General features: G+C 42.9%; 1 protein-coding gene and 1 long non-coding RNA gene across 11 annotated transcripts; one reads left to right on the top strand and one right to left on the bottom strand.

Annotated features, from left to right (window-relative positions):
• Window positions 1-3,971: 3,971 nt before the first annotated feature.
• Window positions 3,972-92,889, bottom strand: ACTN1 (actinin alpha 1). Of its 8 annotated transcripts, none has more exons than XM_083506841.1 (22): window positions 92,411-92,683; window positions 45,376-45,490; window positions 43,199-43,318; window positions 37,697-37,783; window positions 36,404-36,491; window positions 35,388-35,466; window positions 33,103-33,184; window positions 31,283-31,368; window positions 23,310-23,402; window positions 21,994-22,224; window positions 20,320-20,467; window positions 18,623-18,773; window positions 17,867-17,975; window positions 16,951-17,091; window positions 15,252-15,434; window positions 14,457-14,591; window positions 12,792-12,971; window positions 11,221-11,367; window positions 9,716-9,796; window positions 9,123-9,188; window positions 6,627-6,785; window positions 3,972-4,874 (listed from the first exon to the last, which is right to left on the bottom strand). In XM_083506841.1, exons 1-22 carry the CDS (start codon window positions 92,513-92,515, stop codon window positions 4,716-4,718), a joined length of 2,745 nt encoding a protein of 914 aa, XP_083362967.1. In that variant the 5' UTR covers window positions 92,516-92,683; the 3' UTR covers window positions 3,972-4,715. The 8 variants fall into 8 exon arrangements, 6 of the variants coding, with proteins under 6 accessions (XP_083362967.1, XP_083362966.1, XP_083362964.1 ...); XM_083506840.1 differs by lacking the exon at window positions 9,123-9,188 and adding an exon at window positions 29,379-29,464 and having other exon boundaries at window positions 92,411-92,675; XR_014527024.1 differs by lacking the exon at window positions 31,283-31,368 and adding an exon at window positions 29,379-29,464 and having other exon boundaries at window positions 9,123-9,796; window positions 92,411-92,693.
• Window positions 72,480-77,843, top strand: LOC310710383. 3 transcript variants are annotated; one of them, XR_014528012.1, is made up of 3 exons: window positions 72,480-72,708; window positions 74,408-74,976; window positions 77,267-77,843. It is a non-coding gene; the product is annotated as an uncharacterized lncRNA (long non-coding RNA). The 3 variants fall into 3 exon arrangements; XR_014528013.1 differs by having other exon boundaries at window positions 72,480-72,712; window positions 74,564-74,976; XR_014528014.1 differs by lacking the exon at window positions 77,267-77,843 and adding an exon at window positions 75,738-75,870.
• Window positions 92,890-102,101: the final 9,212 nt, after the last annotated feature.

Here is a 102,101-nt window from a genome sequence, read left to right as displayed (position 1 = left end):
TAGCACAACCACAATTAAGTGGCTTCTTCTTTGCCAAAGTTTATATTAATTGGCTGTGATAAGAATCTCTTGTTGATTCCCTGCATACAAATGGCTCCTTTTCTTTTCACCAACGTGTGCAGCCAAGTACTCCGTGACTGACAAAGGTGGCCTTGTTTTTATAGGCATTGGGGAATGACCACAGTGCTGCTTGCTATGCTGAAGTTCCCAATCTCCAGGCAGGTCTGGGAAGGTGCCTGTCTGAAACCCTGGGGAGCTGTTGCCCTGATAGAGTAGCCGGTGTGGAACTGGGTGGACTCCAAACATTTCTCGGTGTACATGACAAATACCACAGAAATCTGTTACACATTTTCACCTAGTCATAATATTAAGGGCTTACTTGGAAGCTTGCTTCTTTACTTCCATGCCACCAAATGACAGGCTACAGGTGAGCAGAGAGCACCAATGTGCTGGGATCTTAAGAAAGGATGTGTGCGGTTCTCTGGCCTCAGAGATACAGACAGACAGACAGACAGACAGACAAGCACTTTATTTATGCCCCATTGGGGTAACTGGCAGTCATCTATCTATACTGGGAAATGTAAATGCTGGCATTATAGCACTGCCAGGATTTAAATTACAAAATACTGGTCTATGATTGGTGCCTGGTAAATCATGGGTTGTAAAGATAGAATCTGGTGGATCAGGATAGTGTGGAATGAGGAAAGAAATTGCTGGTTTACATAAGCAGAGCCAGGCACCTGGAGCTGACAGTGTGTGTGCCCCCCCCTCCCCGTTTACCAAATTTTCACCCCAACTTTACTGATTGTTTTATAAAAAGGTAAAAGACCCCTGACAGTTAAGTCCAGTCGCAAACGACTCTGGGGTTGTGGCGCTCATCTTTCTTTAGTGGCTGAGGGAGCTGACATTTGTCTGCAGTTTTTCCTGGTCATGTGGCCAGGATGACTAAGCCACTTCTGGCGAAACCAGAGCAGTGCACGGAAATGCTGTTTACCTTCCTGCCGGAGGGGTACCTATTTATCTACTTGCACTTTGACGTGCTTTCGAACTGCTAGGTTGGCAGGAGCAGGGACCGAGCAAACAGGAGCTCACCCTGTCATGGGGATTTGAACCGCCAACCTTCCGATCAGCAAGCCCTAGGCTCAGTGGTTTAGACCACAGCACCACCCGTGAGGTTAGCAAAATTCTGCCCAACTGGTAACACCAACATACTTGGGGACACTGTTTAATAGTGGCTACTGCTGCCCTCCGTCCAAGAGACCCCTTTGACTGATACTGCCTAATCCAGTAAGATTACCTGTACATGGTGGGAAATATTGTATCCTCAGCCTCCCATTCAACCTGTCAGCAAAGGTGCAACAGGGTCCTCTGCCTCCTGAGGGGCAAGATGGTGGGAGTAGAGAAGAGCTTAGGCTTTGCTCTGGGCCTGCAAGTTTGTCTGCTTAGAGAACGTGTGTGTGTGTGTGTGTGTATGTATTTTTTGTTATTAGGATATGTATTTTGTATTTTTATACTGTAAACATCCCTGTGATCTTTGGGTGGAGGATGACATATAAATTTTATGACTGATAATTAATAACAACAACAACTATGGAGTCTCACCAAACTCACCTTTCAAAATAGTAGTGGGATGTTAGCATCCCTGCGCTCATCTTCTCAGAAGATGGGTAAAAATGCATGGCAGCATATGGCATGCCACAGTGCCCACCCCCATGCTCAGTAGAAACAGCTCAGCTAACATCCTTCTGGTTCTTCCACTGTTAGTTCTAGCAGACAGGTCTGTACTATTCAGCTACCTGGTCACCCAGCAGGACCACAAGCTGCTGCTACCCCCCATCCTGTCCCATAGCTCCTAGAATGCCCTATCAGCAACATCTTAGCTTCTGCCCCTCCCACATTAATAGGCCTCAAACCAGTTCTGGCTACTCCTTTTATCCACCAGCCTTTCTCTGCAGCTGAGGTTTATCAGATGATACTCCCAGTTTCCTCCTCTTCTGATGCTCAGCCTTAGGGAATGCCATACCGTCTCATTCCCCCATCCCCAATCTGCTCCAGATGAACACGGGGTGGTGGGCAGGAGAGGAAGAGGAAGCTTTGTTTTGCGCACATCTATTGTGCCACTGGAGCTGCAGCACTGAATATATATTTCCCTCCAAAGGGCCTTTTGGATGCTTAGATTTCATAATGGACAGGTGAAAAAGAGGAGTGTTTCTGCATCTTTAACTGCCCTGAGACTTGTGGGTATATACTGTATGCACATATACATACCTGGGTGGAAAATTTAGGGGAAATTTATATTCGACCTTATAGGCTGCAGACCAAATGCCAATGAGAGAACGGAGTAGAAATCATTTTGTTCACCTGAGATACATATAGTATGAAAGTAAAGCAGCTGAAGTGGGTACGTGCAGAAAGGTAGTGAATTGTCAAGAAGCTAATTTCTCAAAGATGTTTTAAAACATGCATAAAAGGCCTGCTAGAAGCAAAATATTTTAATTTTATTGCTGCTGCTGTATTTGTATACAATACTGTATTGTAATGACCTTCCAGTTAAATAATAAACTGATACCATCACAGCAAAATTTAAAAGTGAGGGTACTCTGAAGCAAAGTTCTTATTAACCAGCCTTCGTGCTACTTGGATAACCACAGACAAATATAGGTGTCCCATGTGAATTTGCAGATTATTGCTCAATAAGGATCTTGTTCTTGGAACAACAATTAAATTACAGTACTGCAGCAAGAATCCCGATCATTTACACAGGCTCAGATACCTTTGGGGAAAAACTGGCAATAGAGAAAAACATTTGTTCCTAACAAAGATGAGAGAGAATGTGTGTCTTTAAACAGACACTTCAGCACAGTGCTGCCAGCTTTTCACAGTGGTACTTCCTCTTGTAAAATCTTCAGGTTTCTATTCACTGTCCTTCAAAGCTTCCCTTTCCCCCTCATCCCTGTGTTTAAGAATATGTTGATATACCTACAGAGATGTGGATACGAGAACAAAAACATACACAAAAGCTGGAAGAACATCCCAAGACAAACTAAACACACAAAATTTATTGGTTTCGAAAACAATTGCTTTAAAGCCAATTGTACATTGGGGGCGGGGGAAGATGTGGATTTCATATCTTCCAATGCCTAGGATTGGAAATAATGCAGTGGCTCATCAAATAAGATGAGTGTATTTATAAAATTAAGGCTGCAATCCTATGCACATTTACCTAAGAGCAAGATACACTAAATACATTCATACCTCGGGTTGTGAATACAGTCATGCCTCGGGTTGTGATTCATGCGGGAGGCACGTTCGCAACCTGCAGCGCCGCGTATGCGCACACGTATCACGTGATTCAGTGCTTCTGCACATGCGTGAGCACCGAAACCCGGAAGTTATCCGTTCCGGTACTTCTGGGTTTGGAGCGGTCCACAACCTGAAAACGCACAACCTGTAGCGTTCGCAACCCAAGGTATGACTGTACAGTGTGGCTTAACGTTGAGTAAACTTGCATAGGAACATGCTGTAAGACTGCAGTCCTATACCCACTTAGCTGGAAGTCCCATTGAACTCCATGGACTTCTGAGTAAGACATGTATAAGACTGTTGTCAGTCACTTAAAAACCTTCTTTAAAACAGGAAAATTGACTGCTAATTATTTCTTTGCTGGAAAAAAGCTGCAAGTTCCAGCAATTTGCATACTTCATGTTTGGTCCAAGTTTATCTTTCGTTATCTTAAGATTATCTCCATTTGAAGAAGTAATACCAGCCACGTAAACATCAATACAATTCCAAAGCAGAGTGGAGGAGGGGAAAGCACTTTGGTGTCTTGCATTTAAGAAAACAGGTAAAAACATGAACATCAGAATAATATACAAAAAACCCTCCAAGCGACCAATGCATTCTGAATAGTGTTGGAAAGCCTTTCTGGTTATAGAGAAACAAGTTAACTAGACAAAAGAATGAAGTCTAGATTTGTTATCACAATAAGTTTTCTTTTTAATATGGTCTGTGACAAGCAATATCAAAGATGCCAACTCTCAAGCGCCATGTTTGGAAACCAGACAACTTTCAGCAACAACACAAAGTAGGCATATTGCAATTTTAATTAAATATGAAAACATGAGCTGTGTACATTATTTTTCCCTAAAAAACACAGCAATTTCAAAAAGTTTTATTGTAAAATATTTTCATGAAACAAGTGAACCAGCAATACATGCACTTGTGTGCCTCCGCCTCTTAAAATAAATGTGATAAGGAAATAGAGACAGGTGGGGGGGGGGAGTGGCGCTGGGCTTGGGAATCTTAGGATGGAACGCAACACGGAACTCCATTTCCTATGTCTGAATGGCAAGAAGAAGAAAAACAAACCGTATACATTTTGTGTAATACTTTTAACATTTTCTATTTACGCGTCAATCTTGGAGAAAAATACTTTTTTTTTCTGTAATAAAATACGTTTGCTGATATGTAACTTCTTTTTCTGCAGAAAATAATTGTGTAAACCGTCATCTTTTAGGGGCATGATAAACTGTTTCATTTCAACATTTCCCCCTCTGCTGCCCCCACCCCAAATGGGATCTGGGATCTGAAGTGGAAACAGGAAGGACAGGGGGGAGGGGAGAGAAAAGGCAGAGCAGAGCCCGCTTTGCAAACAGAAAGAAAAGTGCTCCTGGATGGGAGAGGGTAAGGATGTGTGGTGGATAGATAGGTAATAGTTAAAGGTCACTTTCGCCATAGAGAGCTGTAGAGAAAGACATGTAGTCCAGGGCACCAGGTACAGAATCCAGCCCGGTATAAGGTGCCATTCTAGCAATGCAATATTCAGCTTGATCAGGAGGCAGTTCCCGTCGCAATTCATCCACAGTGATATAATTCTGTAAGAGAACAGAGGGGTGTCCTTTTTTATTTTAACTAGATGAGGCAGGCACAATTTTATTAATGTAAATTGTAATTATTTCCATATTAAATACAGTCATATCTTGGAAGTTGAACAGAATCTGTTTCGGAAGTCCATTCGACTTCCAAACCATTCGAAAACCAAATCGCGGCTTCTGATTGGCTGCAGGCAGCTTCAGAAGCCCCGGAAGCCCCATCGGACATTCGGGTTCCAAATGAACATTTGCAAATCGGAACAATCACTTCTGGGTTTGTGGTGTTTGGGAGCCAAAACGTCCGAGTTCCAGGGCATTCGGGATCCAAGGTACGACTAGTGGCTTTATTTGATATGCATTTTCTGTGTTTCTGTTGCTTTCCAATTGGGGTGCAGCATCTTTTATAATTTGCAATATTAGGACATGGATGAGGAACCTTTTTGGCTCCACAGGCCAGATCCTTATCCATCAACTAATGTCACAAATTACAGCAGGGGATCTGGTGTTTTGAAGTCCTGAAAGCAGCAGGTAGCAAGGTGTAGCTAACGGAAAGTCCCCTGCCCGCCCCCGCTTCATTTTAAAGGAAAAAATCTTCCTGTTAGCAGGACCTTGCTGTCTGCCATGCGGAAAACCTACCTGAGCAGGTTCAGGTGTGTGTGAGAGAGTTCCCTGCAGAGAGTTCTCACATGTATCCAGACCAGTCAGGATCACCCTGCCATCAGCCAACGTGCATATGAAGTACTGCTTATTACTGGAGGCTGCCTTAAAACACTTTGGAAAAGCGGTGTTTGCAATGCTCCTCCTTTTAGCTTGTGGGCAGGCCGTCTCAGTGGGGTGGAGGGGGAGACTCCTCTCCCTCATCCTGCTGCCACGACCCCAGTGGAGTAAAAAAAGAAGAAGTGTGACCTCCTTCAAACAGCACTTCTGGAAAGAGCTTTAAACTCCACCCATCAGCTAATGAGTAGGGATTAAAGCCTGCTCCCTTGGCTGTATGATCCTGTTCCCTACTGGGAACAGGGTGTACGGCCAAATGCAGGATTAAACCCTGTCTTCTGACCCATCAGCTGACGACACTCGTGACCAGTGGTTGTGTGGGTTGGAGGGAAATGGCCTTGCAGGCCAAATTGGGCCAAATTACCATAAGCAAAACAGGTTATATTAATGTTTCAGCCAACCTGAAATAAATTACAACACATTCCTAAAATCTTTATTTGAAAAACCCAGGTTATATTTTTATATTTCAGCTGTCACGGGGAAGCGCTGACATGTAGCACAGTTCAGCGAAGATCAGAGAGAGACAAGGCCAGACAGGAAACTTGCAGCTAGCAGTTTTATTAAGAATCAGACTCATGGAGACTCATATGCTCCCTCAGCATAAGCTGTTGCTTAGGGTGTCTTCCTTACCCCCAGCTAGTCTATTTTCTGTGTATCATATCCTTCCCTCTGCCTACAGTGAGTTCCAAGGGACCTTCTCTGTGTCTGCCTAGTTTTCTGCTGTATTATATAAAGCAAGTGCCTTGTTTTGGGAGTGGGAGAAGGAGTTGGCAACTTTTCAACTCCAGTATCTCCCAGCTCTCCTCCTCTAGGGGGTGTTTGGTCATCCAACACCAAGACACCAACACCGGCTCTAAATTGTCTTCCACTGCACTCTCCCTGGGGGGCATCTTGGTCAGGCTGTTTCCACCACTCCTCATCTAGTCAGTCCCTGACATCACCAATCCTAAAACCATGTAGCGCACAAAAGTCTGAACTCACTTTATCTCCAGCCAGGATCTTGAAAGAAGCCATAACTTGGTCAGCTGTGTCGGTATCTGCAGTTTCCCGGGACATGAAATCAATGAAGGCTTGGAACGTCACTACTCCGATGCGGTTGGGATCTACAATGCTCATAATTCGAGCAAACTCCGCTTCACCCTGGACAAAGATACAAGAGTTAGCAACAACTCAATCTACTGGGGGCAGGAAAGGATGAAATAGGCATTTGTTATGGAAACACACCATAGCCTTTTGCAAACTGGCCACCCCCCCAGTGATGTTTTGGACTACAACCCCCATTTTCTTTAACAATTGCTGCTCTGGTTGGGCCTGATGGGAGTTGTAGTCCAACCCATCTGGAGGGCACTAAGTTCGGGAAGGCTGTTCCAGAGGCATCGAGGATGTAGCACATGAAGAATTAATTGAAGTAGTTTGACTGCATTTGTAGTTATAAGGAAGACAAGCTCATAAATGTTTGGCACCAAGTAGTATTCTCAGCACTGACACCCAAAGAATGGGGCTGCTACCCCTTATCACAGGTCTGATAAGACAGCAACCAATGGAAGCCAATGGCGTAGCTGCTTCAGGTAGAGACATTCCTCAAGCTCCAACCAAACACCACCCAAATGCCATATTATTGTGATGCTGCTGCTGTTGAGTGTGGGCAATGCATGGCACCAAGTCCACAAGAAGCTGCTGTGTAGAAACACCCTCTTTATAGGAAGGGAAACACAATAAAAGTACCCTTGACAGTTTCATGGCTAGGAAACATGGTTAACAAAAGCTGATCTCACTGGAGATTAAGATTCACCACATTTCACATCTTAGAACTGGGTGCTTGAGAACTGTAACATGTTCACTAGCAACTTCCTTTTCCCTCTTTATAAATTTTGAGGCAAGAATAAGCCTAGGGGCCAATTAGCATGTTATTGCTGAATTCCCCCTCCTCTTTTCTAGCCTATGCAAATGGGCTATGCACATGAGCAGTGTAACATGTGTGGTAGCAAAATTCATGGAATTCAGTTGCAGCAACTTACATGGATGGGGCAAGCTCCAGACCAAAGATTTGAGATCACAGAATCTGATGAAGATAAACTCAGTGGCCTTGTGACAGCTAAAATTAGTAGTACTGCCAGATATGAGATTATAGTATTAGGCATCCTGTCTCTGTTGATCTAAAGAATGGATAACTTTGAAAAATACACTTCTTTGGAAAATAGCATTGCATTCTTAGAACTACTAATTTTAGCTGCCACAGGGCCACTGGAACTTATGGGTGGAATATAGGCAGTATGGGAAGGCACAGACCGTCACCATATCCTACACCCCTTCAATTGATGGCTATAACTAATTTCCCTTCCAGCGACTTCTACCAGCATAGCTCCAGTTCCAGAAAAATGTGAGTATACAGTTGCCCTGTGGGACTGCAGTTCTGTGTACACTTTCCTTGGAATAAACACCGCTAACTACCGTAGGAGTTTCTTCTGAGTAAAGATGGTGTGCCTTTCACTGTGAAAACATGAACTGTTCACAAAATGGCAAAGACGTACCTAGAGAGAGCTGTGTTGCTCATCGACAATGAAGTCACAGAAAATATGCACAGAGTATTTAACAGAAAAGGTGCCCAAGACTCTTGTGCAGCTGCATCCCACACTGCATGGTTAAATGGTTTTCATCTGTTGGTTGATATATTGCTGGTTTTGCCGTTTGTTTTTATTGCGAATAAATCCAGTTGTTTTTATGGATTTGTGAGACCGACACAAAATACCATTTTTGGCCAAAGGGGAGCTTCGAAAATGTTTGAATAAAAAATCCCCTTAAAACAGGATTCAACTAATGAATCCTGTCAAGTAGCAGCCCTGAGCAAGGACTTTCACATGTGTCATAGGGCTTTCTCTGCCTTTTCTCCCCCCGCCCCAAATTGGCTCTGGGGGCAGGGGTTGAGAGAACCTCTGCAATTGCATGCAGGGAGAGGAGGGTGGGGGGAGACTCTTCTGTCTGGCAAGCCAAAATGCTAGCCCTGATCATTGAATTTCTTCCATACCAATGGATGTACATAATGAAGAAGAAAAAATCATTTTTTGATAAACCAACTCTCGCAGTTTAAATGTGGGAAAATGGACTATTTTTACAGCAGAAGGACAAGTGTGAAGGGTTGTTGTGTGGGCTGCTCACAATGAATTAGCAACAAATGCATAATTATAATCCAGATACAAAGCAAAATGGCCATGGGAGAACAAGGCTTGGACATTGTTTTGTTCTACTTATTCAGAGGTCAACCAGGAATCAGTTTGGATTATATTCTGATTCTTCTTCCAAAAATAAAGTATGAAGTCAATCCAGTTTGTAAATAAATATGCCACTGATGCCATAGATTTTATTCACAAGTCACGGGACTGACAAAGCTTTACCTGGGTTCACTAGCAGTATGCCCTTTTCTCGTTTAAGGGTCAAATATACCATTGTGAATATAAGTGGCAGGTGCTTCTACATTACCATATTGTAACCAATGGAGATAAGGCAGGTGCGGAAATCTTCAGCATCCATCATGCCAGTCTTCTTCTACACAGTCATAAAGGGATGGAAGAATGAAAGGGAAAAGAGAGGAATAGAAAGTAGAGATGAACTCACGGAAGGTGTTAAAAGAATGGATTTGCATGAAGGAAAAATGGAAGATGAGATATATTGAACAACAAAAGAAAATATGAAAATAATTTGAAGAAAACAAAGAGATGGATTCATTCCATTGAAAATGAAGGAGCAGATGAAAGTTTAAGGATCAACAACAAGAAGAAAAAGGTACCAATAGGAAGATAATTTTTTAAAAAATGGAGAAGAGAAAGGAAGGCAAGAAGAGTTTTAGGGAATCAAGCAAATGGAATGTGTAACCAAGAAGAGAAAAATTGATTTGACAATGCATAAAGAAAAGAATGGAATTATGACAGAACATACAACAGTATGCAGAAATATGCACAATAAAATATAAGAACATTGACAAGACGGATTAAAACAAAAAAGAAGAGAAGGAAGAAATATGTTATTCCCTTAGGGTTTGATATTTGCCTGAGTTCCTTGCTAGCATTCAGTACCTGTGCATCGTTTCCAATATCGTAACCCAAGCTGATGAGGCAGGCTTTGAATTCCTCGGGGCCAAGTGTGCCGGAGTGGTCCTGGTTAGGCAGTGCGCCAGCCAGCAGGGCATGCAGTGCCAGTGGGGTGGTGGTATAAGACAAAGAAGAGAAGGAGAACAAGAAAGGGGCAAGGAGAGAAGGAGGAGGAGGAGGTGCACCATGCAGCAGGTGGAGAGAGATTGGGGGGGGGGGAGAATGGCATGCAGGAAATAAAACAGGGGAAGAAATAAAAAGTGCACAAGGTTAGATACTGTGTTCACATTTCGTATTGTGCTAATGCTGCCTTTTCTTTTTTTCTTTTGGCACTTCTTTCTCACAAAACATGACCATGCCAGGGACAAATGTTTGCTTTGAAGACTGCTTTTCATTAGAAACAATTACATTTTCTTCAACAAGTTTAGAAGCAAAACATTTAGTGAGCCACCTGGACTGCAGAGAAGCATTGGACACATTTGGAATATCCTGTTGCTGAAGCATCTTTGCGCTTAGAGGAGCCTTGGATTTAGAAGAACATGCGAGTTTAGAGTGGCCCCAACTCTGCAGCCATTTTTAGTCCAAAAGTTTATCCTTGCAACAGAACTTGGACCAAGTCTCCTGCTTGATGCTCCCTGCACTGAAAACTAGACCTTTGTCTTTCACTTAGACGTTTACCCAGAGATATGACGCAACATTAACTTGCCTTTGTATTTTCTAAATTGTAAAAAACAAACAAAAACAACTCCCATAGTGAATATGAGCTACATTAAAATGCGAGTGAGATAGAGGACTTGACAGAGCACGCCTAAAAGCTACACACTATTAGCGCATGAGGTGACTACATTTTTTACAGCCATTCCGTGCAGCCAGATGTCTTCCTTTGTGCTGTTGCTGACATAACAGTATTTTGCCTGGAATCAGTGGCTTGAGCTGAAGATTGTTCCATGCAAGGTTAGCCTTGGTCTTTTTGAGGCAAAAACCTTAAGAACAATCCAGAAGGAAGAACGTGAAGCACAGACAGTGTGGCCTGAACAAGAGGCTTACTGACAGCGATACCTGACCTGTGAGCTTACACATGTAGAATATTTGTACTGCAATGAGTTATCATTGTACATTTTCTAAGGGGTGGATAACATACAAGAGCTTTGCTAGGAAGTGGCATGTAATCAAGTTTAACAAACAAACAACCCCACAACCATTAGCTACTCTCACAGAGGCTCATTAGGTTAATGTGGCCATTTCTATTAAATCTGAGAAGGGTTTGAAAATCAAAGAGATAAGGTTTTTAAACGTTTGTGTTAGCATTTCCTTTGAGTCCCCAAACGCTTTAATGTTAACGGACTCTGCCACATTTTAAAAAACTTTTACTTGAGTTGTGGTTTCACAAGGAGAATCTGAGCCTTGGTTTCCATTCGCTTCTATGGAGAAACTCTCTGAAGTTACAGGCACTACTAATCTCCACCATCCCAACCACCCATGCCACTTACCCTGTCAAAGTGGTTGAAGGAGGCGCGGAATTCATTCATCTGCTCCTGGCTGATTCCTTTGGCATCCCGAGTCAGAATCTGGTTTTCCACTTCATTGGTAGTCCTAGCAATGGTTGTGAGGAGCTGCTCCCAGCCCACTCTGATGTGCTGGAGGAGAAAAAACGATTTCCCACCTACATTTTAAGTTGAGAAGCAGCACCTGGAGACTAGTCAAAATGCAGTAAAGTGATTGTAGACTTGGAAAATGTGCTGCCCAGTAGGGAGAGGAAGCACATGGCGATGCTGGTTGCAGATAATGGGAGTTGTAGTCCAAAACATCTGGAGGGCTCCAGGTTGGGGAAAGCTGACCTAGGTTTTCATTTAAAACAAGGGTAGGCCTAATCCAGCCCACTAGACCTTCCTATGCAATCCACAGCACTCCCGTGGCTTCCCCAGGTGTGTGCACATTGGTGTGGACCATCAGAGAAGTAGGGAGGGCATAATTTTCATCCACCGAATGGTACTTTGGGCGGAAGGTTTTTCCTCTACATGGGAATGAAAATTGCCTATTGCTCCTCAGCACGCCAATCAGCTGTTCTTCCTGATCAAGGTATCCTGCGTAGAGAGGTTTAAACTGCCTGGCACCCTGTGACGGAGAAGAAAACCACCATCACCCACAGCTGATGTGTGGACCAGCCAAGGAGTGGTAGGCAGTTTTCATCCCTATTGTCATGCACTGGAGGTTTAAACCTCCCCACCCAGCTGGCTGCAATGGGGATGAAATCGGACCCTCCATGCTCCTCAGATGGTCTGTGCCAATCAGCTGAGAAATGAAAAAAGAATGATTCACATTCCCATCCTGGCACTGCAGTAGGTACGGAAATGTCCTCCTTCCTAGCTGATCTGCATTGATCACTTAAGGAACTGGGGGCGGGGTGAGCTTTCCACTGGAGCAATGCAGCCCCAAGCCCAGGTTCCCACCCCACATTTAGACAATGCTGATAAGAAACTGCTTCTAACACAGAATTCCTTATTAATTGATTGAATTTATATACTGCCCTATACCCGGAGGTGTCAGGGCAGTTCACAGGGCAATCACAATATAAAAAATATATTGTCATGCTATCTACTTTAATTGGTAATTCTTACCAATTAAACAGCTGGCACGCTCCAGCGACTGCCCACTCAGACTTGTCTGCAGTGTTGTTCCTACACTTTTAAGGTTGTTGCTTCAAATCTGTAACCCCTTATGTGCCAGACAGTCCCCATTATGTGAGGGCCTTATTCCTCACAGTCAAAATAGTCTGTCTTGGCTGCAAACTATGGGCCTTAAGCAAAGGTGAATCCGGTGAGGTTCCAGACTGTGCTACTGAACGTTAAATCAGTCACCCTCTCTGTCATTTGCACAAGTGAAGGCTTTAGCCAAAAGTGTTGTATGTCAATATCTGTACACATCTGCATGGCTAGTCAGTGCTACTAGTTTAGCACCCTTCTCCCCAACATCAGTTTAATCAAGAGCAGGATTGGTTGGCTCAGGGTATTACTCCTTGCATGCCTGGGCTATACCAGCAGAGACCTCCCCTGGCCTTTACCTCCATAGTGTAGTTGGTGTGCTTGTTGTCAAAGATGAGCGCCTCTTGAATCTGTTGGTGATCTCCCTCCAGCTGATCAATCTTTGGTTTGTAATTCACAATGCTCTTCTCGTATTGCCGCAGGTGATTGAGTTGGTCCTCCAGAGTCCCGTGCATCTCAATGGAGATGCGGCCAATCTCCTGCACGAGCCCAAAGGAAATGAGCAGATGAGTGACAAGTTTCAACATGTAAAGCATTTGTCTGCAACTGTTCCCTAAATGGACTAAAACATGCTTTAACCACAGGCCTTGTCATCTCAAGGGGAAAAGAGCTTTGCTTGCAGGTTTTTCAGAGATCAGGTAAACAAAACCGAGTCGCTGGAATAATTCACTGCAGCTCTACTGAGTTAAATATTTAACACCAACTGAAGACCTGCCCAGCTGTGTTAAGGGCTTTCAGAAGATAAATTTGTTTCCTTTTTAGCACAGTTACAAAACTATCCTAATCCCTTGCTCAGTGCTGCTGGTGGGATTAGGTGGAGGTGTCCCTCCGCTGACTGGGGCCATTGCAGAAATCTTCAATATGGCTAAAGCACAGGCTGTTGGGAAGCTATCATTGGTGGTGTTCCCTCCAGTGGTAACTAGTATAGGGCTCTGAAATGATGTATTACAGGTGTGGGGTGGAGGCAGAGCCGAAGGGGGGGGGGGTAGGCAGTGATAGATCCACTGGATCCATTTCAAAGAGGGGAGATGATCTGGCCCAGGAAGAAAACCTCAAAGCCATCCACTGTGCCTAGAAACGTAGCTCAAAAGGAAGTCAGGAGGAGCCCTAAGTTAGTAAGTTCATTTATTGGGTACGTATTACAGATCAGTTATACCTGAACCTAGCAGATCTGGAGCTACACATTGTTTTAAAACCATGTGTATTATGATTGTGACCAGATGCCCCTGCATGTACTCAGACTGTAGGCAAATTTAAAAAACAACAGCCAAACAAATATGCACAGCTGCACGTACAATGTGATCTGAAGCTACAGTCAGTTGTGGTGTGTGTGTTTTAAAACCAATCTGAAGCTAATTCAGATGGAGCAAGTCTGGAACTTGAACATGCAGACAAAAAATGCAAAGCACAAACTATTCCTAAGGCACATCTCAGTTAATTTAGTACCTACTTAATTTAGCATTCTATTATAGAAAGCCACCCTCAATAATTTCTTGTCTAAGAATGGTTTTTAAATAAGAAGTAACCACTGGCCATTGAGTATCTTAAACAAAGAACATGTGTATTTGTGAAGATTAGTAAGGAGAGAGGAAGAAGGGCCACTTTGCAAGTAAAGCTTAGCGCAGATATACTGGCTCAGGGGAGGGGAGGCGGAGATTGCAGCCACTTTGTTCTTCCCCAGTCCTTTAGCTCAGCACAGTGTTGCAGCTAAGCCAAGATCATGGTTAAGCTCTCTCCTTCTTAGCCACCGTCTGTAGCCAAGGTTTGTTCTGGAAGCTAGCATGTTTGCAAAGTCCCAGTAAGTAAGCCATGGTTTGGGTTTTCATGCTGTGCAAAGCAGGCCAAAGAGAGTGGTGACTTCTCTCAGCACAAATCCTTTTCACTGAAAGGATGAAAAGACAATGCCCAACTAGGAGGCTCTTCAACAGAAAAAATGGCAGTTTTAAGTATTAGCAAGTTTTTACCTCCATCTTGGTTTGGATCCAGGGCCCAATGACATTGGCCTGAGCCCCAAACTGCTTGCGAAGTCTCTCATTATGCTGCTGGCGTGCATGTTCTTCCATCAAAGCCTGGTCCCGCCTGGGAACTAGTTGTCTCACCTTCAGCAAATATGAAAAAGCTTAGAAAAATCGAGCTTACTGCTGTTAAGCCTTAATAAACACAAAGCGTTCTGAAGTCAGAGAAGCCAAGTTCTGTGCACTGTTAATCAAAAGGATAAATCCAGCCCTCTTCTGAACAAGTAGGTATTAAAATAAACATTTCCATTTAAGTGGATTAATGTCCACAAAGAAAATTAACACCTCCATATCTATTATAGGTGAGACGCAACATCGGAAATGTCAGCAGATCATCCAAAAGTCAAGATGGAATGCCAATATTTCTGTAAGTGCTCCAAATAAATTAATTCTACTTGGTGGGAGCGTTGGTGACTTAAGTCACCAAGCCGCTCAATAAATATATATTTCACAGGCAGAAATTATTTCCTACAGCACAAGAATAAAACTGAGTTCAGAATTACCTTTTATAATCTGCCCTGTGGATTACTTGCATGCAAACCAAGAGTCGAGATATTACATTGCAGATCTATGAGAATTTCAACTAAGGCTGCAATCCTATGCACCCTTACTTGGGAGGAGCTTCATTGAATTCAGTGGGATTTACGCCCAAGCAAAAACGTCCGAGATTGAGCCGCTTGCCAGAATTCCAAAAGCAGGTTTCCAACCTAGAAGAATAATTGCCAAGCCTAGAAAGCAACTCACGTGGTCCCATTTGCCATTGATTTCCTGCGGGGTGATGGTGGTGTAGGGGTTGGTTCCTGCCATGTTGACATGGTAGGTCTGAACGATTTTTGACACTTCGTTGTGGATTCCTAGAATGGCCTGTCGCTCCTTGTCTGCATCTGGCAAGGTAGCTTTGAACTGTTCATGGGCTGTGGTCAATCCCTGAAGGAAACAGAAAACACAAAAACAATTTTTAAAAAGAACAAGCCCATTCCCCATAATACTGCGTTATAAAACACCAGGATGGAAGAATCTGTGTGTGGAACAGGACATTGGAATAATTTAAACAGTGTCAGGGAAAGACTCTCTTTTCTACAAATGAGAATTATTAAGGCAGGGAACTGCACTGGAGCAGTGGAAAATTAAATTGTGCAGCAATTAAAACTTCCTACTGCATGACCACTGAAGGACACACTGGAAAGATTTTAAGGCAAGAGTGCCAAAAGCACATTTCCTTTTTAGAATTCTTGGAGGCCATTTTCTTACGTCAGTTAGGGGTTGGGCTCTAGCATTTCTGGGTTGCAGGAAGGAATGGCGAAAGCTCCCCTTTGGTAGTAGATGGTTTAGCATAGGAGAAGGTAAAGGAAAACTGAGTCAGAGCCCAAATCTATACCTGTCTATTCAGAAGCAAGCCCTGCTGACTTCAACATGGCTTCTTGTTCCATATGTTGGTGTGAGACTGCAGGCTTACTTACTGCAGGCATTACTTACTTAACTGTTCCGAATACTTGTTTTCTAAAGAGAAAGATGCCTAAGCCCAAAAGGATGGCAAACTCTGGCTCTCAAGATGTTGTTGGACTACAACTCCCATCAAGCCTGACCTCTGGCCATGTTGGCTGGGGCTGATGGGAGCTGGAGTCTCACAACACCTGGAGGGCAAAGGCTCCCCACTCCTGCAGTATATCAGCTGATCTTCAAAGCCTGTTATTTTATTACTTTTATTTTATTATTTATTAAAGTTGTTGAAGGACGACAGGGCAGTTCCTCAATCCTTAGCACAGGGACTGGCTTTGACTAACCAGAGGTGAGAAAAGTACTTTTTATGTGTTCAGGAGGCACTTTTCCCTGCACATTACTAAACATACACCAGGTTTTTTTTTGCCATGCTGCAGAAAACAGATTAAGTTGTTGAGACCTGGAATTAATGTAGCCCTGATCACTGAATCAAAAGGGTTAGGTGAGAACAAAGTGTTTATTTTCGGAACAAGACACATAATAGATATAGGCATGGGAAATGGGAATGTATGGGATTTTTTTGTTTGTTTTTGTAACCATTTCCAGAGGTGTAGTCATGCTTTTGCAGCAAAAATATCAAAGAATCATGTGGCACCTTAAAAACTAACACATATATTATGGTCCTTGAAAGCTTATTGCCATAATACATTTGTTAGTCTTTAAGATGCCATAAGACTCTTTGCTACTTTTGATTTTTGCGTTTCCTTTTCTCTTCTCCTCACTTCATTTGCTTCAGTTTCTATATCTAACAGGCAGATAGAACCATCCAATCTTTTCCACCAGTTTACAGGCAGCTGCTGTTACCTGCCTGAGCTGTTGAGAGAAGGTGATTTATTTCCATTGCTAGAGTTTGGCAGGAAACATTAGTATCAGCTGATATTTTGCACCCTATGAACAAGAGCCAAAGATGAATATGGCTTATCCAGTGAGAGAGGGTACATACCTGGATCTCCTCAATGGTATGGACTATGAAGGTGTCCTGAAGATCTTCCATGGCCCCCTCCATCCAGTTATTGAAAGGGGCAGCTCGTTTGGCATATTCTAGATACAGCTGGTCAATTGTCTCCAGCAATTTTTCTGTTCTCTAGGAAACCCACCCAGATAAAGAAGTTAGGCACCTTGAATTTCTCCCACACTCCCCCTGTCCTGATGACATTTTCTCTTTTGTTACTCATCGCAGTCCTTTCTCCTAGTTTTCTTTTTTTTAAAAAAGAAGCTGTAATTTACATATGTATTTACTTAATTTATATGCCACCCTTCTTCCCAAAGCAATCCAAGCAAAAGACTTAACATTATTGGCGTCTAAAACAGTACACCTTCCCTTTTCCCACAGTCCACAGAACCACAGTTAGGAAGCAGTTTCAAGTTACAGATTTTTTCCCAAGCTTTTTAAAAAATAATAATCAAAGAATTGATCGCAAAGCAGTTCCCAACCATCAAAATAACAGGAAAATCAATTTTTAAAAAATCATTTGATTTATGATACAGTATTTAAAAGCAATGGATAAACCATTGTAAAACATCATAAAAACTAAAACTAGGCCTTCTTGGTAGTGGTGCCAGGCATAAAACTAAGCAGGTCCATCATAAGCCTGGCACCACTACCAGGAAGGCCGTATCTTGCATCCTCATGCAGAAAGCAACACTCACCATGGGAACAACAAGAGGGACCCCCTCTGCTAATGTCAAAACCTGGGCAGGGAGTAGGCCTGGGCGGTATATCAATATATCGCCCAGGACTGGTATGAGCAGCAGACCACGATGTCGGCTTCACTGAGTGAAACTGCCACCCCACTCTGCCCTTATACGACACAGAGGGAGAAACAAGTTGTATATGAAACATATGAAGAAACTTTTACCTCCAGGGCTTCTCGTCGTTTCTGGGTCAGGGCCCCAAGGTTATCCCACTGGTCACATATTTTCTGGCACCTGGCATTGACACTTGGGGAATCGTAATAATCCAGCTCACTAGCAAAAAAAGTTGAAAAAGTGGTTTACCAAACACATTGGTAAAAGTTGGAATCTATTCTTTTTTTAAAAAAAAAAAATCAAACATGTTGAAACTGAATAACCTGCTAATGCTGTTAAAAGATGAAGAATAGAGCCCTGGCTGGATCAGATCAAAGATCCATCTAGTTCAGTATCCTGATACTAAAAGTGGACTCCCACACTTGTTTTTTCGCCCCCCCCCCCCCGTTCTACCTTGACCTAGCAACTCATCTTCAGAGGCATACAGCCTCTGCACACGGATGACAGCTCTTACGGGCTCAGGTAAGCCTTGAGCTTGAAGGCAAAATGAACATATAGATGCAGGTATTCAAATATGGATCAATGACATCTATGCACATCAGTTGTTTAAACCCCTATTGCATTTTGTTAGGCGTCATAGTCAAGAGGTCCCTTTCTCCCCTCACTAGCCTACACCCCTCTTTTTGTGCTTTAATCCTTGTCAATGTTTTCTTTCAAATAAGGGTGCTTCCCTATAGTCTTGTGTCTAAAAAGAACTAGATTTGCCTTTGAGCTCAAAGGGTGTCCCAGGCTTGCTGACTGTTGAAAAGGCCACTGTTTGGTTATGTGTCAAAAGGTGAAGCCCATTTGCTAGGCGAAAGTCGTACTTGAGTTCTTGTGCAATAGCAGCAATCTGTTCCACACGGTCCTGATGAGCAGCAAGATCACTTTCAAATGCCTCGTGCTTCTTTAACAGGGCCTTGATCTCTGAGAGGGTGGCAGTTTCATAATCCTTCTGCTGCAACATTGCCTCTTTACCTGAAGGGGGTGCCAAAACACAGGAAAAATGAGCAAAAGACCAACAGGTAAGGAGTTTCGAGGAAGTTTTGATAGAGTAGCATATCCTTCCTTCCTTCTAAAATAGTTTCATTAACTTCCAATATATAACAATTACAAAAGGGGGGGGGGTTCCAACTTGCCCTCCTCCTCACTTGAGGAAGGATTAATCTAGTTAAATTTGCCCAAATCCAATCTGTGATTTTGGTAATTACCATTCTTCAGGTATTCTAAAGTATTTTATAAAAGAATGCCATATTTCAATAAAATCATCTACATCATTTTTATTAGTCAATGCATGTAATCTTTGTGTTCCTGCTCCATGAGAGGTCTAGAGGGTGGCAACACGAGAACGGGCATTTTTTGTGGTAGCTCCCCACTTTTGCAATGCTCTCCCAAGGAAATTTAATAAATAGAAAGTAATAATAATTAATAACAATTTAATCAAGCTCAATCCTTAAGTTAACGTGAATAAATTTTACCATTAACAGAGATTTGTTGCAGGCTGCCTTAATTTTGACCCATGGGGAAAGCCTTGGATTAAGAACAGGCAATTTTGGGACTGCATAAATTATCTGAGAATTGTAAGCTTCCATATTTTTGCAAGGATGTTCATTTTTTAAAAAAATCTGTCTGCAATTGGGTCCTGTTTTAGGCATTTGGGCATTGATTGCACTCTACAATTTAACACATGCACAGAACAGAAACACCGTATGTGCTAGTGGACACAAAATACAGCTCTCTGAAAATCTTAGCTTTGATTCTTTAAAATTAAAACAATTCCCTAATGACTAGAAAGACAGGCTTGAAACGCCAAGTGGATCTTAGAAGCCTAGAGATCAGCCAAACAAGATCTCCAGGAGTCCCAATATCAGTAACCCACGTGGGGAGGAGAAGTGGTTTGCCAGGTGGGTCAGAGGTGCTATACTAGCTTCCTGGCAGATGGGTTGCTATTGTCTACCAGGAAGGAGAGGGCCAAGGTGGCAGGAAGGTTGATGCAGTGCAAACTCACTGACAGAAACACCAGGTTAGCGCTGCTGATGCATCTGCACCACGCCTACTTCCGGCTGCCTCAGTCCTTTCCCTGTCCTTCCTCCTGATAAGCGATAATGATTCTCCTGCAGGGAAGCTTACATAGTGGCTGTGCCCCCACTCAGCAAGCTGCTTCTGGTGAGAAGTATTGCTCTTTGGTGTTAACTAAAGCAGGGGGAGGCAGATTTCCAGCTTGCAGGTTCTACCTCTCTCGCACACACAAGCATTTCTGGTTTCTCTTCTAAGCTTTATTCATTGCTATTGAGAAACAACTAAAATTCAGAGCTGCCCAGAGATCTATTCATCATCAATTCTCCCTTCTACATACCCCAAAAAATAAAGTATGAAGAGCATGCTAATTTACTAATAAAGATGAGAATTTAGGCTACCTTGGCACAGCTCATCATCATAATTCGTAATACTAATGATGCATGGATTTATTGTTACACAGTGCTCACAAAGCCCTGCAATAGGACACATTTAGGATCTGTTTTACCGTCTGTCCAGGATTCATGAATGCAAGCTTTTTGCCGGAACTTCTCAGCCAGGTGATCCAGCCGTTCCAATCTTCGGATTTCGTTCAAAAGCCACTCCTCGTAGCCCTTCTCAGCCTGTTCTAGGCACCCCCATGCATTATTTATATCCTGCAGTGATCAAAGCAGAAGCACAAACAGGGTCAAGGAAGGATGAGCAAGTTCAGAAGAAGGGAAATATTCTGAAACGTCCTCAGATAGTTTCCCCAAGCTGGCTGGCGAATGGCCTGTGCTAACTGAAGGTCAGCATCACACCAGAAAGAGATGTGAAAAGGAATTTCCAAGTGGGCAAATAATTTTGACAGAATGGCATCTGCTTGCCAGCATCATTACACTAGAGCACAATGACATTTTAACAGGAAAAGCATGCAAACCACTGGAAGGTCCACAAGCAATTTAGAAAACAAGTGTCTGCAGAAGCCTGCCACTAATCCATTGAGGAGGGCTAAGGCTCTGGAGCACCAGCAGTCCTGGGCATGGATGGGCTGCAGAGCATGGCAAACTGCTAGGCACACAGCACCAGAACCAGGGACAGTAGGAACTACAGGCAAGGCTTAAGCTAACTAAGCAACATCTGGGGAGAGCAGTTGACCTGGACAGTTGCTGCTGCACCGATCTGCCACCTACCAATGGCAGCAATACTCCCTACTCAGCGCCTGAGGGCCCCAGTCCTGCCACTCACCACCTGGCCCAGGGCGGGGCCTGATGGGCTTTATAAAGGACTGCTGCCGCTGCTGGGCAGAGAGGGCTCCGTTTTGTTTTTGTTTAAATTGCTGCTATTTTTTACCTATGTCATTTTAAACTGATATTAATGCTGTATTCTTAGTTTTAGATTTATGTGGAAATTGTTTTCCTATTTGGTTGTGTGTTTTTTTGATGTGGTTTATTTATTGTTTATGACTTTTGTAATTATGTAAATCTTGTTGTGCTGTAAGCCGCCCTGAGCATTGTTTTTTAACTGTGGAAAGGCGGCGTACAAATAAAAAATGATGATGATGATGATGATGATGCAAGAGGTCTGTTTTCTAGTCGCTACCTCCCTGTCCTCAGCTAAAAAGCCAGCTCTCTGATATGAAGATGTGCAATATGATATGAAGATGTGCAATCCTGGAAAAGTAGTGTACTTCCTACTGCCTCTGGGACCAGTAGTGAAAGAGGTATGGAGTTGAAGAAGATTCGGGATCTGAGAATATCAGCAAGGAAACGAGATCAGGAACAGCAGAAAGAAAGCACAGCCTACTGGGGCTTTTCTGCCTCTATTGACACCTATCAATGCAAGGAGTGGCCCCTTCCTGAGATGATCAAGTGGAAGGATTTCCACTGCCTTCAGGGTCCTTGATGCCCCAAAGTTTCTGTGTTGATGCAGGGGTGAGTGGCTCCTGAGCAACAGCAACCTGGGACACCCATAATAATCATTTTGCATCCATGTTCTATAGCGGTTGGATGACAAGAACATGCTGTCAACTTGCAAGAGCTATACCATTCATGAATGGTTATCTCTGTGGACCACAGGCTGTGATGAGAAAGTCCATTAAATACCAGGATGGGGTACATGGGCCACTTGAAAGTGTCAGCAGCCGTACAGCATGTACCTAGAAAACTTGTCTTTTGCTCAGACCTCGGCCAAACACACTCACCGATACCATTTTCCCTTCAGAAGGCATGAAGGCTGGCCTGTTGCTAAGCCGCAGCTTAGTCTGCAACGTATTGAAGTTGATTTCCAGTTGGCACTTCTCTTGGACTTTGGGAGGCTTGTGAAGGCGGCGGTAATCTCGGAAATCCTCCAGTTTCTGCTGCATGGCCTGCATGGTGTTCTCTGGAGCCCGATTCTCCAGCCAAGGTATGGTGCGGCGGATCCACTCCAGCAACTGAAAAAAAGGAAGCAAGTCAAACAAAAAAGCGGGAACTGTGCTAAGATTAGAAACCCATCAGTGCTGACATTTAACAGGGACAAGGGTTTGATTTTTTGTTATTTGTGGTTATAGTCCTACGATTATCTTGCCTTTCATGAATGTAATTTTATTTGACAGCAAGGTTCAGCAACTGGCAGAAATCTAGTTTAATAGACTTGTATGTTTGTATGTGTTTTCACACTTTGCATCTCTAGACTTTACACTAACAAGCATATTTATGGGCATGAAACCTCAAGTAAGATAAGCACACAATCCAGCTTTTAATTTTCAACGGGGCTAATGAGTATTTCTGCATCATGCTTCTGAGTTTATTTCCGCTGATTTTTGGTGATGGACCAATTCTGAGGATAGTCTTCCCAGGGCTGCATATATTCCTAGCCCTTGTGGCTTTTGAGTTAAGTTCATTTTGTGGTGGTATTACTACTACTACAATTGGGTTAATTATAGGTTTCCTTTGACAATTTCTGCAGTAGCATTGGAGTTAATTTAACATTTTTGTTTTGCCCATGCCTGCTGCCACCACCTGTAGGCCACTATTCCACTCACATGTCAGGAGCAACTTCTAACTATCAGTTAATGCACTCTTTCCTATAGCCTAAGTCATCTGTTTCTTTCCCCTGTTAGTGTTTAGTTTCTTAGCCCCAGTATTATGCAATGCTATTTGGTTTTTAAAAAACCCCAATAATAAATAAATAAACAAACAAACAGATCACTAAAGGAACATTACTTACATGAGCCTGAAGGTCACACCAGAGTGAATTTAACATGACTATAGACTCCTGCAACTGCATACTTAAAAATATATGTTGCTTTGATATCTGGGATCCAAAACTGAGAAATATATAGGTCCCATAGTCGTCATCCCCAATCTGGTGCCCTCCAGATGTTTTAGACCATAGTGCCCATCATCCCTGACTGGGGTTGATGGGAGTTTATAATCCAAAGCATTTTGAGAACAAGGTTGCAGAAGGATGTTCTATGGAATATCTATCTTTCCATTTCCACATAGCTGTCAAGAAATTGAAATCAGGAATACCTACATCACTGGCCAACTTCTCATAGTCTTCCATTAACTGTTCATTCTCTTGATTAACTGCCAGCACCTTGCAGATACGATTGGCTGCTGTTTCCGCCTACCGAAATTTAGAAAGAAAGAAAAATACATTGTTAACAAAGATGTTTCCTTCAGCTTCTTGATGCTTTTAGGAAAGGCACAGTCCACTCTGTGTCTAAGAGAATGTAACTGGTCCAAATTTATCTCCACATTATGAAGATTTTGAAGTGCTCTTGCTATCATTTCTCTTCTGGGAGTTTTGATGTGAATGTACACTTGCAATGCCTAAGAGGTTTTTTACCCTCTACACTTGCCCATATCCATTTACGTGCACATCCATATCTATGCACATCAGTGTCTGGTATGAGATAGAATGCATAAAGTGGAAAATTATTCTTGGAACAAGTAAGTGCCTATCCAAACCTTCTCCAAGATCATCCTATAAAACTAAGTGAGGTAAAAATCTAACCCCATTTGTCTCAATGGATCAATGGTTTCCATTTTGCTTGTAGAATAACATTCTTCCACCTCAAACGATCAATGTTTTCCATTTTGGTTGTAGTTATTCTTCCACCTCTGTTTTGAGGTGCTACAAGGAATCACTTCTCACGAAAACTAACTTGCCCCTGAAGAAAGTGTGAAGCCACAGGTCTACTGTTGACATCTATTCCATACATATCCAAATGTTCAAAGCTATCAAAGTGCTCTCATATGAAACTGTAGCTCTGCTGTGATCGTCTCACACTCTTAGGTTTTGGAAGAAACATGAACTTCCCTTAATCTTACAAGAGTTCTCATTATTACATATATTGTACTAGATTTTTTAAAATAGAATAACTGATGTATACTTTTAGGGATTAACGCCAAAGGCAGGATTGGGTTTGAGTAGTCTACAGACTCATCCCAACCTGCCAATTCAGCCTCAAAGTTACATGAGGGCAGAGGGCCTAAATGAAAGAGCAGACTGGGGGCAGCAGGAAGAGAAATAAAACCTGAGGTCCAAAGTTGTACTGCTCAACAGTCCTAAGAGGCTACAAAACTGTCCCTTGTCTCTTTCACTTGAACTGCAACAATATCCACTGAATTATTTTTCAGATCTTCAGAGGGTAGCAACATAATTTCATTTTTTAAAAAAGCTGAGCCATTGCTTGTTAAAACTTTGAAACCCTTTTTCTATTTTCCTTTTAGACTTCACTGGAACTAGCAAAAACAAAAACAAAACCAGCCCTCTAGTGCAGCCTCTAGTGGTGTCCTCCAGTTTGATTTGGACAAAAAACAGGGGAGGGAAACTGTTTTCATCTCAAGGGCTGTGTTTCCTTCTGTAGGCAACATGCCAGCAGTGGGTAGGGACACTCAAAACTAGGTAGAACAATTTTACCTTTGTACAGGAGGCTTAGTTTCTACATCCACTTAACACCCTCCTCTCTGTCTTCCAGCCACGCCAACAAGTCATTTTCAGAATCCAACACCATTTCCCAGTCAAGCAAAAACTCTCAAGGAGGTCGTGGAGTAAGACCAGAGAAGTGGTCTGGCCTTGGGAAAGAGGCTGTCCTTGAAGAGGGGGGTGTGCCTTCAGGACAATCCTGCATTTCACCCCCAGGCCTGAGGTTCCTTGCCCCTGGACAATGCTGGCTCCGGGCTTATGGGAGCTGTAGTCTAAAGCATTTTGAGAGCAGCTGGTTAGAGAAGGCTGCTCTGGCCCAACATATCTGAGAAGCCATCTCGTTCTACGTGCCTCATCACAATCCCCCAAGATGGATGAAATCATCTACCTGCCAACCCAGGACATCTACAGCATGGAGACATTTTTTTCCAGCAGCTTCCTTGCTGAGTTCTTGTAGTGAAAGTCTTAGTATATTTCAAAACCATTCTAAGAATTCCTTTACTTTGGCAGAGTTGAGCATTCTGAGCATCTTGATATAGCTATCTTGGGCAGATTTAGGGATGAAGCAGAATAAAAATATTTACAATAAATAAGTAAATAGCTTTTAAAAACCCCTGCCAGGCTATCCCATCGGAAGACAGGGAACTTCCATATCACAACTGCGAGGACACTGAAGCAGTTTCCTACAATGCTGATGCTCACATTCAACACTAAGCTTTTGGCTCCAGAGAAGATAAACCAAAATGACAACATTTACCTTTTTTTTTTTGTTTAGGGATGTGTGGGGTTTAAAGTAATAATAATCAATTATTTTTATGCCAAGGTAAGCTGAATTCTAAAACATTATGAAAATTAACTGAATGTGCATTAACTTTACTTTCTCATTTTGCATATTTTTTTGTATCGACAAATCACAGAACTAGAAAGGGCACTGAAGCACCATTCGCTGGTCTCTAGAAATCCTAAGATTTTGGGCTTGCACAGAATTCTGGAGCAGAAACAACCTGCTTTTATCCACCACTGAAAGGACTATGCAAGCTTTCAAACTGAACAGGCCTCTTTTAACAAATGGGACACTTTTAGCCACTTCAAGTTGGCAGCACTTGAACATTCACAATATAAATTGTTCTCTTCTGGTGCTGTAATTAAATGTATTATATTATACATGTGAATTGCAGAGGGAAAAGGTTGTATTATGCGGCCACTATCTGACATCCCTAAAGTACTGATATTAAAGTACTGGTAAGTTCGCTCTACTAAGAATCTTGCTATTTTCCCTAAAAACTTGCAAGTACAGAGACTTATAACTTATTTGGGTGATTTGTTCCACTGTCCAGTAACAAAAGGGGTATACTTTCATTAATGGGTCCAAAATGTATCTTAAGCAAATACATGCCCACAGTATTTTCCTATAGGCGACTAGACTGTTAATCCCAGATGCTACCCACAGAACAGGTAAGGCTAGATAGTGCTAATAATGCCTCACCTCTTTGTCTCAACATTAAGAAAGAACAGCATAGATATGGCTCCCTATCTCCCCTGGTGTCTAAATGAATGAGTGAAAGGCTTAATATAATAGGTATATAAAACAATGTGGACATTTGTCTTTTCAGCACAGATTAATGATGGAATCCTGAAAGGCTACCTATCAAACGGAAGCTTAATCAAAATACTTGCCTATAATTATTTCCAGGAATCTCCTTCGACAGTGTATTAAAAACACATTATTTAAAACCATCTAGTAATAAAAACACTCATGCAGTTTAGTGTTATTAAAGTTGGAAGCAGTTAGGGCGGGGGGAAGAAAGCAAATGGACCAAAGCAAGTATATGTGTAGAAATACATAGACACACACGCACACACACAAAATCATATGAAGGAAAAGCAGCCAGTCACATACACGTCATGGCAGGCTGGGGCCCCTGTACCTTTAAAGACTCAGTATAAGAGAATGAAAGAAGCAGAAAGTTGATCATGTGACCTCCCCTTCAGGGCTGGTAGCAGTAATGAGAAATCTGAATGAGAAATGGAGCGACATCACAGTAAGTCACCTTGTCAAGTAAGAGGGCAGAGCTTGAAAAGACACTCTGTGCTCCTGGGCAAGGCCGAAATGCATGCTTGCTAATCACTCTACAATAGCCCCAGATTTGGACTGCTACAAAGGGACAGGGACCCTAACTCCTCCAGGTCATGAATTCATTGCTGGGCTGACTGGCTAGCTAGCTGACAGTGCATTCAATTTAAATATATATATATTATAAAACTTTGGATTCTGCTAAACTTGAGATTATATATTCATCTTCCGACAACTATCCAGATGTTGTGCAACTGATGTTCTCATTTTTATCTTATCAGCCGTTTCAAGGCATCAGGCACTAGGCCCCACCACTGAACAAAGCTCTTGGGCCCCATTCTAGAACACTACAACACGGAGATCCATAGTCTATGCTGTCTGATAGATATATATTAAATCCAGAGTAGCGTTACACAATTTCAGGGCAAAAAAACCTGGAAACATGGCCTTTGAGCTAAGTTTGAAGACTCCCTGCAGAAACCCTCATGTCCCAGATTTTCTATAAGCTTGTGCTGAAAGGGTAATTAGTGAATTAAATGTATTTTTTAAAAAATACATATTTAGAAGGTCTGCTGTCACTACCTATTTTAAAAACTACAAAATATGTCCTTTAGTACTTTCAGAGAAGATGCTTGTAAATATTGGTGACATCTGATGTTGTCTGCCTGCTTAAGCAACAGAAATTTGCTTGTGGAGAAGAGAGGAAAGAGAAGCCCCATAGCAATGGTGGATATCCTTTCACACTATGTTGCATCTCATTCAGTATGTAGAGTTAGGCCCAAGGGAGCAGGCCACAGTGAAGTCAGTTTTTCAGCAGCTAACATGGCATGTCAGTAACATTTGAATTAGGCCCCAGAACGAACATTTTCAACTTAGTTTGCAATATTTCAGTTCAGCTTAGAGTTACACCTGTGCCTGAGAACCCCTGTGAATCTACCAACAAATATGGGATAGGAAAAAGTTAGGAATGCAATGTGACTGCAGAATGGAGAATAGGATCCACGAAAGAAAACTTTGTGGAATGGTTATCTGGTTCAGTAAAGGAGAGTTTTGTTACATTACCAGCTATCCTTTTCAGAGTTTAATTGCCCAATGTGTGCCCAAGGAGCCTGGACTAAGGTCTGTTTTCCCCTTGGCATCTTTTACTCAGGTATAGATGCACGATGTCAATGCCAACGCTAATGACACACGTGTGTTTGAATCAAAGCTTTCCCACAAAATGCATCTAAGACGTGATAAGAACCAACAGAAGCCAAATATTTTTGCAGACGAGTACAAAATGTCAAGGGAGGATAAATCCACTGAGAGATGATTACATAGATAAAAAAGCCGTAAGGGTAAGGGGACACCGTAAATGGTACGAGGAGGGAAAGCAACAGAACTACCGGCAGAGGAAGGACACAGATGGATGGGAGCAAAGAGAAGCAACGTGGGGCAGAGAAAAAGTTAAAAGGTGTATGCAGAGACTGTGATAATCAGTTGTGGCATCAAAGGCTGGCTGTGTGAAAAAGATGTAAGAGAACAGCCATCCCAACTTACACAAATCACTAGAGTTTGGCCATGAATCAATAAGTAAACTGAGCCGGAATTCCATGAGCTTGGCATCTACAGAACAAGACATTCTGAGGTCTCCCATTGAGAGAACACCTGTCAAAGCAGAAGTGGCCATTTATATATATCCACGTAGACATGACCAGATTCCACTGATGGTAAAGCAGCAGCAGAAGCAGCGGAGGGATTTTGTTTTTATGGCCACATAAAGGCTGAATGGCAATTTTCTGACTTCACTTGGAAAAGTAGCTGCTCGGAAATTAACGACCACCGTTGGTATACTGCCAATAATAACGGAGACCTCTTGCTTATAAAATAAACCCTGCTGAACAATTGGTTTTAGGTTGCATGAATGGGGAGCAATCTACGCATGATGCTCAATCACGCATAGCTTTTTTTGAACATGTTCTTAACTAAATCCAGCTGCAGAAATTACAGTCTGGAGCAAAAGATTAGTACGGAGGAAAATATCAGAGAACTTCTGCAACTGAGCATCATTTGGAGTTTTGACCTAGGTTGTTTAGCCCTATAGTAATTATTACTGATGGCTAAAAGCAACTCTAGAGCTGGGTCTTTAAAACACTCCCAACAGGCTTAGCATTGCCAATGGTGGACCAGTGTTGTATCAGCCACCAAAAATGACTGAGAACAGAGCGCTCTAAGGAAACCAGCACCCAGCTGAAACTAGCAATGCACTTTCCAATAGGAAGTCATCTGATCTGTCAGCAAAGTATTGAATATATTCTACAATATTAATTTGAACCAGTAGGCTGCAACTTGGGTGTTCTAGGCCAGAAATATTGTCTGGGGAAAAGCAGAGAGACCCACTACATTGGGGAAAAAAAAATCCACTGAGTTCTCAACAAAGCTAGAGAGTGTTTTTTTAATCACCCAAGATGCTAAGGAAGTTGTGTCAATATTAGGTAGCTCAATATGACAGCCAGCACTGGATTCCATACCTCTAACGGTTTAGGGTATCTGCCTCTAAATTTGGTGGGCGGGAAACAGAAGGAAGAGGAGGGGGTTTGTTAGGAGTAAAGTCTCACCTTCTGCGCACCTGAGAAGGCGTGGTAGTAACATGAAACATAGGTCATAATGGCCTTCTCATCCGGCCTTAGCGTGCCTATAATATCTGTGCAAAGAAGGAGAAGAGGTTGAAAGAATAAAGTAAGAAGCAGCACACAGAATAAAATAAAACAGTCATGGGTGGTAAGAGAGGGGGAAACTTCCCATCATGCATTGCAGGACAGGCCAAACAGATTTCCATGCGGAGAGCTGGGAATTCGGATCAGAACGTGACCGGCAGGGTTGGCTTTGTGGAGTCCTGTGGCACTTGTTCCCACCTCCCCATTTCAGCTTTGGTTTCCAAGCAACCAGCCTAGTCCACATTGCTTTGACACAACTCCACAGTCAGTAGCCTCAGCCCACTTGCAGATGGGCAAATCTAGCTTTATCTGGGGGAGTAAACAGCCAGTGCCATGTGCCTGTTCTACACACAGGAATAAAGTAGCTAAATTTCGATGAAGACACTATATAGAAGTTAAAAGGCATGACAAAACCCAGATGCAAGGCAGAGAAGATCTGTTCTTGCAGTGCCAGTGCTAGACATCTTACTAGGGCTGTCCCATGTGTGTTTTCTGAGCATACAGCTCTTCCCCTTGTGCTGTGGGCACAGCTAGCAGATATTCCATCCATAAAACTGCAGATTAAAAATGGATGTCTTTTTTAAACTTCAGCTGTGTGCATTGGAAAAAGATGTAGAGTAACCCCTTGCCTGGTACAGTGGATTTTAAGGTAACTGCATCGTGCAGTTGCAGTAAAATGACAGAACGCCAATGGAATGTCACAGGGGAGTTCTAGAAATGCAGTTTACATCTGAAGTATTACCATACTGCTCCCTGTTTCACTTTAGAAGACACAGACATGCATATCTGTCCATTTAGGCATGGCTTCAGTCTTGATTAGTCTACTTTCTATCAGAGTGCAAGAGTGCATGCTCAGGATCTCTTAAAAATTAAGGCATAATCTGATAGTGCACAATTGCTTAAGAACATGAGGAGTACCCTAACTAGAACCAACAGGTTCAGCATTTTCTGCAAGTATCCCAGAAAAAAGTAGGTGCTCCACAACTTCTATCCACCACCATCTTAAGCTGTAGCTAGTGAAAGGTTAGCATTTAGTCTACTTTTGAGGGAAATGACATGACTTCTGGATCCACTTTCAAGCTTCGGCCTACTTACACACTTACTTGGGAGAACACCTTACTGAACTGAGAGTGACTTAACTTCTGAGTGAACAAGCAGAGACTTGTACTGCACAACCCATTTGCTCTACGATGAGTTCTCAGATACCAAAGAACAGTTGATTCATCAAACTGCAATGCTCTGTGGAAACTTCCTGTTTGGGACATCCTGTCAGTAATGTTTTCAGAGAATTTGGCAAACAGAATGCACATTTTCTGTTCTGCGGCATCCAGGTCTTATTTCTTAAAATTATGCTGTTTCGCAAAATAAGGAGGCTAAATTGCACAGCAGTGTTGCTGATCAGCAAAGCAATTCAGCATGGATTAGCTGGCATGTAGAATGTTATGATGCTGGATCACTATGCATGACAAATTACTATGCAAAATACTCCCCCTGCCCTGAGATTCAGATCTTTGTGTCCTGTGGATAAAAGCAGAGCTCCCAATGCCATGAAAGTGACCCGCTGACTTGCACCAAAGTACAGATCTGCACTACATCACTGACTGTGAGATTGTGTTTGACCCCATCTGCACCCCCAAAATGATACATACACAGAAAGCCATTTGGAGCCAACAAGCCAACTCTGCCAAAAATAATAATAAAGATGCCCGTAGCTAGATAGGAGAGAGAGAGAAAGAAAAAAAGGTTTGGACATTAGCAAGAGGACCAGGTGCTCTGTGTGGAGGGAGCTTGGAATCCTGCGATACCTTCTGGGCTCCTGAGAAGGCGTGGTAGAAGCTAGAAACATAGGTCATGATGGCCTTCTCGTCAGGACGGGCTGTTCCAACAATGTCTGTCAAAGAAAATGTGAAGTTAAAGAGCATATCAACTCATGGGACGTTAGCAAAGCGAGATGGATCACCAAAAGGTTATGGGGACGCCAGGTGAGGGGTGGGAGTGACTATTAGAACCTACGCATTCTCTACATATAGGTCTTTTAGATACTTTCTTGGAAGACGATTTCCCCTCTTGGTTAGGGCAATTGTCCCTGTCCTCTTCTCCTTACCACAAAAAATACATATTCTTGATGCAAGTGCCCAGTAGGACATAGAAGAATTGTGTGTGCTAAATTGAGAAGATGAAAGACAATCTTAAGCTGCTGTTTCAGTGAATGATAGCAAATGGCCACCATTCTCAATAGGCTGTTAGTCTGAGTTTTCCAAACATCTAAGGAAAGCAGGTGCTTATCACCTCGCAAGCTCAGGCCATGTAATGTTTTCATAGTGTTTCCTTGCTGCTTTGAGGATGATAATGGCGGTGGAGAACAATAGTTGCCAGAGCACAAAAAGAGAACCATATTGCCATGCACCTAACCATCTGCTTCTTCTGTGAGCTTTCATGGGACCTACATTTGTCTCAGTAACCTGTGATAGTTCAGTTTGGTGGCAGATCCCAAAGGATAAGAAATGCCCTTTGTAAAATTCAGAGCCAGCAACTTTGGGAGTCCATCTGAGGCTACCTGCTGGGATGAATTCGGTCTTACTACCTAGCTGCATCTAACACCATACTATGCATATGAAAGAAGTCCTGATAAAGATGATTTTTTAAAATAAAAAAAATCTAGTCGAATACACTGTCCTCTTTAGTTCACAAAAGCTCCCTGGATAGAGGTAATGAGGAATGGACAGAGCATGGCCAGTACAAAATGTTCTCCCAAATTTTAAGGGGGGAAAAAGAAAATGTCACGAAAGGGAACAGAGCAACAAAGGCAACTTGAAAACTGTGGATTTCAGAGCCAGTGTAGATTTTCAAAATGCAAAAGCAACAACATGGCAAAAGGGGAAATTTAATACATGTTTCCAGGAATGTAGCTACTGAGAACTGAAGGTTATAATGGTCCCTTGATTAACAAGTGTGGTGGCTCAGGATATAAAATGCCCAGAGAAATGTAACTAGTATGTAACTAGTATGTGAGAGACAATGCAGGATGATCTGCCTTTGTTTCCACCTCTCCTCATGTACTGTAGAGATACCATGTCATTTGCTGTTTGTTCAGAATTCAGCTTGTTTGTTCATGGTGGAGTCTCAGCCCAGTCAGAAACAGGTGTCCTGTTACTACTGAATTTACAAATGAGCTCCACAATAACAAGCTACAGAGCGGTTTTGGGAAGTACAGAGAATACTAGGGAAATTTGGGAGAAAGTATAAATGCAACCATGCTGTTATTCATCTTAGGCCTGGCTTATACATTTCTGGTGATGCATGGAGACTACTTCATCAAGGTCAGATCTCACGTCAGAATTATGTGGCAGATCATGTTAGAAGGTTCCATTATCCGTGCTGCTGCTCCCTAGGGCCCTGACATAGAACCTTCCATTATCCACACTTCTTGTGCTGTTATTCAAATGTTATCAGGATAGGATCCAGCCAATAGAAAAAAAAATTGCAGTTATTCTAGTCTAGGTACCTGATAAGAAGGGTGGGGAACTTTTGGAAGAACTAGTTAAGTAGAGGTAGAAAGTTTGTGGAACTTCTTGGGTGTGTGCAGGGGAAGGGGGAAATAAATCAAAATTTGATTCTACTTTACCTTCTGCATCCAACATCTTGGGGATATCTAGGTACCTTTCAGCCACATCAAAAGCTGTGTTCAGGTTAGTGAGAGGATCATCCTAGGAAATAAATAATTTAAGTTAGCAATATGTAAAAACATGGCATAAGAAACAATTTATATACCATACTAAGGCTTTGATAAGTGAGATCATTAGAGTAATATTCTAGACTAACTGATAATTACAACATTAATACGAGTTGCACATACCACAAAAATATGCACTTAACCCCCCCCCCCCCCAGGTCAGATTGTTTCTACTAGTGAACTAGGAGGTGGAGTGTTGACAGGACCTCCACTTCCCACCACCACAAATGCAGTAAAGGGCAACTATGAGGGCTATGTGCATTTTCCAAAAGGCCTCTCTGTAACATCTTCTTTAAGGACTTTGAAAGGACATCACAGATTCTGTCATCTCCCCTTTCCACTAGTCTGCTTACTTCCTGGACCAGTACTAAGCAGGAGAGCTGTCAGCTTAAGACGTTTGTCCCTGATTTGTGTAAGTTGCAAATAGAGAAGGTGCAAATCTTTTTAATGCCCTGTCTTGGTAAGGTGCAGTATGAGAAGCCGCCCTATACACATATAGAATCTCCACTATACTCCACTACACTATATAGGGTTTTTGTTTCAGCGGGTTCTCTTGCGCTGAATGTTAAACAGGTTAGAGAAGATGAGGCCCACCCCAGTTTTCCTTTGTTTTGTCTTCTCCTATCCAAAATTGTTAGATATGTTAGTTGAAATGTCTACCTTTGTTTTGTTAAAATTTGAGGATACAAAAACAATTTTTTCATTACTTGCAGCCTGTAGAACTGATCTAAATGAGGCCTACACCAAGATAAGGGTGCAAATAATTGCACCAAAAGGGAGGACAGCTTGGGATTGTCTGTCTGAGACAAGTATACTTGTTGAGGTATCTTTCTCAGAGTACCATACAGCATACACTATTGTTATTAGGAAGTTTAGGTATATATAGACCCATGAACACAGAGCCAGGCTGCGCTCAGGTATAGTCATGAGAGGGGTCTCTGTGTGTGGAACCATAGTTACTATAAGGATCATTTCACTTTTGGTTGCTAACAATATTATCACAAGCATGCTGATTTTGCTGACATAAGAAATGAATGCTAGTCTCTTACTGCATCTCGCCTACCTCAGCATAAAAATGCTGACTCACACAGACATCTTCCCCTCCTAGCAACTTCATATGATGTTGCCATGGCAATAATTATAATGTCACCAATCACCACCTTTCTATCAATAGCGAATCAGCAAAACTGTTGAAGCAGGGTAGGAGGAACGAGCAACCACTGTTAGCTATGTCTGTCAGGGATGCAAGGAACCTCACCTAGTAAAATATATGGTTTTGGTTACTGTTAAAATAATCAGGACTGGAGGTGTCAGTCACAAAAAGATGCTATTTTTACTGACCAAGATGACATGCTTCTTAGGTTTCTAGAGAAAAAACGTCACACTTTTATCCAGTTTCCTTAATGAACAAGATCAGATTCATGGCTTACCATGGGACTATAGCAACTTAACAGCTTCTACAAGACAGTGGGAAGGAATATATGATGCCTCTTTGGACAACCACATTCCCAGATCTGCCCAGCAGCAGCATTTAGTTTTCCTGTTACCTCTGCCTATTACGATTTAAGCTGGGTAACCAAAGGGGTATTTGTCTGAGCTATGCCCTACCTTATTGCATGGCTCAGAGCAGCTTGCAACAGTATTTCTGAAAGTTATAAACCCAAGAGGCTTACAATTGTAGCTTAAAGAAGAAGTAATGTGGACAACCATGCAGTTTTGTACAAGCAACAGATGACTCCGCTAACTATGCATTCCACTATGGAATTGGAGCCATGCTTTCCACTACAGCTTCCCAAAATTCATTGCTGGGCTTGGTCACCCACATGCTTTCTCCAAGGATGTCAAGTCCAATTTTCACCTGGATGATAACCTCAGTCAGCCTAAGAAAATATTAGTCTCTAATGTGTCTTGGCTGAATGTACCAGTCTAACTTTGGGAATTACCTGAGTTGTGCTTCCAAAGTCCAAAGACTTCCTTACCTGCTGCTAGTCTAAATCTCCACCAGGAACTAACAGACAGAAATCAAGTAAACCAAAACATCTGAGCTCTTCAGAGACCTCCTCTCTCTCATCCTTTTCTCTCATCTTATGGGCAAGTTAGTTATCCAAGTTGCCAGCACAGGTTTCCATCCTCCCACGACATCTGAACTTGGAACATCCCAAAACATAAGCAGGTACCTTTCTTAGTTTTCCATAGTCAATGAGTTCTGGACGATGTCTGTGAATCAAGGCACAGAAACCAAGGCCATCCTTCCAGCTGTGAGAGAGATAGGACACCATTAACTATACTCATTCAGGAATGGGGTTTGTTTTTTGTCCTATACTCAGTAAGAATCAGTGCACGAGTAAGTTTCACCTCTGCTTCAGTTGAAGCCTTTCCACAATGCCAACTACAAAACTTTGCAGTATGTAAAAAAAAGTTCTGAGGTTTCTAGTGCCAAGTGAATAATAAAAATAAATAATATATATTCTTTTCTTTACTGATCGCTATTGGATTGGCTCAATAAATCATCCTCTGCTAATGACAGGCCAAAGGAGATTATGTCTACAAGAACAGGATTACATGCCATTACATATTTATACAGCCACAATACATCCCCAGCTTGCTAAACCATCGTTTAGCTGAAACTACAGTTAGCCTAAATGAGGGTTCCTCATCTGAACATGGTCTAAAATCCTGGTTAGTAAATCAGCATTAAGGCACCATTCCTTGTTACAGACATCGATGTTTGGTGCATCAATTATAGGAATGAGGTGATATGCAGGGGAGGTATATGGGGGGGGGACTCATTCTTGGCTTATTAAACTATGGTTTAAGAAGCCAGGAATGCAGTTTTGTTTGAACTGGGCTATGTATCCACAAACTTGGAAGTACAAAAGTAAACAGCACAAGCACTTTAATTTACATAAGATATGAGAATAATAAAGGCATTCTTGTGTGCCGAGTATAGTGTAGGAAGAAGCCTTTCGTGGCCTCAGCCCTTTCCCCTGAGCTGGTAGGGCAGCTTTCAGAGTACAATTGCCACACACACACACACACACACAGCCTTTAATGGACTGTGATGGCAAGTCCACTGCAAATGGTCTTAACATTGCTGCTAAAACAGTTGAGGTAAGGACCAGGCAGCATCCAAATCCTTTAGGCCATGCAAAGACTACAAGTCACAGGCTGCTCCCCAGCACCTTTACATTACCTAATATGGAAGTTTTGGATGTTCACATTTTTGTATGGGGCTGTCTTTCTCTGACACCACAACAAAAGCCCTTCTTTAGCAGATGTCTCTAGGGAACAAAAGATACAAGTATTAGCCAATCTCTGTGAGGCTCTTTCACTAGGGTCTTAAAGCTGCCTCTTCATCCTGACCATTAATACGTCAGAAGCCACTGAGGAGGATTTGAGCAACTCTTTCCATTTACACCAGGCATAGGCAAACTCCGGCCCTCCAGATGTTTGGGACTACAATTCCCATCATCCCTGACCACTGGTCCTGTTAGCTAGGGATGATGGGAATTGTAGTCCCAAACATCTGGAGGGCTGGAGTTTGCCTATGCCTGATTTACACTGTAGTGCAGGCTGTGCAACTCAAAAGGTGTGGGGGGACCTTTTCTTCCAGTTGTTAATGATCAAGTGCTGTACTGAGTTAAAAAAAACCCAACAATATTTAGAATTACACAGGCTCCAAATCATAGAACTGTAGAGTTGGAAGGGACCCTGAGGATCGTCTAGTCCAATCCCCTGCAATGCAGGAATATGCAGCTGCCCCATACAGGGATCGAACCTGCAACCTTGGCGTCTTCAGCACCGTGAGCTAAGCAGGCTGCACAGAAAGTCCACAAAGGACTTAAGTGATGCGCTGGCAGAACATGTTATTTAGCCCAAACATTACACTTGGAAAGGGTAAACAGTTCCCTAAAATCCCTATGCTAGAACTATTGCTTTTCAAATCTAGCCCAGAGGATGTTTTTTCCTAGTAGTTTAATCAGTCAAAATAGCTCCTTCCACAAAGTAAGTAATTTTGCCCATCTAATTCTGCATTATGTGTGAGGGAGGGATGTATCAACGCAAAAGAAAAGGAGAGGTTTTGCATTGTAGGCTAGCAGGAACATAATTATCTCAGTTGTTCTCAGGACCCCCTTGAGCTCAATTCATGACCTCACATTTCTGCCTTCAGGACACTAGTCAATATGGCCTTCCAGATCAGGGAAATGGTCTACAGTGAATTGAATTCAATAAAATGGAGGTGTCGGAGCCTTGGATTTTGTCACTGTAAATATGGTCGGCATCGTAGTAACACCAACAAGCAAGCAGTAGTACCAACTGCTATTTCCTGGATCACGCTCTGGGGGCAATATTTCCCTTCCCGTAGACGATAGCCAGCTATGACAATCTGTACAGGAGCTTCGTATGCTATCTATTTTGGAAATACACAACACACAAAATATTCCACAAGTGCTTCTGTGAGAGATGGTGGCCCGTTGGGATGTACCTTCCACTGAGATATCCTGAATAGCGAAGCGGAGGATGATGGTCCAGATCATTCCAAGGGTCATTTTCGCATTCCCGTCAACAATTTCTGCAAAAGAGAAAAATACCCTCTCAGCAGCTGCTACCGGTGCTCAAAACATCTTTGGAACGTTGGTAGACAAGAGTCACAAGTGAGCGTGTTTCAGAATTAGGGAAACAAGTGGGGCTTGCAAACAAAATGTTGCAGAGTGGACTGCTCCTTTTCTGGGATTCCATTGTAATCCCACTTCCCATCAAGTTTCTATCCCCTCACACACCAAAATAAAAAAAATCCATGCCCACTTCTCATTAGATTGTTTTGGGAAGTTGCCCGCAGCCTCTTGAAAGGTTTTTCCCCCAACAGAATTTTGTGTGTGTGTGGGGGGGTACTTCTCCAGTTCTTGGGATTTCCCCAAGTCTGCTGATAACTCTCTCTTATGTGTGGTTGGTGCTGTTTTAGTTGCATGAGGACCAGCGCTAGGCACATTGAGATGGCTATCAGTATATCCAGGTGGAACCTGCAACAAAATGCTGCAATGTGGAGTTCTTCTATTTATAGAGATCCAGCCGATCCACTCCATATAAACTTCTGAAAACCTCAGGGTTCCCCAGGGTCTGCTTATAACTTCCTTGTGCTTTTAGGCGAGACTATTTTGGTTGCTATTTGGATTGGCACCGGGAGAACTGAAGATTACTATTGGTTGAGGATAACAATCAAACACAGTGATTATTTTGGGCAAGCGTAGCTGGGCAACAGCCATTCAAAAATTGCCTTCACATTCACAAGAGAACAAGTGCCAGGTACGTGATGCAAATTAAACCACAAATAGATAATGCTGTTGCACTGAGTTACAAACAATAGCAAATACCCTCATTGAGATCAAGATCTGCAATCATTAAGTTGGGAAGGAAAACATCAAAGGGCTCAACTGTATATTACTAGTTCTGTTGCAATGTGGTTCCTTTGTCCATTTGAATTTTCTCCCTCTTTGGGACAGCCTTAATGACTGTTTCCTGTTCTCAGAGCATTAACTGCTAGAAAGACCTTCTATGGTCATTATTCTTGAAATGTGGATTAGCATCATATATTTGTACTTTCTGCTTGCTAATTGATGCCATCCCAAGCCCCTCTACAAAACTGCACTTAATAAGCAGTTCAGCAGATACTATTAATGAGCTCATTATTGCTTGTGGAAAGCATTCTGAGGATATTGGGAGAAGTGGAGGCCAAAGAAGGTTGTGTGCACTGTCTTTCCCAATCTGCTACTCAGGGATTCCCACTAGTTCCTGCCCCCTTGAATAAGCTCAAGACACTGCCTGTGGTCTTCAAATTACCAGTAGCAGCAGATATAAACCGCATTAGCAGCATGATAAAACTTAGCAAGCAATTCTGTGCCAGTGCAGTGGGGGGCAGGGTTCATGATGATCCCTAAATGCTTCTGGTGTACCTGTTGCCAAAGCCAGCCAATCAGAATCACTCCACCATGCAAATTGTTGGGAGAGCAGTATATATAGACCCACACTGCAACCCCTTAAGAAAAGAGGGTCTGGAGTGTTGGGGGAAAGGGGAAGGAGTTTGTTTCTCCTAACAAACATTTGCTAGAGTGCAACCCCTTTCCAATTTAAGTGATATTAGAAGGGGTGGGGTCTAAAACAAAAGCATTCCCCATCCTTCAGAAGGTTCAAGACCCCTGTTTGCAGGAAAATATATTTTAGTCTTGCCTCAGAAACAAATATTCATATATACTTGAAGAATCCCTTCTTCACTAATAACACAAGGCTGTTTTTTGCAGCATTACTAGCAAGCAGAGATTCTTAGTGAAATGCACATTCAGTGAAGGAGGGAGAGTTGTTTAAAGAACCAGAACAGAACAGACACATAGGAAACAAAAAAATGCTTTGCTCAAGTGAATTTGTTTCCATCCCATTGCTTTTATTACAACTATTCTCTGCTAACAGGCTATGCAAATAAAGACAGTATTTTCATGTCTTTGGCGAGCAGCTGGAGGAGCAATAAATATTGAATATTTCAGAATTAAACCTGGTGGCTGGAAAGAACAGGGTTCTGAAATGCCATCACATTCACAATCTAGTAATCCTAACCTTCTGGAGTGTAAAATAGTCTCCTTCCTCTATTCTAGTCTTAAATGACAAGCTGAAAATTCACTGTTAGGATCTATATGATTTCTTGGCTGTTTGAATGTACTTTGAGAGGCAGCCCAACCACAAGCCACGCAGAAGTGGAGAAAGGAGGTTGATTCTATGAAAACAGGTGTCAGGAGGACTAAATGGTGGGCAAGAAAGGAGAATTTTGCTCACAACTGAATATGTGTTCAATATTCATTCAACATCCTTAGCACATTTAAACTGCTGTGTATTAACCACACTTTCAATTCCAAAGGAAGGCAAACATTAATGCATATACCTCCCACCCAGAAATAAATAATAATAATAATAATAATAATAATAATAATAATAATAATAATAATAATAAAATTTATACCCTGCCCATCTGCCCATCTGGCTGGGTTTCCAAAAACCTAAGGGCAGCGAAAACCACAAGATCATTAAGACAAACTAACTGGTAGCTTCATTCCACTGGTGTCAATGGGACAAGGACTTCCAGGAACCCAGCCTCTAGGGCTGCTGCACTAGCATGTAAACTAGTACAAGCTCCTTCTTCTCATTCTTATGGGTAGCACCACCATTCACCTGTCCAGTCTCTGCCATGTCCCCCTTCATTCGTCTCAAAACCTGTGCAGGGACTTTCTCATCTCAGCACTGTTGTGCAATCCCTGTTTGCTGTTGCAACATGATGACTCTCAATCCTGCATGAGCAAAGCCTTCACTAACCTGATGCCTTCCAGATGTTTTGAACCACAACTCCCAACAGCCCTGATGTGGGGCTATAATAGGAGCTGTAGTCCAAAAGCATTTGGAGGACCAACAGGATACCGAAGTGTGCATTAGCATAAGGCCTTTGTACCTAGTCTTATCCCACTCCTTGCCTTGCACATTGCAACATCCCACTGCATTGGGATGTTAACTATCCAGTGGCTGCTTTAAACGGTTCATGGACTGCAGCTGAAATAAAGAGCATCCTTCTAGCCTGAGAACTAAATGAAACATGAGAGATAGAGCTTAAAAAACATTATATATAAGCTTACGTAAGCTAGAACATGTGTTTGTTATGGCTTCAATTTTAATAGGTTTGGCTGATGTATAGAATTGAGGTAAAACAGACCATAGCCCTGTCAGTCACTTCCGCACTTCACCAGTTATGAGTGGGAAGAAGACAGAAACAAACAGCTGCCTGTTTTTAATGCTGCAAGCAATACGTGTCTTCTGCCCAATAACAGCCAGCCCTGCATATTTGCATAGCTCTCTATGCTGGTAAGAGTTTGTGATCAACCAACACCGTTTCATTATTACAAGCTAAAAGCTTAAGTTTTCTCCTTGCTGACATAGTTGGATTTCAGATCAGTGTTATACCATGGAAGCAGGGCTCAGGAGTCTGAAAAGCTGATAGCTATTTGATATGTTGGAAATGCATGAATGGGAGAATAAAAATGCTTATCTATTATCCCAGTAGTATCTAACTCTAACTGTATGTTGCAATCAAATGTGAGCTTTTAGTGTGCAGCTAATCAGGATCCAGGAAGGATGAAAAGCTCATTGCCTGGTAGAAAATAGTTTGTGAACTACACCAGCAAAAAGCTTCTTTTAAACCAATCTGCACAGGGGTCTTGGTTGTAAATAATTATTTTCATATTCCTTTCTAATTTTCAGTATCCATTTCCTTGTTCACCACACAGAAAGCCATTTTGATGTTGCCATTACTGGATCAATTCTGCATTCCTGTTTTCTCAAACTTGTGATGCTGCTGCTGGTTATATGATCTACAGCAGCCTGGTGCCGAAACCTTTCAGTAGGCTGAATGACACTGGAGAGCTTTGGACCAAAAAAATTATGGCTAAGGGTGATTTAAAGCAACAACAACCCTGAACTTGGTACTAACTCAAGATGATTTTCTCATTAAGTACTACCTGCCTGATGTGGCATTTCCTGCCTGAGCCACATTAAATACATTCTGCCTGCCTCATTAATTTTTACTTTCTAGTTTACAACAGTGACAGCTATTTAAAGCCTTAATTTGAGTCCTTTTAAAATTCATAGTCTGGAAAACTTTATAAGCCTTTTCATTGGGCAGTCCCCGCACCAGAAAGCTGTCAGTCAACCCCAGATGCCCACTGAACTGCTATGATAACATCTTCATGCAAAACAAAATGCCTACAGTAGGGTGGAATCCACACACCAGGCATGCATTTATTCTGACACATGGATTGATAGGTAGAAGTCAGAGGAAACCAAGCAGATTCATGAAGCACATTGACCAGGGTACAGCCCACACTCTTGCAATACCTCATGCTGAAGTTAAGGACTAACGTATGAACTCCTCATACTCAGAGAGAAGAAACACCATGGTGCATCCGGAGCAGCACAACCAGATGCCTTTATCTGCCCCAACTGCAACAAAACATGTCTCTCCTGCATCGGTCTCTACAGTCACAGCAGCTACTGCAACCATCTAACAGCTTGACCTCACCCCCAAAGGTGCACTCCTCCATTGTCTCCAGAAACAGACGGATGGCAACATATTTTAACCTTAAAGTACCCCTTAACCTTAACATACCCTCTTAACACACCCTCCTTATATTCCCCCATTCCTAGACCCTAGAGCATTCCATAGAGATGAGAGCCATGCCACTTCAGGCTACATAAGCAAATGAGTTTGTAATAACATATATCATTAATGCTTTCACTGGAGTTTTAGTTTTGAAAAGCTGCATGATCAGTAAGCCAACGTCCAGATGCAAAATGTAGATGTCGTTCACCATGAGTGTGAATTAGTGGATTATGGCATAATGTAAAAAAATTCTCTTTAGAATTGGACAGAAGCACGTCCCCCTATCTGGCTTCCTAGCCCACAACCTCAAGTACAATCAGGCAGAATAATTATCCAGGAAGTGTATGAAAATGTCAGAAGGAGCATGGAGAACACAACTCTTTCTGAAGCTTTACAGGGATAATTTCCAGGCAATCTCACCCTGTGTTCTGCAAGTTTCTAGCCAACATAAATCACAAAGGGGTTCAAAATAGATGATCTATCTGTAGTGCACTGCATCAAATCCAGTGCAGTTTTATTCCACACACTTTCTGGACTTTGGTAGACATTACTTGTTGGGGAGCCTGGTAGAAACCAGACTTGCAATTGGTGTGTGTAATATGGTCATCTGCAGTCCCCCACAGGACTCAAGAGTCTTTGCTTGCTAAACACATATGTTGAACTTAGGGGAGTCCATAACAATCACCACCACAGTAGTACAACCATCACCTTTTAGTGGAAAAGTTGGCCAGTTCCTGTAATCATTTTAGTAGCCTTGTGACCCACTTATATGCTCCCACTGGTTGGGTTCTGACTTACCTTCTGCTCCAATGGATACCAACTTGACTCCTTTGCTAGCAATGAAATCCAGGGCTTTGTTGACATTCGAGATTTTGTGCACTCGCATTTTGCCTCTTTCTGGCTTAGCCAAACGTTCACCTAGTCAGAAAGAGAAAAGAGTTATGTTCCACTTCTTCATTCCACTTCAATAAACAACTGATATACAACCGAAAGAACACAGTCTACCTTGGGAAACTTTCCGTTTGTCTTTTATTGCAATACCACAACTGCAATCTACAGAGCTGTGTTCACAGTTGAGATGTTATGCACTCACAAAGACCATATCATTTCAGAAAGCAATCAAAGGAATCATATGTCTGAACACTTCTCCACATTAACACCCAGCTCATAAGAAACTGAGAGAATGCTAAGCTAAAATCTTCATTCATAGTAGGAGGGAGCTTTTCAGCAAAGAAAGATTTAAATATGCAGTCAGCACACATGTACCCTCAGGTGGTATTGTTCCAGGAGGACAATATCACATGTTTTCCCCCAATGCAAGGTGGCTAATCTGTCGCCCTCTGTATTTTGATGGACTGTGAATCCCTTCATTGGCTATGCCAATACCTGGAAGACCACAGGTTAGCTATCACAGCTCTAATAATCCTAAATATGCCTCAGAAGTGGCAATGTTTTATTTCCCAGTAAAATTAAAGAGCAATTCTCTCATGTTGGACAGTTATAGGAACCCAGCCAAATGAAAACCAAGTGCTTTAAATATTGCACTCAGTTGCCTTCATGCAGAGCACACTTCTAACTAAATGCAAGATTAACACTTGTATATGGAGGCTTGGCTCCACATCACTTTTTGTATGAAGTGTATGCGCATATTTTCACCAAGACCACTTTTAAATATGTCCCAGGACAAATGGCCATCAGTAAAAAATCTCGTAGAAGGGTATGAACCCACCTGCACAGCAAAGGATTCAGGGCACCACCATCCTTGCTTTCCTGCTGTTACTTACCCTTTCGTTTTAAATTACTGCGTGCCCAGCCTTTATACTTAGTGTTTACTTTGAACTGCAGCCAAGAGCAATGAAAACTGAAGCTGAGAGAGACAGAACAACAGCCCCATTTTCTTCTGACAAGACCCTATTGACTTCTTCTGTGGCCATGGCATTTTTTACCACACGATGCCACAACAAAGTGGGCGCTTGTCCTACACTTTCAAAGGGGATCACCGACACTTGACAAGGGTCTATGTGTGATCCTCTTTTGCTAAATGGAAAAAAGGGGTTTCCAAGCTGGGTTTTTTTCCTACAGGAAAAGAGGAGTCATTGTGGCCTTGAAGAGATCAAGAATGCCTGGTCCCAGCTACAAGACTGAATATGCCACAGTGCCAGGCATGCAGCAAGGGACTTTCCTAAAGTATGTTGGCTGGGTTCAAAAAGATTGCATGTTTAAAAAATAAAAAAGCACAGAAAGAGAAATGAATGTCAGGAGACAAGAGATGTGTTCTGGGCAGGCACATGCCGCTTCTAAACAGAAAAGCACCCAGACATTCTCCCTTCAGTCATTTGTGTCCCTCCTATCATGCTCTCTGCACTGCTTCCTCTCAGCTTTCACCGCCTTCCCTATGCATGAGTGAGCATTTCACTAACAAGATAAACAAGACAAAAATAAATAATGCGAGGGACTCGACTCAGCTGGTTTCTGGCAAGCATCAAAAGAAGCCACGGCTCATGGATTCCCTTCTCAGTACCTCGCTTCAGCATTCTGCAGCCTTTCGAACCCTGACCCATTTGTATCAGGCATGGGAAGGAAGAACATTCTGCATTTCCCCAAGGACAGAAACAAGGACAGAAACAAGCACACCTGGGAAGCCCTACAGGACTATATAACGAAGTTGGAGAACGGGTTCCTTACGGGAACTGCTACGGTGGTGCAATGTGGGGAAATGAAAGTTACTTTGCTAATTAATGGCACTGCATGCCACTGGATCCCCATCTTTTGTATCTTTGAGGTTATTTTCCCCCTTCCAGCTGAAATTTCAAACCATGTCCTAAGTCCATGATGCTAGTACACAAGATGGCCACACTTGCTTTTTCTTCCTTACCTTTGTGCAAGCTTGAACTATTAGCCCCTGTACTTTAGCAGACTCACTAGATTGGAGTTTTCCCCCAAAGCATTTAACCTTTGCACAATGGCTGTCTTACCTGATATGACTTCCAGGAGTAACATAAGTTTAAGGCCATCCCTGAAATCTTCTTCTATGTTCTCAATCTGCGTGCCAGCCTTGCGGAGGTGAGAGTTACACCAGGCTGTAAATGTCTGGAAGAGAGAAGAAAAGGGAATAATTAATCTCCAAAGAGAACATACTGGGCTGCTGAAAAGAAACCCATATTTCAACAGCACTGGTGCTGTGATTTAGTTGGTGAGTGTCAGGGAATAATTATATCAAAGTTCTGCAGGGCAGAAACGTCCTGGAGATAAAAAGGCCATGAGTGAGAATGAGTGCTGGCAAGAGGAAAAATTCAAGGCAATTTGGCCCATGCAGCCTGAATGTACTCTACAGATCTGAATGCAAGGATACCCTCCCAACAGGGTTCCTTCATTTACTGTTTTCCAATAGGCTTCTGATCAAAAACAGAGAGCAGACTCATTTTTCCCGAACAAGGCTATGATTTCCAAGCCACAGCAGACGCTGTAACCCTCCAGCGGTTTGACTTCACTCTCAAAGGCGCACTTCCTTCATTGTCTACTGAGACAGACGGATGCCAACAACAACAAGATTGCAAGAAAACCGCCAATATCTTAAGTGGCTGAATGGCAGGATGAAGGCTAGCAAGTGTAGCTTTTGCCACCATACTGCTTCTGTAGAAATGACAAATCTTCTCCATGGTGTTTTGCTTTCAAGGGTTCAGAAGCTCCCTTCCAGGCCAGAGGTTTGCAAGCTTGTCTCTTTATCAAAGCTAGGAAACAGGTAGGTCCTTCTCTCCAACTCTTGCGTGCTATCCATTGTATTCTACAGCAGTTGTTCTCGGAGTATAGGGCAAGCCGTCTTGGTCTGCATGGATCACCTAGAAGGGGGAATAGGATCCTGACACAGTGGAACATCTCCCCTTACCAAGCAAGTCACGTTTGGGCTGAATGCTCTTTAGCAACAGATATTATTTATTCACACTGGACTGGGGGCAAGGACTACTGCCCCACTTACCCAGTCACCTCAACTTTGTTACAGCATAACAACTGCTTGGTTTGTATGGGGAATTCCTGTGTGGTTTTGGGATGTGTGTGGGGTGTGGGGTTAGGGTAATATTACTCCATCCCCCTTTCTAATGCCAGAGTTGGATTAGTTCCCCAAACCACAGAGTGCATGTGCATGAATGCATGCAAGGATCTATGCATGTTCTGCTATGGAACAGACAGCTGGTGCTGGGATGGATGGAAAACTTAGAAAGCGGACATGTAGGAGGGAAGGACAGGGTCAGAGGGATGGGGAATAGCTGCTGTTTTCCAAAAAAGCAGAAGCTAGAATCGTGGCAAACTTCTTGTCCTTTGAAGAGGACAGGCAGGTTGACTTTAAGTGTTGTCTCAGTCATTTCGGCTGGCTTATTTGCAAGAGAAGGAATTTACCTATTCCCAGTTGTCCCTCTTTATCTGTGAAGGCAAACCTCAGGGCAATGCTGTTCTCCAGACAGCTGCATGGGCCACTGTGTTAGGGTGCACAACCCACCCTCTTCACAGGTGGCCAGGCTTTCTAATGAAGTCAGCAGCGTTTAGCAGTCACGGTTTCAAAGTAACAGAGGGCATGCATTTGAGAAGGTCTCTCTCACACATGTGAATTTGGGAACAGTTTTCTTTTCCTTACAGGTGCAATGTTGGGCAATCCATTCACTTAAAAAACAACAACCTTGATTTTAAAAAAGAAATCAGGTGTGCTTCTGCCAGGGGAGGAAAGCAGATAAGAGTTGCTTTAAGAGCCACATTTTGAACAGGGCAGCTGGCTTTACATATTTATTTATTTCTATTTTTTTAAATATCCCATACCTTCAGTGCCAATAGGATGCCTCACAATCAAAAAGCAAAAATTCAAAATTCCAAGAAGAACAATGCTACTCACAATAAAAGAACAAAGAGGAAAGCAATACAGAAATACAGCCCCAACAAAATCAATAGTAAAACCTCGCAAAAACTTAAAAGCTGCCTGAAAACAAAAGGACACCCTTAACGGATAGCTTCGGTTGTACAGCTCAATCAGTTTATTGAACCAGTCAACAGACTTTGCACTAGGACTCAAACATCTGTTAACATACAAAAATGAGATACAATATCAAATGGCTCTATTGACAGGTAGGGACCCTGGTTACATCGGCTTGGGAAAAGATTTCAGCCAGTGTCCTACTTGCACTCAACATAATTTTAGCTACGGTTTCTGTTTGTAACAGAGAAGAAATGAGAAGTGTAATATGCAAGCCATTTCCTGGGATCCAAAATGGCTATTGTTGGGGCAATCAGCTCTGGAGATCTCTATAAAAGTTACAAAGCAACAAGATGTATTTCATTTTCTTCTGAGCCACAAAGACATCACCTATCAGGTTCAACTGTACTACAGTGGTACCTCAGGTTACATACGTTTCAGGTTATAGACTCCGCTAACCCAGAAATAGTGCTTCAGGTTAAGAACTTTGCTTCAGGATGAGAACAGAAATTGTGCTCTGGCAGTGTGGCGGCAGCAGGAGGCCCCATTAGCTAAAGTGGTGCTTCATGTTAATAACAGTTTCAGGTTAAGAACAGACCTCCGGAATGAATGAAGTACTTAACCCGAGGTACCACTCTATTGTTCAACAATCATGTTGACTCTTCTGTATACTAAGCTCTGAGATGGCTACTGAAGGACAGTGTCACACACACATAACACACAAGGCTAGGAATTATTGTGTGCTCCATCCACCTTATCTCTTATTCACAGCGGTGCAAGCCACTGGCTACAATTTACCATCCTGTGAGCAAGCAAAACTGTTGTTTCAATGGCAGAGCCAGTGATTTCTAACCAAGTGGGTGGAGAGGAATTATGCCACGTAGTAGCTAGAAATAAGACAGTTATGCTGCACTGGAGAAAAGCCATCGATCTGAAGCTAATCATCAAGTAAAGGTTCCATACAGAGAATGGTTGGGGAAACAGTAAGAGACGTATTATTGCTCCATAGGAAGCAGGCGTAAGCCTGTCTCAGCCTATGCAGCTTTAAGGAGAGGAAAGCACCATGAAATGAAAGGAAAGCATTTGAGCTGGCAACTCATTAGCTGGCTCTTAATTAGGAGAATGATGAATGGACTAAAATTAGAGTTTTGTGCCTCTGACTAGCATTAATTTGAGCGCGTGATATGAGATCTGAAACAGGACCATGTAACTGAAACCTAGGATTTTCCCTTGGAAAAAAAGGAAAACACATTCGCTTCACCTGCTGATACAAGGTAAGAAAAAAGAAAAGAGGGCTGCATCCCAACCAAGAAAAAAGATGAAATTGTGGGCAACCACCCAGGTGCAGAATTAGTATTTTAATAATCTTAAACCAAAAATGTTTAAGGAAAATATGGAATGAGATACAATACTCCTACCTAAGAAATGCAGTACAATAATCTCAACATAACAAAGGTCCGTATAGTTAAAGCTATGGTTTTCCCAGTAGTGATGTATGGAAGTGAGAGCTGGACCATAAAGAAGGCTGATCGCCGAAGAATTGATGCTTTTAAATTATGGTGCAGGAAGAGACTCTTGAGAGTCCCATGGACTGCAAGAAGATCAAACGTATCCATTCTGAAGGAAATCAGCCCTGAGTGCTCACTGGAAGGACAGATCATGAAGCTGAGACTCCAATACTTTGGCCACCTCATGAGAAGAGAAGACTCCCTGGAAAAGACCCTGATGTTGGGAAAGATTGAGGCACAAGGAGAAGGGGACGACAGAGATGGTTGGACAGTGTTCTCGAAGCTACCAGCATGAGTTTGACTAAACTGCGGGAGGCAGTGGAAGACAGAAGTGCCTGGGGTGCTCTGGTCCATGGGGTCACAAAGAGTTGGACACGACTAAACAACAACAAATCTCAACATGTTTTATGGATCACTGTTCTTCAAGCTACTCTTTAAAAACAAAATAAAGAAGAGACAAACTTTCTTTTCAAAGGCTAAGAGAAGAATGGCAATATACATGCTGATAGCAAGATGTTTTTATGAAGTTACAGCTACATTCTGCAGTCTAACCACACAATGCAAGGATGATGGTTTAGCCACATTGTGGTCAAAAATAGGAAAAGCTCCAATAAAAAACTGAAGTGCAGGTTGCAAACAGGAACGTGCTATTGTGCTCTTCGTTCCCTGAGCAATGTGAGTGCTGGGATAGCCTTTGTACTGTTAGCTTCCTTAAGAGCAGAGAGGCCAATGGTGGTTACTGCAGAAAAACTAGAGACAAGGTTGATGGAGTTGACAGCATAGGTAATGTCCTGCCCCAAGGCAAAAACTCTGCATGTTCCAGAAGCCACCAGTGTGTGCTCCTAATGTTTGTAGTACGATCCCCTATGCCCTGGTTTGCATGACCCAGGAAGCCAAACCATGCATTATTTGTGCATTGTATGAAGAAGTGCCTTCCACCTTAATCTCTGCTGCCACTCAGTTTCATCAGATGGCCCCTGGTTCTAGTACTTTGAGAGAAAGGGGGGTATATTTGCTAAAATTATACACAGAATGAAGAAAGTGAACAATCTCAGTAATGTCTCCCCTTATTCGTCTCCCCCCCCCAAACAAGAAAGCCCCAATCGTCGTAGCCTTTCCTTGTAGGGAAAGTGGCCCCCCCCAATAATTTCTATTGCCCTTTCCTACACTTTTCTAGCTGTTCTTCTGGAGACATGGTGACCCAAAATTGCACAGTATCTCAAATTTGACTCCACAATAGATTTGTATATAGAGCATTACAATACTGGCAATTTTTTTTAAATCCCTTTCCTAGTAACTTCTAGCTATTTTAGACTAAACCAGATTTTTCAATAAGCTATCAACCATGACTCCAACATAATTTTCCTGATCAGTAACTGCCAGTTAAGACCCAGTCAATTTATACAGTAAAGCCAGGATTTGGGTTTTTTGCCCCCCAATGAACAGCACTTTACTTACCTTGAACTACCTTTGGCATTTTGTTGCCCATTCACCTGGTTTGGAGAGTTCCTTTTGAAGCTCCTGGCAGAAACCTTCCATTTTTACCATCTTAGTTTATTTTGTGTCAGCCACAAAGGCCAGTATGGTATAGGAGAGTGTTGGGCCAGGAACTGGAAGACCAAGGTCCAAATTCCAACCCACCCATTAACCTCACTGAATCATCCTGGGCCACCATAGACTCGAGTGATCTACCTCACAGGGTTGTTGTAAGGATAACATGGAGACTGGCGAACCATGTGCAACACTCTGAGCTCTTTGGCGGGAAAGTGGGTCTAGAGATGTAATAAATAAATAAATAAGCAAGCAAGCAGCCAAATGGTTGATTGGAGGCCAACTGCATTTGAACTTATGGTTTCTAAGACAAAGTGGTCGATCGACACCGTTTAACATTCAATTGACTTCAGTCAATAATGTCAAATATATCACAGCAATCCAATAGTACATGCTCACAATTCTACTTGATTTTGAACAGTAGCTTTGTCTCCTTATTTAGTTCACGTTGCCATGTGTCAGAAAGGGCAGGAGCCATTGCCTTTTCCATGTGAGTGTGCACTTTTTTCTATATCTGTGGACTCACAATCAGTGGCCAAGCTGCATGCTTTGGCACCAGGGGTGGAGAGCAGGTGGGGGTGGGGATGGCGCGCGTCCCAGGGGCATGGTGCACGGTGCGTGTTGGGGGGCGGCCGCGATGGTACCCCCTCCCCGATGGTGCTGGGGGCAGTACACTCCCCCATCCGCCCCTGTTCCTCAGCCAGTGCTCACTACCCAGCTGACTCAGCAGCAGGTGCTGCCCCTTCTCTCCTCCCTCCTGCACTCTGGCAACTTGCTTTCCATTTCCCTCACTGCCCAAAGGAGTTGGCGGCTGTATGTGAGAGGTTCTTCTGCTAAGTTCTGCAAACCACGGACTCTTCTGTGCACCTCAAACAATACTGGCATGCAGACTATGAAACAAGGCCTTACTTTACAAACTGAAGCAGAAACCCACGTTTTCTTCACTGAAAACCAAAGCAACTTGATTCGGTTTGTTGCCTCACTTGTACGTGCCGAACATGTCCAACACTGCCTCTAACCGTAGATTTCGCTTGGCTGAGACATTTCAAAGTCCGGCTGCACATGGAATTACAGAACCCGACCATAACATCCCTCCTGACAACAATATTGTTTTCCCCTGTACAACACTAAATTACACCTAGCAGAAGCCAGTCAGCAGCAGGAAACCAGTAAGTGCTGCCACACTTCCTATGGGAAGGGGTGTTGTGCTTGTGTGGGAGGGGAAATCTTTTGAAGAAGGAAAGTTTGCTGAAAGATGCCAAACTCACTTCCTTTACAAACACGGACAGGGACAAGAAGAGATGATAAGCGGAATACTAGCACCTGTGTTTCCTGAGATTCTTGCGAGCAGCTGTGCAGGTTCTCCAGGAACAATAATAATTATTCGGCTACCAAACTCAGCTCAGTCATGAAGTTGACCTTGGGGCCAGCCTCCATCTCTCACATGGATTTACCTTGAAGGACTGCTACAAGAATAAAAGTAGGGGGACGAAACAGGTGCCCCATGTACACCGTCCTTGAAGGAATGACACTAAAGTGTAATCATAAATAATGGGTTGGATCCTGACATGTTCTTCATAGAAGGAACCCAGATCCAGCAGAGGCTCCCACTGGAGGGCAGGGTAGGAGTGAAGCACGCTCATTGCCACTGGGATTCTGCAGGTTTGTGACAGACTTAAACCACACGCAGTGTTGATTGGCTGGCAGCTGTGATGTTGTGATCCCATCTCCCCTCCACCACCATCCACATAGGTATTTTACAGTCTTTAATGGTTTAACAGCGGTGCTTTGTTGTTTAAAAATGAATAAATAAAAAGACAGACAGCCTACCTGAAGCATGGCAGGGAAGAAAGAATGAAGCCCAAATCAGGGCTGGACTTTCTGATATTTGAGTCTTTCAAACTAAAGGATAGGGAAGGTGGCAGATAACAGAGTTTGGCCATGGCAACCACTCTTTTGATGTGTACATTTGTGTGCACACTTTATTGCCATGACATGAATGAAAAGTAGACTAATGTTATTTTTGTCGTTTGCTGAGCCTCAGTAAATTTTGTTTTGGATAAGCTACAGAGGATGTTGCAATAGCTACTTTTGATTTGTTTGCTTGTTTGTATCCTAACCTCCTCTCAACAAGACATCACCCAGGCAGGGCTGGATGACCCTGGAGACTCACAACCAGTCAGTGAGCTAAATGGACGAAAGGTCTGGCTCTAGATAAGGCAGCTTCCTATCTTGCTCCTATGCCATCGCTGAACCAGCAGATGAACTGGATGTCCTAAATAACTGTTACACACAAGCATCTTCGGAAGCTCCTCCAATACCAGCTGGCTCAATTTTTTAAATCTACCAGGGTGGGTGTGTCTATTTGCAGTCCTCCCTAGGATTTGTGATTTGGGAACATGCAGCAGGGCCTTCTCCGCAATGCCACCCTAACTGCAATGTCCACTGTTGTCCTACTTGTTTGCATTTAGACATCAGTTGAAGGCAATTTCATTTACCTCCAGCCTTTACAATTTGCTCTATAATGCCTAACCACAGTGGACTATTCTGTGTTTGAATTATTTTGTTCATTTACAGATATTTTCGGCTTTCCCATGCATTTTCTTTATTTATGTATTTTATTGTTTTATCTTTTGTTGTATATTGCCCTGGGCTTCTTTTGGAGATACGAGTATTTGCAATAAATAAATAGACAAATAAATAAAACATGATACTCTTTTATTTTGGAAAAAGCTGCTTCTAGTCCCCGTCCTCCCTGCTCACATCAAATCACATTTTCCCCATGCAGGGTTCCAAAGATTTTTTACAAGAGTAACCATGTATGTGAAACCTCTCAGGAGAAATTTGTCTTAGGAGACCAATTCTGGAACAGAGAATTGGTGGCAGGCTCCATGGTCTTGCAAAACAACAACAACAACAATTATTTATTATTTGTACCCCGCCCATCTGGCTGGGCTTCCCCAGCCACTCTGGGTATAACTGCTTGCAACAATGGAACGGAGCAGTGGTAAACAACATACAACCAAACCAAACAAACACAATGTAAAGGTCAGCTCTTGTTGACTTTTTATAAAATAAAGTTGCAACTGAAGTTTCCAGTTTTGATCTTAGCAGCAGCACTGAAAGAAGTGGTGCTTAATCCTTTCACTCTATGCCATTTCCCAAGCTAGATCATGCCCCTCCAAACTTGCCATCAACCTGATGGAGGGGTGCGTGGGAATATAAGTCCCATACAGGCAGAAACATCAGCTTTGAGCATATCAATTTGAATGGAGACAGAAGTTGTTCCGTCAGGTTGGCTGAACCCCACAGCTGTTGAAAGGAGTTGCCCTCTCTATGGGAACAAGACTGCTGTCAAGTGTCCCTGACATTACATTCATCTGACTTCTTTGCACCCTGCCTTAGAACATTGCGTCTTTGATGCAAACACTTATCTCCATAGGGCTTTAGAACAAGGGAAATGTTTTGCAATTGTACAATGGGCACCCAACTCTGTTTCATTCCAACTACTGGTAACAAGTTCAGTCAGAACCACAAATATAAAACATGAACTTCCAGGCAATACAACTCACATTTAGAACCATCACAGAAGATCATTCCTAGCCATTTCTGCCTTGGGCAATATTGCAGTCCAGCCAACTGACAAGCAAGCCTTCCCACTCTCACAAAGCAAATGCCATTGTATTAACAGGTACGTCAGAGCCAAGCAACAAAACGTTTGAGTGTTCCACATGCAAAAGAAAGTCATAGTGTCACAACTTTCATAAATGCCCAGTAATGAAACAAAGACAAGACTAAAGATAACAAATATGCCATGCACCCTTGATACTGCTGAAGGCAAAATTACCCACTCAGTAGACATATCGGAAGGTAAAAAACAAGCATCTCAAAGGGATGCTATAAATTCAACAGTCTTCCTCAGGCTCTATTGGTCCACTAGCATGGCTTGACTAAGGTCAGCATCATGGCCAAAGTATCCTACCTCTGAATGAGAGCCTGCAACTCCTACCTGCTGAAGACTTCTTGGCACCTCACTCAGGGCAAAATCCCTGCCTCTGGGTTTTCCCAGCCCCCACATCACTGGCTGTCACTAGCAGGAGAGGGCAAATGCTCTGGGCAACAATAACAGGAACGTAGGAGTAAGTTGTACTGCACATTACAGAGAGGGCAGGACAACCTCAGCGTAACGTAGCTGCTTTGGCTGTTCTGCCCTTATTCCTACAATTTTATTACAACTCACTTCTCGGCACCATTTTGAAGAAATAAAAAAGGTACAGTAAATTCCTGTATTATGTAAATCCCGCCATTATGTTGCTTTGTAAAAGCTGCATTAATTCATCACTAAGTAGCAGACCATCAAACAGTTGTAATAACACTGAGGAGCTCACCACTGCAGGGAAAAAAAATACTGAAGTCATAATTCACTTGAGTCCTTTAACAGTTTTTGCAGTCTAAATGTCGACGTCGCAATCATACAAATGCCAGTTATTTAAAAAGACAAACAGGCAGTTTGGTCTCCTGACAGCTTTCAATGTGACATTCCAGTTTTAACTGACCTTTACATCTGCTCTTTTACTCTCTCTTTACCTCCTTAATATTTTGTCTGCCCCTCCTTTCACCTTTTGGCCTAAGCTTCCTGTCACTTACAAGAGGCCACCATATTTGTAAAGCAGCTGTTCAGTCAAGCTAGGGCTAGCTATGTGTCCTTGCACACAGGAAAACAATAAGGGGGGTGGAGTCCCTCCCCCAGCTGTGTGTTAGTTAGCGAAAGAGTATAGCAGAGTTGGGAGTTATAGAGTATAGAGTTGGGAGGGGGAGGTTGCCAGGGTTACAAGGGGTGTGATGTTACCACGGGGAGGGAAATGTCCTTTTTACTTGAGGCATGGGTTGCATTTTTAGCAAGGGTTTTGGGGACGAAGAAGGGTGGAGCCAGAGGCCATGCGGGCTGAGGGACAGATAAGCTGTGAGGAGGAGACAGAGAGATGGCGTTTGGGCTGCTTTTGAATCCAATGCTGCGCTGTTACAGGGAGGAAGCCCTTCATGAGATGTGATGCTCTGATCCCTCGCTCCATCCAGACTCGGGGCTAAATATGTAGAAGTAAACCATATTTCATAAAGACACTACAGCTTCTGCCATGCCACATTTCCCCCGAAGGAAACACCAGCCCTGGTTGAGCACCAAGACTGCTGAAATCTTGAACTGCTCGGCAGAGCTTGGAGTGTCCGGTAGCAATACTTTGGAGTTACAAACACCAGAGCACATGGCGAGATGATCAAATAATAATCCCTAAGCCAGTTCAACTAGAATGAACCTGGTGCAATCACTGGGCAAAGTAGAAACTGTGTATTTCTGTAGAACCATAGAATCAGTATGAGAGCTAAGCATTCTACAGTCTTCTCACTGGGCAATTCAAAAGGGCACACCATATCAAAAACAACAACCACCTGAAACAGTCAGAAGCTTCTAACCCAGAAGGGCTAAGTTATCTTGCTGCCGTAAACAAAAATAAGTCCCCCTCCAGGTATAGCTTCTTTTATTCACGTTGTAAGATGGAAATTGTGTTTCCTGTGTGAGGGTTTTCCTGATTGTATTTGCAACCCCTTTCCCCTGCTCCATAGAAATGAATTAATACTTTTGCTTCATTCATTTCTATGGGGTGAGGAAAGAAGATTGGTAATCAGGAAAACCTGGCAGGAGTGAAAGGCATAAATTCCTGAGGAAGCTGATGAAATCATGATCTCTTTGAATAAGTTTTCTGAGGATCTTAGAGCCTTGGAATTTTGCCTCCCCATGTGTTGTCTGCTCCTGCCCCATGACAGTACTATTAGTTTATTGTTTGTGTAAGTGATTCAAGATAGAGGAAGGGCAGTGTATCACGGCCCTTTAAATGTTTACACCTCCGAATTCTCTTTCAGTTATGAGCCAAAACCTGGAACAGTCAACTTTGGACTGATCTCAACACAGCTGCTGTTTACATAGGAGCTCTGGGGACCAAGTGAGCTCCCGCCACATAAATGTCTTTCACTCGTCGACATATTTTGTGTGTTTTAAATGCTCTTCATTCAGGATATTTTGGATGTTCCACAGAAGTGCTGCTAGTAAATGTGCTTATAAAATGTGCATCCTATGTTTATGCTTCCTGTATGTACAGTATGTACACATCACCTGATACAGCAGAGAAGCTGGATGATCTCATTAAACTTGATCAAATAATGTGGAGTCTGAAAGAGTTATCAGCAAATGTCCTGTTCCAGGTGCCACACAGGAAGAACAGCTGGGAGCTCACAGGGCCATCCCAATCTTGAAAAGTCCAAATATAAGACTAGCATGAGAAGCAAGGTCAGAGCCAAAATGCAGGCAACACAGGAACAGTCCAAAATCCAAACACAGGGTGTGGGGGGATATCTAGTGACCAGCTAAGCTAGATAAACAGAAGTCAGGGAACTGGAGCAAAGATGCTGCTCTAGCACTCGGTCTGGAACTAAGAGCTTTTAATTTGAGTCCCCACTCACGACACAGCTGCAAGCCATCTTTACTGCTTGCAGATTTGGTGTATTCACATACAGTAGCTTACTCACAAATATTCCTTTACTCCTAAAGTGTTTTTGGACACCTTTAGGCACCTCTGTTCCCTAGGGCTTGGTGCCTACCTGGCATCTGAAGCTGAGAAGGGGTTACCTGGGTTGTGAATGAAAGGATGGATCGCCGAGGGTCTGGACCCCACCCCCGGTCTACCTCACAGTCCCTTGACACAGGCTATGTTTCGATCTGGGATCGCCAGATCATCCGCTGAAGAGGGTTCCTCAAGCTGGGGCATGAGAGAAAGCAATAAGATTTTAAACTGAGTTTTTCTTCCTGTAATGCTATGCTGTCATGAGCCCCATGTCCCTGTCAGAATTGGGCATGGACTGGAGGAAGAGGGAGAGGAAGCAGAATTACTGAAGTAATTGATCACAGCCTCAGGGTAGCTAGCAAACCTACCCCTAGTAAGGGGCAATATCTTATAAAAGTGCCAAAGAAAGTAATCTAGATAACAAATGCCCTAATTTATTTCCATATGCAACCCATGTATTTTTCAATAAAAAACTGATTTGGCAATGCAAAATATTTGTAATGCTCCAGTCACATCTGACTTGTTGGGAGCCAAAACTGCAATTAGCTCTCTTCTTTGCAAAGCAAAGCTGTTTTGACAGTTAACTTGATTTTTCACACCTTTTCAGTTTCGAAAACCTTTCTTGGGTCAGCATGCTCACCAGGCATACCTAATGTATGGCAGAGACAGGCAGAACAGTTTTGTCCAGCTTTCATTCCAGAAAAAGGCACACAAGAGAAATTGCTTGCACTGAATTCTGAAATGACTAACTTCGAAATGACTGCAGACTAACCTGCAACTTTAAAAGATGGGGGTTAGCTAGACCTATAATGCCCAGGTCTTTAATAGTGAGCAGCACCAATTTTAACAGCATTTTAAGCAGACCTCCTTCCCCTCACCCATGCATAAATCTTCTTAAGGTGACAGTTTTCAGTTTAGAGAAGGAGAGGCACTGGTTCCAGTTACTGAAAGCCGAGTTGGAAAAGGTGAAAGGCTGTACCAAGACCAATGAACTAGGGGAGGGAACATTGTGGAAAGTGGACCAGAAATACAAAGAGAAAATAGTATCTTAGCTGACAGGATATTCAACTGCTTAATAGTACTCTTAATTTCAGTAGCATGGCCAACTGGTCACCTGGAAACTTTTGTCCATACTGTGTGCTTGTCCAACACTCCAGGAATGGAGAAAATTCAAATGGTTAAGCATAAGGTTAAAGCAGGGTTCCCCCAACCCAGGGGTCTGCAACCTTTAAGACAAAAAGAGCCACTTGGACCCGTTTCCGAAGAAGAAGAAAAACTGGGAGCCGCAAAACCATTGCGACATTTAAAACAAATATATCTCCGGAGCCGTGATCTGACAGTGGGCAGGAAGGTGACGTCGGGACGGTGCGTGACTAACGCACGCACCGCCCCCATGCGACGTCACAGCCAGTACAGCGCCCGCCACAGTGGGGAGTGTCGGGGCACACAATGCGCCTCCTCCCCTCACTAGTATACGCCCCGGAGCCGCGGCAAAGGTGTAAAAGAGCCACATGCGGCTCCGGAGCCGCGGGTTGAACCCCTGCCCCAACCTTTGCGGGTTGATGAGTACATTTGGAGAATTTAAAGTGTTGCAGGTTCAACCACAAAATGGGAGGGGGGCATTACCAGGCACAATATATTGAGGGTGTTCTGTCCCTGTGTTCTCTCTGTCCTTCAGGTTGTGTTCAAGTGTTTGCCTGAACACATGAGGGCTAAAAGCATCAATGGTCTGCCCAAAGATCTCCAGGCTCCTGCCAGTGCTTGGAATGGACTAAGTAGAGTTACTGGCAAAAATGACTCAAGAAAAGTCCAACATCAACACTGAACTTATGCTGTTTCATCTTAAACAAATTTGCCAGGGGTCATTGGGAAAATAAATGAAAGCATGCAAACAAAAACAAATCCATAGTATTAAGTGGCCAAATCCAGCTCTTCAGAAAACATTTTCATCCCAGTGTGCTTCAAGAAGAAAAAAGTCTAAGTTTTCCAAGAACAAAATTCATTTAATTAAAATATATATATATTTGTGCTGGATCCATGAAATAGTTCCATTTATTCAAAGTTTTTTTGGTTTTTTAGCCCAAGTCCCACTTTTCTGAAGTTTCCAATCATTCCTCCCTTCAGATCTGACAGACATATAACTCTTTGACTAGGTTACCAATATTGTGCTACTGTATCCGGCTAAAAGAGTAATTTAACATATGGCACAGCAGGGAAAGATTACAAATACTAGAAAGGAAGGAGTTTGAGCAGCAGTGGCTAAAATTACAGCCACAAGATTTACAAGACCAAAGAAGACAGAATAGAAATGCAGAAGGGAAACCTGCAGAAGGCTAGGTGTTAAATTCCACAGTTCTTCTGGATTCTAAACATGACCAGACAGACACCGTTTGAAAAACAAAGCAGAAGTGAAGAGAAGTGTGAATACAGGAACAAAAGAAAAGGGAGTGTAGCACACGTCGGGAACAAAGCCTGTGCTTTCCTATATATTAACAATCTTGGGTTCCCTCCCCAGTTTTACACAGTTAAAAAAGTCTTAGAAGGCAAGGCTGGGGAGAAGCCTTTGGACTAACTTTTGAACTCCAATTAAATTTTGCCCATGATCTGCTTACCATGTCAGCATCCCAGTTTCATGCTGATCATGAAGCACTACGGCAAATGACACACGGTGCCCCCTCCTGCCTTTGGGAATGGGTGAAGCCTTGAGTTTTGGACAGCAGCCTAGTATCTTCAAGGCCTTGTGGCAGGGAAAAGTTAGATGGGTGCCAATCTGACCCCCCCTTTCACAGAGTTGTTAGGAGGCTACAAAAATGGAGACAAAAACTATTCCATATCTACATCCTGCCGTCTTCCCCAACTTGGTGCCGTCCAGAAGTTTTGGACAACTGCCACCGGCTGTAGCCAGGTTGGGAAAGTCTGTGCTACAGTATATTAGATGCGGGGGATGATATAGGAAGCAGATGGAAAGCTACAGCAGTGCAATGAAGCAGGGAGTTAACTTAAAACAGGGCTGGAGGACCTGTGGCTGTTGGACTTAAACTCTCATTGGCCTCAGCCACATGACCAATGAGCATCCCCATCCATGTCTCATTCGCAAACACTAGTTAGTGGTTTCCCAGCTTTGGAAGAAGGTGTGAGGGCTCTAGGACCCCTCCCCTTCCCAAAAAAGGCAGTGCAAGAGCTGAGGGGGGCATTTAATTTTTACCTCTCTCCCCTTACCCCCCAACAAGGCAGACAGTTTATGGTCCATGGGTTCTGTGTTGAAGTACTCTTGTGGCCCACTTGGTATGAAAAATTGGGCCACCCTGCCTTACAAGGTACCCAGGTCTCAACTAGAATAGGATGTGACCATCCCAGATAAGAGGCAGCAGCCAAGCTAGTTTTAATTTTGCTTTTTTACAAAAAAAAAGAAAAAGAAAAAAAGACAGGATTAATTCCAAGGTGCTTTCAGATGCTGAGAGCATTAGGATTTTTTTTCACTGTGTGCTAGACTCTTCAGCATAAACACACCCATCACTGAAACAGACATTTCTAAATGAAATCAGATGCTGATGGATTTTTTTCACCTCTATTCTGCACTCTGTTTTTAAAACATGGGAGCTCTTTTGCCAACTTTGGGTTTCAAACTTCAATTTCAGAAGGGCTCATAAACCAGACATTAGTCTTTCAACATTCTGAAAGCAGAGGAATTTTCCATAGTTCAAACACTTATCCGCTCATTTTTTTTGTCTAAATTCTTCTAGTTATTTGCTCAACAACTTTACCAACTCTGCCACTTTTGTCACGCAGCTGCCAGAAATATAAACCAGGGTGCAAAAATCCCTCCCTGATGGTGATCATAAGTGATAGCTCTACTTAGCTAAAAAGGGCAGGCTAAGGAGAAAATCTTATTGTTCCCCTGCTATGAAACCTGAAGAATGGAGCATGTGACATCTGTCATAAATCAGAGATTGGCACAACTGTAGAGGAAAAGTTTTCACACTGTGCCATAGTGGGTTGTCCTGGGGTCAAGAAAACAACTGTTCTAGCCTCCTCAAGCATAACTATGAATCTACAAGAACATACAGTTTGCAACGAGTACAGTATGTGGCTGCACTCATGTTCTTAAGAACTGACTTGCTGGCTGAGAGCAAAAGCCTTGCTGATGTAGCCACAAAAATGTTTGCCCCTGACACTCAATTAAGGAACATTGCGCCTTTAACCACGGGGGCTTCATTTGGCTCAATATACCTACTGTTCATTGATAAATTCTCCATTTAATTTGTTTTAAAACAAACAATTGGCAGCTATCTCCATATATCAAGGGTTACAAATTCCATTAACTATTATTACTGTGGTTGTTATTAATTCATTTCACATCTATACCATTTTATATTTTTAAGAAGAAAAATCTCAAGGTGGTTTACAACCTACATTTAAACATCAAATCATGCATTCTTGTAAAAGGGAAGTTGAAAGGCTCCACATCACTTCAAAATTATTGGGAGTTGTCTAAAACACATTATTAGAAGCTCAACTGGAGTGTATACCACAGATCAGGAAAGGTACCACAAGGACCAAGAGGATGCCAGCGTGGTTAAGGAGCAGAGTCAAAAAAGTTACTAGAGGAAAGGCTTCCTTTGAAAAATGGAAGTCTTTCCAAATGAGCAGAACAAAAAAATGAACACAAACCTTGGCTGGGTGGGGGGGATGAAGGCAGACAAGAAGGAATGCTAAAAAAAAAAAAATTTGAGCACATTGCTAAAAATATAAAGGCAGGCAACAAAAATTAATTTAGATATTTTAGTAGCAAGAGACCCTAGGAAGGGTTGGGAAGCGAGTCAAAGGTAAGCTAAAGAAAGAAAAGGAGATTTCCGAGAAGCTGAATGAATTGCCTCCACAGCTGAAGATGTAAGTCAGATCTCAGTGCCAAAACTAACTTCCGAGGGACTGAGGCAAATAGTGGCAATGAGAGAAAAGGTCTAGGCCAAACTGCCAAAATGGAAACTGACAAATCCCTGGGTCTACTGTCAATTTAATTCTCTTTTCAATGTAGGATGATGTTTTTACTGAAAATCTCAACATTTCTTGTAAACTGCTTAGAAGTTTTATTACAATCAAGTGGCATATAAAAAAATTAAAAAGTTTAAAGAGTTTTGCGGATCTCTGTTCTCTCCTACTCTTCCACATCAAATAAATAGTGTCACTTGTAAGAGAGAAGTCAACCTTTTCTCAATTCAGTTTCCTACTATTTTGAAAACCTTTTGCTTTTCATACATATATTTTCACCTTTAGTCTGCATTCAGTCCTCTTTCATTCTTTATAAACTGTGATATCTCTCTCTCTCTCTCTCTCAGCTACCACAGGACACATATGCCTTAATGTTTTAAAAAGACAAACAGAATTAAGGCAATGACTAACTCATTTGTGAATACTGAATAATGAAATGTGCCAAGGTGCAAAGTGATGCTAAATGGCTTCGTTTTTTAAGGGTTGGGTGAGCAGAGTAATGTGTTCAGAGAGTGCCAAAATGTCTGAAAGGGAGATCCATACAATTTTTTTTATTGTTTATTTATTCATTCCGTTGATATCCCACCTGCTCAAGGTGGTGTACCTGGTTCTCCACCTCCTTACTTAACTCGCACAACAACCCTGAGAGGAAGTGACTAACCCTAAGGTCACCCAGTAAGATTAATGACCAAGTAGGGATTTGAACCCCAATCTCCCAGGTCCTAGTCTGACACTCTAACCACTGACAAGTTTAAGAGAGCACAATGGAATTATTCCCCTTACAACCAGAGGAAGAATCAGGCAAAAAAGAAAGAGATCTGACAGAAAACAAGGTTTTCACATTCAGCGCTTTCTTAGCCAGTGGAACTTGCTAACTGCAGTGTCTGTCACTGAAGTAAAATGCTTAGTGGGATTAAAGGATTACACATTAGTATAGTTAATACATCCGCAGCCAAACTGAAGCATTTCAGTACTTCAGCCACCCTTTACTGATTGGCTTTTGAGAAGCTCTTTCAACTGTGGCCAGATTCCTCACAAATATACATGAAATCACCCTTTAAATTTACTTTGGTCCTCAATAGGGATACTGGATCAAGTGGGCTACTGGTCCAATCAGCTGCCCTTTTCAGCCAGCTTTAACACTTTTTATTAGTGTGCCAAGGATCTGTAGAGCTAATGTGGTACAGTGGTTACAGAGTTGGCCCAGGACTGGGAAGGCCCTGGTCAAATCCCGACTCAGCCATGAAACCCACCTGTTAGGCCACTCACCATCCCACAGCCTAACCTATCTCACAGGGTGGTTGTGAGGATAAAATGGAGGGAAGAACCAAGTACACTGCCTTAAGCTCCTTGGGCATAAAGCAGGGTACAAGTGTACGAAACGAATACAGTGGTACCTTGGTTCTCAAACTTAATCCATTTCGGAAGTCCATTCCAAAACCAAAGCATTCCAAAACCAAGCCACACTTTCCCATAGAAAGTAATGCAAAATGGATTAATCCGTTCCAGACTTTTAAAAACAACCCCCAAAACAGCAATTTAGTATGAATTTTCCTATCTAACAAGATCATTGATCCATAAAATAAAAGCAATAAGCAATGTACTGCAGTCACACAATCAATCAGTAGCTGCACTGGGTTCCACGCAGTCACACACCAAAAAAGAGAGCCACAAAAATGCAAAAAAAATTAGCAAAAACAGACAGACCTCAGCATAACACTCCAAATGGAAGTGTGGTACTCAAATTGGAAGTGTAGCACTCCAAAGGGAGCACGTTTGACTTCCGTAAAAAGTTCGCAAACTGGATCACTTACTGGATCACTTTGCAGTGTTAGGGTTCCAAGTTGTTTGAGAACCAAGGCATTTGAGAACCAAGGGAGCACTGTAACTGCAAGTTGTAACACCATGAGGTCTTTGTACAACTAGACTATGGAATGGGTCTGAGTGACTGTGCCAGGAGTTGGGATGAGGCAGCGGGGAGAGGGATGTGGTGCAAACACACCAGCAGAAACAATCTGGCGCTCCTGCTGGTGTGCTTACATTACTTCTAGATGGATCAACAATTTGTGTCCGTATAAGGCAGCTGCTTATGTTCATTGACTTACTTAACTGTGCTCTGTCACGTAAGACATTTTTCTTCCTAGTTCAGCTCATTTCTGGTAATGGAACAGGACTGAGGACACCCAAAATGACTCAAGAGCAGTAAGAAAATAGGCTTCAGCTCCACTTGCCCTTGCACAACTTCTGCTGTAAAAATTAGAGAACCCCCATATCCAACTTTAAAAGTGAATGAAGCAAATATATGAATTACAGACGTGGCTGTTCCCATTATGCCATCTTAGTAGGTCTTAAGCTTCATTTGTTAAGTTTCAGAATATCCGAAGTACGTCTTATTTCATTCTGTCGGTACTGTTTCTCAAACCCATTGTCTGCTAAGGAAAATCTCTATGTTCTCACAAACAATACTGTTTGGATTATATGAAGGTCAATGTCCTAAGCTGCTTAGCATGGAGCCTATTTTCTTCCCCCCTTGTTTAAAAACAACAACAACAAAGGCAGTAAAACACAATTCGTTGCCATTTTCCAAAGGAACGGTTCTCACGAGTTCAGGGACTAATAGTTCAGATATAGGAATTCATTATAAATATTAACTACATGGCCTTGTATTTGAACCATCATTGAAAAGGTGAAATACTGTGTTTAGTAAACACTCGGTTTAGAGTGCGACCATTGCACCAGAGAAGAGATATAAACACAGAATGGAAGTTGTATAGATTTTTGATGTTAAATTTCCAGTTTATTGGCTGGGTTTCCCCAGTCACTTCTGAGTGCCTCCCAACAGAATATTAAAAACACGATAAAACATCAAACATTAAACAGGGCTGCCTTCAGATATGCATGCTATGTATTTCCTTAGTGCAATAATGTATCTTAACTTGTCTTTTTGATAAGTAATTTTTGAATGTATTACTTTAAAAAATTTATAAGGTTTTACATTATTAAGTATTAATATTGTCCTTGTATATTATCTTTATTTTCACTGTTTTTGTTTATTGCTCCTGATGAATGACATTTATCTCCAAAACACGCCAGCCTCAAATTATAGCTGAGCAAAATAAGCAGCCTATTACAACAAGAACTGGAGCCTGTCTCCTCTCTTTTCTGCTGACCTTGGTCTCCCACCCTTCTTGCTCACCTTAGAGTGTGACCATGACTAACTAACTAACTAACTATCTATCAATCTATCTATCTATCTATCCATGCATATATATTCCATGCATAATACTAGCCATTGGAAGGGAGCAGTGTCTCCCCTGCTTCAGAGAGATGGGAACAAAGTGTTGTGTTCAAAGTTGTACTCTTCAGGGCAGCTCTTCACAGTTGGTGCTGTGGAGTATGGGAATGGTGTTGGTGAAATCCATGACACTTTCGTAACAGGAGAAGGACACACAGAGACCTATCTCCAACACAGCCTCCTCAGCACATCATCTTATGCTGCAAGATAACTGACAAGAGAGACACTGTGTCTGATGTAGCCATCTTTGCACTAACTGTGGGAAGAGAAGGGGAAAATATCTCTATACTTTGCTCAGCAGACCAACACATGGCACCAAGCAAAAAAGGGATTAACGACACTAATGGTATACCATTGGCATGGTTAACCAATGTTTATGTGACCGCTTATATCTGATGAAGAATCTCTTTAAAGTTCACAATCTGTTGTCTCTTATTCTAAACAAATCCTCTCTTCAGGTTCATTGGGTGGCCAACTCAAACTTTCAAAAAGGCAGTAAGGTGGATTTGATGCCCCCAATCAATTGTTATTCTATTTATTTATTGCTGGCATTATCATTATTTCTCCATTTTTCATGTTTTTAAGCCACATCATATATCAATGGAAAGTTGGTTTATGGAAGCCTAAAATGAACCCCAAAAAAGCATATTTGCCCCTATAATACAGCATAAGGCTATTCAATACCTTCTGTCAGGGGAACTTTCATTTAGGACCATCCCCTTCCCCTAGATCCCTGTCTAATATATATTCAGGGAAGCATGGGAAGGATAGGGAGGGAAAAGGGAGCAGGTGGGTCCCCTCCCTCCTCCTAATATCATTGCACGCAGAGAGGTAAGTGGGTGGGGAACCAGCATGCAAAGAACATTTTTGCCAGGTTGTTGGCATCTTGTATCATCAACTTGCTGGAAATAAAAAAAGGAAGATTTGTACAAAAAATACAGAAAGGTAAAAAAAGGCACAAATTTCCCTCCTCTGGATAGGAGGCATTTGTTTGACTAAATAAACTGAAAATTGGAGAGGTTAATCAGGCCAACATACATGAAACCCATCTCTGAAGGAGGATCAAGCCTATGTGTACTTCATGCTGATTTTCATACAAAAAGACTGGCAGAAGACTGAGGAGTGGATGCTGCCAATTTGGGTAGGAGGCGGCAAATTCATGAGCGTGCTGGAGATGTATTTCAGCAACAATACAAATTTAGAAACAGAACACCAAATTGCACGAAAGAAATTGAAGTTCCTTGTAAGGTGGAGAAGCTGCCTTGCTCTATGAAGATGATTTAGTGTAGTGAACCTCGTGGGAGAGACACCTACTAAGAGAGAGCCCAGGGAAAGGGTAAGGCTATTGGCTAGCTGTGATTGCCATGGAAACTAAAGAACATGGAGGGCCTGAGCACATACTGCTAGCCAGAGATGCTGCCAAAATAGCCTCCCCTTGCAAGCTGATCCAAATGTTAACAGTGCGAGACAGGGGGAGTGTTTACCAGATGGATCAGGATTTTTCTGCTGTGAAGCTTCATGCCCTCATGGGGAACATAGAAGCACATGTGATGGCCAATCCAGGAAATGTGCAATGGGATACATTATTGTGGAAGGAAGAAGAGAGTTTGGATTTGATATCCCGCTTTATCACTACCCGAAGGAGTCTCAAAGCAGCTAACATTCTCCTCCCCCACAACAAACACTCTGTGAGGTGAGTGCGGCTGAGAGACTTCAAAGAAGTATGACTAGCCCAAGGTCACCCAGCAGCTGCATGTGGAGGAGCGGAGACGCGAACCCGGTTCACCAGATTACGAGTCCACTGCTCTTAACCACTACACCACACTGGCTCATCAGTCTGAAGTTTGGGGATAAAGTTGCGGGGGGAGGGGATGCTACTGGCAATAGGTTTAAACAGATTTACTGGAGTCAGGTGCTAAGAGAGTGCCTAAAATCACATCAACAGATGTGAAGTGACTGGTAGAGAGGGGAAGACCCCCAACTGAACTCTGGGGTGCCACAAACAGCAGACAAGTTTCTGAACCAGCTTCCAGATTATGCTATCTCCCATATCCCAAATGTATGAGAGCAGAACTAGTCCCCATATGGATCCGAGAGGTGAAATGCTTATTTCAGCCAGAAGCAGTTTAGTCATGCTGGTCACATGACCCAGAAAGCTGTCTGTGGACAAACGCCAGCTCCCTCAGCCTGAAGCGAGATGAGCACAGCATCCCATAGTCACCTTTGGCTGGACTTAACCATCCAGGGGTCCTTTACCTTTTTACCCATGCTTATTTCAGCATATCCTTCAAACAATGATGCAATCCCTGCTTTCAAGGAATTAGAAACCTGGTGGGCGAGTAGGTGTGTGCCAGCCTGAGATACACTCTCTATTTCACATTGGATAGAAAAGTGACTTTGGCAGAGCAGAATAGTCCCAAAACTAAAAATGCTAAAATGGTACTATGGAGGAGGCATGAGTGCAAGCAAAAAGTCATCGAAGTCAGTCCTGTATCCAAGAGACAGAGGTAACCTTGAGCATGTAAACATTCCCAGCACCTTGACAACCCGACACCATAGCAGCTGTGTGGCAGTCTAATCAACACGCAGATGAACTTCACAGAGAGCCTCCATTCGCTCCTATTACTAAGTGCTTTTTTGCAGGTATAAATCTTAAATTCAGGTTAGTAAGCTGGACTGGGCATATTCACAGCATTTCTGCATTCCACAGAAGTCACACGAAGTCTAAGCCCCTCCTGATTTGCAGCAGGGCTTCCATCTAAAGACAACTGGCAATTATTATGCCAGGGCAACTGAAATATGCAGAAGCTCTCACAGCTAGAAGAATTACCCTTTCAGTAAATGTCTAATGTGAGCAACCTTTTGTCTTCTGCTGCCAATACCATTTGAGCGCAAGAAACAGGAATGGCCTTCAAAAGAGGGCAGGAACATTAAGGGCACGGAAGATTTATGTTTCTTAGAGCTGGGTCTAATGAAGTGGGAGCAATCATGGCATCACCCTGCAAAGTTATTGTGCCAGCATCTGTACTATTTTCCTGCAGCCACAGATGGGAGGAATTCTCCTGTCCTTAGCAGTGCCTTGACTGAAAGTACTTATGCTGCTCCAGAGGAATAGGAGTTTAACGCTTACAGAGAACCATAAAAGGTTCAGGGGAGTTTTGCTTCAGTACAAGGCAGTGCAAGGCAAACAAAGAATCCAATGGGCTATATATGGGGAGCAGCAGCTAAGAAGCATATCAGCAGGGAGTATCGAGCTGGCACAAACTGGCTTAGGGGGTGAGGAGTGGCATTAAAGAAAGCCAAGCAAGCTAGACAACTATGTAGAATTGGTATGTGCAAGTGGCCAGCCCAGGTACCAACGATACAGAGCAGGATAAGGATGTGTTAGTGTTGTTGTTGAATGGATTTCTTTCCCACCCTTCACCATAAGGTCCATGGGCAGGTTGCAACACCACAGTAATACAGGGCTAAAATGATTAAAGCTATAAATGAAGGTGGCAGTTGCACCTCTGTGGACATGGGCATCTGCAGAATTTTTATTTTTTGTGTGGAGGAGGGAGTAAAATATAGAAAGGCAGGGAGCAGGCTATATAGTGTGAGTACAGTACGCCCTTCCAGCAGATGTCAAAACGATAAACAACTACCTGACATTCAGAAGACATCTTAAGGCAGCCCTGTTCAGGGAAGTTTTTAACGTGTGATATTTTACTGTATTTTTGGTTTTTATGGAAGCCGCCCAGAGTGACTGGGGACACCCAGCCAGATGGGCGGGGTATAAATAATAAATTATTATTATTATTATTATTATTATTATTATTATTATTATTATTATTATTGTTATTACAGTATCTATACATTTTGTCTCATATCTCAGGTGGTTTATCCAGGGGGGGGGGGACAACTGCCCACACCTATGGACATCCATGCATGTGCGAAGGAAATTCCACAGCTTGTGGCTGCTACCCCCACAAATGTCTCGAGAGTGGTGTGATCTTAACACTTCAGAGGGTCTGAAGGGAATAAGGTAGACTTGCAGATATTTGGGGCCTAAGTCCTTTCACAGTGAACGCCAGAAGGACATAAAGCAGTCCTGTCTCAAGTACCAACTGTTCATATTATCTTCCAGTAACTGAACAACCTGAAGTCAACTAATCAGCTAATTTGAGGAAACATTTAAAACACTCTCTAGTCCTGCAGAAGTGGACCTCGGGTTTCTCAGAAAAGGGCAACCAAAATTACCGTGATGGAACAGCTCCCCTATGAGGAAAGGTTTCAGTATTTGGGAGTAGAAGACAAGATGTCAGAAGTGTATAAAATTATGCACGGTATGAAGAAAGTGGGTAGAGGAAAGTTTTTCATCCTCTCTCATAACACTAGAGTGCATGAACATCCAAGGAACCTGAATGTTGGAAGATTCAGGGCAGACAAAAAGATCTTCACACAGTGCTTGGTTGAACTATGGAATCTGCTTCCACACAGGGCAGTGCTGGCCACTAACTCAGATGGCTTTAATAGAGAATTAGTCAATTCCATGGGCTACCAGTGACTACTTGCCACACTGGCTATGTTCAACCTTCCCAGTCAGCAATAGTTTGCCTCTGAATATCAGTAGCTGGCAATCACAGATGGGAGAGAGTGCTTCTGCATTTAGGTTCTGCTTGAAGGCTTCCTATGGGCATCTGGTTGGTCACAGTGAGCACAGGATTCCAGACCAGATGTTTCATTGGTCTGGTCCAGCAGGCTCTTCTTGTGTCCTTATTCCCAGATGCAAATGCTGGATTTCTCAGAATCTTGCTACAGCCCTCAGAGTCTGCACTTTGTCTCAGTATTCCTGGTTCAAAATTTCTATCTCCTGCTATAAATAGGGTAGAAAAAGAGGATGCAGAGGGAGCAAGGACAGACACGCTTGTTGATCCAATGAGTTCAAGCAGAATCCATACTTACTTAGCAGCTCAAACTAGGTATGCATACTATTGTGATTAATACTTCTGATTTTAAAGATGCTCTCCAAACAAAGCAGGAATTAGCTATCCTCATATTCAAAATACTTTCTCTCTCACCTCACCTCCCTACATATAGTAGGCAGTAGCAATGCTGTACTCCACTTAAAAAGAGAGAGAGAAACCTAGCCAACTGAATTGAGTCACAGATATGAAGAACTTAAGACACATAAAGCTGAGATCAGCTGCCATGGTAACCAAGTAACATGGTAACTAATTTAGATTGTCCCAATTTGGAGCAGGGTGAAAAGGAGAAAGTGGCTGCAGATGAGAAACAAGTCAAATTTAAACGTAACGCCTAATCTGTTTGCATTAAGAACTACGTAACATCCATTTAAAAAGAAAAAAATTGCTAAGATTAAAAAAGGCTGGATATGCCACACACAAAGATGAAGATGACGGTGGGTATTTAAGTATGTTAAAACTACACTGACACTGATCTGTTATGACTTGGGACACCTGGTGCCACTCCAGGTGGAGGTGTAGAGTGCAGTGTGGCTGGGGAAAGTCCAGAGGGCCAGATATTGAGGCCTGGAGGGCCACATACACCCCCAGGGCCTCAGACTCCCCACTTCTATTCTGGAAGTACTCAGCTGCAAGATCATGAGAAAAAACCATTTTGCTTAAACAAAACAAAACAAAGAAGTATGTTTTAAGCTTTAGCTGCTTAAATCCATAATTTTAAACAGGAGTTATTCAAAGTTATTTCCCCCTCTCTTCAAAAACTGAGGCACCCACTTAATATTATCACCCAACATGTGATAACCCAAGGAAAGTCTATAAAGTATGGCTGTGAAAAAGCAGTAGGAAAAGATGTCATCATTTGAACAAACTTAGTCTCTATTTTCAGCATGTTTCTAAGTGTAATCCTCAATAGCTGTGTCCCATTAAATATCATCTCTTGCCTGTAGGAATATTATGCATTTACGATAAATGAATTTTAGTTAGACACATGTGGGTATAGGTGTGTTAGTCGCTTTTTACAAATATTAGTTCTATTGTTTCATAATAATCACAGAGGACAACTGTAATATAAGTAGTCGTGGACTGTAACTATTCTAGTTTATACATTGAAACATAATAAAAGAGAGGAAGAGAGTGCCATTTTAAAAATGTATTGCTTTATGTATGCATGTCAATGGTGAAGAATCTCATTAGCGCACACACCTTGACATTAAAACTGATTATCCACGCTGCTTAGGCCTGGTTTGCACAACACAGGAAGCCAAATTCTTTCTTACTAAGAGTTCACAAACAAGCAGGTTCCCAGAAAGGAGTTTAGAACAGCTTTGACCCCAACACTTTTAAGCCAATGTTTGTTCCTTATATTCTCTGCTGTGAAATTTCTTACAGACCAGCATGGCTACACTTGGTTTTTAGAAAAAACAAAGAGTCAAATACCACACCAGCAGCTAGAAACGCATGCTGTTTGATTAAACGTCATTTAATACGTAACCAAAATACATTTTCCCCTGCACAGCCCATTTTCTGTCTTTCACTCAGTGAGTGAATAAGTTAAAGCATTTGTAATATATTTGAAGCATGGCACCTTCCGAGTGTAAATTAATATTAACATGAGAATGGAGCAAGCTCTGTTTGTCTTGCTATCATACAGATTAATCCTTGGCAACAGTTGCTAAGCAAAACATTTAGAGTTTACTATCCTAAAAGGTGCTGGGCTCAAATTTAGATTATTAGCCAAGTGTAATGTTTCCATGTCAAATCTGGCTCACTTTCCAGGCCTCCTTCTCGGCTGTCTCCTCCTTGCCAGTTAATCAAATGTTGAGTGCAAAAATAATAATAAAACTGATGTGTGGGTAGCAGTGAACAGGAAAATGAGGAAAAAGGGAATCTGCAAATAGTCTACTCTACCTCGCAAGAAGAAGAGCAGCTACAAGAAACAGACAATCCAGACTATACCGTGTACGGCTGACCCATTAGAAGAGATTGGGGCGGAATCTGTGGCCCTCCAGATTTTGTTGTACTCCCAACTCCCATCAACCCCAGCCAGCAGACCCAATGATCAAAGATGGTAGAAGTTGTACTCCCCATACCAGAACTAGTGGAAGACACAATGATGTGTAAATGTTCTCCTACACAGGCACCCACCCACAGAGGGAATACAGGGGCCCCTTGTGTTGTACAAGAGCAGGGATCATTAATGGTAAATTATGTCACTGGTCTGGCTGACAGCAGACTATGAATGGCCAGAGCTTGTAGCCTGTTGGGAGTTAGCTATCAGTGACAGAGAAAGGGAGCTGAGACTTGAAGGACTTGATGGAAGCTCTGAAGGAGTCTCTCTGCCCCATGTATGTCTGAGCCCTGTAAATAAGGCAAACCTCTTTTTACTTCTCCTCAAGCTACACCCCGATTGTCTTCAGTTTGTTATCAGTAAGTAAGTTATCATTTTCTTTTCTCTCTGGACCCTGTCTGCTTTATCCAATCCCTGCTTTAGAGAGACCTAGTCTATTTAAAGAGTTGTCAAATGCTTCTTTTGAGATTACAATTTCATCAATACATCCTTACCTGATCATATAAACTGGGATTAACTTCTGACTATCTAATTTCAGATTCAATCCATTGCTAACCTGCTACCCCAGTCCATGCCATGTCTCTAAAATTCAATCTCCACCACCTGTATTTTCACTGGTTCCAATAATATCTGTCCATTTTAATTGGTTTATTATATCCATTTCATATTAATAAGGTCCTGCCTTTTAAAGTTCACCACTCTTGCTGCTTTGTGCTCTGCTTTTTGCATCTATATTCCTTCCTGTTCCTTTCATTCTCCTTATTCCAATCTTAATAACTCCAGCCTCTCTCAGTTCTTTCCTCTGTCTATTCATACTCTAGGGCAGCACCTTATTGCCAGAAACCCCTTGCTCTATGTACCCATGCTATTTCATCTTTAGCTACTGTAAAGAACTGCTCAAAGCTCACATCTTTTCCCATGATTTTTCTAACCAATTCTCTTTCTCCTTCCCCCCTCTTCAGCTTGGTGCCTCCTCTCTGGGTTTCCAGTTACATTTCATCCCTTGCTTCTCTCATACATTATGTCTACCTTAGATTGTAAGAAAAAAACAAAACAAAAGGGAGCATCCCTTAGTGGTTATAAATAAGATTGTATTAACCTCTCTTTAAATGGGATATGACCCACTGTGCACCCTTCTACATTTCTACAAAGAGACATAGAATATTATAGGACAAAAGGAAGCTAAGAGAAGAGAATTCAGGAGGTTAGAAATAACAAGAAAAATAGTTCTTAGATTATAAATCTGTGGGTAGATGCAAAGACAATTTAATAATTCTTTGAACAGCATCTAATTGCTTTAAGTGTTTGTGAAATGTTAATAATTACTAGTTACAGGAGGCAAAACCAGGGGTGAAGCTACCCATTCACAAACACCTGAATAGAGCTTCCTTGCCTGGTCATTTGGAGAAGACTTTTCCTTACTCAGATGACACAAATGAGTATATATTTTACAGGGTTGATATTTTGCAATGAGGGCTTTCCTTCTGGTAGGAGGTGGAATCATGTGGCCTTTTGATCCCTTCCAATGTTATAGTTTTAAGACTACAATACTTAATCCTAGCTAGTGATGGAAGATTTAAAAACCAGGGTCAGGCATTCTGGATTCCGGACAATAAATTTGTCATGATAAATCCTACATATTTTAGGCATGATTTATTACTTCAGAAGCCCAAACAGTTAGCATAACCTCATCAGCTGGAACTAAAGTGTACTACTGCAGGAAAACTTGCGAGCACGCACAAGAAGCTGTATTTCTTTTAAGTTTGTGAGACAATAAAAATATATTGCTTCCAGGTGTGCTAAAGAAAGGATCAGGGAGGAGCACTGTAGGTCTTTTGAGTAGTATGCCAAACGCTTTGCTCATACACTTTAAACCATAGCTTAAATTTAAACTAGAGTTTAAAGTGATGTGCAAACCAGGCCGCTGAAATTGAAAACAAGGAGACAGGCTGCAAATTCTGGGATTAAGGCCCATTGAACTCAGTGGTATTCACTTCCAAGGAGACATGCATAGGTTTCCACAGTAAAGTCACAAGGTGTAGATTATTTTTTTTTAAGGGTATGGGGAACAAAATGTCTCATGTATGCTACCACCATCAACCTCCTTGCTCACTGCAATGATGGGAATGCATGGCTGAGCCACCAACAGTTTCAAATGCTTCAGAATCCCTGTTTGTTGTCTTAGGCTCAAGAACCACCCTTCTTTCTATTTAGGTCTGTTTACATACAGCCTGTTTTAGGCTCCATACAGCACACAGAGTTCTAGATCAAGGCCTGTGGCATTCCCTATAAGAGATTGAATGCACTCTTTAAACTACTTTTCCATAATCCAGTTATGCCATACATGAAAGAAAATGAACAAATGGCATGGGTGGCAAGTATTAGTCAGCCACCAGGGAGAGGAGGTGAGTTTTCTTTCTTCTTCCCAGAATGGCACAATTGGGGCACTACATAAAAAGCAGAAACTGGAGATAACAGCCGATCATTTATCGACAGTAGCATTGCTTCCCAGGACTTCCCTTCCATGGCCGTATCCATTCATGAATATATTGGAAAGCAGAAGCCGTGGCAGCTTGAAAGGGGAAAGTAAACTCCCCAAAGTACCGAGAACAGCAACGCATTAAACAGTGAGTACAACAGCCAAGGTGAATGGTGGCAGAAGTGTTTAACGTTTAATGGTAGCAGCAACTAATACAGTGGGTGGGAAGGGGCTGCATAAGCCAATCTAACAGGAAATGAATTTGTAGTGATGGTTTCACTGTCTAATTGTTGTTAAGCAGCAGAAATCAACTGAAGGCCATATATCAAGGTGTGTGCATGGCTAGGTAAGGTAGGACAGTATGTGTGCAAGGGAACATTTACACGCTGTTGTGTCTTCTTCTAGTTCAGAGGTGGGGATTTGGGGCCTCTGCATATTGCTAGACTACAACTTCCTTTGTCCCTAACCACTGGCCATGCTGGCTGAGGCTGATGGGAGCTGGAATGCAATGACATCTAGAAAGCCACAGGTTAGCCACCTCTGCATTAGTTCTCAGAAAAAGGGGTGGGAGGGCACATGGATATTTACAACTCTGCTCTCTAAAAATGCTCAGCTTTAATGTTGTACTACAGGGGGCAGCAGGGACAGCCCACCCATGAGGTAAGGGGAGGCAATTGCTTCAGGCAGCAGGATCCACAGGGGCAGAATATCTCATTGTAGATCTTTATTCCCAGCTTGTTCCAAATATCTTCACTCAACCCTTCTTTCCTACCGGGGAGGGGAAAGTCATTTGGTGGTTTGCCTCACGTGCCAAAATGTCTTAGGCCAGCCCCTGAGGGACTGACTTAGGTACTGGGAAAAATTAGGATTCCATCCATTTCTTAGCAAGCACTTGCCTTTGTCCTTCAGATCGTCCAATCTGGTTGATACATAACTGAGCTGCAGAAACTCAAGAGAAATGCCATTAGGCATGTGATGAAATTAAAATCAAAATCATCATCAATAATTGTCTCCTCAATTCTCCAAGACAACTCCAACAAGAATCCGGGTTTCAGGTGTGGGTAGAGAAGAACAGCATAGCATCTTTTCCACAAATGGGTTTATATATATATATATATATATATATATATATATATATATATATATATTCTCCAGTCTGTCTTCAACATTTCAGCAAGCGCATTTGATGCAATAGGAGATGCAAGTCTGTAAACACAGTGAATTAAGATCAGATCTGCTCACCTTCCATTAATAGGGACACTTTGTACAGGATTTAATTTCTGGAATGAAACTGGAATTCATGATAATCTGAAATATTAACTAAAAACAAAATAAAACAGAGATGACTAAGTAACACTGGGTTCAGGGAATTTAAGCGGCGCTTCCGTGTCCTTTGCGGTTTTTTGGTGCATGCTGTGCTTCTATGTCATATCCTCTTCCTACAAACAACTTTTTGGCTCTCCATTCTCTCACATTTCTTCTCTCATCTCTGGGCATAATATCCCCGCTCTGCACAGCACCTATGCCTCTGCAAGCACAGCATGCAGATTAAACAGGAGTAACCAAGCATGCAAATTAAGCGTGTTTATGCAAAATTAACTAAAATGGCATATTTTGTGGGCAATGCTTTTGTTTGTTTGTTTGTTTGTTTGTTTGTTTCCTCCCCAAGGAAGAATGAACGGCTTTGGCTCCTAAAATATGCCAAGACCATAACAAAGTCTACAGCAATAAATGTTTCTTCTTCTCCTCCTTTAATGAATCCCAGCTGGGTTTTCCTGTTGCTTTCCCAGTCGCAACATAGGTCAAAACACACACAAGAACAAGGCACTTCAATCTCACAGCACATCTAGTCTGAAAACTGACAGAGCTTTGGCAGCACGACACACCACTGTTTCAACACTGTCACATCTTTCGTTTTTGGTTCCTCTCTAAGCTACCTTCCTCTGCTACCCACAACCCAAGTTACTTCAAGCCACAATACTGTGGGCTTTTTGAAGAGGCTTGAAATCGATATTCTTCATGATGCTTCCTCTCCTACACAGGAATCAATTTAAGCTTTGTGTTGTTTTTGCTAGCTGTTGTCCATAATGCGATAGTTAGCAATAGAAGACAATGAATCTAGAGCAGTACAATGACGATTAGAGGAGGTGGGTGCATGTGAAGTGATTATTAAAGTAGCCAGACAGATAGAGGAAGGGGTAACAGAAGGACAATAGATTTTAGGTTTGTCACTACTTGCCCCAACAATGGAAGAGACAAAAGGAGAAAGTAAGGATCCAGCCATGAATGAATCAGCAGAGACAGAAGATTGACTCACTGAGACGTATTTAGAAAAATAAAGTTGTGCTTCAGGGCTTGGAAGCATATTTAATCTCTAGGCAGGAAAAGAAATACTGTATTTAATTTTAAAGCATTATTTCCCCTTTATTCTCCTCTAGCCATATCGCTTCACGATTCTATTCTATTGTGAGCTCTCAAAAGAGAGGGAAGCACTGTGAAGAAAATGCAGCAGAACAATAAATTCACAAGTACATTTTCCAGATGCTCTGTAAAGAGCGAGTGGCAGTTGTCAAGTAAACACCTGGTATGGAAACACCCTCTCAGCACATCTGTTTGTGGACAAGACTCTTGTAGGCAAGACTCCCAAAATCCCAGTTCAGGATCCGGCTTGGAAGCCATCATCGAGCATAAGGCAGGATACTACACAGCAATCAACACCAGAGGTCTCAGATAAAGATACATTATTCTGGGACAGAATCTGCTTAAAATATTCAATAAAAAATTTGAAACCTATTAGAGTTATCCGGCAGTCAAAGATATTAAAACAATTTTTAAAAGTCCCCACTGCAACAACATGTGGATTTCAAAAGGAATGATCTTGGTAGTCCTTGTGAAGTACCGTACACAAACTGGGAGCACAAATACTTGAAACACACACTTAAAGGTACCGTATTTTTCCGTGTATAAGACTAGGTTTTTCCCCTTTAAAATGTCAAAAATTAGGGGGCGTCTTATACACGGATACATCTCCCCCCATTTTCTTAAAACTGAGTCCCCCAAAACAGTATTATACATGGGGCGCCCTCTAGATGGAAAAATAAGGTAATTTAGCCCCGAATGCCTTCTAGTTTTGATGTCCAGTATCTTGTCTGTCAGCCTTTCCCTCCTGCCAAGTTTCAGATTTTCCATACAAGTCTATGGCAGAGGTTTTTCCAGCTGTTTACAAAGACGGTATCAGTTTTAACATTCATACAGCACCACAGTAATGAATAGAATATAGCCAGTAAACAGCAAAACCATCAATCAATCAATCAATCAATCTTTATTACGGTCAAATTAAAGACCAGACAACAGAAATAGCAATAGCAATAATAACAGATATATCTACATCAGTACCAAGGAGCAGAAGCAGTCAACAAAACTGAAAACTCATTAAGAGGGTGAGAGGAATTCCTGAAAAGCAATTGCAAAGGCCTCACTAGTAATGTGCCAGAGAATGGGTACATCAATTCAGGCAGCAGAATAGGTGCTTCTACGTATATTGCTTACAAATCAAGAGTTACCAGTTTGACAGGGTTACCCTCTGTATTTACAGAATAATATCTACATTATTGAAACATTAAGGCAGTTGGTGGGCTAATATGTTAACCTTATTCTATCATACTTTAAACATTGTTACGTGCCACAGAAGGGTGTAACTATGAGCATTGCAAAATAGTCACTATAAGGTCATCTGTACATATATTTCAGGGGAAATGTTGAGAAATAAGAATTCCCTAAACTGTTGCTTTTTATGCACCTATTTAAATATCCCCCCAACTACCAATGGCTGTTCAGACAAGCACAGAAGGAGTAGCCAAGGCTGAAGGCAACGTGACAGGACAATACTATATATGCCTACTTAGTGTAGGATTGCAGCATGAATTAGGGACTGAACAAAACCTCAGCCTTTACATTAAACCACATCTCAGGTTTCCAAGGCCTTGAGGCAGAAAATGCCCACTCACACATATAAAATAGCAAAAAACAAACCCTCTCACATTTGCCAACACTATGATATCAGCACTTGGTTTCATACCACGCTGAGTATGATTTGCTTCATCCCATCCCTCAGCATTCCAAGAACAGGAAACAACCAACCCAGCCACATCCTCATAATAGGCTGCATCCAAGTGAGGGAGGAAAAAATGCCCAGTTTCCTTTTGCATTCAGCTGCTTTGCAGCAACTTGAGCACATTCCTGACTAGCAGGTTTACTCCCAAGGAAGCTGTCCAAGCTTCCATTGTGAGCAGCAGCCTGGGCCCTTTCCCCACCAAGCAAGGAGGGTAAAAGTGAGGGGCTGGGGGTGGCAGAAAGCAGGTGGTTGGGCACTGGGCAGGTGGTTGGGCACTGTGAGAGGGGAGCTGAGAAATTTGGAGAAATCAAAATGGAATAAAAGTATGAGAGAGAAACAGAAGAGAAAGAGAGTAGAGGACAGAGGGAATGGATAATGTGTGGCATTTGTAAAGTGCCACAGGTTTTCCACTTTCAGCCTCTCATTGCTAATGTAAATTAGGTTGTGCCTGTAACACAGCTTGGATTGATTTTGAGCGGCTTCTCTGTACCCTGCCAGTTTGCCATTTGTTGGGGCGGGGATAGGTAAATCATGGTCAGGAAAGGCTGCTCTGCATCTCCCCCCCCAGATAAAGCCACGTGCTTTAAATCTTGGTTATACCATGGTGTAATTACACTCACACATAAATAGTTTTGCGATTTCTTTAATCAATTTAATTGTTTTTACAAATGAGATTAATTTAAGCATGCTAAGGGGTGATTAATGCACATTAAGTGATCTTCAATGTGCAGCCCAGGAGATTTTCTGCTGAAAAGCAGAAATATATTGGCAAACTGTCTTGGACCTGCCACTGCTCACCAGAATGATGTGAAAACCTCTGAAAGCAAAGGGAAGCAATGTTTGCTTTTATTTCTCTGAACCAAGCCCACAATAGTTTCTCAGCTCCATAATAACAAGCCTCTTCATTAGGTTCTCTTGTTTCCCTCCCACCCAAAAATCACTTATTGGTTAGATATATTCTTGCAGTCTCCCCACTTTTCACCTGGCCCCTGGCATCAAGCAGCCATGCCGAATCTGCAGATTGCATCCCCTATTAGGGTGCAAAGGAAAATCTAGCAGTAGTGAACCTGCCTTAAGAGCTTGTGCCAAGGAAATGTTTGAAATTTGGAACTTTTGCCAGGAATGAACTCAGATTTGGCTCCCTGCATATGGATCGCAGTCATTCTTCACACATAAGTCCTATAAAATTTTGTGGGGCTTGCTCCCAGGTTAGGACTGCAGTTCTGCTTGCTAAGGTGTGATAAATACTGTAAATATAAACTGAAGAGTGCCCTCCACACACTTTTCTGTTTAGAGAAGCAGAAAAACTTTAGGAAAAGTCATGTGTTTTAAATGTATGGTTTATAAGATACATATAGGGAAACAGAGAAATAGCCCTGCCACCAAGTGTTAGGTGTCAGGAATATCAGTACAGTGGTACCTCGGGTTACATACGCTTCAGGTTACATACTCCGCTAACCCAGAAATAGTGCTTCAGGTTAAGAACTTTGCTTCAGGATGAGAACAGAAATCGTGCTCCAGCGGCACGGCGGCAGCAGGAGGCCCCATTAGCTAAAGTGGTGCTTCAGGTTAAGAACAGTTTCAGGTTAAGAACGGACCTCCGGAACGAATTAAATACTTAACCCGAGGTATCACTGTACAGCAGTATGGTAGGAAATGGATACCAAAGAGGAAAACTTTACAGCACAATAGGGAGATAACTCCTTGGCTCCAAACCCTGTCGCAAACATGCTATTGCCATTCACTGTTAAAATACAACGAAAGAATCAGAAACAGGAAAATGAGTCTTTCCTAATTTTACTAAAACTTCCAGTTAGTTGCAAGGCCATTTGTTGGCAACCTTTGGGTTGCGTCAACATTCTGTCCTTCCTCTCCCCGCCCCCCATCCAGCCTTTATTGCAGCAGCCATTGCCAAACAACCCACTGCCCTTATTACGTGTATTCATTCCTTCCCAAGACTTCATTTTGAGGCCTTGATCTTATCAGCTCGACGTTCTGTTGCTTGGCGCAGAGTTTCTGGGACAGGTATGTTAAGACTTAACTCACTAGGTGAAAAAAAAAATCTGTTGCTGCTTTATTAGGTCATGTCTAGCTATTAAGAGTTCTGTCACAAAGCAATCCCCACAAGTGGAGTGGGGTGAGGTGGGGTTCCTCAGGCCTGGGTGCTCTCTATCAAGCCCTCAGGACTGCTTTTGGAGTTCCAAAGGCGGTGGTTGGATGGTGCCTTGTATGCCACCTTCTGGCAACTGCAGCAGCCAAGCTGGTGCCAAACATATTGCTTTCCTTTCCTTTGGACCACATCAATGAGGTCAAGAGGAGGGTCTTGTCGTCTGGGCAGCCCAGGAGCTCCATACACACTGCCCAGGCTTGTTCCCTGGGGAGGTCACTTTGGTAATAATAATAATAATTTATTATTTATACCCCACCCATCTGGCTGGGTTTCCCCAGCCACTCTGGGAGGCTTCCAACAAAAGATTAAAATACAAAAATTCATCAAATATTAAAAGCTTCCCTAAACAGGGCTGCCTTCAGATGTCTTCTAAAAGTCAGATAGTTGTTTATTTATTTGACATCTGATGGAAGGGAGTTCCACAGGGCGGGTGCCACTACTGAGAAGGCCCTCTGCCTGGTTCCCTGTAAATTCACTTCTCACAGCGAGGGAACCACCAGAAGGCCCTCGGCTCTGGACCTCAGTGTCCAGGCAGAACAATGGGGGTGGAGACGCTCCTTCAGGTATACTGGGCCGAGGCCATTTAGGGATTTAAAGCCACTGAATTGTGCTCAAAAACATACTGGGAGCAACTTTGGTGCTGCTAAGCAGTGGTTTGACTTCACCCCCAGAGAAGCACTCCATTGTCTCTTGAGACAGATGGATGCCTACAGTCTGTTCATAGTGGAAAACATCCAAGTGGAAACTGGAAAACATCCACATGGAAAGTCTCGTCGTATGTCCACCTACTCTGCTGAGATGTGCTCAGTAAAGCTCAAAGACAGCCACTCTCTACACAGTGGCAGTGCAAAGAGTTGCTTCATGATGAGAAATGTGTTGTGTAAATTAGCCACTGTGTGGAAGATTTCACAAGCCAGCTGTTTATGGGCTTGTTGGACCTAAGCCCATGGTGGAAACTAAGCCTTGGGATTTCCCTGCCTGGCAAGTATCTGTTCCAGGCCTGACATTCATCTCATGCTACTGTAATTAATTTGTAAAATCTGACTGACAGGTAAAGTTGCAAAGCCACTGTGGACTCTGCCCCCTCACAAACAACAATCTGTGTTCCATAGAAGGGTTGAGTGAGAGCAAGTGAAGTCAGAGATGGCTAATGTATGGCCTGTAGGCTAGATGCATCCCAGAGCTATTATTTCGGAATCCTTCTGGCCCTAACAAAAAGGTTTTCAATCTGTAACAGGAATGGGGATTCCACACTTTAATGTTAAATCTCTCTTTTGGGTTTTGAATGTATCACTGTACATATCTATGCATTATGTTATGGCCTGACAAATGTTCCTTACAACTATGAAGCCCTGACAGCTACATGGTGCCAGATTTATGGCAAATATATTTAAGGCATCAGTGAGAATTAGAGAGTTGCTTTCATGCTGCGGAGCAGCCTTCCTCAACCTGCTGCCCTCCAGTTATTTACCGAACTTCAGTTCCCATAATTCCCAACCATTAGCCATGCTGGTTGGCACTGATGGGTGTTTCAGTCCAAAATAACTGGAGGGCACCAGGTTGGGGAAGACTGTTCTAGTGCAAGTAAAGATGCAATGACAGCCAGTGTTAAATCTTTCTCAATAAATTGCACAGATCTGCACACCCAAAACTGTGGTTGATATTACTTCATCTTTGTATCAGTAGCTGCTGCAGTCTAGCAGATACTGTGCGGGGCTGGGAAGAGGAACCATGTTTCAAAACCCTAATTAGTCATCAGAACTTCAAGCAGACATGCACAAATTAGGACTCAGCCGATTGTAACATCACAACTGACCAATTTACCCAAATGCAGCTTCATACATGGATTGCACAGCTCACTGCACCACCATACTGATAAAGGGCAAAATATTTGGGATCACTCCCTAAGCATCATTAGGGGCCAAGCTTGATGATGTGGGAGGAGGATAAGTTAGGCAGCAACATCATAGTAGGTGTATTTCTCTCTTGTGCTAACCTCTGGGACCCAGTTGTGGAAAGGAAGCAACATACACACACACAAACAAGTGGGAATTATTTGGTGGGCATTTGGGAGGGAAGTAATAATCTGTAGGGGAAACCTGGATGGGAAATGAATCTGCAGAGAGAGAAACATCTCAGTCAGGTCATGCAGGCTAAGGAGTAGTTGCTTAACAACTTCAGAAAACCCCTGCTGGGTCAGACAAATCTTCATATTGCCTAGCATTCTGTTTCTAACAGCAGTGAGCCAGGTGCCTCTGGGAACCACAGAAGCAGGGTGTTTCAAGAGCAGTTTTCCATGCAGATCTGGCCCATAATAAGCAACATATTGTTGTGACTTTGCAAGAAGTGTAGTTTACCAGTCCAGGTCCTAATGGCCTTGCAGCCCCTATCAGTTTTGAGAGTGCATGGCAGAGGTGGGCAGAATGAAGATCAGCATCTACTGCTAGGTGCTCTGGGAGATTTGCAGTTGATCGGCAAAGATTTCTGACTCACAAGTGCTTAATAATTGCAGCAACAAAATTATTTATTCTACAGGTACTTAAATCAGGCAGTTAAAACAAAGTAACCAGGACTTTGTACAATTTCGATCACAGCCAATATTTTTACCAGCTGCAGTAAGAAAAGTGGGAGAATCATAACTGCTGCTGCAAAGGATGGGCTTTATTATTTACCATGTAGCATCTAAGAGGTGGTTCGGGCATTTTCCTTTGAGTAAAAACCACATTCACTGGCATCTTAATGCAGACTTTATGGTTTCTGCTGTGGCTTGTTTATCCATACATCAGCTTGTCTCAAAGGAAGGGGTGGGGGAGGAAATTAAGAACATTGTGGCATGCTTTGAAAAGGAACACATGAAAGTTTCTCGAGGTGGAAATACAAATGTGCCGAGAAAAACCAACCAAGAGAGATTATTTTATAGAGTATGAGTTATGAGCCTTTTTTTTTTTTTACTCTAAGGGTGGGGTCAGCAATTTAAGGGGGGGAAATGTGCCCTTGGATGACCCTAAGTAGCACTTTAGATCCCAGATGAATTGTCCAGAAGTTTCCTAGAACAAATGGCTGTTTACTGGGCATTATGTGTGAATTGAGCTAGTAAGTTCATGGCAGAATCATAGAGTTGGAAGGGACACAATCATGGGTCATCTAGTCCAAACCTCCGCAATGAAGGAGACAGATTGCACCGGATCTTGTGCTTATATTATCTGAATTTCCTGCTTTCTCTTATAACCAAACAGTTGTAATAACAGAAAATTTGTGAAGGAAATGTTAAGGCTTTCTACTCTAAATAAACCATTTTTCTATACTGTGAAAAACAAATTACGTAGTTCTAATTTGAATCTTTCCTCTGTGTGTGTGAGAGAGAGAGGCAGGAGAACTGTCCTTTCTTCTCTCCATCCTCCCCTCAATAAACCACCCCAATAAATGCCACGCCAGCCCTGTAATCAAGGCATTCAAAAGGGAAATAAATAGAGTCAGATGATGGTTGGGGTTACTATAGCGTGTGACTCTCTTGCAAGAGGCCATTGGTAGGACAATAATTTGGATACTGAAAGCTACTGTCACAGGATGTTTACCCTTTGATAAGGGGAAATGATTTGGAGGTTAAAGGTAGGGACTGAACTACAGAACAAATCACAGCTTATTCTTCACATGTTCTGTTTCTTTCCCAACGGCTGTTGTCTCAAGCCTTTTTACTGAGATGAACATCTGGGATGGGGGTCAAACAAACCATGGTTAAGGAAAGGTGCTGGGTTCACATGTAAATTACAAGTCATAGCTTAAGCAAAAAGTTTATAAGCCAACAACTGAGCAGGGTTTCATATCAAGGTGGTTTTTTTGCAGTCAAATCACTTGCTGTTATGTGGGAACCCTGCAGAGCGCTTTAAAAGTGATGGTGTAATAAACCACTGTGCACAAACAAGGCAGAAAATACTTGACCAGACAAACCAAGGCCTGTTTAGTCCAGCTTTCTGTTTCCAACAGAGGTGAGCCAACGGCTGCTGAGACAAGCTGGGGTTAGAGATGCTGGATGCATGTAATATATAGATTAGAACTTCATTACCCACCAGATTTTGGACTTCCAAGATGTACCATCACAGTTATCAGCTCAAAAAGCATTATCAAAATAATTTTTAGAATGCATACTTCAAGAGAATAAATAATAGTTTACAAACACTTTTGTTGAGAGAGAAAATAAGTATGAGTGCATATTTAAATACATTTTTGTGGGGGGGGGGGGAATAAAATTCTGATCATTGGAAGAGACTTGTGGGTAAACACATTCAAAAGGGGACAGAGCAGAAAGAGACTGATTCAGGAATCCCTAGAAGAGTTGGAACCAAGCAGGGAGAAATTTAGAACATGGCAGCAAGGTAGTTGAGTGATAGTTGGGACCTTGGTGTTCAGACCCAGAACTCAGTTTGTGGCACTGGACAAGTAAATTATCTCCATCTGTTCCAGTGTTCTATGCCTAACAGTGACCAGACAAATGCCTCCAAGAAGCTTCCATGCTGAGGGCATGAGTCCCCTGCAGTTCTAAAGCAAGGCAAGAAGGAAATTGCATTATTTTGTCTCCAAGAGCTAGTATCCGAAGGTATACTGAACCTCCTGTTTGGAGCCAATTTTCTTGGATAGGACAGGCTTGCATGGGGTGGAGCAGAGGGGAGGAGCTTTGGGTGGGTGGAGCCAAGAGAAAGTGCCAGTCCGAGTAGCTTGGCAGGGTGGGTGGGACTTGCGCCATCCCCACCTTTTGCAGGCACAAGCTGGCACTGGTGTCCAGGTGTGCCTTCATTGCTGACTGAAGCCTCAATACACATCCAGAAAAGAGCATTCTACCAGAGGCACAGGTGCTTTTCATGTATCACCTTCTACAACCCAGCCAGCTTGCATTCACGGAACAGCTACTACTGTACAACCCAGAATAGTGCATGTGGCAAAGCAAGGTTTACAGCCAGCCTTTGTTTGATTTAAGGCACAGCCGCCACCCTCCCTCCTTACCCTCCTCCAAGCCTAATGGAAAGCAGTTTGTGAAAGTTGGATGGCTTTCAAAATCGGCTTTCAATTGCGCCCAATTTCTTGTGTGAATTAGTAACATACTCAGCAGACTCTGACACACCCCGTGAAACGTAAAACTCAAGAAAACAGTTCCACAGGGCACATATCTGGGGTGTATGAATTAGTAATACAAGAGACACTACTTGTCCGTGTCTACAAACTCAGGAAAACCTCCCACATCTGTAACACAAGCAGCTACCTTTACTCTAGAACAATTTGCCTCTTTTGTTGGGATCCTTCTGGGAATTCACAACACAGTGCAAATAGTGTTTGTGAGGTGACAGATAGGGCACCATGCATTAAAAACATCCTGTATAATATGTGACTCCTGCAGAGTTGTTTGTGAGACCTCTAAACATAACCCTCCTACTAATTATTCACCTAGCTATTCTCTCTCTCTCTCTCTCTCTCTCTCTCTCACACACACACACACACACACACACCATATTCCTTTCCAAATTAGATTTCAGATTGCTTACGCTTTCCATGTGCTCTTAGAGGCCTCTCCTTTAAAGTCAAGGTTGGGTTATTATTCTGTTTAACTGGTTTGCTTTCCAACCTGGGCTAGCTAAGTAGAAACATTCTTCTTGTCAACCCGTAAGTTAATGTAACAGCCTTGTGGGCAATGTATTCTGATATAATTTGACACCCAGAGGACTTGTGAGAACACAAAATTAGCTACTTTAACCTGGTGAGTTGCCTTCCTTTTTAGGACTAGTTTACTGTAACAATTTTAAATATAAAAGAACACAAGAATGTATTCTTGATCCTAATGAGAAAATAGGTTTAGTCAGTGCAAAGAACAGCTTGGGGTTGATAGGATGGCTGAGTGCATTATTTTCTGAGTCAGGCTTGCTGTTTACCTTTGCAAAGATTACGAAGCACATTTTAAAGCCAACTTATAAAGGCGACTGCCATGGAAGTAGCTGAAATGCTTCCCAAATAGAGGACATATACTATTGTCCACCGAGATGCCATGTTTGGAAACACTGGGCATTGTGAACAAGTTCTTCAAACAAGGGCCATGTAGCAACCTGACTTCCTTTGGTTATGAAACCAGAAGAATCTCAGTGGTTGCAAAATTAGCAGTTAGTTGCGTGAGGTTTCAGGAAATGTTTGATTCTGCCAACTTTACAACAGAAAACTCTAACCTGCCTGCAACATGCTACAATTGAATGAGCCTGAGTTTCATTGAGTATCAATAAGAAACAGTGGTTAGCCTATAAAAGCTGTGCCAGGGCTACTATAGAAAGTTATTTTTACTGGGGAATGAAAGGTCAAGGTTGGAAGTTCTATTCAAGCAATTCAACAGGAACTTCCCAAAAAAATTGTATTAAAAAAAAAGAAGCACACTAATCCTGTAATTCAAACCTCATGTGGAAAGTGCAAAGCCTATATGGAAATGTATTTAATGTAGACGTATGTTTATCATATTTTGAATATGTTTATGAATTTTTATTGTCATATTTTATTCTTGAAAATTGCTTTGGGACTTGTTGTGGGAAGTGATTTGTAGATTCAAGAAACATAACCTAACCTCTTTCTTTTAAATGATTGATGCTATGATGAGATTTTTTTAAAGTTTTAAAATAGAAAACCTGCCTGCAACACACACACACACACACACACACTTATGCCAACACCACACCTGAGCAGAAGAGCTGCACAGTCCTTTTCAGGTTGGTGAGGTCCCAAGGCTGGTTTTTGAGAGAAGGCAAAACATAGGAAACTGCCTAATACTGAACAGACTAACAGAACAGCACATCTATTTCCGTAGTCTCTATACTAACTGGCAAGGTTTCAGAAAGGTGAACTCTACCTGGAGGTGCCCCAAATTGAACCCAGGCTCTTCTGCAAGCAAAGCACTGAGCTATGGTCCTTCCTACACACCAGATATTAATCCTGTTCACAATTCCCCTCTGCCTAGGTCAAGGCTTATTTATTTATCTATTGATTTAAACACTCAGGCAGCTTCTCTCTGTATATCTCTGTAGACAGCAGAGACTCAATGGAAGGTGAGGAAATCTCATGTGCATGCTGGAATACCACCAAGGAGAGACACATTAAAATTCAGGGTCCAATCTACATGGAAGTTTTGGTGTGAAAACAGATGTGCTGTCACAGGCACTGGTGACTTTAGCCCATTTTTCTCCCTGTGGTTATGAGGCCATCCTTCGTACCAGAAGCCACACTTTCTAGCCTATGAGAAACGTACTTGCTTTGTCACACTTCCTACATGAAAGTACCAGACTGCAAGCCACAGCACAGCCAAACTCCAAGCATATTTCTTTTGCTTTTCAAACTTTATGAAATCACACCAACCACTACTATATCGCCCTTGGGTCCCTCCCTAAATCAATAATTCCCCATACTCCTCCTTTCCTACCTTCTCCAGCTTGCTGATGCTATTCCTCCCCCACTGCTCATCGTCTGTCGTTCCCAAGAGCACATGCAGAATTATTCCTTTCCCCTCCAGTATCTTATGTTCTGCAGTTTGAGAAACATGTGGCTAACCTGCTGTTGGACTACAACTCCCATCATCCACCACCATTAGCCATTCTGGCTGGAGCTGATGGGTGTCAGAATTCAGCAATATGGAGGGCAGAAGGTTCCTCATGCTTAGTTTACAGAGAAATGCCAAGTGGTGTTGCAGATCTGCTACTCCAAGTGCTGCTTTGGTCCATAGGACAGCATTAATAATGAGACTTTGAGCCAAATCCCAGCTTACCTGCAGATTCATTAGATAGCTCCTATACAAGGGAAGAGTGACTTATAGGGATACTATAAGGAAATGTTGTTACACACCCTGAATGTTCACAGACTCACAGATTTGTAGAGTTGGAAGGGACCCACGAGGGTCATCTAGCTAGTGCAAAGAAGGGATGTAAGAACTTCCTAACGTTAGTTTTCCAGAGTAACTGGAAAATATTTGGAATACAAAATAATTGAAGTTTAGGTTCATTTAAAATAAGGACTAATTTGTCAGACATACTCCTTGCATCCCCAAATCAGGGGATGGCCTACAAGGAATGCCCACATGACCCATTCATCAGCAAGATTGCATAAGTTGCATTAGTTGCCAGTTGGCTCCTTGACAAAGTTCAGGGTGCTGCTGGTTTTTAAACAATAAAACCAAACAGTGTGATCCTATGCATTTCTGTTCAAAAGTAAGTCCCAGAGATCAACTTAATTCCCTAACAAGTGCCTTTAGGACTGGAGTCCTACAAAGCTTGAGCTCACTATGCCTTAGGGACTATATTTCTGGACTAAAACTCCCACCATACTTAGCCACAGGACATACCAGCTGGGACTGGTGAGAGGGAGTCCCAACAATATCTGAGGAGCCACAGGTGAGCCAGTCTCCTCATTAAGAGTGACAGATTCAGCTCTGCTTGGATTTTCCCCATGGTTAAAAGGTTAGAATAACAGGGGCGCAGAACAGGGTCTGATCAGTGCCCCCCAGCACTTTAGAATTAACTACTAATTCTATGAAGCCTTTTAAAGTTCTTCCAGTTGTAATGTAAAGATGCATACACTAGAAATTTCTCTTCTACCCAGTTTCAACAGTATTTGATATTTTGTCTTGAAATTATGAGCTTTAACGATACTTGATTTTTATGAAGAATTAAAAAATTTTGTTTACTGTCTTTATATGCTGATTTCATGTAAATTCTGCTTGGCATGTAGACATTAACTGCAAAAAAGAGAGATAAAATAATTTGTCTATGAGAAACGAGGGACAAATCCCTTTGTTCTACTATATACAGAATTTCTCCCTTTGCTGCACAAAGTTTACTAATTAAAACGTCATGTTGTTCTAAGAAAAAAAGGGGGTGAGAATGAAGAATCATCTGCCCATAACTCTTCTGTGGTAATTTAAATCCCTCAGTAGCAACTTCTGCTGCATCCCATGGGCCAGCGATTTAACATTCCCACCGCATGGACTGAGAATTAAATTACCATTCCTCTCCCTTTTGTTGTCATGCCAAGGTCATCCGCCCTGCACCCCATTCTTCAATGAGCATCCTTGTTTTCTGGGTTTGTTTCTCTTGTCTTAATTTTCTCTACGAAGCCTTGTCAAGCCAAGATGCATATCGCTGACGGGAGTTCTTTAATTAACTTAGCCTCCATTGAAGGCACATCATCTTAAAGTATCTATACATCTTTTCATAAACTAGGCAAGGGGAACGACAACAGGGTATTCTCCAATTAGTCAATCCCTCAGACTGATACATTCCCACCTTTATTCAGAGCTCCTTGGGAGGGGAGTCACTTGTTGCTGTTTTTAAAAATATCCTTCTTTTACCCACCAGACTTCCATCAAAGTCCTTTTAATGTGGCAAAATACATACAAAGCTCCAGCCAGACACGCAGAAGCCATTCCCTCTGCTGACCTCTTCTGTGTGTCACATAGCTAGGAGGCAACTTTGCCAAATGCTTCCCCTCCTCTTCATCGGGCTTTGCCGTCTGACAAATGACTAAAGGGAAATGTTTAAGGGCTTAGGATTCCAGAGTGAGCTAATACAGGATGCCTTTGGTTATTGGGGGGTGGGGGGCAGAGAGAGAGAATGAAGAAGCTAGAACGCCTCCTAACCTCCCTCCCCCGCCTCCCTAAATTTAAAAATGGGATGAATGTTACCATTTTTGGACATGAGTTTTGCACAAGCCCAGCCCTAAACCGCACCATTCAAAACTTGAAGTGAGCCACCATCCCGCTAGCGAAGGGCAGAGAGCGAGGGAGAGCGTGGCTCTGCGCGAAGGCGGTTCACGAACACCAACCAAGCCAACCCATCGGCCTGACATAGCCCCCGCTTAAGATAGCCTGGACCCCCACTTCCCCGCTCCGGATTCTCGCCCTACAAGAAAGAATTTGCAGGCCGCCGGCACGAGGCCGCTGGCCAAAGAGATCTGGATTTCCCCCCGGGTTGCTCGACCTTCCCAAAGCCACTTTTAGATTTCTGGCGGCTGGAAGCGGGGGGGGGGGACCCCTCCTTAAAAGCAACTTTCCTTGGCGGGTAACTGCTTCGGGAGAGGAAGTGTTGCCGTTCATAATGACACTGTGTGGCAGGGAACACGCGCTACCTACGCGCCGCCCTCCCCTCGGGGCGAAGGAGAGGGAGCCCCGCTGCTTCCACCTAGCAAGGCGGCGGCAGCAACAAGGCGCGCGTGCTGCCCAGCCACTTACTTCCCTGCTCGAAGAGCCCCTCCGGGAAGGTGGCGTTGCGAAACGCCGGAGAGGCCAGCCGAGCCAGCCTGTCTCCCGCCCGCAGGCGAGGAAAACATCTGTTGCTGGAGGAGGAGGAGGTGGAGGAAGGCAGGCAACTTCGGCGCCGAGGCATTGAGCAACGCAAACGGCTCCGTCCCTTTACCTTCCGCCACACTTTCCGCGGCCGACCGCCTTATTTCAGCAGCGTCTCCCCCTCACCCCGACCCACCTCCCTCTTCTGCACGTCACCTCCGCTGCCTTTCGCTAGCAACCTCATGCTTGCCTCTGACGGTGTTTTTTTAAAAAAAAACAAAAAGCTTTTTATTTTAGAAAAAAAGGCTACATACGGACTAAGCATGATCTGGCAAAGCTGGTCTATTCCGAACGAAATAGATCCCTAGCCAAGCCTATGGAACAACTTTAACCCCCGCCCTACTGCGCGTGTGTTTTAAAGCGAGTTCTTGGTTATTATCAGCCCTCTCCAATTATTGCGCCCTGTGAGCGAGACGCCACCGTCCACACAAGACATTATTTCCGTGTCGGATTGGCGACGGTGGGGACGGCGGAGGAGGATGTGAGCGAGCGTGCGTGAGGGAGGGAAGCGAGAAGATCTCCCTTGGATACAAATCCTTAGCCGCGCTGGGCTGAGCGTCGCGCCCACCCCATCCCCGCCGCCCGCCCTGACACTAGAGAGGAATGGAGCGGCGCTGAAATTATTCCACGAGGTTCCCGAGGAGAGGGCGGCGGAGGCGCAGGAGACGGGCGCAGCAGAAGCGCCTGGTATCCTGGGCTCAGCAGCTGCTCCGGATCTACACAGCGTGGGCAAAAATCAGGGGGCAAAAGGAAACTGCACAGCAGCATGTGCGGGTTGGCGGCGCCCACGAATCTCCTCGGCGGCGCCCCACGGGATGCCGATCCCACACGCTCCCTCCACGCTCCCAGATTCCGCCTCCTCCTCCTCGGTCTCATCTAGACTGATGGGTCTTCTGCTCCCCTCCCCACCGCCCACAGCCGGAGGGAGCGAGATCCAGGTTTACCTTCCTCTGTTGCTTTTCCCAAGCCGGATCCAAAAGTAGATCCCTGTCCCAGTCGTCCTCGGGCTGCATGTAGTCGTTGGTTTGCTGAGAGTCATAATGATCCATTCCTGCGAGAGGCTGCCGGGGGTCCTTCGGTGCTGCTTCGCCTCGTCGGGGCTGCTGGGCTCGACAGCTCCCTGCTGCTGCTGCTGAAGGCGCAGCTCCACTTGCAGCGAGAGCCGAGAGAATAAGGCAGCTCCCCCTGCCAGATCGCAACCTAATCTTCGCACACACCGAAAGGGGTGGGGGGTGGGGGACAAAGCGGCCCTGCCTCCCGATTGACCTTATTGGTTCAGCGGAGTTGCCCAAAGTTCATTTTCGAGGGCCACCCTAACCCCGATTGAGTCTCTCCGGTGTCAATCGCAACTTCCAGCAGCTCTTATAGGTCGGTTTAAGAGCGCTTTCCTCTCCCCCTCCCGGCTCCAGTTTCCTTCCCTCTGCACATGTGACGTCTGAATTTCATCTGCTCCGTGGGAGCGGCGTGGTGACGTCTCCCCTGAGTTCGGGGGAGATTTTACAGTTCTAGTCCCAGAAGCTGCTGAGAGGACAAATATGCAGTTTTAACCTACTGGTGCCCGTGGTCATGTGTTGCAAAGCAATGCAAGGAATGTGAGGGGACTCGGTAGGATTCAGCGCCTCCTTTCTCTTAAGTGGAGCATAGAGTTAGTCACCGTTACGAGAAGTTCGGTGTCTATGAGAAGATCCTGCAGCAGAAGACACTGGGAAACAAAACTGAAATGAAGTGGGGGTTTGTTCCCACCTTTGTTTTAAGTGCTCTCCCCACCCCCTCATAATTTGATTAAGAGGAGATTTGCGTCTGGTTGCCTACAAACACTTCAGACCTACAGCTCTTAAAAAATAAAAATATTTATTAATATTTATTAATTTGTTTTATTTTTTGAGGGGAAGGAACCCAGCATATATAGTAGATTGCCAGATTTGAACTGAATCTAGTAGCAAAACTTCGCACGGAACATTTGAATTTACTAAATGCTTACCCACGAAAACCGCAATCTCTGCAAGGACAGAATTTCTGAAGGGCATTTCATCCTTTTCAGAATACTGTTATTTTAGGATAGGTAAAGGTAAAGGGACCCCTGACCAGTAGGTCCAGTCGTGACTGACTCTGGGGTTGTGGTGCTCATCTTGCTTTATTGGCCAAGGGTGCCGGCGTACAGCTTCCGGGTCATGTGGCCAGCATGACTAAGCCGCTTCTGGCGAACCAGAGCAGCGCATGGAAATGCCATTTACCTTCCTGCCGGAGCGGTACCTATTGATCTACTTGCACTTTGACGTGCTTTCGAACTGCTACGTTGGCAGGAGCAGGGACCGAGGAACGGGAGCTCACCCCGTCGCGGGGATTCGAACTGCTGACCTTCTGATCGGCAAGTCTTAGGCTCTGTGGTTTAACCCACAGCGCCACCCGCGTCCCTTTATTTTAGGATAGCAACATAGTAAAAGGGTTTGTGAGAAATACTTTGTGAGAGTTTTCAATCCAAAAGGCAAGACACTTTGAATATTGTTGGATCAAGACTAGGCCAGGGATGAGGAACCTACAGCCATGCAGATATTGCTAGGACTCCCAGCTCCTCCCTGCCCCCCACGGGCATAGCAAGGGGGGCAGGGGGGCAGCTGCCCCCCTAGATCAAGCAAAACAATAGAAATACTTAACAATCACGTAGGTTCTGCCCCTCTCCTAACAAAAGCCCTGCCCCCCCCAAATCCTGGCTATGCCCATGCACCTGACCACAACTCCAGGTGATGGAAGCTGCAGTAACTTTTTGAGTTGTGGTCCTGTGGGAATTATGAGCCCAGAGGCTAACCAATTTAGATTACTCTGGAAGCTCACAAACAAGGCATGAGGAGGATTGCTAGAGGCTTCCTTCATGGTATGTTCCCAAGTATCTGGATTTGTGAAATCTGCTGCACCCAACCCTGAAGGTTCTTACTCATTCTCATGCCTTGTGGCAGTAGAAAGACATATCCGGCATGAATTTGTCTAGTTCCTTTTGAAAAGCCATCTAGGTGCCATCATGACATGGTGTGGCAGCCAATATCGTATGTACTTCCCTGAGTTTGTTCTCCTGAATCCACTGCTAACAAACTGCACTGAGTGACCCCAAGTTAGTTCTAGTCTATGAAGAGGTGAAGTGTTGCTTTCTAAACCAACCATGCCTAGTCATATTTTGATTTTATGCAATGCTATGGCTTATTATCAATTATTGCAAGTAACGAATTCCCTATAGGAAATTGCATATTTTATTTTGTGTTTTTTTATAAGATATTTATTAAAATTTTCAAAGTATTACAAAGTAAAAATAAAAAGATAATTAAAAAAACAAACAAAATAAAAATGGTTAAAAACAACTCATTCTTTCCATTACTTATTTTTCATTAGCTTATTTCCCGGACCTCCTCACGCCTCCCTTTTTTGTATTCCAGTTCAGTTTGTTGGTTCAGCAAATCCTTACCCTCTTTGTTTATCCTAATCAATGATCTTAAAATATTGTAACGTTAAATTTTGCCTATTAATAATCCATTTTTCATATTCCCTTATGGTATTGCAGCTGAAAACCACTTAATTTCTATCCAGCATCATTCTAACATTCATTAATTTTACAATATTTCTGTAGATAGTCTTTAAATTTCTTCCAATCTTCTTCCACCGACTCTTCTCCCTGGTCTTATTTTGCTGCTGTTTAACTTGACAAATTGTAGAAGCTTAAAAAGATGGATTATATCCAACTAGGTTTTACTCAGAGCAGGATTACTGAAATCAGTGGACCAAAGTCATGTCTATTAATTTCAGTTTGTCTACTCTGAGTATGACTAACACTGGGTACAGTAATTTAATCAAAACCTTTATAACCAGGAGAACTTATCACATAAAAAATTACAGAGTTTCATGTTTTGTTCATATCTACTTTGCACAACCAAGCCTGTGAAATACAAGTCAATTGATCCTGTGTACTTACTCTCAGGAAGACTGCACTTCAACTTCTGCAGATGTACTTCAGATTTTATAATTTACTTATTAGTACATATATATATATATATCCTACCCTTCCTTAAAGGAGCTGAGAGATCACAACTGGTTTTCGGCCTACTGCTTTCACCCACACACACAGCCCTGTGAGGTATGTCAGATTCAGATTTAATGACTCATCCAAAGTCACTCAGTGAACTTCATGGCAATTTGAACCTGAGTCTCCCGTCTCTTAAACAAGGTCATCCTTCCAGCACTGGCGGAGGAAGAGGAGTGCGGGGGGAGTGCACTGCCCTTGGCAGTGCGATCCCAGTGGGGTGCCATCGCAGCCCCCCTCGCCTATGCTGGGCACCACGTCCCCGAAGGCGGCACGCCACACCCCCAGGACACACACCAGCCCTGCTCCCGCCTGCTCTCCACCCCCACCCCCCAGTGAATAAGCATGAAGCTCCGCCACTGCCTTCCAGAAAGACAAATGTGAACTTGGAGGATAAATACCTGTCCCTTCCACAATTGCATAAGATATAAATTGAAAATACATTTCCAGGAAGTGATCCAGCTGCACTATACAGCTGGCTCACCTATCTCTATGTGCTAATATTTCAGCAAAACCATGCAGAGGTGTCTGTGAGATTTCACATGATCTCACCAGAACCTGGAAGCTGTGTGGCCCCAGTAAGCAATGTTTTGGTGGGCAGGCAGCACATGCACGGGACAGAAGCACCTTCCTGTTTTGCCTCAGGCGGTGAAATAGGATGGACTGCCCTTCTGTGTGTGTGTTTGTGTCCCCTCCCTTCCAATGTAGCAGCTGCATGTATAGCACAGAGAAGGAAGTTTCCTTGCCTCCTATTTTGTCTTGGTGGGTTGCAGGCCGCTTCCCTCTGGCAACACCACTGGGGGAGTGCATAATTCTGCAAGAGAACTCTGCATTCCTTTAAACTAGATTTGGCAGTGCAGTGCAGTAGACATTCCTGGGGTCGCAACTGCTTAAGGTGAAAACTAAAATAAGATGGCAGCCTTGGTGCTCCTAGTCAAGCGGGGGCTAACATGAGGGGGAAAAGGAGTGGGTGTAAAGCTGGGGTTTGTGCTTGAGAGACTCTGCGATGAGTTTTCCACACTGATCGTCTGGAAACACTGCTTCTTCACTTCCCACCCTTACTTTGGACACCAAAGGGGAGGACAGATTTATGCTCCATAAACAGGGAATTCAGTCCCTCGGCACAACCGTCTTGTTAGAACTTGCTGGAAGGAGCTTAACCGAGTGCTACGGTGAAGCTTAACAATGAGTCTGAAAGCAACAGTATCACATTGTTGTTCTTTCTGCATTGGATATTTGTTGCCTTTGTGAAACATACCTTGAACCGCTCTGTATGCAATTCTCCCGCCCCCTGCAGCAGTTCTATTCTTTTCTACACTATCCTATACTGGTATATTATAGTAGCTTAGGCAAAAGGGTAAAGCCACTGACCTATGAAGAGCAGAGCCTTGGTGGATCAGGCCATAAGCCCACCTAGTGCAAAATCCTAGTAGAACACCCATGCCTATGGGAAACCCACAAACAAGGACCTGAGCACAACAGCGCACTCCCCACTGTGGTTCTCTGGGTCTTGCTGAATGACAGCTTTCACAATCACTGACCACTGGCCAGGCTATCTGGGGCTTCTGGGAGTCCAACCACATCTGGAGGGCCACAGGTTCTCCAGCCCTGATCTAGAAGCAAATGGAGCCCCAGGAGCAATGTTCATGTTATAGATTCATACTGATAGGTTCATACTTCTCTGCACATTGTATGTATTTTTAAACTGTGTCAATAGTGACCCCTAGCATTTATTTCCTAAGGCTGTTGGGGGGAAAACTACGAGTGAGTGTGGATAATTCATGTATTATGAAATAGAAGCATATTTGTACGTGAATATGAGCTTGCGCTTATTTCAATTAAATTTGATTTTAGTAAGTGTGCCTGAGAGCAGGAGCTTAGACTAATTGCACTACTTATAATGGAAAATTAAGTAAAACTGAATGATAATGGCTTATGGATGCAGGTTCCCTAACTAGGTAAGGTAAGGTAAAAGACCCCTGGACAATTAAGTCCTGTTGAAATCAACTGTGGGGTGCGGCGCTCATGTCTGCTTTCAGGCCGAGGGAGCCAGTGTTTGTCTGCAGACAGCTTTTCTGGGTCATGTGGCCAGCATGCAATTATATGCATCTGCTACAAAAATGATACAAATCCATTGAAGTGTTGGACAGTATACTTATTTTAGTGTTTTATCCTGCATCCATCTCAGGAACAGAGTAATTTTCCTGAACGTTACATGGTGTGTCCTGTTCTTGATGTTGAGTGGCAACCTCCTCTTTGTGGTCTTAGTTTCATATTTCACTACCATAAATTGTTTAAATGATGAATCAAGTCCCAGTAACTGTACATCAGCAGCTGATAGATGTACATGTAACCAAGAAGGACGTTCAGGCAGCAGGTAGATGGCCACTGACAGCTGACAAGAGAGGCATATGGCTTGAGCCAATCCAACAAGAGTCGCCCCCCCCACCTCGCCCCAAATTAATTTGTACACAGTAGATATTATCTCACCTGACAAAGTCTTCATTAGTTTCCACTAGTATCTTTTGGGGCTTTAAACAGAAACACTAGTAAAGCTATAGAAGCACCCTGAGGTCACATAAACAGCAGGCCCAGTTTAGGATTTTGTGCAGTTCTACCTCATTGTTACCTTCCTATGCAATACTTTCTTCTCCATATACAGTGGTACTTCGGGTTACAGACGCTTCAGGTTACATATGCTTCAGGTTACAGACTCCGCTAACCCAGAAATAATACCTCGGGTTAAGAACTTTGCTTCAGGATGAGAACAGAAATTGTGCTCCTGCGGCGCAGCAGCAGTGGGCGGTCCCATTAGCTAAAGTGGTGCTTCAGGTTAAGAACAGTTTCAGGTTAAGAATAGACCTCCGGAACGAATTAAGTACGTAACCAGAGGTACCACTGTATTGAAGTAGTACAACACAACCATAGGCATGTGTGAGGAGTGTAGTAGTTGCTTGGAGTTTGTACTAGTTGGCAAAAGTGATAATTTGTTCTGGATTAGGTAGGGAAGAATTTAACACACACTCTCTCTGGGGGGAACCATGCTAAATTGCATATAAAAAAGGAACATTTCACTAAGGAAGTACTTGTTAGATACAAAAACATACACATCTCAACTCCTGTAAGGCAATACATACTGTAGAGAAGACAGACTGTCTTGTTTTTAAACTTTGAGATGAAAAACATGGTATTTCTTCTGTTGAAACAGCCTCAGGAATTTTGCATTCAGCTGTGCTCATGGGGTCTCAGTCCCCCTCAGTTGTTACAGAAAGGCATCAGAGATCAAGCAACTGCAGGCTGAGGCCATTTATCCTGATAAGATCGAAATTGCTACATACTGTATCAAGTGGCCCAGGGCATGAAATTCTGTATCTGCAGCCTGTCTCCTAGAGTGGCCAGGTCTTCTGCTCTCTGGCTACCAGATGATTCCACTTGCATAGAATGATGTCGACTATTACCGATCTGGAATTTCTCTCTTCTGGGAGGAAAAAAAAAAAAAGGAAGTAAATTACAGCTGCTGCACATAGAAAGCTGTAGGCTGGTAAAGTAATGGGAATATCTGTTCTCTTGATTTCCCTGGAGATGGTAGTGGTTCTTGTGGGTTCTCCACCACTATCAGGTGTATTTGCAGCAATTATATTTCTGCATTAGTGGCAGCAGTATAAGATATCAAGTAAAAAGTAACATACTATATCTCAATTTGATAATTTCTATCAGATTTCAAGGACTTATTTTGTAAACAAACCATATATTCAAACCACCTGTAAAAGCTAAGGAGCAAATGCTACCAATGCACTTCAGATATTACCAATGCACTTCATCATTTCAAGCTTGAAGGAAACTGACAAAAACTGTTATTACATGTGGGAACTGTTCCTTATTACTCTCAATGATGTGTTGAGTTTGGAGAGGAGTTACGGTAATAACAAATATCACGAGCCAATTCCAAAGGTGTTTAAAATAGTGTAAATTACTCTCAGCGTTCCACAAAAGCTCAAGGTAAAATAACTTTTAAAAAAATGAAATGCTTTGTGAAAAGTGTGTTTTTGATATTTGAGGAAACAAGCAATTTTCTTCTGTGTTTGAACATTTGAGCTCAGGAGTCAGCAGAGACTTGAGAAAACTGAATTTAGATCCCCAACCCTGCTATGAACTCATTCACTTTTTTTTTTAAATAATTTTTTTATTGCTTTTTTTCCAAGATAAGATACATCTTCAATAGCACAACAAAAGCGGTTTTACAAAGAAAGAAGAAATTATAAAAGAAAATTCACTTTTCCAAATTCATGTTCAATATTGATTGGACTTCCCCAAATCTTCCATCCCCTGCTTTCTTTTCAATAAAAATAAACAGCAATTTGATACCTTATTTTATGTGTTTTTGTGTTTTCATTTAAATATATAATCTATGATTTATACTTTTTGAATTCATAACTTAGTTTCCCTCCTTTACCAATCTCAATGCTGAAGCATGTTTTTCCCAAAAAACTTAGCAAATTCTCAACATTCATATAACTTATAATGTTTTTGTAAATAGTCCTTAAATTTTTTCCAGTCTTCTTCCACTGTCTCTTCTCCCAGATCTCGGATTCTGCCAGTCATTTCAGCTAATTCCATGTAGTCCATCAGCTGCGAATGCCATTCTTCCAGCGTGGGCAACTCCTGTGCCTTCCAATATTTAGCTATAAGAATTCTTGCTGCTGTAGTTGCATATAAAAATAAAGTTCTATCTTTTTTTGACACTCTCTGGCCCACAATGCCCAGGAGAAAGGCCTCTGGTTTCTTCTGAAAGGTGTACTTAAACACCCTTTTCAACTCATTATAAATCATTTCCCAAAAAGCCTTCACCCTCGGGCATGTCCACCAGAGGTGAAAAAAAGTTCCTTCAGCCTCCTTACATTTCCAACATTTATTGTCAGATAGATGGTATATCTTTGCAAGTTTGACTGGGGTCATGTACCACCTGTATACCATTTTCATGAACTCATTCACTTTTAATGAGTAATAATAACATTTAGTGTACAAAGATTTTAATATAAATTATTTTTACTAATCCTTACAATGGTTCTCTAAATAAATCCTTATGATTGTCATTATATTGCATATGGGATTTGAAACGATCTGAGGAAAGGCAGGCAACCTCCCATTTGCATGTGACTGGCACATGCACACCATTTTCAGCACCGCAAGGGGTGGAATGGGGCCTATGCACATCCTGCTGATGCATGCAGTGCCTTGGAATGCAACCCCTGCGCAAATGGGGAGTTACTTGCTTACCTATGGTAACAGGTCAGTGTACTTCCCCGTTCACACCTCATCTTTTTAGTACAATACACCAGCTCTGGCTAGTTCTCTTTCAGCCTTAGTTTCCCTTCTGTAAAATGGAAATACCAGCAATTCAGCAGGCATGTGTGTCATGAAGACTAGATAAGGAATGCAAAGCACTCTGCATGTTAATAGGGACACAGACAAAAGCCCCCTTCAGGAATCAGGAATGCAGTTGACCCTGACATCTATGCATTGCTGTGGGCTGTCTGCACAAGGAAAGCCACACCCAGGCAAGTACACCCATGGGCTGGGCCAGCAGAATGCCCAATGTAAGGGGTCAAGAGAGCAATGTCTTACCCATAGAGGCTAGTGGCACAGGGTGCCAAGTTCTGGAGGGCGCCAGGGAGGAGGCGGAGGCTGGACACTGCACCTCCTGGCATCAGCTCGCCGCCCTTGCCCACCTCTCCCATGCCGTGATGAAGCAGTGCTGCGCCCGGAGCCTCTGTCTGCCGCCACGGCGTTGAATATGCTTAAGACGGCACTGCTCCCAGTAATTAGAGAAGGACCATAGCTCACTGGAGAGCATCTGCTTTGCATGCAGAAGGTCCCAAAGTCAATCCCTGGCATTTCCAAGTAGGTCCGACCTGGCCTGTCCAGGAAAGGGATCCAAGCTTTTTAGTGCTTTAAACCAGAGGTTTAAACCAGGCGGCGTTCCTCAGGCCCAGGGGCCAAATGCGGCCCTCCAAGCATCTCTGTCTAGTCCTCAGGACTCTCTCCAGGCTGTACCCTCTCCCCAGCCCACAACCCCCAGGGGCCACATATTAGTATGAGCAAGGCCAGAGGGAAAAGTGGATGTTCCATAGGCTAGTTTCTTTCCACACATGCAGCCTTTGGGTCCTCCATCCAGGCAAAGGAGGCACTATCGGACTTTAAGGGGACATCCCAGCGAGGCAAAGACACTGAAGAGTGCAAGAGAAGGACTACTGAGAATGGCGATCATCCCTAGCTAGCAAGATCAGTGGGCAGGAATGATGGGAACTGTAGTCCGAAAACGGGTGGAGACCCAAATTTGGGAAACACTGTTATATAGACCGCCTTGGCTGTACCAAGCAAAGCTCTTGGCAACCCCCTTAACCCTGACAATTTTATTAAAACCGCAGCCACACTACCAGAAGGAAACACTAGTCGCTCCTCAGCCTGGCTGCCAAGTTCTTTCAAGAGAGCTCAGTGGGGCTTGCCGGCCTTCCCCCTCCCTCCGCTTTTTATATTTTGGCCAGACTTTCATTTTGCCCCCTTAAAAC

The sequence above is a fragment of the Podarcis liolepis genome (genome assembly GCF_965112155.1).
Source record: "Podarcis liolepis genome assembly, chromosome: 1".
Lineage (NCBI taxonomy): Eukaryota > Metazoa > Chordata > Lepidosauria > Squamata > Lacertidae > Podarcis > Podarcis liolepis.
This window is presented reverse-complemented; position numbering and strand designations above follow the sequence as displayed.

Bases quoted from the DNA above. Each gene is read 5' to 3' on its own strand.
- ACTN1 (XM_083506841.1), bottom strand. From the start codon at position 92,515: ATGGATCATTATGACTCTCAGCAAACCAACGACTACATGCAGCCCGAG. The intron at 33,185-35,387 runs GTACCTGCTTAT...TTTATTTCCTAG, and splicing joins ACTATGGAAAACTAAGAAAG to GATGATCCTCTCACTAACCT. The intron at 31,369-33,102 runs GTAAAGTAGAAT...TTTCTTTGACAG, and splicing joins CAAGATGTTGGATGCAGAAG to ACATTGTTGGAACAGCCCGT.